Genomic DNA, 144,179 nt, shown 5'->3' with positions numbered 1-144,179 from the left:
GCTATATACAGGGGGTACTGAGACAATGTGGAGGCTATATCTTGGAGGTACCGGTACAGAGTCAATGTGGAAGCTATATATAGGGTGTACCGGTACAGAGTCAATGTGGAGTCTGTATACAGGGGGTACCGGTACAGAGTCAATGTGGAGACTATATACAGGGGGTACTGGTACAGAGTCAATGTGGAGGCTATATACAGGGTGTATCAGTACAGAGTCAATGTAGAGGCTATATACAGGGGGTACCGGTACAGAGTCAATGTGGAGGCTATATACAGGGGGTATCGGTACAAGGTCAATGTGGAGACTTTATACAGGGGGTACTGGTACAGAGTCAATTTGGAGACTTTATACAGGGTGTACCGGTACAGAGTCAATGTGGAGGCTATATACAGGGTGTATCAGTACAGAGTCAATGTAGAGGCTATATACAGGGGGTACCGGTACAGAGTCAATGTTGAGGCTATATACAGGGGGTACTGAGTCAATGTGGAGGCTATATACAGGGGGTACCGGTACAGAGTCAATGTGGAGGCTATATACAGGAGGTACCGGTACAGAGTCAATGTGGAGGCTATATACAGGGGCTACCTGTACAGAGTCAATGTGGAGGGGTACCGGTACAGAGTCAATGTGGAGGCTATATCTTGGAGGTACCGGTACAGAGTCAATGTGGAGGCTATATACAGGGTGTACCGGTACAGAGTCAATGTGGAGACTATATACAGGGGGTACCGGTACAGAGTCAATGTGGAGGCAATATACACGGGTAATGAGTCAATGTGGAGGCTGTATACAGGGGGTACTGGTACAAAGTCAATGTAGAGACTTTATACAGGGTGTACCGGTACAGAGTCAATGTGGAGGCTATATACAGGGTGTACCAGTACAGAGTCAATGTAGAGGCTATATACAGGGGGTACTGAGTCAATGTGGAGGCTATATACAGGGGGTACCGGTACAGAGTCAATGTGGAGGCTATATACAGGTGGTACAGGGTACAGAGTCTATGTGGAGGCTATATACAGGGGGTTCTGAGTCAATGTGGAGGCTATTTACAGGGTGTACCGGTACAGAGTCAATGTGGAGACTATATATAGGCTGTTACAGTACAGAGTCAATGTGGAGGCTATATACAGGGGGTACCGGTACAGAATCAATGTGGAGGCTATATAAAGGGTGTCCCGGTACAGAGTCAATGCGGAGGATATATACAGGGTGTACCGGTACAGAGTCAATGTGGAGGCTATATACAGGGCGTACTGAGTCAATGTGGAGGCTATATACAGGAGTTACCGGTACAGAGTCAATGTGGAGGCTATATACAGGGGGTTCTGAGTCAATGTGGAGGCTATTTACAGGGTGTACCGATACAGAGTCAATGTGGAGACTACATATAGGCTGTTACAGTACAGAGTCAATGTGGAGGCTATATACAGGGGGTACCGGTACAGAGTCAATGTGGAGGCTATATAAAGGGTGTCCCTGTACAGAGTCAATGCGGAGGATATATACAGGGTGTACCGGTACAGAGTCAATGTGGAGGCTATATACAGGGTGTATCAGTACAGAGTCAATGTAGAGGCTATATACAGGGTGTTACAATACAGACTCAAAGTGGAGGCTATATACAGGTGGTACTGGTAAAGAGTCAATGTTGAGGCTATATACAGGGTGTATCGGTACAGAGTCAATGTGGAGGATATATACAGGGTGTACCGGTACAGAGTCAATGTGTAGGCTATATACACGGGGTACAGAGTCAATGTGGAGGCTATATACAGGATGTTACGGTACAGAGTCAATGTGGAGGCTATATACAGGGGGCACGGGTACAGAGTCCATGTGGAGGCTATATACAGGGGGTACAGAGTCAATGTGGAGGCTATATACATGGTGTTACGGTACAGAGTCAATGTGGAGACTATATATAGGCTGTTACAGTACAGAGTCAATGTGGAGGCTATATACAGGGGGTACCGGTACAGAGTCAATGTGGAGGCTATATAAAGGGTGTCCCGGTACAGAGTCAATGCGGAGGATATATACAGGGTGTACCGGTACAGAGTCAATGTGGAGGCTATATACAGGGGGTACTGGTACAGAGTCAATGTGGAGACTTTATACAGGGTGTACCGGTACAGAGTCAATGTGGAGGCTATATACAGGGCGTACTGAGTCAATGTGGAGGCTATATACAGGGTGTACCGGTACAGATTCCATGTGGAGACTACATACAGGGGGTACCGGTACAGAGTCAATGTGGAGGCTATATCTTGGAGGTACCGGTAAAGAGTCAATGTGAAAGCTATATACAGGATGTACCGGTACAGAGTCAATGTGGAGTCTGTATACAGGGGGTACCGGTACAGAGTCAATGTGGAGGCTATATACAGGGCGTACAGAGTCAATGTGGAGGCTATATACAGGGTGTATCAGTACAGAGTCAATGTAGAGGCTATATACAGGGTGTTACAATACAGACTCAAAGTGGAGGCTATATACAGGGGGTACTGGTAAAGAGTCAATGTGGAGGCTATATACAGGGTGTATCGGTACATAGTCAATGTGGAGGATATATACAGGGTGTACCGGTACAGAGTCAATGTGTAGGCTATATACACGGGGTACAGAGTCAATGTGGAGGCTATATACAGGATGTTACGGTACAGAGTCAATGTGGAGGCTATATACAGGGGGCACGGGTACAGAGTCCATGTGGAGGCTATATACAGGGGGTACAGAGTCAATGTGGAGGCTATATACATGGTGTTACGGTACAGAGTCAATGCTGAGGCTATACATAGGGTGTACTGGTACAGAGTCAATGTGGAGGCTATATACAGGGTGTACCGGTACAGAGTCAATGTGGAGGATACATACAGGGTGTACCGGTACAGAGTCAATGTGTAGGCTATATACAGGGGGTACTGAGACAATGTGGAGGCTATATACAGGGCGTACCGGTACAGAGTCAATGTGGAGACTATATACAGGGGGTACCGGTACAGAGTAAATGTGGAGGCTATATACAGGGGGTACTGAGTCAATGTGGAGGCTTTATGCAGGGTGTTACAATACAGACTCAAAGTGGAGGCTATGTACTGGGGGTACTGGTACAGAGTCAATGTGGAGGTTATATACAGGGTGTATCGGTACAGAGTCAATGTGGAGGATATATACAGGGTGTACCGGTACAGAGTCAATGTGTAGGCTATATACAGGGGGTACAGAGTCAATGTGGAGGCTATATACAGGATGCTACGGTACAGAGTCAATGTGGAGACTATATACAGGGGGCACGGGTACAGAGTCCATGTGGAGGCTATATACAGGGGGTACAGAGTCAATGTGGAGGCTATATACAGGGTGTTACGGTACAGAGTCAATGTGGAGACTATATACATGGGGTACCGGTACAGAGTCAATGTGGAAGCTATATACAGGGTGTACCGGTACAGAGTCAATGTGTAGGCTATATACAGGGGGTACTGAGACAATGTGGAGGCTATATCTTGGAGGTACCGGTACAGAGTCAATGTGGAAGCTATATATAGGGTGTACCGGTACAGAGTCAATGTGGAGTCTATTTACAGGGGGTACCGGTACAGAGTCAATGTGGAGACTATATACAGGGGGTACTGGTACAGAGTCAATGTGGAGGCTATATACAGGGTGTATCAGTACAGAGTCAATGTAGAGGCTATATACAGGGGGTACCGGTACAGAGTCAATGTGGAGGCTATATACAGGGGGTATCGGTACAAGGTCAATGTGGAGACTATATACAGGGGGTACTGGTACAGAGTCAATGTGGAGACTTTATACAGGGGGTACTGGTACAGAGTCAATGTGGAGACTTTATACAGGGTGTACCGGTACAGAGTCAATGTGGAGGCTATATACAGGGTGTATCAGTACAGAGTCAATGTAGAGGCTATATACAGGGGGTACCGGTACAGAGTCAATGTTGAGGCTATATACAGGGGGTACTGAGTCAATGTGGAGGCTATATACAGGGGGTACTGAGACAATGTGGAGGCTATATCTTGGAGGTACCGGTACAGAGTCAATGTGGAAGCTATATATAGGGTGTACCGGTACAGAGTCAATGTGGAGGCTGTATACAGGGTGTACCGGTACAGAGTCAATGTGGAGGCTGTATACAGGTTGTACCGGTACAGAGTCAATGTGGAGTCTGTATACAGGGGGTACCGGTACAGAGTCAATGTGGAGACTATATACAGGGGGTACCGGTACAGAGTCAATGTGGAAGCTATATACAGGTGTACCGGTACACGGTCAATGTGGAGACTATATACAGGGTGTACTGGTACAGAGTGAATGTGGAGGCTATATACAGGGTGTATCAGTACATAGTCAATGTGTAGGCTATATACACGGGGTACAGAGTCAATGTGGAGGCTATATACAGGATGTTACGGTACAGAGTCAATGTGGAGGCTATATACAGGGGGCACGGGTACAGAGTCCATGTGGAGGCTATATACAGGGGGTACAGAGTCAATGTGGAGGCTATATACATGGTGTTACGGTACAGAGTCAATGTGGAGACTATATATAGGCTGTTACAGTACAGAGTCAATGTGGAGGCTATATACAGGGGGTACCGGTACAGAGTCAATGTGGAGGCTATATAAAGGGTGTCCCGGTACAGAGTCAATGCGGAGGATATATACAGGGTGTACCGGTACAGAGTCAATGTGGAGGCTATATACAGGGGGTACTGGTACAGAGTCAATGTGGAGACTTTATACAGGGTGTACCGGTACAGAGTCAATGTGGAGGCTATATACAGGGCGTACTGAGTCAATGTGGAGGCTATATACAGGGTGTACCGGTACAGATTCCATGTGGAGACTACATACAGGGGGTACCGGTACAGAGTCAATGTGGAGGCTATATCTTGGAGGTACCGGTAAAGAGTCAATGTGAAAGCTATATACAGGATGTACCGGTACAGAGTCAATGTGGAGTCTGTATACAGGGGGTACCGGTACAGAGTAAATGTGGAGGCTATATACAGGGCGTACAGAGTCAATGTGGAGGCTATATACAGGGTGTATCAGTACAGAGTCAATGTAGAGGCTATATACAGGGTGTTACAATACAGACTCAAAGTGGAGGCTATATACAGGGGGTACTGGTAAAGAGTCAATGTGGAGGCTATATACAGGGTGTATCGGTACAGAGTCAATGTGGAGGATATATACAGGGTGTACCGGTACAGAGTCAATGTGTAGGCTATATACACGGGGTACAGAGTCAATGTGGAGGCTATATACAGGATGTTACGGTACAGAGTCAATGTGGAGGCTATATACAGGGGGCACGGGTACAGAGTCCATGTGGAGGCTATATACAGGGGGTACAGAGTCAATGTGGAGGCTATATACATGGTGTTACGGTACAGAGTCAATGCTGAGGCTATACATAGGGTGTACTGGTACAGAGTCAATGTGGAGGCTATATACAGGGTGTACCGGTACAGAGTCAATGTGGAGGATACATACAGGGTGTACCGGTACAGAGTCAATGTGTAGGCTATATACAGGGGGTACTGAGACAATGTGGAGGCTATATACAGGGCGTACCGGTACAGAGTCAATGTGGAGACTATATACAGGGGGTACCGGTACAGAGTAAATGTGGAGGCTATATACAGGGGGTACTGAGTCAATGTGGAGGCTTTATGCAGGGTGTTACAATACAGACTCAAAGTGGAGGCTATGTACTGGGGGTACTGGTACAGAGTCAATGTGGAGGTTATATACAGGGTGTATCGGTACAGAGTCAATGTGGAGGATATATACAGGGTGTACCGGTACAGAGTCAATGTGTAGGCTATATACAGGGGGTACAGAGTCAATGTGGAGGCTATATACAGGATGCTACGGTACAGAGTCAATGTGGAGACTATATACAGGGGGCACGGGTACAGAGTCCATGTGGAGGCTATATACAGGGGGTACAGAGTCAATGTGGAGGCTATATACAGGGTGTTACGGTACAGAGTCAATGTGGAGACTATATACATGGGGTACCGGTACAGAGTCAATGTGGAAGCTATATACAGGGTGTACCGGTACAGAGTCAATGTGTAGGCTATATACAGGGGGTACTGAGACAATGTGGAGGCTATATCTTGGAGGTACCGGTACAGAGTCAATGTGGAAGCTATATATAGGGTGTACCGGTACAGAGTCAATGTGGTCTATTTACAGGGGGTACCGGTACAGAGTCAATGTGGAGACTATATACAGGGGGTACTGGTACAGAGTCAATGTGGAGGCTATATACAGGGTGTATCAGTACAGAGTCAATGTAGAGGCTATATACAGGGGGTACCGGTACAGAGTCAATGTGGAGGCTATATACAGGGGGTATCGGTACAAGGTCAATGTGGAGACTATATACAGGGGGTACTGGTACAGAGTCAATGTGGAGACTTTATACAGGGGGTACTGGTACAGAGTCAATGTGGAGACTTTATACAGGGTGTACCGGTACAGAGTCAATGTGGAGGCTATATACAGGGTGTATCAGTACAGAGTCAATGTAGAGGCTATATACAGGGGGTACCGGTACAGAGTCAATGTTGAGGCTATATACAGGGGGTACTGAGTCAATGTGGAGGCTATATACAGGGGGTACTGAGACAATGTGGAGGCTAAATCTTGGAGGTACCGGTACAGAGTCAATGTGGAAGCTATATATAGGGTGTACCGGTACAGAGTCAATGTGGAGGCTGTATACAGGGTGTACCGGTACAGAGTCAATGTGGAGGCTGTATACAGGTTGTACCGGTACAGAGTCAATGTGGAGTCTGTATACAGGGGGTACCGGTACAGAGTCAATGTGGAGACTATATACAGGGGGTACCGGTACAGAGTCAATGTGGAAGCTATATACAGGTGTACCGGTACACGGTCAATGTGGAGACTATATACAGGGTGTACTGGTACAGAGTGAATGTGGAGGCTATATACAGGGTGTATCAGTACATAGTCAATGTAGAGGCTATATACAGGGGGTACCGGTACAGAGTCAATGTGGAGGCTATATACAGGGGGTACCGGTACACGGTCAATGTGGAGACTATATACAGGGGGTACTGGTACAGAGTCAATGTGGAGACTTTATACAGGGTGTACTGGTACAGAGTCAATGTGGAGGCTATATACAGGGTGTATCAGTACAGAGTCAATGTAGAGGCTATATACAGGGGGTACTGAGTCAATGTGGAGGCTTTATACAGGGTGTTACAATACAGACTCAAAGTGGAGGCTATATACAGGGGGTACTGGTACAGAGTCAATGTGGAGTCTATATACAGGGTGTATCGGTACAGAGTCAATGTGGAGGATATATACAGGGTGTACCGGTACAGAGTCAATGTGAAGGCTATATACAGGGTGTTACGGTACAGAGTCAATGTGGTGACTATATACAAGGTGTCACGGTACAGAGTCAATGTGGAGTCTATATACAGGATGTTACGGTACAGAGTCAATGTGGAGGCTATATCTTGGAGGTACCGGTAAAGAGTCAATGTGAAAGCTATATACAGGGTGTACCGGTACAGAGTCAATGTGGAGACTTTATACAGGGTGTACCGGTACAGAGTCAATGTGGAGGCTATATACAGGGGGTACCAGTACAGAGTCAATGTAGAGGCTATATACAGGGGGTACCGGTACAGAGTCAATGTGGAGGCTATATACAGGCGGTACCGGTACAGATTCAATGTGGAGGCTATATACAGAGGGTACCAGTACAGAGTTAATGTGGAGGCTATATACATAGGGTACTGGTACAGAGTCAATGTGGAGGCCATATACAGAGGGTACCGGTACAGAGTCAATGTGGATGCTATATACAGTGGGGAACTGGTACAGAGTCAATGTGGAGGATATATACAGGGGGTACCGGTAGAGAGTCAATGTGGAGGCTATATACAGGGGGTACCGGTAGAGAGTCAATGTGTAGGCTATATACAGGGGGGAACTGGTACAGAGGTAATTGAGTTAATATGTACAGTTGAAGTCGGACGTTTGCAGACACTTAGGGTTGGAGTCATTAAAACATGTTTTTCAACCACTCCACAAATGTCTTGTTAACAAACTATAGTTTTGGCAAGTCGGTTAGGACATCTACTTTGTGCACACAAGTAATTTTTCAACAATTGTTTACAGACAGATTATTTCACTTGTAATTCACTGTATCACAATTCCAGTGGGTCAGAAGTTTACATACACTGAATTGACTGTGCCTTTAAAAAGCTTGGAAAACTCCAGAAAATGATGTCACGGCTATAGAAGCTTCTGATAGGCTAATTGACATCATTTGAGTCAATTGGAGGTGTACCTGTGGATGCATTTCAAGGCTTACCTTCAAACTCAGTGCCTCTTTGCTTGAAATAATGGGAAAATCTAAAGAAATCAGCCAAGACCTCAGAAAATAAATTATAGACCTCCAGAGGTCTGGCTCATCCTTGGGAGCAATTTCCAAATGCCTGAAGGTACCACGTTCACCTGTACAAACAATAGTGCGAAAGTATAAACACCATGGGACCATGCAGCCGTCATACCGCTCAGGAAGGAGACGCGTTCTGTCTCCTTGAGATGAATGTTCTTTGGTGCGAAAAGTGCATATCAATCCCAGAACAACAGCAAAGGACCTTTTGAAGATGCTGGAGGAAACAGGTACAAAAGTATCTATATCCACAGTAAAATAAGTCCTATATCAACATAACCTGAAAGCCCATTCAGCAAGGAAAAAGCCACTGCTCCAAAACCGCCATAAAAAAGCCTGACATCGTTTTGCAACTGCACATGGGGACAAAGATCGTACTTTTTGGGGAAATGTCCTCTGGTCTGATGAAACAAAAATAGAACTGTTTGGCCACAATGACCATCATTGTGTTTGCCGAAGAACACCATCTCAACCGTGAAGCACGGGGATGGCAGCATCATGTTGTGGGGGTGCTTTGCTGCAGGATGGACTGGTGCACTTCACAAAATATATGGCATCATGAGGTAGGAAAATTATGTGGATATATTGAAGCAACATCTGAAGACATCAGTCAGGAAGTTAAAGCTTGGTTGCAAATGGATCTTCCAAATGGACAATGACCCCAAGCATACTTCCAAAGTTGAGGCAAAATGGCTTTAGGACAACAAAGTCAAGATATTGGAGTGGCCATCACAAAGACCTGATCTCCATCCTATAGAAAATGTGTGGGCAGATCTAAAAAAGCGTGTTCAAGCAAGGAGGCCTACAAACCTGACTCAGTTACACCAGCTCTGTCAGGAGGAATGGGCCAAAATTCACCCAACTTATTGTGGGAAGCTTGTGGAAGGCTACCTGAAACGTTTGACCCAAGTTAAACAACTTAAAGGCACTGCTACCAAATACTAATTGAGTGTATGTAAACTTCTGACCAACTGGGAATGTGATGAAAGAAATAAAAGCTGAAATAAATCACTCTCTTTACTAATATTCTGACATTTCACATTCTTAAAATAAAGTGGTGATCCTAACTGACCTAAGTAAGGGAAATGTTACAAGGATTAAATGTCAGGAATTGTGAAAATCTGAGTTTAAATGTGTTTGGCTACCTGGGGTACATCCTTCTGTAGTGCCTTGCGGTCAGAGGCGGAGCAGTTGCCATAACAGGTAGTGATGCAACCCAACAGGATGCTCTCGTCAGGATGCTGTCGAACCTTTTGACAGCATGACAAATCTTTTCAGTCTTCTGAGGGAGAATAGGTTTTGTCATGCCCTTTTCATGACTGTCTTGGTGTGCTTGGATCCTGTTAGTTTGTTGGTGATGTGGACAACAAGGTACTTGAAGCTCTCACCCTGCTCCTCTACAGCCCAGTCGATGAGAATGGGGGCGTGCTCGGTCCTCCTTTTCCTGTAGTCCTGATGTGTGACTGATGTGGTGTATTCCTCAATGTCATCGGAAGAATCCCGGAACATGTTCCAGTCTGTGATAGGAAAACAGTCCTGTAGTTTGGCATCTGCTTCATCTGACAACTTTTTTATAGACCGAGTCACTGGTGCCTCCTGCTTTAATTTTTACTTGTAAGCAGGAATCAGGAGGATAGAGCTGTGTTTGGATATACCAAATGGAGGGTGAGGGAGAGCTTTGTACGCGTCTCTGTGAAGTACAGGAGATCTAGAATTCTTTTCCACTCTGGTTGCACATTTAACATGTTGATGGAAATGTAGTAGAGCTGATTTAAGTTTCCCTGCATTAAAGTCTCCGGCCACTAGGAGTGCTGCCCTTGCTTGAGTGGTTTCCTGTTTGCTTATTTCCTTATACAGCTGACTGAGTGCGATCTTTGTGCCAGCATCTGTCTGTGGTGGTACATAAACAGCCATGAAAAGAATAGCTGAAAACTCTCTAGGCAAGTAGTATGGCATGCAATTTATCATAATATACTCTGCTTCAGGCGAGCAAGATCTAGAGACTTCCTTAGATTTCGTGCACCAGCTGTTGTTTACAAATATGCACAGACCTCCCCCAGAAGCTATTTTTGCCGTAAGATACGGTTGCAGAAACATTATGTACAAAATAAGTTACAAATAACACGAAAAAAACGCATAATAGCACAATTGGTTGGGCGCCCGTAAAACTGCTGCCATTTCTTCTGGTGCCATTTTGTAGCAAGAACAGAGAGAACAGAGAGAGACTACAGACAATAGAGAGACTAGAGAGAGACAAGAGAGAATTGCACGACTGAAATGACTGCAACACTTAACAAAGAGTTAAGTGGAATAAGTTAGTCCTAAATATTTCTAAAACTAAAAGCATTGTATTTGGGACAAATCATTCACTTAACTCCAAACCTTAACTAAATCGTGTGTAATAAATAATGTGGAAATTAAGAAAATTGAGGTGACTAATGGTTGGAGTTACCCTAGATTGCAAACTGTCATGGTCAAAACATATTGATACAACAGTAGCTAAGATGGGGAGTAGTCTGTCCATGATAAGGTGCTGCTATACCTTTTTAACAGCACAATCAACAAGGCAGGTCCTACAGGCCCTAGTTTCTACCTTCTTAACAGCACTATCAACAAGGCAGGTCCTACAGGCCCTAGTTTCTACCTTCTTAACAACACTATCAACAAGGCAGGTCCTACAGGCCCTAGTTTCTACCTTCTTAACAGCACTATCAACAAGGCAGGTCCTACAGGTCCTAGTTTCTACCTTAAAAACACTATCAACAAGTCAGGTCCTACAGGCCCTAGTTTCTACCTTCTTAACATCACTATCAACAAGGCAGGTCCTACAGGCCCTAGTTTTGTCTCACCTGGACTACTGTTCAGTCGTGTGGTGCTACAAAAAAGGACTTAGGAAAATTGCTACATGGAACTCTATTCCACATCAGGTAACTGATGCAGCAGTAAAATTTGAATTTGAAAAACAGATAAAAAAAAACACCTTATGGAACAGCAGGGACTGTGAAGCAACACAAATGTAGGCACAGACACATGTATACACACACACGATAACATATGCACTATACACAAACACATGCAGATGGGTTTAGTGGATTTGGTGGAGTAGGGGCCTGAGGGTATACGGTCTGTAAATCTGCCTTGACAGGAACTAATGGGGATCCATAAGAAACCCCAGGTAGTGTAGCTGCTGGCTTGGCAGAAACTAAGGGGGATCCATAATAAACCCCAAGAAGAGGGCTCTTGCCTTGGCAAGAACTAATGGGGATCCATATTAAACCCCAGGAAGAGTAGCTGCTGGCTTGGCAGAAACTAATGGGGATCGATAATAAACCCCAGGAACAGTGGCTCTTGCCTTGGCAGGAACTAATGGGGATCCATAACAAATACAAATACAGAAACTAGAGACACTGGAGAGAACAGAGAGAATACATAGGCTAGAGAGAACAGAGAGAAACTAGAGAGAATAGAGACACAAGAGAGAATAGAGAGAGACTAGAGAGAATAGAGAGATTTGAGTTATTGGAGAGAGACAAGAAAAAATAGAGACTAGAGAGAGATTAGAGAGAATAGAGAGACTAGAGAGACTAGAGAGAATAGAGAGAGAGAATATAGATAATAGAGAGAGACTATAGAGAATCGAGAGACTAGAGAGAATGGAGAGAATAGAGAGAATAGAGCGAGAGAATATAGATAATAGAGAGAGAATAGAGAGAATAGAGAGAATAGAGACAATAGAGAGAAAAGAGAGACTAGAGAGAAAAGAGAGAATAGAGAGAATAGAGAGACTTTAGAGAATAGAGACTAGAAAGTGACTAGAGAGACTAGAGAGCGACGAGAGACTAGAGAGACTAGAGAGAATAGAGAGACTTGAGAAAATAGAGAGAATAGGGAGACTAGAGAGACTAGAGCAAGACAAGAGAGAAAATAGAGAATAGAGAGAATAGAGTGAGAGAATATAGATAATAGAGAAACTCTAGAGAACAGAGAGACTAGAGAGAACAGAGAGACTAGAGAGAGACTAGAGAGAATCGAGAGACTAGAGAGAATATAGAGAATAGAGAGACTTGAGAGAATAGAGAGACTAGAGAGAATAGAGAGAATAGAGAGAATAGAGAGAAAAGAGAGAATAGAGAGACTAGAGAGACTAGAGAGAATAGAGAGAATGGAGAGACTAGAGAGACTAGAGAGACTAGAGAGAATAGAAAGAATAGAGAGACTAGAGAGAATAGAGAGAATCGAGAGAATCGAGAGAATAGAGAGAATAGAGAGACTAGAGAGAATAGAGAGAATAGAGACACAAGAGAGACTAGAGAGAATAGAGATAATAGAGAGAGAGACTAGAGAGAATAGAGAGGAGAGAGAGAATAGAGAGACTAGAGAGAATAGAGAGACAAGAGAGACTAGAGAGACTAGAGAGACTAGAGGGACTAGAGAGACTAGAGAGGCTAGAGAGACTAGAGGGACTAGAGAATCTAGAGAGAATAGAGAGACTAGAGAGAATAGAGAGAATAGAGAGACTTGAGAGAATAGAGACTAGAGAGAATATAGAGAATATAGAGAATATAGAGACTAGAGAGACTAGAGTGAATAGAGAGAATTGAGAGACAAGAGAGACTAGAGAGACTAGAGAGTCTAGAGAGAATAGAGAGACTAGAGAGACTAGAGAGAATAGAGAGTCTAGATACAAGAGAGAATAAAGAGACTAGATGGACTAGAGAGAATAGAGAGACTAGAGATAATAGAGAGACTAGAGATAACAGATAGACTATGGAGAATAGAGAGAATAGAGAGAGACTAGAGAGAATAGAGATACTAGAGAGAGACTAGAGAGAATTGAGAGACTAGAGAGAATATAGAGAATAGAGAGACTAGAGAGAATAGAGAGACTAGAGAGAATAGAGAGACTAGAGAGAATAGAGAGAACAGAGAGAATAGAGAGAATAGAGAGAATAGAGAGAATAGAGAGAATAGAGAGACTAGAGAGAGACTAGAGAGAATAGATATACTAGAGAGAGACCAGAGAAAATCGAGAGGCTAGATAGAATAGAGAGAAAAGAGAGACTACAGAGAATAGAGAGACTAGAGAGAATAGAGAGACTAGAGAAAGACAAGAGATAATAAAGACACTAGAGAGAATAGAGAGAATAGAGAGACTAGAGAGAACAGAGAGACTAGAGAGAGAATAGAGAGAATATAGATACTAGAGAGAGACTAGAGAGAATAGAGAGAAAAGAGAGACTGGAGAGACTAGAGAGAATAGAGAGAATGGAGAGACTAGAGAGACTAGAGAGACTAGAGAGAATAGAAAGAATAGAGAGACCAGAGAGAATAGAGAGACTAGAGAGAATCGAGAGAATAGAGAGAATAGACAGACTAGAGAGAATAGAGAGAATAGAGAGAATATAGAGACTAGAGAGACTAGAGAGAATAGAGAGAATAGAGAGGAGAGAGAGAATAGAGAGACTAGAGAGAATAGAGAGAAAAGAGAGACAAGAGAGACTAGAGAGACTAGAGAGGCTAGAGAGACTAGAGAGACTAGAGAATCTAGAGAGAATTGAGAGACTAGAGGGACTAGAGAGAATGGAGAGACTAGAGAGAATAGAGAGACTAGAGATAACAGAGAGACTATAGAGAATAGAAAGACTAGAGAGAATATAGAGAATAGAGAGACTATAGAGAATAGAGAGAATAGAGAGACTAGATAGATTAGAGAGAATGGAGAGAACAGAGAGAGCCTAGAGAGAATATAGATACTAGAGAGAGACTAGAGAGAATTGAGAGACTAGAGAGAATATAGAGAATAGAGAGACTAGAGAGAATAGAGAGACTAGAGGGAATAGAGAGACAAGAGAGACTAGAGAGACTAGAGAGGCTAGAGAGACTAGAGAGACTAGAGAATCTAGAGAGAATAGAGAGACTAGAGAGACTAGAGAGAATAGAGAGAATAGAGAGACTTGAGAGACTAGAGAGACTAGAGCGAATAGAGAGAATAGAGAGACAAGAGAGACTAGAGAGACTAGAGAGTCTAGAGAGAATATAGAGACTAGAGAGACTAGAGAGAATGGAGAGACTAGAGAGAATAGAGATAATAGAGAGACTAGAGATAACAGAGAGAATAGAGAGAATAGAGATAATAGAGAGACTAGAGATAACAGAGAGACTATAGAGAATAGAAAGACTAGAGAGAATATAGAGAATAGAGAGACTAGAGAGAATAGAGAGAAAAGAGAGACAAGAGAGACTAGAGAGACTAGAGAGGCTAGAGAGACTAGAGAGACTAGAGAATCTAGAGAGAATTGAGAGACTATAGAGACTAGAGAGAATAGAGAGAATAGAGAGACTTGAGAGACTAGAGAGAATAGAGAGAATATAGAGAATATAGAGACTAGAGAGACTAGAGCGAATAGAGAGAATAGAGAGACAAGAGAGACTAGAGAGACTAGAGAGTCTAGAGCGAATAGAGAGAATAGAGAGACAAGAGAGACTAGAGAGACTAGAGAGTCTAGAGAGAATAGAGAGACTAGAGGGACTAGAGAGAATGGAGAGACTAGAGAGAATAGAGAGACTCGAGCAATACAAGAGAGAATAAAGAGACTAGAGAGACTAGAGAGACTAGAGAGAATAGATAGACTAGAGATAATAGAGAGACTAGAGATAACAGAGAGACTATAGAGAATAGAAAGACTAGAAAGAATATAGAGAATAGAGAGACTAGAGAGAATAGAGAGAATAGAGAGACTAGAGAGATTAGAGAGAATGGAGAGAACAGAGAGAGCCTAGAGAGAATATAGATACTAGAGAGAGACTAGAGAGAATTGAGAGACTAGAGAGAATATAGAGAATAGAGAGACTAGAGAGAATAGAGAGACTAGAGGGAATAGAGAGACAAGAGAGACTAGAGAGACTAGAGAGGCTAGAGAGACTAGAGAGACTAGAGAATCTAGAGAGAATAGAGAGACTAGAGAGACTAGAGAGAATAGAGAGAATATAGAGACTTGAGAGACTAGAGAGACTAGAGCGAATAGAGAGAATAGAGAGACAAGAGAGACTAGAGAGACTAGAGAGTCTAGAGAGAATATAGAGACTAGAGAGACTAGAGAGAATGGAGAGACTAGAGAGAATAGAGATAATAGAGAGAGATAACAGAGAGAATAGAGAGAATGGAGATAATAGAGAGACTAGAGATAACAGAGAGACTATAGAGAATAGAAAGACTAGAGAGAATATAGAGAATAGAGAGACTAGAGAGAATAGAGAGAATAGAGAGACTAGAGAGATTAGAGAGAATGGAGAGAATAGAGAGAGCCTAGAGAGAATAGAGATACTAGAGAGAGACTAGAGAGAATTGAGAGACTAGAGAGAATATAGAGAATAGAGAGACTAGAGAGAATAGAGAGAATAGAGAGACTAGAGAGAATAGAGAGACTAGAGAGAATAGAGAGAACAGAGAGAATAGAGAGAATAGAGAGACTAGAGAGAATAGAGATAATAGAGAGAATAGAGAGAATAGAGAGAATAGAGAGACTAGAGAGAATAGAGAGACTAGAGAGAAAAGAGAGAATAGAGAGACTAGAGATAATAGAGAGAATAGAGAGAATATAGAGAATAATAAGAATAGAGAGACTAGAGAGAGACTAGAGAGAATAGATATACTAGAGAGAGACTAGAGAGAATCGAGAGGCTAGATAGAATAGAGAGAATAGAGCGACTAGAGAGAATAGAGAGACTAGAGAGAATAGAGAGAAAAGAGAGACTAGAGAGACTAGAGAGAATAGAGAGAATAGAGAGGAGAGAGAGAATAGAGAGACTAGAGAGAATAGAGAGAAAAGAGAGACAAGAGAGACTAGAGAGACTAGAGAGGCTAGAGAGACTAGAGAGACTAGAGAGTCTAGAGAGAATAGAGAGACTATAGATACTAGAGAGAATAGAGAGAATAGAGAGACTTGAGAGACTAGAGAGAATAGAGAGAATATAGAGAATATAGAGACTAGAGAGACTAGAGCGAATAGAGAGAATAGAGAGACAAGAGAGACTAGAGAGACTAGAGAGTCTAGAGCGAATAGAGAGAATAGAGAGACAAGAGAGACTAGAGAGACTAGAGAGTCTAGAGAGAATAGAGAGACTAGAGGGACTAGAGAGAATGGAGAGACTAGAGAGAATAGAGAGACTCGAGCAATACAAGAGAGAATAAAGAGACTAGAGACTAGAGAGACTAGAGAGAATAGAGAGACTAGAGATAATAGAGAGACTAGAGATAACAGAGAGACTATAGAGAATAGAAAGACTAGAGAGAATATAGAGAATAGAGAGACTAGAGAGAATAGAGAGAATAGAGAGACTAGAGAGATTAGAGAGAATGGAGAGAACAGAGAGAGCCTAGAGAGAATAGAGATACTAGAGAGAGACTAGAGAGAATTGAGAGACTAGAGAGAAAATAGAGAATAGAGAGACTAGAGAGAATAGAGAGACTAGAGGGAATAGAGAGACAAGAGAGACTAGAGAGACTAGAGAGGCTAGAGAGACTAGAGAGACTAGAGAATCTAGAGAGAATAGAGAGACTAGAGAGACTAGAGAGAATAGAGAGAATAGAGAGACTTGAGAGACTAGAGAGACTAGAGCGAATAGAGAGAATAGAGAGACAAGAGAGACTAGAGAGACTAGAGAGTCTAGAGAGAATATAGAGACTAGAGAGACTAGAGAAAATGGAGAGACTAGAGAGAATAGAGAGACTCGAGCATTACAAGAGAGAATAAAGAGACTAGAGAGACTAGAGAGACTAGAGAGAATAGAGAGAATAGAGATAATAGAGAGACTAGAGATAACAGAGAGACTATAGAGAATAGAAAGACTAGAGAGAATATAGAGAATAGAGAGACTAGAGAGAATAGAGAGAATAGAGAGACTAGAGAGATTAGAGAGAATGGAGAGAATAGAGAGAGCCTAGAGAGAATAGAGATACTAGAGAGAGACTAGAGAGAATTCAGAGACTAGAGAGAATATAGAGAATAGAGAGACTAGAGAGAATAGAGAGAATAGAGAGACTAGAGAGAATAGAGAGACTAGAGAGAATAGAGAGAACAGAGAGAATAGAGAGAATAGAGAGACTAGAGAGAATAGAGAGAATAGAGAGAATAGAGAGAATAGAGAGAATAGAGAGACTAGAGAGAATAGAGAGACTAGAGAGAAAAGAGAGAATAGAGAGACTAGAGAGAATAGAGAGAATAGAGAGAATATAGAGAATAATAAGAATATAGAGACTAGAGAGAGACTAGAGAGAATAGATATACTAGAGAGAGACTAGAGAGAATCGAGAGGCTAGATAGAATAGAGAGAATAGAGCGACTAGAGAGAATAGAGAGACTAGAGAGAATAGAGAGAAAAGAGAGACTAGAGAGACTAGAGAGAATAGAGAGACTAGAGAATCTAGAGAGAATAGAGAGACTATAGAGACTAGAGAGAATAGAGAGAATAGAGAGACTTGAGAGACTAGAGAGAATAGAGAGAATATAGAGAATATAGAGACTAGAGAGACTAGAGCGAATAGAGAGAATAGAGAGACAAGAGAGACTAGAGAGACTAGAGAGTCTAGAGCGAATAGAGAGAATAGAGAGACAAGAGAGACTAGAGAGACTAGAGAGTCTAGAGAGAATAGAGAGACTAGAGGGACTAGAGAGAATGGAGAGACTAGAGAGAATAGAGAGACTCGAGCAATACAAGAGAGAATAAAGAGACTAGAGAGACTAGAGAGACTAGAGAGAATAGAGAGACTATAGATAATAGAGAGACTAGAGATAACAGAGAGACTATAGAGAATAGAAAGACTAGAGAGAATATAGAGAATAGAGAGACTAGAGAGAATAGAGAGAATAGAGAGACTAGAGAGATTAGAGAGAATGGAGAGAACAGAGAGAGCCTAGAGAGAATAGAGATACTAGAGAGGGACTAGAGAGAATTGAGAGACTAGAGAGAATATAGAGAATAGAGAGACTAGAGAGAATAGAGAGACTAGAGGGAATAGAGAGACAAGAGAGACTAGAGAGACTAGAGAGGCTAGAGAGACTAGAGAGACTAGAGAATCTAGAGAGAATAGAGAGACTAGAGAGACTAGAGAGAATAGAGAGAATAGAGAGACTTGAGAGACTAGAGAGACTGGAGAGAATAGAGAGAATAGAGAGACAAGAGAGACTAGAGAGACTAGAGAGTCTAGAGAGAATAGAAAGACTAGAGAGAATATAGAGAATAGAGAGACTAGAGAGAATAGAGAGAATAGAGAGACTAGAGAGATTAGAGAGAATGGAGAGAACAGAGAGAGCCTAGAGAGAATATAGATACTAGAGAGAGACTAGAGAGAATTGAGAGACTAGAGAGAATATAGAGAATAGAGAGACTAGAGAGAATAGAGAGACTAGAGGGAATAGAGAGACAAGAGAGACTAGAGAGACTAGAGAGGCTAGAGAGACTAGAGAGACTAGAGAATCTAGAGAGAATAGAGAGACTAGAGAGACTAGAGAGAATAGAGAGAATATAGAGACTTGAGAGACTAGAGAGACTAGAGCGAATAGAGAGAATAGAGAGACAAGAGAGACTAGAGAGACTAGAGAGTCTAGAGAGAATATAGAGACTAGAGAGACTAGAGAGAATGGAGAGACTAGAGAGAATAGAGATAATAGAGAGAGATAACAGAGAGAATAGAGAGAATAGAGATAATAGAGAGACTAGAGATAACAGAGAGACTATAGAGAATAGAAAGACTAGAGAGAATATAGAGAATAGAGAGACTAGAGAGAATAGAGAGAATAGAGAGACTAGAGAGATTAGAGAGAATGGAGAGAATAGAGAGAGCCTAGAGAGAATAGAGATACTAGAGAGAGACTAGAGAGAATTGAGAGACTAGAGAGAATATAGAGAATAGAGAGACTAGAGAGAATAGAGAGAATAGAGAGACTAGAGAGAATAGAGAGACTAGAGAGAATAGAGAGAACAGAGAGAATAGAGAGAATAGAGAGACTAGAGAGAATAGAGAGAATAGAGAGAATAGAGAGAATAGAGAGAATAGAGAGACTAGAGAGAATAGAGAGACTAGAGAGAAAAGAGAGAATAGAGAGACTAGAGATAATAGAGAGAATAGAGAGAATATAGAGAATAATAAGAATAGAGAGACTAGAGAGAGACTAGAGAGAATAGATATACTAGAGAGAGACTAGAGAGAATCGAGAGGCTAGATAGAATAGAGAGAATAGAGCGACTAGAGAGAATAGAGAGACTAGAGAGAATAGAGAGAAAAGAGAGACTAGAGAGACTAGAGAGAATAGAGAGAATAGAGAGGAGAGAGAGAATAGAGAGACTAGAGAGGGACTAGAGAGAATTGAGAGACTAGAGAGAATATAGAGAATAGAGAGACTAGAGAGAATAGAGAGACTAGAGGGAATAGAGAGACAAGAGAGACTAGAGAGACTAGAGAGGCTAGAGAGACTAGAGAGACTAGAGAATCTAGAGAGAATAGAGAGACTAGAGAGACTAGAGAGAATAGAGAGAATAGAGAGACTTGAGAGACTAGAGAGACTGGAGAGAATAGAGAGAATAGAGAGACAAGAGAGACTAGAGAGACTAGAGAGTCTAGAGAGAATAGAAAGACTAGAGAGAATATAGAGAATAGAGAGACTAGAGAGAATAGAGAGAATAGAGAGACTAGAGAGATTAGAGAGAATGGAGAGAACAGAGAGAGCCTAGAGAGAATATAGATACTAGAGAGAGACTAGAGAGAATTGAGAGACTAGAGAGAATATAGAGAATAGAGAGACTAGAGAGAATAGAGAGACTAGAGGGAATAGAGAGACAAGAGAGACTAGAGAGACTAGAGAGGCTAGAGAGACTAGAGAGACTAGAGAATCTAGAGAGAATAGAGAGACTAGAGAGACTAGAGAGAATAGAGAGAATATAGAGACTTGAGAGACTAGAGAGACTAGAGCGAATAGAGAGAATAGAGAGACAAGAGAGACTAGAGAGACTAGAGAGTCTAGAGAGAATATAGAGACTAGAGAGACTAGAGAGAATGGAGAGACTAGAGAGAATATAGATAATAGAGAGAGATAACAGAGAGAATAGAGAGAATAGAGATAATAGAGAGACTAGAGATAACAGAGAGACTATAGAGAATAGAAAGACTAGAGAGAATATAGAGAATAGAGAGACTAGAGAGAATAGAGAGAATAGAGAGACTAGAGAGATTAGAGAGAATGGAGAGAATAGAGAGAGCCTAGAGAGAATAGAGATACTAGAGAGAGACTAGAGAGAATTGAGAGACTAGAGAGAATATAGAGAATAGAGAGACTAGAGAGAATAGAGAGAATAGAGAGACTAGAGAGAATAGAGAGACTAGAGAGAATAGAGAGAACAGAGAGAAAAGAGAGAATAGAGAGACTAGAGAGAATAGAGATAATAGAGAGAATAGAGAGAATAGAGAGAATAGAGAGACTAGAGAGAATAGAGAGACTAGAGAGAAAAGAGAGAATAGAGAGACTAGAGATAATAGAGAGAATAGAGAGAATATAGAGAATAATAAGAATAGAGAGACTAGAGAGAGACTAGAGAGAATAGATATACTAGAGAGAGACTAGAGAGAATCGAGAGGCTAGATAGAATAAAGAGAATAGAGCGACTAGAGAGAATAGAGAGACTAGAGAGAATAGAGAGAAAAGAGAGACTAGAGAGACTAGAGAGAATAGAGAGAATAGAGAGGAGAGAGAGAATAGAGAGACTAGAGAGAATAGAGAGAAAAGAGAGACAAGAGAGACTAGAGAGACTAGAGAGGCTAGAGAGACTAGAGAGACTAGAGAGTCTAGAGAGAATAGAGAGACTATAGAGACTAGAGAGAATAGAGAGAATAGAGAGACTTGAGAGACTAGAGAGAATAGAGAGAATATAGAGAATATAGAGACTAGAGAGACTAGAGCAAATAGAGAATAGAGAGACAAGAGAGACTAGAGAGACTAGAGAGTCTAGAGCGAATAGAGAGAATAGAGAGACAAGAGAGACTAGAGAGACTAGAGAGTCTAGAGAGAATAGAGAGACTAGAGGGACTAGAGAGAATGGAGAGACTAGAGAGAATAGAGAGACTCGAGCAATACAAGAGAGAATAAAGAGACTAGAGACTAGAGAGACTAGAGAGAATAGAGAGACTAGAGATAATAGAGAGACTAGAGATAACAGAGAGACTATAGAGAATAGAAAGACTAGAGAGAATATAGAGAATAGAGAGACTAGAGAGAATAGAGAGAATAGAGAGACTAGAGAGATTAGAGAGAATGGAGAGAACAGAGAGAGCCTAGAGAGAATAGAGATACTAGAGAGAGACTAGAGAGAATTGAGAGACTAGAGAGAATATAGAGAATAGAGAGACTAGAGAGAATAGAGAGACTAGAGGGAATAGAGAGACAAGAGAGACTAGAGAGACTAGAGAGGCTAGAGAGACTAGAGAGACTAGAGAATCTAGAGAGAATAGAGAGAATAGAGAGACTCGAGCAATACAAGAGAGAATAAAGAGACTAGAGAGACTAGAGAGACTAGAGAGAATAGATAGACTAGAGATAATAGAGAGACTAGAGATAACAGAGAGACTATAGAGAATAGAAAGACTAGAGAGAATATAGAGAATAGAGAGACTAGAGAGAATAGAGAGAATAGAGAGACTAGAGAGATTAGAGAGAATGGAGAGAACAGAGAGAGCCTAGAGAGAATATAGATACTAGAGAGAGACTAGAGAGAATTGAGAGACTAGAGAGAATATAGAGAATAGAGAGACTAGAGAGAATAGAGAGACTAGAGGGAATAGAGAGACAAGAGAGACTAGAGAGACTAGAGAGGCTAGAGAGACTAGAGAGACTAGAGAATCTAGAGAGAATAGAGAGACTAGAGAGACTAGAGAGAATAGAGAGAATAGAGAGACTTGAGAGACTAGAGAGACTAGAGCGAATAGAGAGAATAGAGAGACAAGAGAGACTAGAGAGACTAGAGAGTCTAGAGAGAATATAGAGACTAGAGAGACTAGAGAGAATGGAGAGACTAGAGAGAATAGAGTTAATAGAGAGACTAGAGATAACAGAGAGAATAGAGAGAATAGAGATAATAGAGAGACTAGAGATAACAGAGAGACTATAGAGAATAGAAAGACTAGAGAGAATATAGAGAATAGAGAGACTAGAGAGAATAGAGAGAATAGAGAGACTAGAGAGATTAGAGAGAATGGAGAGAATAGAGATACTAGAGAGAGACTAGAGAGAATTGAGAGACTAGAGAGAATATAGAGAATAGAGAGACTAGAGAGAATAGAGAGAATAGAGAGACTAGAGAGAATAGAGAGACTAGAGGGGATAGAGAGAACAGAGAGAATAGAGAGAATAGAGAGACTAGAGAGAATAGAGATAATAGAGAGAATAGAGAGAATAGAGAGAATAGAGAGACTAGAGAGAATAGAGAGACTAGAGAGAAAAGAGAGAATAGAGAGACTAGAGATAATAGAGAGAATAGAGAGAATATAGAGAATAATAAGAATAGAGAGACTAGAGAGAGACTAGAGAGAATAGATATACTAGAGAGAGACTAGAGAGAATCGAGAGGCTAGATAGAATAGAGAGAATAGAGAGACTAGAGAGAATAGAGAGACTAGAGAGAATAGAGAGAAAAGAGAGACTAGAGAGACTAGAGAGAATAGAGAGAATAGAGAGGAGAGAGAGAATAGAGAGACTAGAGAGAATAGAGAGAAAAGAGAGACAAGAGAGACTAGAGAGACTAGAGAGGCTAGAGAGACTAGAGAGACTAGAGAATCTAGAGAGAATAGAGACACTATAGAGACTAGAGAGAATAGAGAGACTTGAGAGACTAGAGAGAATAGAGAGAATATAGAGAATATAGAGACTAGAGAGACTAGAGCGAATAGAGAGAATAGAGAGACAAGAGAGACTAGAGAGACTAGAGAGTCTAGAGTGAATAGAGATAATAGAGAGACAAGAGAGACTAGAGAGACTAGAGAGTCTAGAGAGAATAGAGAGACTAGAGGGACTAGAGAGAATGGAGAGACTAGAGAGAATAGAGAGACTCGAGCAATACAAGAGAGAATAAAGAGACTAGAGAGACTAGAGAGACTATAGAGAATAGAGAGACTAGAGATAATAGAGAGACTAGAGATAACAGAGAGACTATAGAGAATAGAAAGACTAGAGAGAATATAGAGAATAGAGAGACTAGAGAGAATAGAGAGAATAGAGAGACTAGAGAGATTAGAGAGAATGGAGAGAACAGAGAGAGCCTAGAGAGAATAGAGATACTAGAGAGAGACTAGAGAGAATTGAGAGACTAGAGAGAATATAGAGAATAGAGAGACTAGAGAGAATAGAGAGACTAGAGGGAATAGAGAGACAAGAGAGACTAGAGAGACTAGAGAGGCTAGAGAGACTAGAGAATCTAGAGAGAATAGAGAGACTAGAGAGACTAGAGAGAATAGAGAGAATAGAGAGACTTGAGAGACTAGAGAGACTAGAGCGAATAGAGAGAATAGAGAGACAAGAGAGACTAGAGAGACTAGAGAGTCTAGAGAGAATATAGAGACTAGAGAGACTAGAGAAAATGGAGAGACTAGAGAGAATAGAGAGACTCGAGCATTACAAGAGAGAATAAAGAGACTAGAGAGACTAGAGAGACTAGAGAGAATAGAGAGAATAGAGATAATAGAGAGACTAGAGATAACAGAGAGACTATAGAGAATAGAAAGACTAGAGAGAATATAGAGAATAGAGAGACTAGAGAGAATAGAGAGAATAGAGAGACTAGAGAGATTAGAGAGAATGGAGAGAATAGAGAGAGCCTAGAGAGAATAGAGATACTAGAGAGAGACTAGAGAGAATTCAGAGACTAGAGAGAATATAGAGAATAGAGAGACTAGAGAGAATAGAGAGAATAGAGAGACTAGAGAGAATAGAGAGACTAGAGAGAATAGAGAGAACAGAGAGAATAGAGAGAATAGAGAGACTAGAGAGAATAGAGAGAATAGAGAGAATAGAGAGAATAGAGAGAATAGAGAGACTAGAGAGAATAGAGAGACTAGAGAGAAAAGAGAGAATAGAGAGACTAGAGAGAATAGAGAGAATAGAGAGAATATAGAGAATAATAAGAATAGAGAGACTAGAGAGAGACTAGAGAGAATAGATATACTAGAGAGAGACTAGAGAGAATCGAGAGGCTAGATAGAATAGAGAGAATAGAGCGACTAGAGAGAATAGAGAGACTAGAGAGAATAGAGAGAAAAGAGAGACTAGAGAGACTAGAGAGAAAAGAGAGAATAGAGAGGAGAGAGAGAATAGAGAGACTAGAGAGAATAGAGAGAAAAGAGAGACAAGAGAGACTAGAGAGACTAGAGAGGCTAGAGAGACTAGAGAGACTAGAGAATCTAGAGAGAATAGAGAGACTATAGAGACTAGAGAGAATAGAGAGAATAGAGAGACTTGAGAGACTAGAGAGAATAGAGAGAATATAGAGAATATAGAGACTAGAGAGACTAGAGCGAATAGAGAGAATAGAGAGACAAGAGAGACTAGAGAGACTAGAGAGTCTAGAGCGAATAGAGAAAATAGAGAGACAAGAGAGACTAGAGAGACTAGAGAGTCTAGAGAGAATAGAGAGACTAGAGGGACTAGAGAGAATGGAGAGACTAGAGAGAATAGAGAGACTCGAGCAATACAAGAGAGAATAAAGAGACTAGAGAGACTAGAGAGACTAGAGAGAATAGAGAGACTAGAGATAATAGAGAGACTAGAGATAACAGAGAGACTATAGAGAATAGAAAGACTAGAGAGAATATAGAGAATAGAGAGACTAGAGAGAATAGAGAGAATAGAGAGACTAGAGAGATTAGAGAGAATGGAGAGAACAGAGAGAGCCTAGAGAGAATAGAGATACTAGAGAGGGACTAGAGAGAATTGAGAGACTAGAGAGAATATAGAGAATAGAGAGACTAGAGAGAATAGAGAGACTAGAGGGAATAGAGAGACAAGAGATACTAGAGAGACTAGAGAGGCTAGAGAGACTAGAGAGACTAGAGAATCTAGAGAGAATAGAGAGACTAGAGAGACTAGAGAGAATAGAGAGAATAGAGAGACTTGAGAGACTAGAGAGACTGGAGAGAATAGAGAGAATAGAGAGACAAGAGAGACTAGAGAGACTAGAGAGTCTAGAGAGAATAGAGAGACTAGAGAGACTAGAGAGACTAGAGAGACTAGAGAGAATAGAGAGAATAGAGATAATAGAGAGACTAGAGATAACAGAGAGACTATAGAGAATAGAAAGACTAGAGAGAATATAGAGAATAGAGAGACTAGAGAGAATAGAGAGAATAGAGAGAATAGAGAGATTAGAGAGAATGGAGAGAATAGAGAGAGCCTAGAGAGAATAGAGATACTATAGAGAGACTAGAGAGAATTGAGAGACTAGAGAGAATATAGAGAATAGAGAGACTAGAGAGAATAGAGAGAATAGAGAGACTAGAGAGAATAGAGAGACTAGAGAGAATAGAGAGAATAGAGAGACTAGAGAGAATAGAGAGACTAGAGAGAAAAGAGAGAATAGAGAGACTAGAGAGAATAGAGAGAATAGAGAGAATATAGAGAATAATAAGAATAGAGAGACTAGAGAGAGACTAGAGAGAAAAGATATACTAGAGAGAGACTAGAGAGAATCGAGAGGCTAGATAGAATAGAGAGAATAGAGCGACTAGAGAGAATAGAGAGACTAGAGAGAATAGAGAGAAAAGAGAGACTATAGAGACTAGAGAGAATAGAGAGAATAGAGAGGAGAGAGAGAATAGAGAGACTAGAGAGAATAGAGAGAAAAGAGAGACAAGAGAGACTAGAGAGACTAGAGAGGCTAGAGAGACTAGAGAGACTAGAGAATCTAGAGAGAATAGAGAGACTATAGAGACTAGAGAGAATAGAGAGAATAGAGAGACTTGAGAGACTAGAGAGAATAGAGAGAATATAGAGAATATAGAGACTAGAGAGACTAGAGCGAATAGAGAGAATAGAGAGACAAGAGAGACTAGAGAGACTAGAGAGTCTAGAGCGAATAGAGAGAATAGAGAGACAAGAGAGACTAGAGAGACTAGAGAGTCTAGAGAAAATAGAGAGACTAGAGGGACTAGAGAGAATGGAGAGACTAGAGAGAATAGAGAGACTCGAGCAATACAAGAGAGAATAAAGAGACTAGAGAGACTAGAGAGACTAGAGAGAATAGAGAGACTAGAGATAATAGAGAGACTAGAGATAACAGAGAGACTATAGAGAATAGAAAGACTAGAGAGAATATAGAGAATAGAGAGACTAGAGAGAATAGAGAGAATAGAGAGACTAGAGAGATTAGAGAGAATGGAGAGAACAGAGAGAGCCTAGAGAGAATAGAGATACTAGAGAGAGACTAGAGAGAATTGAGAGACTAGAGAGAATATAGAGAATAGAGAGACTAGAGAGAATAGAGAGACTAGAGGGAATAGAGAGACAAGAGAGACTAGAGAGACTAGAGAGGCTAGAGAGACTAGAGAGACTAGAGAATCTAGAGAGAATAGAGAGACTAGAGAGACTAGAGAGAATAGAGAGAATAGAGAGACTTGAGAGACTAGAGAGACTAGAGCGAATAGAGAGAATAGAGAGACAAGAGAGACTAGAGAGACTAGAGAGTCTAGAGAGAATATAGAGACTAGAGAGACTAGAGAGAATGGAGAGACTAGAGAGAATAGAGAGACTATAGAGAATAGAAAGACTAGAGAGAATATAGAGAATAGAGAGACTAGAAAGAATAGAGAGAATAGAGAGATTAGAGAGATTAGAGAGAATGGAGAGAATAGAGAGAGCCTAGAGAGAACAGAGATACTAGAGAGAGACTAGAGAGAATTGAGAGACTAGAGAGAATGTAGAGAATAGAGAGACTAGAGAGAATAGAGAGAATATAGAGACTAGAGAGAATAGAGAGACTAGAGAGAATAGAGAGAACAGAGAGAATAGAGAGAATAGAGAGACTAGAGAGAATAGAGATAATAGAGAGACTAGAGAGAATAGAGAGAATAGAGAGACTAGAGAGAATAGAGAGACTAGAGAGAAAAGAGAGAATAGATAGACTAGAGAGAATAGAGAGAATAGAGAGAATATAGAGAATAATAAGAATAGAGAGACTAGAGAGAATAGATATACTAGAGAGAGACTAGAGAGAATCGAGAGGCTAGATAGAATAGAGAGAATAGAGCAACTAGAGAGAATAGAGAGACTAGAGAGAATAGAGAGACTAGAGCGAATAGAGAGAATAGAGAGACAAGAGAGACTAGAGAGACTAGAGAGTCTAGAGCGAATAGAGAGAATAGAGAGACAAGAGAGACTAGAGAGACTAGAGAGTCTAGAGAAAATAGAGAGACTAGAGGGACTAGAGAGAATGGAGAGACTAGAGAGAATATAGAGAATAGAGAGACTAGAGAGAATAGAGAGACTAGAGGGAATAGAGAGACAAGAGAGACTAGAGAGACTAGAGAGGCTAGAGAGACTAGAGAGACTAGAGAATCTAGAGAGAATAGAGAGACTAGAGAGACTAGAGAGAATAGAGAGAATAGAGAGACTTGAGAGACTAGAGAGACTAGAGCGAATAGAGAGAATAGAGAGACAAGAGAGACTAGAGAGACTAGAGAGTCTAGAGAGAATATAGAGACTAGAGAGACTAGAGAGAATGGAGAGACTAGAGAGAATAGAGAGACTATAGAGAATAGAAAGACTAGAGAGAATATAGAGAATAGAGAGACTAGAAAGAATAGAGAGAATAGAGAGATTAGAGAGATTAGAGAGAATGGAGAGAATAGAGAGAGCCTAGAGAGAACAGAGATACTAGAGAGAGACTAGAGAGAATTGAGAGACTAGAGAGAATGTAGAGAATAGAGAGACTAGAGAGAATAGAGAGAATATAGAGACTAGAGAGAATAGAGAGACTAGAGAGAATAGAGAGAACAGAGAGAATAGAGAGAATAGAGAGACTAGAGAGAATAGAGATAATAGAGAGACTAGAGAGAATAGAGAGAATAGAGAGACTAGAGAGAATAGAGAGACTAGAGAGAAAAGAGAGAATAGATAGACTAGAGAGAATAGAGAGAATAGAGAGAATATAGAGAATAATAAGAATAGAGAGACTAGAGAGAATAGATATACTAGAGAGAGACTAGAGAGAATCGAGAGGCTAGATAGAATAGAGAGAATAGAGCAACTAGAGAGAATAGAGAGACTAGAGAGAATAGAGAGACTAGAGCGAATAGAGAGAATAGAGAGACAAGAGAGACTAGAGAGACTAGAGAGTCTAGAGCGAATAGAGAGAATAGAGAGACAAGAGAGACTAGAGAGACTAGAGAGTCTAGAGAAAATAGAGAGACTAGAGGGACTAGAGAGAATGGAGAGACTAGAGAGAATAGAGAGACTCGAGCAATACAAGAGAGAATAAAGAGACTAGAGAGACTAGAGAGACTAGAGAGAATAGAGAGACTAGAGATAATAGAGAGACTAGAGATAACAGAGAGACTATAGAGAATAGAAAGACTAGAGAGAATATAGAGAATAGAGAGACTAGAGAGAATAGAGAGAATAGAGAGACTAGAGAGATTAGAGAGAATGGAGAGAACAGAGAGAGCCTAGAGAGAATAGAGATACTAGAGAGAGACTAGAGAGAATTGAGAGACTAGAGAGAATATAGAGAATAGAGAGACTAGAGAGAATAGAGAGACTAGAGGGAATAGAGAGACAAGAGAGACTAGAGAGACTAGAGAGGCTAGAGAGACTAGAGAGACTAGAGAATCTAGAGAGAATAGAGAGACTAGAGAGACTAGAGAGAATAGAGAGAATAGAGAGACTTGAGAGACTAGAGAGACTAGAGCGAATAGAGAGAATAGAGAGACAAGAGAGACTAGAGAGACTAGAGAGTCTAGAGAGAATATAGAGACTAGAGAGACTAGAGAGAATGGAGAGACTAGAGAGAATAGAGAGACTATAGAGAATAGAAAGACTAGAGAGAATATAGAGAATAGAGAGACTAGAAAGAATAGAGAGAATAGAGAGATTAGAGAGATTAGAGAGAATGGAGAGAATAGAGAGAGCCTAGAGAGAACAGAGATACTAGAGAGAGACTAGAGAGAATTGAGAGACTAGAGAGAATGTAGAGAATAGAGAGACTAGAGAGAATAGAGAGAATATAGAGACTAGAGAGAATAGAGAGACTAGAGAGAATAGAGAGAACAGAGAGAATAGAGAGAATAGAGAGACTAGAGAGAATAGAGATAATAGAGAGACTAGAGAGAATAGAGAGAATAGAGAGACTAGAGAGAATAGAGAGACTAGAGAGAAAAGAGAGAATAGATAGACTAGAGAGAATAGAGAGAATAGAGAGAATATAGAGAATAATATGAATAGAGAGACTAGAGAGAATAGATATACTAGAGAGAGACTAGAGAGAATTGAGAGGCTAGATAGAATAGAGAGAATAGAGCAACTAGAGAGAATAGAGAGACTAGAGAGAATAGAGAGACTAGAGAAAGACAAGAGATAATAAAGACACTAGAGAGAATAGAGAGAATAGAGAGACTAGAGAGAACAGAGAGACTAGAGAGGGTCTAGAGAGAATAGAGAAACTAGAGAGAGACTAGAGAGAACCGAGAGACTAGAGAGAATATAGAGAATAGAGAGACTAGAGAGAATAGAGAGACTAGAGAGAATAGAGAGACTAGAGAGAATAGAGCGAAAAGAGAGAATAGAGAGACTAGAGAGAATAGAGAGAAAAGAGAGACTAGAGAGACTAGAGAGAATAGAGAGAATAGAGAGGAGAGAGAGAATAGAGAGACTAGAGAGAATAGAGAGAAAAGAGAGACAAGAGAGACTAGAGAGACTAGAGAGGCTAGAGAGACTAGAGAGACTAGAGAATCTAGAGAGAATAGAGAGACTATAGAGACTAGAGAGAATAGAGAGAATAGAGAGACTTGAGAGACTAGAGAGAATAGAGAGAATATAGAGAATATAGAGACTAGAGAGACTAGAGCGAATAGAGAGAATAGAGAGACAAGAGAGACTAGAGAGACTTGAGAGTCTAGAGCGAATAGAGAGAATAGAGAGACAGGAGAGACTAGAGAGACTAGAGAGTCTAGAGAGAATAGAGAGACTAGAGGGACTAGAGAGAATGGAGAGACTAGAGAGAATAGAGAGACTCGAGCAATACAAGAGAGAATAAAGAGACTAGAGAGACTAGAGAGACTAGAGAGAATAGAGAGACTAGAGATAATAGAGAGACTAGAGATAACAGAGATACTATAGAGAATAGAAAGACTAGAGAGAATATAGAGAATAGAGAGACTAGAGAGAATAGAGAGACTATAGAGACTAGAGAGATTAGAGAGAATGGAGAGAACAGAGAGAGCCTAGAGAGAATAGAGATACTAGAGAGAGACTAGAGAGAATTGAGAGACTAGAGAGAATAGAGAGAATAGAGAGACTAGAGAGAATAGAGAGACTAGAGGGAATAGAGAGACAAGAGAGACTAGAGAGACTAGAGAGTCTAGAGAGAATATAGAGACTAGAGAGACTAGAGAAAATGGAGAGACTAGAGAGAATAGAGAGACTCGAGCATTACAAGAGAGAATAAAGAGACTAGAGAGACTAGAGAGACTAGAGAGGATAGAGAGAATAGAGATAATAGAGAGACTAGAGATAACAGAGAGACTATAGAGAATAGAAAGACTAGAGAGAATATAGAGAATAGAGAGACTAGAGAGAATAGAGAGAATAGAGAGACTAGAGAGATTAGAGAGAATGGAGAGAATAGAGAGAGCCTAGAGAGAATAGAGATACTAGAGAGAGACTAGAGAGAATTGAGAGACTAGAGAGAATATAGAGAATAGAGAGACTAGAGAGAATAGAGAGAATAGAGAGACTAGAGAGAATAGAGAGACTAGAGAGAATAGAGAGAACAGAGAGAATAGAGAGAATAGAGAGACTAGAGAGAATAGAGATAATAGAGAGACTAGAGAGAATAGAGAGAATAGAGAGACTAGAGAGAATAGAGAGACTAGAGAGAAAAGAGAGAATAGAGAGACTAGAGAGAAAAGAGAGAATAGAGAGACTAGAGAGAATAGAGAGAATAGAGAGAATATAGAGAATAATAAGAATAGAGAGACTAGAGAGAGACTAGAGAGAATAGATATACTAGAGAGAGACTAGAGAGAATCGAGAGGCTAGATAGAATAGAGAGAATAGAGCGACTAGAGAGAATAGAGAGACTAGAGAGAATAGAGAGAAAAGAGAGACTATAGAGACTAGAGAGAATAGAGAGAATAGAGAGGAGAGAGAGAATAGAGAGAATAGAGAGAAAATAGAGACAAGAGAGACTAGAGAGACTAGAGAGGCTAGAGAGACTAGAGAGACTAGAGAATCTAGAGAGAATAGAGAGACTATAGAGACTAGAGAGAATAGAGAGAATAGAGAGACTTGAGAGACTAGAGAGAATAGAGAGAATATAGAGAATATAGAGACTAGAGAGACTAGAGCGAATAGAGAGAATAGAGAGACAAGAGAGACTAGAGAGACTAGAGAGTCTAGAGCGAATAGAGAGAATAGAGAGACAAGAGAGACTAGAGAGACTAGAGAGTCTAGAGAGAATAGAGAGACTAGAGGGACTAGAGAGAATGGAGAGACTAGAGAGAATAGAGAGACTCGAGCAATACAAGAGAGAATAAGGAGACTAGAGAGACTAGAGAGACTAGAGAGAATAGAGAGACTAGAGATAATAGAGAGACTAGAGATAACAGAGAGACTATAGAGAATAGAAAGACTAGAGAGAATATAGAGAATAGAGAGACTAGAGAGAATAGAGAGAATAGAGAGACTAGAGAGATTAGAGAGAATGGAGAGAACAGAGAGAGCCTAGAGAGAATAGAGATACTAGAGAGAGACTAGAGAGAATTGAGAGACTAGAGAGAAAATAGAGAATAGAGAGACTAGAGAGAATAGAGAGACTAGAGGGAATAGAGAGACAAGAGAGACTAGAGAGACTAGAGAGGCTAGAGAGACTAGAGAGACTAGAGAATCTAGAGAGAATAGAGAGACTAGAGAGACTAGAGAGAATAGAGAGAATAGAGAGACTTGAGAGACTAGAGAGACTAGAGCGAATAGAGAGAATAGAGAGACAAGAGAGACTAGAGAGACTAGAGAGTCTAGAGAGAATATAGAGACTAGAGAGACTAGAGAGAATGGAGAGACTAGAGAGAATAGAGAGACTATAGAGAATAGAAAGACTAGAGAGAATATAGAGAATAGAGAGACTAGAAAGAATAGAGAGAATAGAGAGACTAGAGAGATAAGAGAGAATGGAGAGAATAGAGAGAGCCTAGAGAGAATAGAGATACTAGAGAGAGACTAGAGAGAATTGAGAGACTAGAGAGAATGTAGAGAATAGAGAGACTAGAGAGAATAGAGAGAATAGAGAGACTAGAGAGAATAGAGAGACTAGAGAGAATAGAGAGAACAGAGAGAATAGAGAGAATAGAGAGACTAGAGAGAATAGAGATAATAGAGAGACTAGAGAGAATAGAGAGAATAGAGAGACTAGAGAGAATAGAGAGACTAGAGAGAAAAGAGAGAATAGAGAGACTAGAGAGAATAGAGAGAATAGAGAGAATATAGAGAATAATAAGAATAGAGAGACTAGAGAGAGACTAGAGAGAATAGATATACTAGAGAGAGACTAGAGAGAATCGAGAGGCTAGATAGAATAGAGAGAATAGAGCGACTAGAGAGAATAGAGAGACTATAGAGAATAGAGAGACCAGAGAAAGACAAGAGATAATAAAGACACTAGAGAGAATAGAGAGAATAGAGAGACTAGAGAGAACAGAGAGACTAGAGAGGGACTAGAGAGAATAGAGAAACTAGAGAGAGACTAGAGAGAACCGAGAGACTAGAGAGAATATAGAGAATAGAGAGACTAGAGAGAATAGAGAGACTAGAGAGAATAGAGAGACTAGAGAGAATAGAGCGAAAAGAGAGAATAGAGAGACTAGAGAGAATAGAGAGAAAAGAGAGACTAGAGAGACTAGAGAGAATAGGGAGAATAGAGAGGAGAGAGAGAATAGAGAGACTAGAGAGAATAGAGAGAAAAGAGAGACAAGAGAGACTAGAGAGACTAGAGAGGCTAGAGAGACTAGAGAGACTAGAGAATCTAGCGAGAATAGAGAGACTATAGAGACTAGAGAGAATAGAGAGAATAGAGAGAATAGAGAGACAAGAGAGAATAGAGAGACAAGAGAGACTAGAGAGACTAGAGAGTCTAGAGAGAATAGAGAGACTAGAGGGACTAGAGAGAATGGAGAGACTAGAGAGAATAGAGAGACTCGAGCAATACAAGAGAGAATAAAGAGACTAGAGAGACTAGAGAGACTAGAGAGAATAGAGAGACTAGAGATAATAGAGAGACTAGAGATAACAGAGAGACTATAGAGAATAGAAAGACTAAAGAGAATATAGAGAATAGAGAGACTAGAGAGAATAGAGAGAATAGAGAGACTAGAGAGATTATAGAGAATGGAGAGAACAGAGAGAGCCTAGAGAGAATAGAGATACTAGAGAGAGACTAGAGAGAATAGAGAGACTAACGAGAATAGAGAGACTAGAGAGAATAGAGCGAAAAGAGAGAATAGAGAGACTAGAGAGAATAGAGAGAAAAAAGAGACTAGAGAGACTAGAGAGAATAGGGAGAATAGAGAGGAGAGAGAGAATAGAGAGACTAGAGAGAATAGAGAGAAAAGAGAGACAAGAGAGACTAGAGAGGCTAGAGAGACTAGAGAGACTAGAGAATCTAGCGAGAATAGAGAGACTATAGAGACTAGAGAGAATAGAGAGACTAGAGAGACTTGAGAGACTAGAGAGAATAGAGAGAATATAGAGAATATAGAGACTAGAGAGACTAGAGCGAATAGAGAGAATAGAGAGACAAGAGAGAATAGAGAGACTAGAGAGTCTAGAGCGAATAGAGAGAATAGAGAGACAAGAGAGACTAGAGAGACTAGAGAGTCTAGAGAGAATAGAGAGACTAGAGGGACTAGAGAGAATGGAGAGACTAGAGAGACTAGAGAGAATGGAGAGACTAGAGAGAATAGAGAGACTATAGAGAATAGAAAGACTAGAGAGAATATAGAGAATAGAGAGACTAGAAAGAATAGAGAGAATAGAGAGACTAGAGAGATAAGAGAGAATGGAGAGAATAGAGAGAGCCTAGAGAGAATAGAGATACTAGAGAGAGACTAGAGAGAATTGAGAGACTAGAGAGAATGTAGAGAATAGAGAGACTAGAGAGAATAGAGAGAATAGAGAGACTAGAGAGAATAGAGAGACTAGAGAGAATAGAGAGAACAGAGAGAATAGAGAGAATAGAGAGACTAGAGAGAATAGAGATAATAGAGAGACTAGAGAGAATAGAGAGAATAGAGAGACTAGAGAGAATAGAGAGACTAGAGAGAAAAGAGAGAATAGAGAGACTAGAGAGAATAGAGAGAATAGAGAGAATATAGAGAATAATAAGAATAGAGAGACTAGAGAGAGACTAGAGAGAATAGATATACTAGAGAGAGACTAGAGAGAATCGAGAGGCTAGATAGAATAGAGAGAATAGAGCGACTAGAGAGAATAGAGAGACTATAGAGAATAGAGAGACCAGAGAAAGACAAGAGATAATAAAGACACTAGAGAGAATAGAGAGAATAGAGAGACTAGAGAGAACAGAGAGACTAGAGAGGGACTAGAGAGAATAGAGAAACTAGAGAGAGACTAGAGAGAACCGAGAGACTAGAGAGAATATAGAGAATAGAGAGACTAGAGAGAATAGAGAGACTAGAGAGAATAGAGAGACTAGAGAGAATAGAGCGAAAAGAGAGAATAGAGAGACTAGAGAGAATAGAGAGAAAAGAGAGACTAGAGAGACTAGAGAGAATAGGGAGAATAGAGAGGAGAGAGAGAATAGAGAGACTAGAGAGAATAGAGAGAAAAGAGAGACAAGAGAGACTAGAGAGACTAGAGAGGCTAGAGAGACTAGAGAGACTAGAGAATCTAGCGAGAATAGAGAGACTATAGAGACTAGAGAGAATAGAGAGAATAGAGAGAATAGAGAGACAAGAGAGAATAGAGAGACAAGAGAGACTAGAGAGACTAGAGAGTCTAGAGAGAATAGAGAGACTAGAGGGACTAGAGAGAATGGAGAGACTAGAGAGAATAGAGAGACTCGAGCAATACAAGAGAGAATAAAGAGACTAGAGAGACTAGAGAGACTAGAGAGAATAGAGAGACTAGAGATAATAGAGAGACTAGAGATAACAGAGAGACTATAGAGAATAGAAAGACTAAAGAGAATATAGAGAATAGAGAGACTAGAGAGAATAGAGAGAATAGAGAGACTAGAGAGATTATAGAGAATGGAGAGAACAGAGAGAGCCTAGAGAGAATAGAGATACTAGAGAGAGACTAGAGAGAATAGAGAGACTAGAGAGAATAGAGAGACTAGAGAGAATAGAGCGAAAAGAGAGAATAGAGAGACTAGAGAGAATAGAGAGAAAAAAGAGACTAGAGAGACTAGAGAGAATAGGGAGAATAGAGAGGAGAGAGAGAATAGAGAGACTAGAGAGAATAGAGAGAAAAGAGAGACAAGAGAGACTAGAGAGGCTAGAGAGACTAGAGAGACTAGAGAATCTAGCGAGAATAGAGAGACTATAGAGACTAGAGAGAATAGAGAGACTAGAGAGACTTGAGAGACTAGAGAGAATAGAGAGAATATAGAGAATATAGAGACTAGAGAGACTAGAGCGAATAGAGAGAATAGAGAGACAAGAGAGAATAGAGAGACTAGAGAGTCTAGAGCGAATAGAGAGAATAGAGAGACAAGAGAGACTAGAGAGACTAGAGAGTCTAGAGAGAATAGAGAGACTAGAGGGACTAGAGAGAATGGAGAGACTAGAGAGAATAGAGAGACACGAGCAATACAAGAGAGAATAAAGAGACTAGAGAGACTAGAGAGACTAGAGAGAATAGAGAGACTAGAGATAATAGAGAGACTAGAGATAACAGAGAGACTATAGAGAATAGAAAGACTAGAGAGAATATAGAGAATAGAGAGACTAGAGAGAATAGAGAGAATAGAGAGACTAGAGAGATTAGAGAGAATGGAGAGAACAGAGAGAGCCTAGAGAGAATAGAGATACTAGAGAGAGACTAGAGAGAATTGAGAGACTAGAGAGAATATAGAGAATAGAGAGACTAGAGAGAATAGAGAGACTAGAGGGAATAGAGAGACAAGAGAGACTAGAGAGACTAGAGAGGCTAGAGAGACTAGAGAGACTAGAGAATCTAGAGAGAATAGAGAGACTAGAGAGACTAGAGAGAATAGAGAGAATAGAGAGACTTGAGAGACTAGAGAGACTAGAGCGAATAGAGAGAATAGAGAGACAAGAGAGACTAGAGAGTCTAGAGAGAATATAGAGACTAGAGAGACTAGAGAAAATGGAGAGACTAGAGAGAATAGAGAGACTCGAGCATTACAAGAGAGAATAAAGAGACTAGAGAGACTAGAGAGACTAGAGAGAATAGAGAGAATAGAGATAATAGAGAGACTAGAGATAACAGAGAGACTATAGAGAATAGAAAGACTAGAGAGAATATAGAGAATAGAGAGACTAGAGAGAATAGAGAGAATAGAGAGACTAGAGAGATTAGAGAGAATGGAGAGAATAGAGAGAGCCTAGAGAGAATAGAGATACTAGAGAGAGACTAGAGAGAATTGAGAGACTAGAGAGAATATAGAGAATAGAGAGACTAGAGAGAATAGAGAGAATAGAGAGACTAGAGAGAATAGAGAGACTAGAGAGAATAGAGAGAACAGAGAGAAAAGAGAGAATAGAGAGACTAGAGAGAATAGAGATAATAGAGAGACTAGAGAGAATAGAGAGAATAGAGAGACTAGAGAGAATAGAGAGACTAGAGAGAAAAGAGAGAATAGAGAGACTAGAGAGAAAAGAGAGAATAGAGAGACTAGAGAGAATAGAGAGAATAGAGAGAATATAGAGAATAATAAGAATAGAGAGACTAGAGAGAGACTAGAGAGAATAGATATACTAGAGAGAGACTAGAGAGAATTGAGAGGCTAGATAGAATAGAGAGAATAGAGCGACTAGAGAGAATAGAGAGACTAGAGAGAATAGAGAGAAAAGAGAGACTATAGAGACTAGAGAGAATAGAGAGAATAGAGAGGAGAGAGAGAATAGAGAGACTAGAGAGAATAGAGAGAAAATAGAGACAAGAGAGACTAGAGAGACTAGAGAGGCTAGAGAGACTAGAGAGACTAGAGAATCTAGAGAGAATAGAGAGACTATAGAGACTAGAGAGAATAGAGAGAATAGAGAGACTTGAGAGACTAGAGAGAATAGAGAGAATATAGAGAATATAGAGACTAGAGAGACTAGAGCGAATAGAGAGAATAGAGAGACAAGAGAGACTAGAGAGACTAGAGAGTCTAGAGCGAATAGAGAGAATAGAGAGACAAGAGAGACTAGAGAGACTAGAGAGTCTAGAGAGAATAGAGAGACTAGAGGGACTAGAGAGAATGGAGAGACTAGAGAGAATAGAGAGACTCGAGCAATACAAGAGAGAATAAAGAGACTAGAGAGTCTAGAGAGACTAGAGAGAATAGAGAGACTAGAGATAATAGAGAGACTAGAGATAACAGAGAGACTATAGAGAATAGAAAGACTAGAGAGAATAGAGAGAATAGAGAGACTAGAGAGATTAGAGAGAATGGAGAGAACAGAAAGAGCCTAGAGAGAATAGAGATACTAGAGAGAGACTAGAGAGAATTGAGAGACTAGAGAGAATATAGAGAATAGAGAGACTAGAGAGAATAGAGAGACTAGAGGGAATAGAGAGACAAGAGAGACTAGAGAGACTAGAGAGGCTAGAGAGACTAGAGAGACTAGAGAATCTAGAGAGAATAGAGAGACTAGAGAGACTAGAGAGAATAGAGAGAATAGAGAGACTTGAGAGACTAGAGAGACTAGAGCGAATAGAGAGAATAGAGAGACAAGAGAGACTAGAGAGACTAGAGAGTCTAGAGAGAATATAGAGACTAGAGAGACTAGAGAGAATGGAGAGACTAGAGAGAATAGAGAGACTATAGAGAATAGAAAGACTAGAGAGAATATAGAGAATAGAGAGACTAGAAAGAATAGAGAGAATAGAGAGACTAGAGAGATTAGAGAGAATGGAGAGAATAGAGAGAGCCTAGAGAGAATAGAGATACTAGAGAGAGACTAGAGAGAATTGAGAGACTAGAGAGAATATAGAGAATAGAGAGACTAGAGAGAATAGAGAGAATTGAGAGACTAGAGAGAATAGAGAGACTAGAGAGAATAGAGAGACTAGAGAGAATAGAGATAATAGAGAGACTAGAGAGAATAGAGAGAATAGAGAGACTAGAGAGAATAGAGAGACTAAAGAGAAAAGAGAGAATAGAGAGACTAGAGAGAAAAGAGAGAATAGAGAGAATATAGAGAATAATAAGAATAGAGAGACTAGAGAGAGACTAGAGAGAATAGATATACTAGAGAGAGACTAGAGAGAATCGAGAGGCTAGATAGAATAGAGAGAATAGAGCGACTAGAGAGAATAGAGAGACTAGAGAGAATAGAGAGAAAAGAGAGACTATAGAGACTAGAGAGAATAGAGAGAATAGAGAGGAGAGAGAGAATAGAGAGACTAGAGCGAATAGAGAGAAAATAGAGACAAGAGAGACTAGAGAGACTAGAGAGGCTAGAGAGACTAGAGAGACTAGAGAATCTAGAGAGAATAGAGAGACTATAGAGACTAGAGAGAATAGAGAGAATAGAGAGACTATAGAGACTAGAGAGAATAGAGAGAATATAGAGAATATATAGACTAGAGAGACTAGAGCGAATAGAGAGAATAGAGAGACAAGAGAGACTAGAGAGACTAGAGAGTCTAGAGCGAATAGAGAGAATAGAGAGACAAGAGAGACTAGAGAGACTAGAGAGTCTAGAGAGAATAGAGAGACTAGAGGGACTAGAGAGAATGGAGAGACTAGAGAGAATAGAGAGACTCGAGCAATACAAGAGAGAATAAAGAGACTAGAGAGACTAGAGAGACTAGAGAGAATAGAGAGACTAGAGATAATAGAGAGACTAGAGATAACAGAGAGACTATAGAGAATTGAAAGACTAGAGAGAATAGAGAGAATAGAGAGACTAGAGAGATTAGAGAGAATGGAGAGAACAGAGAGAGCCTAGAGAGAATAGAGATACTAGAGAGAGACTAGAGAGAATTGAGAGACTAGAGAGAATATAGAGAATAGAGAGACTAGAGAGAATAGAGAGACTAGAGGGAATAGAGAGACAAGAGAGACTAGAGAGACTAGAGAGGCTAGAGAGACTAGAGAGACTAGAGAATCTAGAGAGAATAGAGAGACTAGAGAGACTAGAGAGAATAGAGAGAATAGAGAGACAAGAGAGACTAGAGAGACTAGAGAGTCTAGAGAGAATATAGAGACTAGAGAGACTAGAGAGAATGGAGAGACTAGAGAGAATAGAGAGACTATAGAGAATAGAAAGACTAGAGAGAATATAGAGAATAGAGAGACTAGAAAGAATAGAGAGAATAGAGAGACTAGAGAGATTAGAGAGAATAGAGAGAATAGAGAGAGCCTAGAGAGAATAGAGATACTAGAGAGAGACTAGAGAGAATTGAGAGACTAGAGAGAATGTAGAGAATAGAGAGACTAGAGAGAATAGAGAGAATAGAGAGACTAGAGAGAATAGAGAGACTAGAGAGAATAGAGAGAACAGAGAGAATAGAGAGAATAGAGAGACTAGAGAGAATAGAGATAATATAGAGACTAGAGAGAATAGAGAGAATAGAGAGACTAGAGAGAATAGAGAGACTAGAGAGAAAAGAGAGAATAGAGAGACTAGAGAGAATAGAGAGAATAGAGAGAATATAGAGAATAATAAGAATAGAGAGACTAGAGAGAGACTAGAGAGAATAGATATACTAGAGAAAGACTAGAGAGAATCGAGAGGCTAGATAGAATAGAGAGAATAGAGCGACTAGAGAGAATAGAGAGACTAGAGAGAATAGAGAGACTAGAGAAAGACAAGAGATAATAAAGACACTAGAGAGAATAGAGAGAATAGAGAGACTAGAGAGAACAGAGAGACTAGAGAGGGACTAGAGAGAATAGAGAAACTAGAGAGAGACTAGAGAGAACCGAGAGACTAGAGAGAATATAGAGAATAGAGAGACTAGAGAGAATAGAGAGACTAGAGAGAATAGAGAGACTAGAGAGAATAGAGCGAAAAGAGAGAATAGAGAGACTACAGAGAATAGAGAGAATGGAGAGACTTGAGAGACTAGAGAGACTAGAGAGAATATAAAGAATAGAGAGACTAGAGAGAATAGAGAGACTAGATGGAATCGAGAGAATAGAGAGAATAGAGAGACTGGAGAGAATAGAGAGAATAGAGAGACAAGAGAGACTAGAGAGACTAGAGAGAATAGAGAGAATAGAGAGAGAGAATAGAGAGACTAGAGAGACTAGAGAGAATAGAGAGAATAGAGAGGAGAGAGATAATAGAGAGACTAGAGAGACTAGAGAGAATAGAGAGAATAGAGAGACAAGAGAGGCTAGAGAGACTAGAGAGACTAGAGAATCTAGAGAGAATAGAGAGACTAGAGAGAATAGAGAGAATAGAGAGACTTGAGAGAATAGAGACTAGAGAGAATAGAGAGAATATAGAGAATATAGACACTAGAGAGACTAGAGCGAATAGAGAGAATAGAGAGACAAGAGAGACTAGAGAGTCTAGAGAGAATAGAGAGACTAGAGATAATGGAGAGACTAGAGATTATAGAGAGACTCGAGCAATACAAGAGAGAATAAAGAGACTAGAGAGACTAGAGAGACTAGAGAGAATAGAGAGACTAGAGATAATAGAGATACTAGAGATAACAGAGAGACAATAGAGAATAGAAAGACTAGAGAGAATAGAGAGAATAGAGAGACTAGAGAGATTAGAGAGAATGGAGAGAATAGAGAGAGACTCGAGAGAATATAGATACTAGAGAGAGACTAGAGAGAATTGAGAGACTAGAGAGAATAGAGAGAATAGAGAGAATAGAGAGAATAGAGAGACTAGAGAGAATAGAGAGAACAGAGAGATTAGAGAGAATAGAGAGACTAGAGAGAATAGAGAGAATAGAGAGACTAGAGAGATTAGAGAGATTAGAGAGACTAGAGAGACTAGAGAGAATAGAGAGACTAGAGAGACTAGAGAGAATAGAGAAAATAGAGAGACTTGAGAGACTAGAGAGACTAGAGAGAATAGAGAGAATATAGAGAATAGAGAGACTAGAGAGACTAGAGAGAATAGAGAGACAAGAGAGACTAGAGAGACTAGAGAGACTAGAGAGAATAGAGAGAATATAGATAATCGAGAGACTAGAGAGACTAGAGAGAATAGAGAGAATAGAGAGACAAGAGAGACTAGAGAGACTAGATAGGCTAGAGAAAATAGAGAGAATAGAGAGACTAGAGAGACTAGAGAGAATAGAGATAATAGAGAGACTTGAGAGAATAGAGACTAGAGAGAATAGAGAGACTTGAGAGAATAGAGACTAGAGAGAATAGAGAGAATATAGAGAATATAGAGACTAGAGAGACTAGAGCGAATAGAGAGAATAGAGAGACTAGAGAGAATGGAGAGACTAAAGAGAATAGAGAGACTCGAGCAATACAAGAGAGAATAAAGAGACTAGAGAGACTAGAGAGAATATATATATATATATAGAGAGAGAGAGAGAGACTAGAGAGAATAGAGAGAATAGAAAGAATAGAGAGACTAGAGATAATAGAGAGACTATAGAGAATAGAAAGACTAGAGAGTATATAGAGAATAGAGAGACTAGAGAGAATAGAGAGAATAGAGAGACTAGAGAGATTAGAGAGAATGGAGAGAATAGAGAGACTCGCAATACAAGAGAGAATACAGAGACTGGAGAGAGACTAGAGAGAATAGACAGAGAGACTAGAGAGACTAGAGAGAATAGAGAGACTATAGAAAAGAGAAACAATAGAGCAGGAGAATAGAGACTAGAGAGAATAGAGATAGTAGAGAGATCCTAGAGAGAATCGAGAGACTAGATAGGATAGAGAGAATAGAGCGAGAGAATATAGAGAATAGAGAGAATAGAGAGAATAGAGAGACTAGAGAGAATAGAGAGAATAGAGCGAGAGAATATAGAGAATAGAGAGACTAGAGAGAATATAGAGAAAATAGAGACTAGAGAGGATAGAGAGACTAGAGAAAGACAAGAGATAATAAAGACACTAGAGAGAATTGAGAGAATTGAGAGAATAGAGAGAATAGAGAGATTAGAGAGAATAGAGAGACTAGAGAGACTAGAGATAATAGAGAGAATAGAGAGACTAGAGAGAATAGAGAGAATAGAGAGACTAGAGAGACTAGAGAGAATATAGATAATAGAGAGACTAGAGAGAATGGAGAGACTAGAGAGAATAGAGAGACTAGAGAGAATATAGAGAATAGAGAGAATAGAGAGACTCGAGCAATTCAAGAGAGAATACAGAGACTAGAGAGAGACTAGAGAGAATAGACAGACTAGAGAGACTAGAGAGAATAGAGAGAATATAGAGACTAGAGACAATAGAGAGAATAGAGAGACTAGAGAGAACAGAGAGACTATAGAGAATAGAGAGAATAGAGAGAATAGAGAGAATGGAGAGACTAGAGAGACTAGAGAGAATAGAGAGAATATAGAGAATAGAGAGACTAGAGAGACTAGAGAGAATAGAGAGACAAGAGAGACTAGAGAGACTAGAGAGACTAGAGAGAATAGAGAGAATATAGATAATCGAGAGACTAGAGAGACTAGAGAGAATAGAGAGAATAGAGAGACAAGAGAGACTAGAGAGACTAGATAGGCTAGAGAAAATAGAGAGAATAGAGAGACTAGAGAGACTAGAGAGAATAGAGATAATAGAGAGACTTGAGAGAATAGAGACTAGAGAGAATAGAGAGACTTGAGAGAATAGAGACTAGAGAGAATAGAGAGAATATAGAGAATATAGAGACTAGAGAGACTAGAGCGAATAGAGAGAATAGAGAGACTAGAGAGAATGGAGAGACTAAAGAGAATAGAGAGACTCGAGCAATACAAGAGAGAATAAAGAGACTAGAGAGACTAGAGAGAATATATATATATATAGAGAGAGAGAGAGAGAGAGAGACTAGAGAGAATAGAGAGAATAGAAAGAATAGAGAGACTAGAGATAATAGAGAGACTATAGAGAATAGAAAGACTAGAGAGTATATAGAGAATAGAGAGACTAGAGAGAATAGAGAGAATAGAGAGAATAGAGAGACTAGAGAGATTAGAGAGAATGGAGAGAATAGAGAGACTCGCATTACAAGAGAGAATACAGAGACTGGAGAGAGACTAGAGAGAATAGACAGAGAGACTAGAGAGACTAGAGAGAATAGAGAGACTATAGAAAAGAGAAACAATAGAGCAGGAGAATAGAGACTAGAGAGAATAGAGATAGTAGAGAGATCCTAGAGAGAATCGAGAGACTAGATAGGATAGAGAGAATAGAGCGAGAGAATATAGAGAATAGAGAGAATAGAGAGACTAGAGAGAATAGAGAGAATAGAGCGAGAGAATATAGAGAATAGAGAGACTAGAGAGAATATAGAGAAAATAGAGACTAGAGAGGATAGAGAGACTAGAGAAAGACAAGAGATAATAAAGACACTAGAGAGAATTGAGAGAATTGAGAGACTAGAGAGAATAGAGAGAATAGAGAGATTAGAGAGAATAGAGAGACTAGAGAGACTAGAGATAATAGAGAGAATAGAGAGACTAGAGAGAATAGAGAGAATAGAGAGACTAGAGAGACTAGAGAGAATATAGATAATAGAGAGACTAGAGAGAATGGAGAGACTAGAGAGAATAGAGAGACTAGAGAGAATAGAGAGAATAGAGAGACTCGAGCAATTCAAGAGAGAATACAGAGACTAGAGAGAGACTAGAGAGAATAGACAGACTAGAGAGACTAGAGAGAATAGAGAGAATATAGAGACTAGAGACAATAGAGAGAATAGAGAGACTAGAGAGAACAGAGAGACTATAGAGAATAGAGAGAATAGAGAGAATAGAGAGAATGGAGAGACTAGAGAGACTAGAGAGAATAGAGAGAATAGAGAGACTAGAGAGAATAGAGAGAATAGAGAGACTAGAGAATGGAGAGATTAGAGAGAATAGAGAGACTCGAGCAATTCAAGAGAGAATACAGAAACTAGAGAGAGACTAGAGAGAATATAGAAAATATAAAGACTAGAGAGAATTTATAGAATAGAGAGAATAGAGAGACTAGAGAGAATAGAGAGTATAGAGAGACTAGAGAGATTGGAGAGAATGGAGAGAATAGAGAGAGACTAGAGAGAATAGATATACTAGAGAGAGACTAGAGAGAATTGAGAGGCTAGATAGAATAGAGAGAATAGAGCGACTAGAGAGAATAGAGAGACTAGAGAGAATAGAGAGAAAAGAGAGACTATAGAGACTAGAGAGAATAGAGAGAATAGATGGAGACACTAGAGAGAATAGAAAGAATAGAAAGAAACGAGAAACTAGAGAGAGACTAGTGATAATAGAGAGACTATAGAAAATAGAAAGACTAGAGAGAATATAGAGAATAGAGAGAATAGTGGGAATAGAGAGACTAGAGAGAATAGAGAGAATAGAGAGACTATAGAAAATAGAAAGACTAGAGAGAATATAGAGAATAGAGAATAGAGGGAATAGAGAGACTAGAGAGAATAGAGCGACTATAGAAAATAGAAAGACTAGAGAGAATATAGAGAATAGAGAGAATAGAGAGACTCAAGAGAATAGAGAGACTATAGAAAATAGAATAAATAGAGCGATAGAATAGAGAGACTAGAAATCGACTAGAGAGAATAGAGATACTAGGGAGAGACTAGAGAGAATCGGGAGACTAGATAGAATAGAGAGAATAGAGAGAATAGAGCGAGAGAATATAGAGAATAGAGAGACTAGAGAGAATAGAGAGAATTGAGAGACTAGAGAGAATAGAGAGAATAGAGAGATTAGAGAGAATAGAGAGACTAGAGAGACAAGAGATAATAGAGAGAATAGAGAGACTAGAGAGAATAGAGAGAATAGAGAGACTAGAGAGACTAGAGAGAATAGAGATAATAGAGAGACTAGAGAGAATGGAGAGACTAGAGAGAATAGAGAGACTAGAGAGAATATAGAGAATAGAGAGAATAGAGAGACTCGAGCAATTCAAGAGAGAATACAGAGACTAGAGAGAGACTAGAGAGAATAGACAGACTAGAGAGACTAGAGAGAATAGAGAGAATATAGAGACTAGAGACAATAGAGAGAATAGAGAGACTATAGAGAACAGAGAGACTATAGAGAATAGAGAGAATAGAGAGAATAGAGAGAATGGAGAGACTAGAGAGACTAGAGAGAATAGAGAGAATAGAGAGACTAGAGAGAATAGAGAGAATAGAGAGACTAGAGAATGGAGAGATTAGAGAGAATAGAGAGACTCGAGCAATTCAAGAGAGAATACAGAAACTAGAGAGAGACTAGAGAGAATATAGAAAATATAAAGACTAGAGAGAATTTATAGAATAGAGAGAATAGAGAGACTAGAGAGAATAGAGAGTATAGAGAGACTAGAGAGATTGGAGAGAATGGAGAGAATAGAGAGACTCAAGCAATACAAGAGAGAATAAAGAGACTAGAGAGAGACTAGAGAGAATAGAGGGAGACACTAGAGAGAATAGAAAGAATAGAAAGAAACGAGAAACTAGAGAGAGACTAGTGATAATAGAGAGACTATAGAAAATAGAAAGACTAGAGAGAATATAGAGAATAGAGAGAATAGTGGGAATAGAGAGACTAGAGAGAATAGAGAGAATAGAGAGACTATAGAAAATAGAAAGACTAGAGAGAATATAGAGAATAGAGAATAGAGGGAATAGAGAGACTAGAGAGAATAGAGAGACTATAGAAAATAGAAAGACTAGAGAGAATATAGAGAATAGAGAGAATAGAGAGACTCAAGAGAATAGAGAGACTATAGAAAATAGAACGAATAGAGCGATAGAATAGAGAGACTAGAAATCGACTAGAGAGAATAGAGATACTAGGGAGAGACTAGAGAGAATCGGGAGACTAGATAGAATAGAGAGAATAGAGAGAATAGAGCGAGAGAATATAGAGAATAGAGAGATATAGAGACTAGAGACAATAGAGAGAATAGAGAGACTAGAGAGAACAGAGAGACTAGAGAATAGAGAGAATAGAGAGAATAGAGAGAATGGAGAGACTAGATAGAATAGAGAGACTCAAGTAATACAAGAGAGAATAAAGAGACAATAGAGAGAATAGAGAGACTAGAGAGAATAGAGAGAATAGAGAGAATAGAGAGAATGGAGAGACTAGATAGAATAGAGAGACTCAAGTAATACAAGAGAGAATAAAGAGACTAGAGAGACTAGAGAGAGACTATAGAGAATAGAGAGAGAGACTAGAGAGACTGGAGAGACTATAGAAAATAGAAAGACTAGAGAGAATAGAGAGAATATAGAGAATAGAGAGAATAGAGAGACTAGAGAGAATAGAGAGACTAGAGAGAATAGAGAGACTATAGAAAATAGAAATAATAGAGAGAATATAGAGAATAGAGAGAATAGAGAGACTAGAGAGAATAGAGATAATAGAGAGACTAGAGTGAATAGAGAGACTATAGAAAATAGAAAGAATAGAGAGAATAGAGAGAATATATAGAGACTAGAGAGAGATAATGGAGAGACTAGAGATAATAGAGAGACTAGAGATAATAGAGAGACTAGATATAATAGAGAGACTAGAGAGAATATAGAGACTAGAGAGAGATAATAGAGAGACTAGAGATAATAGAGAGACTAGAGAGAATAGAGAGAGATTCGAGAGAATAGAGATACATGAGATAGTGGAGAGAGACTAGAGAGAATAGAGAGACTAGAGAGACGAGAGACTAGAGAGAATATAGAGACTAGAGAGAATAGAGAGACTAGAGAGAATAGAGAGACTAGAGAGAATAGAGAGACTATAGAAAATCGAAAGAATAGAGAGAATAGAGAAAATAGATAGAGACTAGAGAGAGATAATGGAGAGACTAGAGATAAAAGAGAGACTAGAGATAATAGAGAGACTAGATATAATAGAGAGACTAGAGATAATAGAGAGACTATAGAGAATAGAGAGACTAGAGAGAGAAAATAGAGAGACTAGAGATAATAGAGAGACTAGAGAGAATAGATAGATACTAGAGAGAGAGACTAGAGAGAATAGAGAGAGATTCGAGAGAATAGAGAGACTTGAGAGAGACTAGAGAGAATAGAGAGAGACTAGAGAGAATAGAGAGACTAGAGAGAGACTAGAGAGAATAGAGAGACTAGAGAGAGACTAGAGAGACTAGATTGTATAGAGAGAATATAGATAATGGAGAGAGACTAGAGTGAGACTAGAGAGAATAGAGAGAGTATAGAGAGACTAGAGAGAATAGAGAGACAGAGAGAGACTAGAGAGACTAGAGGGAATAGAGAGACTGAAAGAATAGAGAGAGACTAAAGAGATTATAGACTAGAGATAATAGAGATATATGAGATAATGGAGAGAGACTAGAAGGAATAGAGAGACTAGAAAGAGACTAGAGAGAATAGAGAGACTAAAGAGAATTGAAAGAGACTTGAGAGAGAATAGAGAGACAAGAAAGACTAGAGAGAATAGAGTGAGACTAGGGATAGACTAGAGATTAGAGAGAGACTAAAGAGACTAGATTGTATAGAGAGACAGAGAGCGACTAGAGCGAATAGAGAGACCAGCGAGACTAGAGAGACTTCTGAGAATAGAGAGACATTAGAGATAAATAAGAGACTTGAGAGAATAGTGAGAGAATGGAGAGAATAGAGAGAGATTAGAGATAAATGAGATACTAGAGAGAATAGTGAGAGAATAGAGACTCAAGAGAATTGAGAGCGATTGGAGATAAAGGAGAGACTAGAGAGAATAGCGAGAGAATAGAGAGAATAGAGAGAGATTGGTGATAAAGGAGAGACTAGAGTGAATAGAGACACTAGAGAGACTGGAGAGAGACTTGAGATAATAGAGAGACTAGAGAGAATCAAGAGAGACTAGAGATAATAGAGAGACTAGGGAGAGTAGAGACTAGAGATTAATGAGAGACTAGAGAGAATAGAGAGAGATAAAGGAGGGACTAGAGTGAATAGAGACACTAGAGAGAATGAAGAGAGACTTGAGATAATAGAGAGACTAGAGAGAATCAAGAGAGACTAGAGATAATAGAGAGACTACGGAGAGTAGAGACTAGAGATGAATCAGAGACTAGAGATAATAGAGACTTGAGAGAGACTAGAGAGAATAGAGAGAGATTAGAGATAAATGAGAGACTAGAGAGAAGAGAGGCTAGAGTGAATAGAGACACTAGAGAGAATAGAGAGACTAGTGAGATTCAAGAGAGACTAGAGATAGTAGAAAGACTATGGAGAATAGAGACTAGAGATGAATGAGAGACAAGAGAAAATAGAGAGACTTGAGACTAGATAGAATAGATAGAGACTAGAGAGAGACTAGAGAGAATAGAGAGAGATTATAGATACTAGAGAGACCAGAGATTACAGAGACACTATAGATATTAGAGAGAGATAATAGAGAGACTGAAATAATAGAGAGACTAAAGAGAATAAAGAGATTATAGACTAGAGCGAATAGAGAGACTAGAGAGAGACTAGAGCGAGTAGAGAGACTAGCGAGACTTGAGAGACTGGAGAGATAACAGAGAAGAGAGAGACTAGAGAGAGACTAGAGAGAGACTGGAGAGAGACTAGAGAGAGACTATATATAATAGAAAGACTGCAGAGATTAGATAATAGAGAGACTAGAGAGACTGGAGAGATAACAGAGAATAGAGAGACTAGAGAGAGACGAGCGACAAGAGAGACTAGCGAGACTTGAGAGACTGGAGAGATAACAGAGAAGAGAGAGACTGGAGAGAGACTAGAGAGAGACTATATATAATAGAAAGACTGCAGAGATTAGATCATAGAGAGACTTGAGAGACTAGAGAAATAACAGAGAATAGAGAGACTTGAGAGAGACTAGAGGGAGACTATATATAATTGAGACTGCAGATATTAGATAATAGAGAGACTAGAGAGCGACTAGAGGTAGCAGAGAGACTGGAGAGAATAGAGAGAGAATAGAGAGAGACTAGAGAGAGAGAATAGAGAGACTGGAGTGAGACTACAGAGACTAGAGAGAGACTAGAGAGAGACTATATTTTAATGATTGACTGCATAGATTAGATAATAGAGAGTCTAGAGAGCGACTAGAGATAATAGAGAGACTGGAGAGAATAGCGAGAGACTAGAGAAAGAGAGAATAGAGAGACTTGAGAGAGAGAGAATAGAGAGACTAGAGAGAGAGAGAGAATAGAGAGACTAGAGAGAGAGAGAATAGAGAGACTAGAGAGAGAGAGATAATAGAGAGACTGGAGAGAGAGAGAATAGAGAGACTAGAGAGAGAGAGAATAGAGAGACTCGAAAAAATAGAGAGACTGGAGTGAGACTACAGAGACTAGAGAGACTAGAGAGACTAGAGAGACGAGCGAGACTAGAGAGGCTTGAGTGAAAAGAGCGAGACTAGAGAGTGACTAGAGAGACGAGCGAGACTAGATTGGCTAGAGTGATAAGAGAGAGACTATAGAGAGACTATAGAGAATAAAGAGGTTCGAGAGAGTAGAGAGTCTAGTTAACTTCACTAGGGTAGGGGGCAGCATTCGGAATTTTGGATGAAAAGCGTGCCCAAATTAACCTGCCTGCTCCTTTGGCCCAGAAGCTAGGGTATGCATATAATTAGTAGATTTGGATAGAAAACACTCTAAAGTTTCCAAAACTGTTCAAATAATATCTGTGAGTATTACAGAACTGATATGGCAGGCGAAAACCTGAGGGAAATCCAACCAGGAAGTACTATTATTTTGAAAGGCTGTTTTTCCATTGAAAGCCTATCCACCATACAAAGACTTAGGACCCAGTTCACGATCTCTATGGCTTCCTCTACACGTGACCAGTCTTTAGGCATTGTTTCAGACTTTTACTCTGAAAAATGAGGGAGATACAGCACTTTCAATCAGTGGCCAGTGGAAATTTCCAGACATCAAGACATCAGCCATGCACCTGATCGGGAACGCGCCTTTCTTGTTTCTCTTTTTCTATTGACGAGCTTGTACGGTTGAAATATTATTGATTATTTATGACAAAAACAACTTGAGGATTGATTTTAAACATCGTTTGGCATGTTTCTACTAACTTTTACTGTACTTTTTAAAACTTTCCGTCTGGACATAATGCTATTTCTGACTTGTGAGCCCTCTCCTTAGCTGGAAAATGGCTGTATGGGTTTCTGTGGCTAGGTGCCTAACATAATCGCAAAGTGTGCTTTCGCCGCAAAGCCTTTTTGAAATCTGACACAGCGGATGCATTAAAGAGAAGATCTTTATTTGTATGTTTAAAACTTGTATTGTTTATCAATGTTTATGATGAGTATTTTTGTAATTTAATGTGGCTCTCTGCACTTTCATCGCATATTTGTTTGAGCAATGCATTTCTGAACATAACGCGCCAATGTAAACTGAGACTAAAGAGATTATAGACTGGAGAGACTATAGAGAGACTAGAAGGAATAAAGAAATTAGAGAGTCTAGAGAGAGACTAGAGATTAGAGAGAATAAAGAGATTAGAGAGACTAGAAAGAGACTAGAGAGAATAAAGAGATTTAGAGAGACTAGAAAGAGACTAGAGAGACTAGAGAGAATAAAGAGATTAGAGAGACTAGAAAGAGACTAGAAACTAGAGAGAATAAAGAGATTAGAGAGACTAGAGTGACTAGAAAGAGACTAGAGACTAGAGAGAATAAAGAGATTAGAGAGACTAGAAAGAGACTAGAGAGACTAGAGAGAATAAAGAGATTTAGAGAGACTAGAAAGAGACTAGAGAGACTAGAGAGAATAAAGAGATTAGAGAGACTAGAAAGAGACTAGAGAGACTAGAGAGAATAAAGAGATTTAGAGAGACTAGAAAGAGACTAGAGAGACTAGAGAGAATAAAGAGATTAGAGAGACTAGAAAGAGACTAGAGACGAGAGAGAATAAAGAGATTAGAGAGACTAGAAAGAGACTAGAGAGAATAAAAAGATTAGAGAGACTAGAAAGAGACTAGAGAGACTAGAGAGAATAAAGAGATTAGAGAGACTAGAGAGAATAAAGAGATTAGATAGCCTAGAAAGAGACTAGAGAGACTAGAGAGAATAAACAGATTAGAGAGACTAGAAAGAGACTAGAGAGACTCTAGAGAATAAAGAGATTAGAGAGATACTTGAGAGATTACAGGAAGACGATCCAGTGATTCTGAGAACAGAATTGATGGTTTCTAACAGCCACTATAAACCACACCCCCAAACTCACACAGGAAGTTCTATCTGAGATCAACTTGAGACAGAGAAAGTGAGTGAGAGAGCGAGACAGAGAGCGAGAAAGGTAGAAAGAGGCAGACAGAGGCAGAGAGCGAGAGAGAGAGAGAGCTAGGGAGCGAAAGAGCGAGAGAGAGAGAGCTAGGGAGCGAAAGAGCGAGAGAGAGCCGCACACAGTACACACTGATAGAAACAGAGAGAAAGAGGTTGAAAGTGAGACATTGAGACAGTGTAGTGTTACTGATTGGAAGAAAAGAAGAAGAACGGAGAAACAGACTGACACAAAGTTAGACCAGGAGGGCAGAGAGAGACAGAGAGAGAGACAGATAGAGAGGCAACATGTGTCTGGTGTGATAAGTTCTACTCTTTCCCTCTAAATAGACTGAGAGACGAACCTTGAGGACAGGCTGAGGTGAGATACAACACTAACAACTATACCATTACGTGTGTGTGTGTGGGGGGGGGGGGGGGGAATAACGGACTGCTTTAGCTGTATACTCACGTCTCAGGGTGTAGTCCGGTGTAGTCAGGGTGTAGTCAGGTATGGTCAAGGTGTAGTCAGGGTGTGGTCAGGGTGTAGTCAGGTGTAGACAGGGTGTGGTCAGGGTGTAGTCAGGTATGGTCAAGGTGTAGTCAGGGTGTGGTCAGGGTGTAGTCAGGTATAGACAGGGTGTTGTCAAGGTGGAGTCAAGGTGTAGTCAGGTATAGTCAGGTGTAGTCAGGTGTAGTCAGGTATAGTCATGCCTCTGGGTGAAGTCAGATATAGTCAGGATGTAGTCAGGTGTCGTAAGGGGGTAGTCAAGGTGTAGTCAGAGTAGTCAGGTGTAGACAGGGTGTTGTCAAGGTGGAGTCAGGGTGTAGTCAGGTAGGGTCAGGGTGTAGTCAGGTATAGTCATGCCTCGGGGTGTAGTCAGGTGTAGTCAGGTATTGTCGGGGTGTAGTCGGGTGTAGGCAGGGTGTAGTCAGGTAAAGTCAAGGTGTAGTCAGGTATAGTCATGTCACAGGGTGTAGTCATGACTCAGGGTGTAGTCAGGTATAGTCAGGGTGTAGTCAGGTATAATCAGGGTGTAGTCAGGTATAGTCATGCCTCAGGGTGTAGTTAGGTATTTTCAGGGTGTAGCCAGGTGTAGTCAGGGTGTAGTCAGGTATAGTCAGGGTGTAGTCAGGTATAGTCATGCCTCAGGGTGTAGTTAGGTATTTTCAGGGTGTAGCCAGGTGTAGTCAGGGTGTAGACATGTATAATCAGGGTGTAGTCAGGTATAGTCATGCCTCAGGATGTAGTACGGTGTAGTCATGCGTCAAGGTCTAGTCAGGTATAGTCAAGGTGTAGTCAGGTGTAGTCATGCCTCAGGGTGTAATCAGGGTGTAATCAGGTGTAGTCAGGTGTAGTCATGCCTCAGGGTGTAATCAGGTATAGTCATGCCTCAGGGTGTAGTCAGGTGTAGTCATGCCTCAGGATGTAGTCAGGATGCAGTCGGGTATAGTCAGGGTGTAGTCAGGTGTAGTCAGGATGTAGTTAGGTGTAGTCAGGATGCGGTCGGTATAGTCAGGGTGTAGTCGGGTGTAGTTTAGGTGTAGTCAGGATGTAGTCAGGTGTTGTCAGGTGTAGTCATGCCTTAGGGTGTACATATGCCTCAGGGTGTAGTTAGGTGTAGTCAGGATGTAGTTAGGTGTAGTCAGGATGCGGTCGGTATAGTCAGGGTGTAGTCGGGTGTAGTTTAGGTGTAGTCAGGATGTAGTCAGGTGTTGTCAGGTGTAGTCATGCCTTAGGGTGTAGTCCGGTGTAGTCATGACTCATCGTGTAGTCAGGGTACAGTCAGGTGTAGTCAGGGTGTAGTCAGGTGTAGTAATGCCTTGATGTATAGTCAGGTGTAGTCAGGGTGTTGTCAGGTGTAGTCATGCCTTAGGGTATAGTCTGGTGTAGTCATGACTCATCTTGTAGTAAGGCTACAGTTAGCTGTAGTCAGGTTGTAGTCAGATTTAGTAATGCCTTGGGGTGTAGTCAGGTGTAGTCATGACTCACCGTGTAGTCAGGGTACAGTCAGGTGTAGTCAGGGTGTAGTCAGGTTTAGTCAGGGTGTTGTCAGGTGTAGTCATGACTCAGGGTTTAGGCAGGTGTAGTCAGGGTGTAGTCATGCCTCAAGGTGTAGTCCTGTGTAGTCCGGTAGAGTCAGGGTGTAGTCAGGTGTAGTTATGCCTCAAGGTGTAGTGCTGTGTAGTCAGGTATAGTCATGCCTCACGGTTTAGTCAGGGGGTGGTTAGGGTGTAGTCAGGGTAGATCTCATGTTTTCCTCACTGGTTAGAATGTCTGATAAGTAGAGGTGTGTGTGTGTGTGTGTGTGTGTGTGTGTGTGTGTGTGTGTGTGTGTGTGTGTGTGTGTGTGTGTGTGTGTGTGTGTGTGTGTGTGTGTGTGTGTGTGTGTGTGTGTGTGTGTGTTTGTGTGTGTGTGTGTTTAGCATGGTGAAAGAGTTGAACGAGGGGAACTTTAGCAGTGTAGTGTCAGGACATCACTTTTCTGCATTGAGAATGGGAGGTTGTCCTCTCTCTCTCACACACACACACACACACACACACACACACACACACACACACACACACACACACACACACACACACACACACACACACACACACACACACACTTGGCAGTAGTTGGTCCAGGCAGGGCCAGCAGACAGACATCACTAGTCTTCAGAGAGATGAGTCAGGGGGAAGAGTTTCCATTCAGTACAGGGGTGTGTGTGTGTGTGTGTGTGTGTGTGTGTGTGTGTGTGTGTGTGTGTGTGTGTGTGTGTGTGTGCGTGCGTGCCAGGTCACCCATGATACAAGTCAGTATTCGACGTCCATCCATGTCTGAGGACGTCAGACGATGAAGTGGAAACCGGCCACTAGGGGAAACAGTGAACGCTGTTACCTTCATGTAGGTTTCGGTTTTGCTAGAGTGTTGTGGACAGGGATGACATTTGGGAGAAAGCATTTACCTTTGATTCCACATGTTGGAATCCCAAGCTGATCTTCTAGTTACACTTTGGTATTTGACGTGATTGGACCAAAATGCATTTTGACCCATTAATTCCATGTGGTTACAGAGTTAAAACATAAAACATGTAAGGGTTAAGTTAAGGAATTAATTCAGTGGTTAAGTTTAGGTATTAATTCAGACTTAGGTTTAGGTATGAATTCAGAGTGGTTACGTGAAGGTATTAATTCAGACTTAGGTTTAGGTATGAATTCAGAGTGGTTAAGTGAAGGTATTAATTCAGACTTAGGTTTAGGTATGAATTCAGAGTGGTTAAGGTTAGCTATTAATTCATAGTGGTTAAGTTAAGGAACGAATTCAATGGTTAAGTTTAGGTATTAATTCAGACTTAGGTTTAGGTATGAATTCAGAGTGGTTACACGAAGGTATTAATTCAGACTTAGGTTTAGGTATGAATTCAGAGTGGTTAAGGTTAGCTATTAATTCATAGTGGTTAAGTTAAGGAACGAATTCAATGGTTAAGTTTAGGTATTAATTCAGACTTAGGTTTAGGTATGAATTCAGAGTGGTTACAGACATAGGTTTAGGTATGAATTCAGAGTGGTTAAGGTTAGCTATTAATTCATAGTGGTTAAGTTAAGGAACGAATTCAATGGTTAAGTTTAGGTATTAATTCAGAATTTAGGTATGAATTCAGAGTGGTTACACGAAGGTATTAATTCAGACTTAGGTTTAGGTATGAATTCAGAGTGGTTAAGGTTAGCTATTAATTCATAGTGGTTAAGTTAAGGAACGAATTCAATGGTTAAGTTTAGGTATTAATTCAGACTTAGGTTTAGGTATGAATTCAGAGTGGTTACGTGAAGGTATTAATTCAGACTTAGGTTTAGGTATGAATTCAGAGTGGTTACGTGAATGTATTAATGCAGACTTAGGTTTAGGTATGAATTCAGAGTGGATAAGGTTAGGTATTAATTTAAAGGGTTACGTTTAGTTATTCATTCAGAGTTTGTAAGTTTAGGTATTAATTCAGAGTGGATAAGTTTAGGTATTAAATGAGAGTGGATAAGTTTAGGTATTAAATGAGAGTGGATAAGTTTAGGTATTAAATGAGAGTGGATAAGGTTAGGTATTAATTCAGAGTGGATAACGTTAGGTATTAATTCAGAGTGGATAAGTTTAGGTATTAAATGAGAGTGGTTAAGGTTAGGTATTAATTCAGAGTGGTTAAGGTTAGGTATTAATTAAGAGTGGTTAAGGTTAGGTATTAATTCAGAGTGGTTAAGGTTAGGTATTAATTCAGAGTGGATAAGTTTAGGGATTAAATGAGAGTGGTTAGGTTTAGGTATTCATTTCGAGTGGTTAAGGTTAGGGCTATGGTTTGAGGAAAGCATAAACCTAAATATTTTTTTTAAATGTGCTGTTTCCATTCAGTCTCCCTTCTTGCTAGAAATGTGTAAACTGCTGTGTTGCAGTGGACTAAGCAGCATGCTCTTGTTTTGAGCATTGTGGGTTTAAATCCCAGAAACGCTGAATCAGCTCCACCACGTACTGGGTCGAAGGTCACCAGAGGAGAGGAGAGAAAGAGAGAGCGAGAGAGCAGCAGAGAGAGGAGAGAGAGAGAGAGAGAGAGGGAGAAGTGCTCTGAGATGATTAGAGATGTGAGAAGCAGGGAAGAGAGGAGCTGGGACAGGGAACATGGTTAAAGGAGACGGGAGCAGAGTGGACGAGGACAGAGGGGAGTATTTGTGCAAATATTTGAGAAATGTTAATGACTTTATGTGGAGAATAGACAGAGGTCAGACAGACCGATAGACATTGGCTAGAAAACTGGCCAATTATAGAGGGGGAAGAGATGACAGTAGTCTGGACAGTGTTTGTCACGAACGTTTGTATAGACGGACCAAGGCGCAGCGTATGTTGAGTTCCACATAATATTTAATAGTGAAACTTAGCAAAATAAACAATAAACAAACAAACGAAACAACAAATCGTGACAACAGAGGTGCTACATACACTTACTCAAAACATAAACAATATCCCATAACGCACAGGTGGAAAAAATGCTACTTTAGTATGATCTCCAATTAGAGACAACGATAGCCAGCTGCCTGTAATTGTGAATCATACCAAAACCCTAACATATAAAAAACAACCTAGAACCCCACATAGAAAATATAAACTAGACTAACCCCCCAGTCACGCCCTGACCTACTCCACCATAGAAAATAAAGGCTCTCTATGGTCAGGACGTGACAGTAACCCCCCCCCCCCAAAGGTGCGTACTCCGGCCACAAAACCTGAAACCAAAAGGGAGGGTTAGGGGATGTGTCTAGTGTTGGTGGCGGCTCTGGTGCGGGACAAAGAACCTACTCATCCTGCAGATCCAGCCATGGACCAAGGCTGAACACTGTGCCCGGGCTGAACCTAGGTGCAGAAAAAGACTCCTGCCATGAAGCGGGACTAGACGCCGTGTCTAGACTGGGCATCGGGGCAGAGAAGGGCTCCTGCCATGGAGCTGGACTGGACGCTGTGCCTGGATTGGGCACCTGCGCAAAGGAAGACTCCGGTCTTGGAGCGGGACTGGACGCCGTGCCTGGATTGGGCACCTGTGCAGAGGAAGACTCCGGCCTTGGAGCTGGACTGGACGCCGTGCCTGGACTGGACATCGGCGCAGAGGAAGACTCCTGTCTTGGAGCTGGACTGGACTCCGTGCCTGGATTGGGCAACTGCGCAGAGGAAGACTCCGGCCTTGGAGCTGGACTGGACGCCGTGCCTGGACTGGACATCGGCGCAGAGGAAAGCTCCTGCCATGGGGCAGGAGGTTCTGGACCGTTTATCGTCGCAGTACGTTCCGGACCGTTGACCATCTCTGGAGGTTCAGGACCGTGGACCGTCGTTGGAGGTTCTGGACTGTGAAACGTTGCCGGAAGCTCTTGACTGGGAACTGTCGCCGGAAGCTCTGAACTGGGAACTGTCGATGGAAGCTCTGGACAGGGAACTGTCGCCGGAAGCCCTGGACTGGGGATCGTCGCAGGAAGCCTGGTACGTGGCGCCGGTACTGGTGATACCGGACTGGTGACACGCACCTCAGGGCGAGCACAAGTAGCAGGCACAGGACGCACCGGACTGGGGAGGCGCACTAGAGGCCTGATGCGTGGGGCCGGTACAGGTGGCACCGGTCTAGTGACACGCACTTCAGGGGGAGTGCGGGGAGAAGGAACAGGACATACTGGACTGGGGACACGCACTTCATGGAAAGTGCGAGGATCAGGCACAGGACGTACCTGACTGGGAAGACGCACTTGAGAGAGAGTGTGAGGAGCTGGCACAGGACGTACTGGGCTGTGAAGGCGCACTGGAGACCTGGTGCGTATAGCCGGCACACATTGTACCGGAACGATGACACTCTCCTCAAAGCGAGTGCGGAGAGCTGGCACAGGTGGCATCGGATGGCTAACACGCTCCTCAGGGCGACTGTCTTGCCTCTCCAGCCAAACCAACAGCTCTCTCCTCAACTTTCGCCAACCACTCCTCGCTCAATCTATCCCAATATTCCTCCTCGGTCTCTGACTCACCCCTCAGCATCGCCGACCACCCGTGTGCCCCCCCCTCCCCCCCAAAATGTGGGCTGTCTTTTGGGCTTGCGTCATGGCCGCAAACCCTGGCATCATCGCATGGCGCTACAGAGCGTGATGCAGACAGCCCAGTACATCACTGGGGCCCAGCTCCCTGCCATCCAGGACCTCTGAATCAGGTGGTGGTGAGGACAGCCCAGTACATCACTGGGGCCCAGCTCCCTGACATCCAGGACCTCTATATCAGGTGGTGTGGACAGCCCAGTACATCACTGGGGCCCAGCTCCCTGACATCCAGGACCTCTATATCAGGTGGTGTGGACAGCCCAGTACATCACTGGGGCCCAGCTCCCTGCCATCCAGGGCCTCTATATCAGGTGGTCGTGAAGACAGCACAGTACATCACTGGGGCCCAGCTCCCTGACATCCAGGACCTCTATATCAGGTGGTGGTGAGGACAGCCAAGTACATCACTGGGGCCGAGCTCCCTGACATCCAGGTCCTATATATCAGGTGGTGGTGAGGACAGCCCAGTACATCACTGGGGCCAAGCTCCCTGACATCCAGGACCTCTATATTAGGTGGTGGTGAGGACAGCCCAGTACATCACTGGGGCCGAGCTCCCTGACATCCAGGTCCTCTATATCAGTTGGTGGTGAGGACAGCACAGTACATCACTGGGGCCCAGCTCCCTGCCATCCAGGACCTCTGTATCAGAGGGTGGTGAGGACAGCCCAGTACATCACTGAGGCCCAGCTCAACCCTCACCCTCTGTAAGGGACACAACCCTCACTCTCTGTAAGGGACTCAACCCTCACCCTCTGTAAGGGACTAAAACCCTCACCCTCTGTAAGTGACTCAACCCTCGTCTTCTGTAAGGACTCAACCCTCACCCTCTGTACGGGACTCACCCTCTGTAAGGACTCAACCCTCACCCTCTGTAAGGACTCAACCCTCACCCTATGTAAGGACTCAACTCTCACCCTCTGTAAAGGACTCAACCTCACCCTCTGTAAGGACTCAACCCTCACCCTCTGTAAGGGACTCAACACTCACCCTCTGTAAGGGACTCAACCCTCACCCTCTGTAAGGGACTCACCCTCACCCTCTGTAAGGGTCTCAACCCTCACCAACTGTAAGGGACTCAACCCTCACCCTCTGTAAGGGACTCAACCATCACCCTCTGTAAGGGACACAACCCTCAAGGTATGTAAGGGACTCAACACTCACCCTCTGTAAGGGACTCAACACTCACCCTCTGTAAGGGACTCAACCCTCACCCTATAAGGGACTCAACACACACCCTCTGTAATGGAATAAGACCCTCACCCTCTGTAAGGGACTCAACCCTCGCCCTCTGTAAAGGACTCAACCTTCACCCTCTGTAAGGGACTCAACCCTCGACCTCTGTAAGGGACTCAACCTTCACCCTCTGTAAGGGACTCAACCTCACCCTCTGTAAGGACTCAACCCTCACCCTCTGTAAGGGACTCAACACTCACCCTCTGTAAGGGACTCAACCCTCGACCTCTGTAAGGGACTCAACCCTCACCCTCTGTAAGGGACTCAACCCTCGACCTCTGTAAGGGACTCAACCCTCACCCTCTGTAAGGGTCTCAACCTTCACCCTCTGTAAAGGACTCAACCCTCACTCTCTGTAAGGGACTCAACCCTCGCCCGCTGTAAGGGACTAAAACCCTCACCCTCTGTAAGTGACTCAAACCTCGTCTTCTGTAAGGACTCAACCCTCACCCTCTGTAAGGAACTCAACCCCCGCCCTCTGTAAGGAACTCACCTCTCGCCCTCTGTATGGACTCAACCCTCACCCTATGTAAGGACTCAACTCTCACCCTCTATAAGGGACTCAACCCTTACCCTCTGTACGGGACTCAACTCTCACCCTCTGTAAGGACTCAACTCTCACCCTCTGTAAAGGACTCAACCCTCACCCTCTGTAAGGAACTCGACTCTCACCCTCTGTAAGGGCCTCAACCCTCACCCTCTGTAAGGGATTCACCCTCTGTAAGGACTCAACTCTCACCCTCTGTAAAGAACTCAACCCCCGCCCTCTGTAAGGAACTCACCTCTCACCCTCTGTAAGGACTCAACCCTCACCGTATGTAAGTGACTCAACTCTCACCCTCTGTAAGGGACTCAACTCTCACCCTCTGTAAGGGACTCAAATCTCACCCTCTGTAAGGAACTCAACCCTCACCCTCTGTAAGGGACTCAACCCTCACCCTCTGTAAGGGTCTCAACACTCACCCTCTGTAAGGGACTCAAACATTACCCTATGTAAGGGACTCAACCTCCACCCTTTGTAGGGACTCAACCCTCACCATCTGTAAGGAACTAAACCCTCACCCTCTGTAAGGGTCTCAACCCTCACCCTCTGTAAGGGTCTTAACCCTCACCCTCTGTAAGGACTCAACCCTCACCCTCTGTAAGGGACTCAACACTCACCCTCTGTAAGGGACTCAACCCTCGACCTCTGTAAGGGACTCAACCCTCACCCTCTGTAAGGGACTCAACCCTCGACCTCTGTAAGGGACTCAACCCTCACCCTCTGTAAGGGTCTCAACCTTCACCCTCTGTAAAGGACTCAACCCTCACTCTCTGTAAGGGACTCAACCCTCGCCCGCTGTAAGGGACTAAAACCCTCACCCTCTGTAAGTGACTCAAACCTCGTCTTCTGTAAGGACTCAACCCTCAGCCTCTGTAAGGAACTCAACCCCCGCCCTCTGTAAGGAACTCACCTCTCGCCCTCTGTATGGACTCAACCCTCACCCTATGTAAGGACTCAACTCTCACCCTCTATAAGGGACTCAACCCTTACCCTCTGTACGGGACTCAACTCTCACCCTCTGTAAGGACTCAACTCTCACCCTCTGTAAAGGACTCAACCCTCACCCTCTGTAAGGAACTCGACTCTCACCCTCTGTAAGGGCCTCAACCCTCACCCTCTGTAAGGGATTCACCCTCTGTAAGGACTCAACTCTCACCCTCTGTAAAGAACTCAACCCCCGCCCTCTGTAAGGAACTCACCTCTCACCCTCTGTAAGGACTCAACCCTCACCGTATGTAAGTGACTCAACTCTCACCCTCTGTAAGGGACTCAACTCTCACCCTCTGTAAGGGACTCAAATCTCACCCTCTGTAAGGAACTCAACCCTCACCCTCTGTTAGGGACTCAACCCTCACCCTCTGTAAGGGTCTCAACACTCACCCTCTGTAAGGGACTCAAACATTACCCTATGTAAGGGACTCAACCTCCACCCTTTGTAGGGACTCAACCCTCACCATCTGTAAGGAACTAAACCCTCACCCTCTGTAAGGGTCTCAACCCTCACCCTCTGTAAGGGTCTTAACCCTCACCCTCTGTAGGGACTCAACTCTCACCCTCTGTATGGTACTCAACCCTCACACTCTGTAAGGGACTATACCCTCAGCCTCTGTACGGGACTCATCTCTCACCCTCTGTAAGGACTCAACTCTCACCCTCTGTAAAGGACTCAACCCTCACCCTCTGTAAGGAACTCGACTCTCACCCTCTGTAAGGCCCTCAACCCTCACCCTCTGTAAGGGACTCAACCTCCACCCTTTGTAGGGACTCAACCCTCACCATCTGTAAGGAACTAAACCCTCACCCTCTGTAAGGGTCTCAACCCTCACCCTCTGTAAGGACACAACTCTCACCCTCTGTAAGGAACTCAACCCCCGCCCTCTGTAAGGAACTCATCTCTCACCCTCTGTAAGGACTCAACCCTCACCATATGTAAGGGACTCAACTCTCACCCTCTGTAAGGGACTCAACCCTCACCCTCTGTAAGGGACTTAACCCTCACCCTCTGTATGGGACTCAACCCTCACTCTCTGTAAGGAACTCGACTCTCACCCTCTGTAAGGGCCTCAACCCTCACCCTCTGTAAGGGACTCACCCTCTGTAAGGACTCAACTCTCACCCTCTGTAAGGAACTCAACCCCCGCCCTCTGTAAGGAACTCACCTCTCACCCTCTGTAAGGGACTCAACCATCACCCTCTGTAAGGGACTCAAACCTCACCGTCTGTAAGGGACTCAACCTTCACCCTCTGTAAGGGACTTCACCCTCGACCTCTGTAAGGGACTCAACCCTCACCCTCTGTAAGGGACTCAACCATCACCCTCTGTAAGGGACTCAAACATCACCCTATGTAAGGGTCTCAACCTTCACCCTCTGTAAGGGACTCAACCCTCACCCTCTGTAGGGACTCAACCCTCGACCTCTGTAAGGGACTCAACCCACACCCTCTGTAAGGGACTCAACCATCACCCTCTGTAAGGGACTCAACCATCGCCCTCTGTAAGGACGCAACCCTCACCCTCTGGATGGGACTCAACCTTCACCCTCTGTAAGGGACTCAACCTCACCCTCTGTAAGGACTCAACCCTCACCCTATGTAAGGGACTCAACCCTCACCCTCTGGAAGGGACTCAACCCTCACCCTATGTAAGGGACTCAACTCTCACCCTCTGTAAGGGACTCAACCCTCGCCCTCTGTAAGGGACTCAATCCTCACCCTGTAAGGGACTCAACACACACCCTCTGTAATGGACTAAAACCCTCACCCTCTGTAAGGGACTCAACCCTCGCCCTCTGTAAGGACTCAACCCTCACCCTCTGTAAGGGACTCAACCGTAACCCTCTACAAGGGACTCCACCCTCACCCTATATAAGGGTCTCAACCCTCACCCTCTATAAGGGTTCTCAACCCTCACCCTGTAAGGGACTCAAAACACACCCTCTGTAATGGACTAAAATCCTCACCCTCTGTAAGGGTCTCAACCTTAACCCTCTGTAAGGGACTCAACCCTCAGCCTCTGTAAGGAACTCAACCCTCAGCCTCTGTAAGGGACTCAACCCTCAGCCTCTGTAAGGAACTCAACCCTCAGCCTCTGTAAGGGTCTCAACCCTCACGCTCTGTAAGGGTCTCAACCCTCACGCTCTGTAAGGGTCTCAACCCTCACCCTCTGTAAGGGTCTCAACCCTCACCCTCTGTAAGGGACTCAACCTTCACCCTCTGTAAGGGACTCAACCTCACCCTCTGTAAGGGACTCAACCCTCACCCTCTGTAAGGGACTCAACCCTCAGCCTCTGTAAGGAACTCAACCCTCAGCCTCTGTAAGGGTCTCAACCCTCACGCTCTGTAAGGGTCTCAACCCTCACGCTCTGTAAGGGTCTCAACCCTCACCCTCTGTAAGGGTCTCAACCCTCACCCTCTGTAAGGGACTCAACCTTCACCCTCTGTAAGGGACTCAACCTCACCCTCTGTAAGGGACTCAACCCTCACCCTCTGTAAGGGACTCAACCATCACCCTCTGTAAGGGACTCAACCCTCACCCTCTGTAAGGGACTCAATCCTCACCCTCTGTAAGGGACTCAACCCTTACCCTCTGTAAGGGACTCCATCCTCAGCCCAACCCTTAACCTCCTCATACTGGACTAGCTAGAACAGAAAATACTTACCTTTACTTTGGCAGCCCAGTGGAGTCAGAGGTGAATCTCACAGTAAAATAAGACAGCTGGAGACTAGATTTGTGGCGCTCATAACAAGCATTTTTTAAATAAATGGTTGGAGGAACGGGGATGGGAGAAATACAACTGAAAGGCCTCTCAGGTAACTGGTGGGGTAATTTGGGGTAATTAGGGAGAGGTGGGACCAATTCCAGGTGCCAATTGGTTGCAGCACCTGGACTGGGTAGTGTTGGTGTTGAATCACCAGCCCCTGTTGGTGCCTGTAGAGCTGTCCATGGTGCTGACTCACCATGGCCTCTCAAGCCCTATAGAGCTGTCCATGGTCCTGAGTCACCTTGGCCTCTCTAAACCTCTGGAGTTGACGAAGGTCCAGCTCCTGCCTTGGTAGCTCCCTGCTGGACCCCAGGTTGCCACACTTCCCAGAACATGTGTAAAGTCTGATGACGAATCTCAAGTGGATCTCCCTTCTAAATGACCTGCAGAGTATTAAAAATATAAATATTTATTTTATACTTAAGACAAGTCAGTCAGTCTGTTGCCTGTTGAACCTCTCAGCTCTGCCTTGTTACAGAAAACCAACCATTGCGCTATACACTGAGTATACCAAAAATTAAGAACACCTTCCTAATATTGAGCTTGCCCACAGAACAGCCTCAAATCGTTGGGGCACACACTCTACAAGATGTCGAAAGCATTCCACAGGGATGCTGGCCCATGTTGACGCCAATGCTTCCCACAGTTGTCAAGTTGGCTGGATGTCATTTGGGTGTTGGACCATTCTTGATACAGATGGGAAACTGTTGACTGTGAAAAACCCAGCAGGGTTGCAGTTCTTGACACAAACCGGTGCGCCTGGCACTTACTACCATACCCTGTTCAAAGGCACTTTCATCTTGCTCATTCACCCTCTGAATGGAACACGTACACAATCTATGTCTGAAATGTCTCAAGGCTTTAACATCCTTCTTTAACCCATCTCCTCCCCTTCATCTACACTGAAGTGGATTTAACAAGTGGCATCAATAAGGGATCACAGCTTTCACCTGGTCAATCTGTCATGTTCATGATGCTTGTACAGTCGTGGCCAAAAGTTTTGAGAATGACACAAATGTTAATTTCCACAAAGTTTGCTGTTTCAGTGTCTTTAGATATTTTTGTCAGATGTTACTATGGAATACCGAAGTATAATTACTAGCATTTCATAAGCGTCAAAGGCTTTTATTGACAAATTGTGAGTGAGCCTACTCCCTTGGCTGAAAAGTAACCCCACACATGAATGGTCTCAGGATGCTTTACTGTTGGCATGACACAGGATGCCCCAAACAATCGGAAAGGGGATTCATCAGAGAAAATGACTTTACCCCAGTCCTCAGCAGTCCAATCCCTGTACCCTTTGCAGAATATCAGTCTGTCCCTGATGTTTCTTCTTGGAGAGAAGTAGCTTCTTTGCTGCCCTTCTTGACACCAGGCCATCCCCCAAAAGTCTTCGCCTCACTATGCGTGCAGATGCACTCACATCTGCCTGCTGCCATTCCTGAGGAAGCTCTGTACTGGTGGTGCCCCAATCCCGCAGCTGAATCAACTTTAGGAGACAGTCCTGGCGCTTGCTGGACTTTCTTGGGAGCCCTGAAGCCTTTTTCACAACAATTGAACTGCTCTCCTTGAAGTTCTTGATGATCCGATAAATTGTTGATTTAGGTGCAATCTTACTGGCAGCAATATCCTTGCCTGTGAAGACCTTTTTGTGCAAAGCACGTGTTTCCTTGCAGGTAACAATGGTTGACAGAGGAAGAACAATGATTCCAAGCACCACCCTCCTTTTGAAGCTTCCAGTCTGTTATTCAAAATCAATCAGCATGACAGAGTGATCTCCAGCCTTGTCCTCGTCATCACTCACACCTGTGTTAACGAGAGAATCACTGACATGATGTCAGCTGGTCCTTTTGAGGCAGGGCTGAAATGCAGTGGAAATGTTTTGGGGGGATTCAGTTCATTTGCATGGCAAAGAGGGACTTTGCAATTCATTGCAATTCATCTGATCACTCTTCATAACATTCTGGAGTATATGCATAGTACCATCATACAAACTGAGGCAGCAGACGTTGTGAAAATTTATATTTGTGTCATTCTCAAAACTTTTGGCCACAACTGTACACTCAGTGTATGTTCTGTGGTCCGTTGTAGCTCAGTTAGTAGAACATGGTCCTCTGTAGTTCCGTTATTAGAACATGGTCCTCTGTAGTTAGTAGAACATGGTCCTCTGTAGTTCAGTTAGTAGAACATGGTCCTCTGTAGTTCAGTTAGTAGAACAGAGTCCTATGTAGTTAGTAGAACAGAGTCCTCTGTAGCTCAGTTAGTAGAACATGGTCCTCTGTAGTTCAGTTAGTAGAACAGAGTCCTCTGTAGTTCAGTTAGTAGAACAGAGTCCTCTGTAGTTAGTAGAACAGAGTCCTCTGTAGCTCAGTTAGTAGAACATGGTCCTCTGTAGTTCAGTTTGTAGAACATGGTCCTCTGTAGTTAGTAGAACAGAGTCCTCTGTAGCTCAGTTAGTAGAACATGGTCCTCTGTAGTTCAGTTAGTAGAACATGGTCCTCTGTAGTTCAGTTAGTAGAACATGGTCCTCTGTAGTTCAGTTAGTAGAACATGGTCCTCTGTAGTTCAGTTAGTAGAACAGAGTCCTCTGTAGTTAGTAGAACAGAGTCCTATGTAGCTCAGTTAGTAGAACATGGTCCTCTGTAGTTCAGTTAGTAGAACATGGTCCTCTGTAGTTCAGTTAGTAGAACATGGTCCTCTGTAGTTCAGTTAGTAGAACAGAGTCCTCTGTAGTTAGTAGAACAGAGTCCTATGTAGCTCAGTTAGTAGAACATGGTCCTCTGTAGTTCAGTTAGTAGAACAGAGTCCTCTGTAGTTAGCAGAACAGAGTCCTCTGTAGCTCAGTTAGTAGAACATGGTCCTCTGTAGTTCAGTTAGTAGAACGTGGTCCTCTGTAGTTCAGTTAGTAGAACGTGGTCCTCTGTAGTTCAGTTAGTAGAACATGGTCCTCTGTAGTTCAGTTAGTAGAACGTGGTCCTCTGTAATTCAGTTAGTAGAACATGGTCCTCTGTAGTACAGTTAGTAGAACGTGGTCCTCTGTAGTTCAGTTAGTAGAACGTGGTCCTCTTTAGTTCAGTTAGTAGAACATGGTCCTCTGTAGTTCAGTTAGTAGAACATGGTCCTCTGTAGTTCAGTTAGTAGAACATGGTCCTCTGTAGTTCAGTTAGTAGAACATGGTCCTCTGTAGTTCAGTTAGTAGAACATGGTCCTCTGTAGTTCAGTTAGTAGAACATGGTCCTCTGTAGTTCAGTTAGTAGAACATGGTCCTCTGTAGTTCAGTTAGTAGAACAGAGTCCTCTGTAGTTAGTAGAACAGAGTCCTATGTAGCTCAGTTAGTAGAACATGGTCCTCTGTAGTTCAGTTAGTAGAACATGGTCCTCTGTAGTTCAGTTAGTAGAACATGGTCCTCTGTAGTTCAGTTAGTATAACATGGTCCTCTTTAGTTCAGTTAGTAGAACGTGGTCCTCTGTAATTCAGTTAGTAGAACATGGTCCTCTGTAGTACAGTTAGTAGAACGTGGTCCTCTGTAGTTCAGTTAGTAGAACAGAGTCCTCTGTAGTTAGTAGAACAGAGTCCTCTGTAGCTCAGTTAGTAGAACATGGTCCTCTGTAGTTCAGTTTGTAGAACATGGTCCTCTGTAGTTAGTAGAACAGAGTCCTCTGTAGCTCAGTTAGTAGAACATGGTCCTCTGTAGTTCAGTTAGTAGAACATGGTCCTCTGTAGTTCAGTTAGTAGAACATGGTCCTCTGTAGTTCAGTTAGTAGAACATGGTCCTCTGTAGTTCAGTTAGTAGAACAGAGTCCTCTGTAGTTAGTAGAACAGAGTACTCTGTAGCTCAGTTAGTAGAACATGGTCCTCTGTAGTTCAGTTAGTAGAACGTGGTCCTCTGTAGTTCAGTTAGTAGAACGTGGTCCTCTGTAGTTCAGTTAGTAGAACGTGGTCCTCTGTAGTTCAGTTAGTAGAACGTGGTCCTCTGTAGTTCAGTTAGTAGAACGTGGTCCTCTGTAGTTCAGTTAGTAGAACGTGGTCCTCTGTAGTTCAGTTAGTAGAACGTGGTCCTCTGTAGTTCAGTTAGTAGAACATGGTCCTCTGTAGTTCAGTTAGTAGAACGTGGTCCTCTGTAATTCAGTTAGTAGAACATGGTCCTCTGTAGTACAGTTAGTAGAACGTGGTCCTCTGTAGTTCAGTTAGTAGAACGTGGTCCTCTTTAGTTCAGTTAGTAGAACATGGTCCTCTGTAGTTCAGTTAGTAGAACATGGTCCTCTGTAGTTCAGTTAGTAGAACATGGTCCTCTGTAGTTCAGTTAGTAGAACATGGTCCTCTGTAGTTCAGTTAGTAGAACATGGTCCTCTGTAGTTCAGTTAGTAGAACATGGTCCTCTGTAGTTCAGTTAGTAGAACATGGTCCTCTGTAGTTCAGTTAGTAAAACGTGGTCCTCTGTAATTCAGTTAGTAGAACATGGTCCTCTGTAGTACAGTTAGTAGAACGTGGTCCTCTGTAGTTCAGTTAGTAGAACGTGGTCCTCTGTAGTTCAGTTAGTAGAACGTGGTCCTCTGTAGTTCAGTTAGTAGAACGTGGTCCTCTGTAGTTCAGTTAGTAGAACGTGGTCCTCTGTAGTTCAGTTAGTAGAACATGGTCCTCTGTAGTTCAGTTAGTAGAACAGAGTCCTCTAGTTAGTAGAACAGAGTCCTCTGTAGCTCAGTTAGTAGAACATGGTCCTCTGTAGTTCAGTTAGTAGAACATGGTCCTCTGTAGTTCAGTTAGTAGAACATGGTCCTCTGTAGCTCAGTTAGTAGAACATGGTCCACTGTAGTTAGTAGAACATGGTCCTCCGTAGTTCAGTTAGTAGAACATGGTCCTCTGTAGCTCAGTTAGTAGAACATGGTCCTCTGTAGTTCAGTTAGTAGAACATGGTCCTCTGTAGCTCAGTTAGTAGAACATGGTCCACTGTAGTTAGTAGAACATGGTCCTCCGTAGTTCAGTTAGTAGAACATGGTCCTCTGTAGTTCAGTTAGTAGAACAGAGTCCTCTGTAGTTAGTAGAACAGAGTCCTATGTAGCTCAGTTAGTAGAACATGGTCCTCTGTAGTTCAGTTAGTAGAACATGGTCCTCTGTAGTTCAGTTAGTAGAACATGGTCCTCTGTAGTTCAGTTAGTAGAACAGAGTCCTCTGTAGTTAGTAGAACAGAGTCCTATGTAGCTCAGTTAGTAGAACATGGTCCTCTGTAGTTCAGTTAGTAGAACATGGTCCTCTGTAGTTCAGTTAGTAGAACATGGTCCTCTGTAGTTCAGTTAGTAGAACATGGTCCTCTGTAGTTCAGTTAGTAGAACATGGTCCTCTGTAGTTCAGTTAGTAGAACATGGTCCTCTGTAGTTCAGTTAGTAGAACATGGTCCTCTGTAGTTCAGTTAGTAGAACATGGTCCTCTGTAGTTCAGTTAGTAGAACATGGTCCTCTGTAGTTCAGTTAGTAGAACAGAGTCCTCTGTAGTTAGTAGAACAGAGTCCTATGTAGCTCAGTTAGTAGAACATGGTCCTCTGTAGTTCAGTTAGTAGAACATGGTCCTCTGTAGTTCAGTTAGTAGAACATGGTGCTCTGTAGTTCAGTTAGTATAACATGGTCCTCTTTAGTTCAGTTAGTAGAACGTGGTCCTCTGTAATTCAGTTAGTAGAACATGGTCCTCTGTAGTACAGTTAGTAGAACGTGGTCCTCTGTAGTTCAGTTAGTAGAACAGAGTCCTCTGTAGTTAGTAGAACAGAGTCCTCTGTAGCTCAGTTAGTAGAACATGGTCCTCTGTAGTTCAGTTTGTAGAACATGGTCCTCTGTAGTTAGTAGAACAGAGTCCTCTGTAGCTCAGTTAGTAGAACATGGTCCTCTGTAGTTCAGTTAGTAGAACATGGTCCTCTGTAGTTCAGTTAGTAGAACATGGTCCTCTGTAGTTCAGTTAGTAGAACATGGTCCTCTGTAGTTCAGTTAGTAGAACAGAGTCCTCTGTAGTTAGTAGAACAGAGTCCTATGTAGCTCAGTTAGTAGAACATGGTCCTCTGTAGTTCAGTTAGTAGAACGTGGTCCTCTGTAGTTCAGTTAGTAGAACGTGGTCCTCTGTAGTTCAGTTAGTAGAACGTGGTCCTCTGTAGTTCAGTTAGTAGAACGTGGTCCTCTGTAGTTCAGTTAGTAGAACGTGGTCCTCTGTAGTTCAGTTAGTAGAACGTGGTCCTCTGTAGTTCAGTTAGTAGAACAGAGTCCTCTGTAGTTAGTAGAACAGAGTCCTATGTAGCTCAGTTAGTAGAACATGGTCCTCTGTAGTTCAGTTAGTAGAACATGGTCCTCTGTAGTTCAGTTAGTAGAACATGGTCCTCTGTAGTTCAGTTAGTATAACATGGTCCTCTTTAGTTCAGTTAGTAGAACGTGGTCCTCTGTAATTCAGTTAGTAGAACATGGTCCTCTGTAGTTCAGTTAGTAGAACATGGTCCTCTGTAGTTAGTAGAACAGAGTCCTCTGTAGCTCAGTTAGTAGAACATGGTCCTCTGTAGTTCAGTTAGTAGAACATGGTCCTCTGTAGTTCAGTTAGTAGAACATGGTCCTCTGTAGTTCAGTTAGTAGAACATGGTCCTCTGTAGTTCAGTTAGTAGAACAGAGTCCTCTGTAGTTAGTAGAACAGAGTACTCTGTAGCTCAGTTAGTAGAACATGGTCCTCTGTAGTTCAGTTAGTAGAACGTGGTCCTCTGTAGTTCAGTTAGTAGAACGTGGTCCTCTGTAGTTCAGTTAGTAGAACGTGGTCCTCTGTAGTTCAGTTAGTAGAACGTGGTCCTCTGTAGTTCAGTTAGTAGAACGTGGTCCTCTGTAGTTCAGTTAGTAGAACGTGGTCCTCTGTAGTTCAGTTAGTAGAAGATGGTCCTCTGTAGTTCAGTTAGTAGAACGTGGTCCTCTGTAATTCAGTTAGTAGAACATGGTCCTCTGTAGTACAGTTAGTAGAACGTGGTCCTCTGTAGTTCAGTTAGTAGAACGTGGTCCTCTTTAGTTCAGTTAGTAGAACATGGTCCTCTGTAGTTCAGTTAGTAGAACATGGTCCTCTGTAGTTCAGTTAGTAGAACATGGTCCTCTGTAGTTCAGTTAGTAGAACATGGTCCTCTGTAGTTCAGTTAGTAGAACATGGTCCTCTGTAGTTCAGTTAGTAGAACATGGTCCTCTGTAGTTCAGTTAGTAGAACATGGTCCTCTGTAGTTCAGTTAGTAAAACGTGGTCCTCTGTAATTCAGTTAGTAGAACATGGTCCTCTGTAGTACAGTTAGTAGAACGTGGTCCTCTGTAGTTCAGTTAGTAGAACGTGGTCCTCTGTAGTTCAGTTAGTAGAACGTGGTCCTCTGTAGTTCAGTTAGTAGAACGTGGTCCTCTGTAGTTCAGTTAGTAGAACGTGGTCCTCTGTAGTTCAGTTAGTAGAACATGGTCCTCTGTAGTTCAGTTAGTAGAACAGAGTCCTCTAGTTAGTAGAACAGAGTCCTCTGTAGCTCAGTTAGTAGAACATGGTCCTCTGTAGTTCAGTTAGTAGAACATGGTCCTCTGTAGTTCAGTTAGTAGAACATGGTCCTCTGTAGCTCAGTTAGTAGAACATGGTCCACTGTAGTTAGTAGAACATGGTCCTCCGTAGTTCAGTTAGTAGAACATGGTCCTCTGTAGCTCAGTTAGTAGAACATGGTCCTCTGTAGTTCAGTTAGTAGAACATGGTCCTCTGTAGCTCAGTTAGTAGAACATGGTCCACTGTAGTTAGTAGAACATGGTCCTCCGTAGTTCAGTTAGTAGAACATGGTCCTCTGTAGTTCAGTTAGTAGAACAGAGTCCTCTGTAGTTAGTAGAACAGAGTCCTATGTAGCTCAGTTAGTAGAACATGGTCCTCTGTAGTTCAGTTAGTAGAACATGGTCCTCTGTAGTTCAGTTAGTAGAACATGGTCCTCTGTAGTTCAGTTAGTAGAACAGAGTCCTCTGTAGTTAGCAGAACAGAGTCCTCTGTAGCTCAGTTAGTAGAACATGGTCCTCTGTAGTTCAGTTAGTAGAACAGAGTCCTCTGTAGTTAGCAGAACAGAGTCCTCTGTAGCTCAGTTAGTAGAACATGGTCCTCTGTAGTTCAGTTAGTAGAACGTGGTCCTCTGTAGTTCAGTTAGTAGAACGTGGTCCTCTGTAGTTCAGTTAGTAGAACGTGGTCCTCTGTAGTTCAGTTAGTAGAACGTGGTCCTCTGTAGTTCAGTTAGTAGAACGTGGTCCTCTGTAGTTCAGTTAGTAGAACGTGGTCCTCTGTAGTTCAGTTAGTAGAACGTGGTCCTCTGTAGTTCAGTTAGTAGAACATGGTCCTCTGTAGTTCAGTTAGTAGAACGTGGTCCTCTGTAATTCAGTTAGTAGAACATGGTCCTCTGTAGTACAGTTAGTAGAACGTGGTCCTCTGTAGTTCAGTTAGTAGAACGTGGTCCTCTTTAGTTCAGTTAGTAGAACATGGTCCTCTGTAGTTCAGTTAGTAGAACATGGTCCTCTGTAGTTCAGTTAGTAGAACATGGTCCTCTGTAGTTCAGTTAGTAGAACATGGTCCTCTGTAGTTCAGTTAGTAGAACATGGTCCTCTGTAGTTCAGTTAGTAGAACATGGTCCTCTGTAGTTCAGTTAGTAGAACATGGTCCTCTGTAGTTCAGTTAGTAGAACAGAGTCCTCTGTAGTTAGTAGAACAGAGTCCTATGTAGCTCAGTTAGTAGAACATGGTCCTCTGTAGTTCAGTTAGTAGAACATGGTCCTCTGTAGTTCAGTTAGTAGAACATGGTCCTCTGTAGTTCAGTTAGTATAACATGGTCCTCTTTAGTTCAGTTAGTAGAACGTGGTCCTCTGTAATTCAGTTAGTAGAACATGGTCCTCTGTAGTACAGTTAGTAGAACGTGGTCCTCTGTAGTTCAGTTAGTAGAACAGAGTCCTCTGTAGTTAGTAGAACAGAGTCCTCTGTAGCTCAGTTAGTAGAACATGGTCCTCTGTAGTTCAGTTTGTAGAACATGGTCCTCTGTAGTTAGTAGAACAGAGTCCTCTGTAGCTCAGTTAGTAGAACATGGTCCTCTGTAGTTCAGTTAGTAGAACATGGTCCTCTGTAGTTCAGTTAGTAGAACATGGTCCTCTGTAGTTCAGTTAGTAGAACATGGTCCTCTGTAGTTCAGTTAGTAGAACAGAGTCCTCTGTAGTTAGTAGAACAGAGTACTCTGTAGCTCAGTTAGTAGAACATGGTCCTCTGTAGTTCAGTTAGTAGAACGTGGTCCTCTGTAGTTCAGTTAGTAGAACGTGGTCCTCTGTAGTTCAGTTAGTAGAACGTGGTCCTCTGTAGTTCAGTTAGTAGAACAGAGTCCTCTGTAGTTAGTAGAACAGAGTCCTATGTAGCTCAGTTAGTAGAACATGGTCCTCTGTAGTTCAGTTAGTAGAACATGGTCCTCTGTAGTTCAGTTAGTAGAACATGGTCCTCTGTAGTTCAGTTAGTATAACATGGTCCTCTTTAGTTCAGTTAGTAGAACGTGGTCCTCTGTAATTCAGTTAGTAGAACATGGTCCTCTGTAGTACAGTTAGTAGAACGTGGTCCTCTGTAGTTCAGTTAGTAGAACAGAGTCCTCTGTAGTTAGTAGAACAGAGTCCTCTGTAGCTCAGTTAGTAGAACATGGTCCTCTGTAGTTCAGTTTGTAGAACATGGTCCTCTGTAGTTAGTAGAACAGAGTCCTCTGTAGCTCAGTTAGTAGAACATGGTCCTCTGTAGTTCAGTTAGTAGAACATGGTCCTCTGTAGTTCAGTTAGTAGAACATGGTCCTCTGTAGTTCAGTTAGTAGAACATGGTCCTCTGTAGTTCAGTTAGTAGAACAGAGTCCTCTGTAGTTAGTAGAACAGAGTACTCTGTAGCTCAGTTAGTAGAACATGGTCCTCTGTAGTTCAGTTAGTAGAACGTGGTCCTCTGTAGTTCAGTTAGTAGAACGTGGTCCTCTGTAGTTCAGTTAGTAGAACGTGGTCCTCTGTAGTTCAGTTAGTAGAACGTGGTCCTCTGTAGTTCAGTTAGTAGAACGTGGTCCTCTGTAGTTCAGTTAGTAGAACGTGGTCCTCTGTAGTTCAGTTAGTAGAACGTGGTCCTCTGTAGTTCAGTTAGTAGAACATGGTCCTCTGTAGTTCAGTTAGTAGAACGTGGTCCTCTGTAATTCAGTTAGTAGAACATGGTCCTCTGTAGTACAGTTAGTAGAACGTGGTCCTCTGTAGTTCAGTTAGTAGAACGTGGTCCTCTTTAGTTCAGTTAGTAGAACATGGTCCTCTGTAGTTCAGTTAGTAGAACATGGTCCTCTGTAGTTCAGTTAGTAGAACATGGTCCTCTGTAGTTCAGTTAGTAGAACATGGTCCTCTGTAGTTCAGTTAGTAGAACATGGTCCTCTGTAGTTCAGTTAGTAGAACATGGTCCTCTGTAGTTCAGTTAGTAGAACATGGTCCTCTGTAGTTCAGTTAGTAAAACGTGGTCCTCTGTAATTCAGTTAGTAGAACATGGTCCTCTGTAGTACAGTTAGTAGAACGTGGTCCTCTGTAGTTCAGTTAGTAGAACGTGGTCCTCTGTAGTTCAGTTAGTAGAACGTGGTCCTCTGTAGTTCAGTTAGTAGAACGTGGTCCTCTGTAGTTCAGTTAGTAGAACATGGTCCTCTGTAGTTCAGTTAGTAGAACAGAGTCCTCTAGTTAGTAGAACAGAGTCCTCTGTAGCTCAGTTAGTAGAACATGGTCCTCTGTAGTTCAGTTAGTAGAACATGGTCCTCTGTAGTTCAGTTAGTAGAACATGGTCCTCTGTAGCTCAGTTAGTAGAACATGGTCCACTGTAGTTAGTAGAACATGGTCCTCCGTAGTTCAGTTAGTAGAACATGGTCCTCTGTAGCTCAGTTAGTAGAACATGGTCCTCTGTAGTTCAGTTAGTAGAACAGAGTCCTCTGTAGTTAGTAGAACAGAGTCCTCTGTAGCTCAGTTATTAGAACATGGTCCTCTGTAGCTCAGTTAGTAGAACATGGTCCTCTGTAGTTAGTAGAACATGGTCCTCCGTAGTTCAGTTAGTAGAACATGGTCCTCTGTAGTTCAGTTAGTAGAACAGAGTCCTCTGTAGTTAGTAGAACAGAGTCCTCTGTAGCTCAGTTAGTAGAACATGGTCCTCTGTAGTTCAGTTAGTAGAACATGGTCCTCTGTAGATCAGTTAGTAGAACATGGTCCTCTGTAGTTCAGTTAGTAGAACATGGTCCTCTGTAGTTCAGTTAGTAGAACATGGTCCTCTGTAGTTCAGTTAGTAGAACATGGTCCTCTGTAGTTCAGTTAATAGAACATGGTCCATTGTAGTTCAGTTAGTAGAACGTGGTCCTCTGTAATTCAGTTAGTAGAACATGGTCCTCTGTAGTACAGTTAGTAGAACATGGTCCTCTGTAGTTCAGTTATTAGAACATGGTCCTCTGTAGTTCAGTTAGTAGAACATGGTCCTCTGTAGTTCAGTTAGTAGAACATGGTCCTCTGTAGTTCAGTTAGTAGAACGTGGTCCTCTGTAATTCAGTTAGTAGAACATGGTCCTCTGTAGTACAGTTAGTAGAACGTGGTCCTCTGTAGTTCAGTTAGTAGAACAGAGTCCTCTGTAGTTAGTAGAACAGAGTCCTATGTAGCTCAGTTAGTAGAACATGGTCCTCTGTAGTTCAGTTAGTAGAACATGGTCCTCTGTAGTTCAGTTAGTAGAACATGGTCCTCTGTAGTTCAGTTAGTATAACATGGTCCTCTTTAGTTCAGTTAGTAGAACGTGGTCCTCTGTAATTCAGTTAGTAGAACATGGTCCTCTGTAGTACAGTTAGTAGAACGTGGTCCTCTGTAGTTCAGTTAGTAGAACAGAGTCCTCTGTAGTTAGTAGAACAGAGTCCTCTGTAGCTCAGTTAGTAGAACATGGTCCTCTGTAGTTCAGTTTGTAGAACATGGTCCTCTGTAGTTAGTAGAACAGAGTCCTCTGTAGCTCAGTTAGTAGAACATGGTCCTCTGTAGTTCAGTTAGTAGAACATGGTCCTCTGTAGTTCAGTTAGTAGAACATGGTCCTCTGTAGTTCAGTTAGTAGAACATGGTCCTCTGTAGTTCAGTTAGTAGAACAGAGTCCTCTGTAGTTAGTAGAACAGAGTACTCTGTAGCTCAGTTAGTAGAACATGGTCCTCTGTAGTTCAGTTAGTAGAACGTGGTCCTCTGTTGTTCAGTTAGTAGAACGTGGTCCTCTGTAGTTCAGTTAGTAGAACGTGGTCCTCTGTAGTTCAGTTAGTAGAACGTGGTCCTCTGTAGTTCAGTTAGTAGAACGTGGTCCTCTGTAGTTCAGTTAGTAGAACGTGGTCCTCTGTAGTTCAGTTAGTAGAACGTGGTCCTCTGTAGTTCAGTTAGTAGAACATGGTCCTCTGTAGTTCAGTTAGTAGAACGTGGTCCTCTGTAATTCAGTTAGTAGAACATGGTCCTCTGTAGTACAGTTAGTAGAACGTGGTCCTCTGTAGTTCAGTTAGTAGAACGTGGTCCTCTTTAGTTCAGTTAGTAGAACATGGTCCTCTGTAGTTCAGTTAGTAGAACATGGTCCTCTGTAGTTCAGTTAGTAGAACATGGTCCTCTGTAGTTCAGTTAGTAGAACATGGTCCTCTGTAGATCAGTTAGTAGAACATGGTCCTCTGTAGTTCACTTAGTAGAACATGGTCCTCTGTAGTTCAGTTAGTAGAACATGGTCCTCTGTAGTTCAGTTAGTAAAACGTGGTCCTCTGTAATTCAGTTAGTAGAACATGGTCCTCTGTAGTACAGTTAGTAGAACGTGGTCCTCTGTAGTTCAGTTAGTAGAACGTGGTCCTCTGTAGTTCAGTTAGTAGAACGTGGTCCTCTGTAGTTCAGTTAGTAGAACGTGGTCCTCTGTAGTTCAGTTAGTAGAACGTGGTCCTCTGTAGTTCAGTTAGTAGAACATGGTCCTCTGTAGTTCAGTTAGTAGAACAGAGTCCTCTAGTTAGTAGAACAGAGTCCTCTGTAGCTCAGTTAGTAGAACATGGTCCTCTGTAGTTCAGTTAGTAGAACATGGTCCTCTGTAGTTCAGTTAGTAGAACATGGTCCTCTGTAGCTCAGTTAGTAGAACATGGTCCACTGTAGTTAGTAGAACATGGTCCTCCGTAGTTCAGTTAGTAGAACATGGTCCTCTGTAGCTCAGTTAGTAGAACATGGTCCTCTGTAGTTCAGTTAGTAGAACAGAGTCCTCTGTAGTTAGTAGAACAGAGTCCTCTGTAGCTCAGTTAGTAGAACATGGTCCTCTGTAGCTCAGTTAGTAGAACATGGTCCTCTGTAGTTAGTAGAACATGGTCCTCCGTAGTTCAGTTAGTAGAACATGGTCCTCTGTAGTTCAGTTAGTAGAACAGAGTCCTCTGTAGTTAGTAGAACAGAGTCCTCTGTAGCTCAGTTAGTAGAACATGGTCCTCTGTAGTTCAGTTAGTAGAACATGGTCCTCTGTAGATCAGTTAGTAGAACATGTTCCTCTGTAGTTCAGTTAGTAGAACATGGTCCTCTGTAGTTCAGTTAGTAGAACATGGTCCTCTGTAGTTCAGTTAGTAGAACATGGTCCTCTGTAGTTCAGTTAATAGAACATGGTCCATTGTAGTTCAGTTAGTAGAACGTGGTCCTCTGTAATTCAGTTAGTAGAACATGGTCCTCTGTAGTACAGTTAGTAGAACATGGTCCTCTGTAGTTCAGTTATTAGAACATGGTCCTCTGTAGTTCAGTTAGTAGAACATGGTCCTCTGTAGTTCAGTTAGTAGAACATGGTCCTCTGTAGTTCAGTTAGTAGAACGTGGTCCTCTGTAATTCAGTTAGTAGAACATGGTCCTCTGTAGTACAGTTAGTAGAACGTGGTCCTCTGTAGTTCAGTTAGTAGAACGTGGTCCTCTGTAGTTCAGTTAGTAGAACGTGGTCCTCTGTAGTTCAGTTAGTAGAACGTGGTCCTCTGTAGTTCAGTTAGTAGAACGTGGTCCTCTGTAGTTCAGTTAGTAGAACATGGTCCTCTGTAGTTCAGTTAGTAGAACGTGGTCCTCTGTAGTTCAGTTAGTAGAACATGGTCCTCTGTAGTTCAGTTAGTAGAACGTGGTCCTCTGTAGTTCAGTTAGTAGAACATGGTCCTCTGTAGTTCAGTTAGTAGAACAGAGTCCTCTGTAGTTAGTAGAACAGAGTCCTCTGTAGCTCAGTTAGTAGAACATGGTCTTCTGTAGTTCAGTTAGTAGAACATGGGCCTCTGTAGTTCAGTTAGTAGAACAGAGTCCTCTGTAGCTCAGTTAGTAGAACATGGTCTTCTGTAGTTAGTAGAACATGGTCCTCCGTAGTTCAGTTAGTAGAACATGGTCCTCTGTAGCTCAGTTAGTAGAACATGGTCCTCTGTAGTTCAGTTAGTAGAACAGAGTCCTCTGTAGTTAGTAGAACATAGTCCTCTGTAGCTCAGTTAGTAGAACATGGTCCTCTGTAGTTCAGTTAGTAGAACATGGTCCTCTGTAGATCAGTTAGTAGAACAGAGTCCTCTGTAGATCAATTAGTAGAACATGGTCCTCCGTAGTTCAGTTAGTAGAACATGAAACCTCTGTAGCTCAGTTAGTAGAACAGAGTCCTCTGTAGTTCAGTTAGTAGAACAGAGTCCTCTGTAGTTCAGTTAGTAGAACATGGTCCTCTGTAGTTCAGTTAGTAGAACATAGTCCTCTGTAGATCAGTTAGGAGAGCTTGGTCCTCTGTGTCTCAGTTGTTGAATAAAATCAAAATCAAATCATCAAATTAAATGTATTTATATAGCCTTTCTATAACCCAGCCAAAAACCACAAACAGCAAGCAATGCAGGTATAGATGCACGGTGGCTAGAAAAAACTGCCTAGTAAGGCCATTACTTAGGAAGAAACCTAGAGAGGAGCTAGGCTATGAGGGGTGGCCAGTCCTCTTCTGGCTGTGCCGGGTGGAGATTATAACAGAACATGGCCAGGATGTTCAAATGTTCATAAATGACCAGCATGGTCAAATAATAATAATCACAGTAGTTGTTGAGGGTGCAGCAAGTCAGCAGTAAATGAAGGAGTAAATGTAAATGTCAGTTGGCTTTTCATAGCCGATCATTAAGAGTATCTCTACCGCTCCTGCTGTCTCTAGAGAGTTGAAAACAGCAGGTCTGGGACATGTAGCACGTCCGGTGAACAGGTCAGGGTTCCAAAGCCGTAGGCAGAATAGTTTAAACTGGACAGCAGCACGGCCAGGTGGACTGGGGACAGCAAGGAGTCATCATGCCAGGTAGTCCTGAGGCATGGTCCTATGGTCTGATTCCCGAGACACGTAAATGTATTCATGCAGGACTGTAAGTCACTTTGGATAAAAGCGTCTGCTAAATGGAATTTATTATTATTATATTCTAGCTCATTACTGCAGTTTCATACCTTAATACACACGTTCCACAATCAATACATTATTTGTTGCAGCACAGAGAACTAACCTGTGGGGTGGAACATTTGACTGCAGCCTTGTTTGATGCGTGTGAGTGTACATGTATGTGTGTTCCAGGAAGTCACCTGTTATTACCTTTGACAGGACAGGGTTAGGTTTAGGTTAAGGTTTTGAGGTTGGGGACAAACACTGTCCTACTGTACTTGTTGTGAAGTTGGGAACAAACACTGCCCTACTGTACTTTTTGTGAGGTGGGGACAAGCACAGTCCTACTGTACTTTTTGTGAGGTGGGGACAAGCACAGTCCTATTGTACTCGTTGTGAGGTTGGGGACAAGCACAGTCCTATTGTACTCATTGTGAGGTTGGGGACAAACACTGTCCTGCGGTACTTGCTGTGAGGTTGGGGACAAACACTGTCCAACTGTACTTGCTGTATGGTTGGGGACGAACACTGTCCAACTGTTCTTGTTGTGAGTTGGGGACAAACACTGTCCTACTGTTCTTGTTGTGAGTTGGGGACAAAATCTGTCCTACTGTTCTTGTTGTGAGTTGGGGACAAACACTGTCCTACTGCTACTGTGAGGTTGGGGACAAACACTGTCCAACTGTTCTTGTTGTGAGTTGGGGACAAACACTGTCCTACTGTACTTGTTGTGAGTTGGGGACTAACACTGTCCTACTGTTCTTGTTGTGAGTTGGGGACAAACACTGTCCTACTGTTCTTGTTGTGAGTTGGGGACAAACACTGTCCTACTGTTCTTGTTGTGAGTTGGGGACAAACACTGTTCTACTGTTCTTGTTGTGAGTTGGGGACAAACACAGTCCTACTGTTCTTGTTGTGAGTTGGGGACAAACACTGTCCTACTGTTCTTGTTGTGAGTTGGGGACAAACACTGTCCTACTGTTCTTGTTGTGAGTTGGGGACAAACACTGTCCTACTGTTCTTTTTGTGAGTTGGGGACAAACACTGTCCTACTGTTCTTGTTGTGAGTTGGGGACAAACACTGTCCTACTGTTCTTGTTGTGAGTTGGGGACAAACACTGTCCTACTGTACTTGTTGTGAGTTGGGGACAAACACTGTCATACTGTACTTTTTGTGATTTTGAGGACAAACACTGTCCTACTGCTACTGTGAGGTTGGGGACAAACACTGTCCTACTGTTCTTGTTGTGAGGTTGGGGACAAACACTGTCCTACTGTACTTGTTGTGAGGTTGGGGACAAACACTGTCCTACTGCTACTGTGAGGTTGGGGACAAACACTGTCCTACTGTACTTGTTGTGAGGTTGGGACACACACTGTCCTACTGTACTTGTTGTGAGGTTGGGGACAAACACTGTCCTACTGTACTTGTTGTGAGGTTGGGGACAAACACTGTCCTACTGTACTTGTTGTGAGGTTGGGGACAAACACTGTCCTACTGCTACTGTGAGGTTGGGGACAAACACTGTCCTACTGTACTTGTTGTGAGGTTGGGGACAAACACGGTCCTACTGTTCTTGTTGTGAGTTGGGGACAAACACTGTCCTTCTGTACTTGTTGTGATTTTGAGGACAAACACTGTCCTACTGCTACTGTGAGGTTGGGGACAAGCACAGTCCTGCTGTACTTGTTGTGAGGTTGGGGACAAACACTGTCCTACTGTTCTTGTTGTGAGTTGGGGACAAACACTGTCCTACTGTTCTTGTTGTGAGTTGGGGACAAACACTGTCCTACTGTTCTTGTTGTGAGTTGGGGACAAACACTGTCCTACTGTTCTTGTTGTGAGTTGGGGACAAACACTGTTCTACTGTTCTTGTTGTGATTTTGGGGACAAACACTGTCCTACTGTACTTGTTGTGAGTTGGGGACAAACACTGTCCTACTGTACTTGTTGTGATTTTGAGGACAAACACTGTCCTACTGCTACTGTGAGGTTGGGGACAAACACTGTCCTACTGTACTTGTTGTGATTTTGAGGACAAACACTGTCCTACTGCTACTGTGAGGTTGGGGACAAACACTGTCCTACTGTTCTTGTTGTGAGTTGGGGACAAACACTGTCCTACTGTTCTTGTTGTGAGTTGGGGACAAACACTGTCCTACTGTTCTTGTTGTGAGTTGGGGACAAACACTGTCCTACTGTTCTTGTTGTGAGTTGGGGACAAACACTGTCCTACTGTTCTTGTTGTGAGTTGGGGACAAACACTGTCCTACTGTTCTTGTTGTGAGTTGGGGACAAACACTGTTCTACTGTTCTTGTTGTGAGGTTGGGGACAAACACTGTCCTACTGTTCTTGTTGTGAGTTGGGGACAAACACTGTCCTACTGTACTTGTTGTGATTTTGAGGACAAACACTGTCCTACTGCTACTGTGAGGTTGGGGACAAACACTGTCCTACTGTTCTTGTTGTGAGTTGTGGACAAACACTGTCCTACTGTTCTTGTTGTGAGTTGGGGACAAACACTGTCCTACTGTTCTTGTTGTGAGTTGGGGACAAACACTGTCCTACTGTTCTTGTTGTGAGTTGGGGACAAACACTGTCCTACTGTTCTTGTTGTGAGTTGGGGACAAACACTGTTCTACTGTTCTTGTTGTGATTTTGGGGACAAACACTGTCCTACTGTACTTGTTGTGAGGTTGGGGACAAACACTGTCCTACTGCTACTGTGAGGTTGGGGACAAGCACAGTCCTGCTGTACTTGTTGTGAGGTTGGGGACAAACACGGTCCTGCTGTACTTGCTGTGAGGTTGGGGACAAACACAGTCCTACTGTACTTATTGTGGGGTTGAGGTGTGGCTGTGTGAAGTTGTCTCAAAGTGCCTGCATTCTCTTCTGATATTTTCCTCTGAAAACATTTATATACAGTGCCTTGCGAAAGTATTCGGCCCCCTTGAACTTTGCGACCTTTTGCCACATTTCAGGCTTCAAACATAAAGATATAAAACTGTATTTTTCTGTGAAGAATCAACAACAAGTGGGACACAATCATGAAGTGGAACGACATTTATTGGATATTTAAAACTTTTTTAACAAATCAAAAACTGAAAAATTGGGCGTGCAAAATTATTCAGCCCCCTTAAGTTAATACTTTGTAGCGCCACCTTTTGCTGTGATTACAGCTGTAAGTCGCTTGGGGTATGTCTCTATCAGTTTTGCACATCGAGAGACTGACATTTTTTTCCCATTTCTCCTTGCAAAACAGCTCGAGCTCAGTGAGGTTGGATGGAGAGCATTTGTGAACAGCAGTTTTCAGTTCTTTCCACAGATTATCGATTGGATTCAGGTCTGGACTTTGACTTGGCCATTCTAACACCTGGATATGTTTATTTTTGAACCATTCCATTGTAGATTTTGCTTTATGTTTTGAATCATTGTCTTGTTGGAAGACAAATCTCCGTCCCAGTCTCAGGTCTTTTGCAGACTCCATCAGGTTTTCTTCCAGAATGGTCCTGTATTTGGCTCCATCCATCTTCCCATCAATTTTATCCATCTTCCCTGTCCCTGCTGAAGAAAAGCAGGCCCAAACCATGATGCTGCCACCACCATGTTTGACAGTGGGGATGGTGTATTCAGCTGTGTTGCTTTTACGCCAAACATAACGTTTTGCATTGTTGCCAAAAAGTTCAATTTTGGTTTCATCTGACCAGAGCACCTTCTTCCACATGTTTGGTGTGTCTCCCAGGTGGCTTGTGGCAAACTTTAAACAACACTTTTTATGGATATCTTTAAGAAATGGCTTTCTTCTTGCCACTCTTCCACAAAGGCCAGATTTGTGCAATATACGACTGATTGTTGTCGTATGGACAGAGTCTCCCACCTCAGCTGTAGATCTCTGCAGTTCATCCAGAGTGATCATGGGCCTCTTGGCTGCATCTCTGATCAGTCTTCTCCTTGTATGAGCTGAAAGTTGAGGGACGGCCAGGTCTTGGTAGATTTGCAGTGGTCTGATACTCCTTCCATTTCAATATTATCGCTTGCACAGTGCTCCTTGGGATGTTTAAAGCTTGGGAAATATTTTTGTATCCAAATCCGGCTTTAAACTTCTTCACAACAGTATCTCGGACCTGCCTGGTGTGTTCCTTGTTCTTCATGATGCTCTCTGCGCTTTTAACGGACCTCTGAGACTATCACAGTGCAGGTGCATTTATACGGAGACTTGATTACACACAGGTGGATTGTATTTATCATCATTAGTCATTTAGGTCAACATTGGATCATTCAGAGATCCTCACTGAACTTCTGGAGAGAGAATGCTGCACTGAACGTAAAGGGGCTGAATTATTTTGCACGCCCAATTTTTCAGTTTTTGATTTGTTAAAAAAGTTTGAAATATCCAATGAATGTCGTTCCACTTCATGATTGTGTCCCATTTGTTGTTGATTCTTCAAAAAAAAATACAGTTTTATATCTTTATGTTTGAAGCCTGAAATGTGGCAAAAGGTCGCAAAGTTCAAGGGGGCCGAATACTTTCGCAAGGCACTGTATAATAACCACTTCCGGCGCCGACAGAGATGGCCGCCTCGCTTCGCGTTCCTAGGAAACTATGCAGTTTTTTGTTTTTTTACGTGTTATTTCTTACATTAGTACCCCAGGTCATCTTAGGTTTCATCACATACAGTCGAGAAGAACTACTGAATATAAGATCAGCGTCAACTCACCATCAGTACGACCAAGAATACGCTTTTCGCGAAGCGGATCCTGTGCTCTGCCTTACAAACAGGACAACGGAGTGGATCCCATGCAGCGACCCAAAAAAACGACTCCGAAAAAGAGGGAAACGAGGCGGTCTTCTGGTCAGACTCCGGAGACGGGCACATCGTGCACCATTCCCTAGCATTCTTCTTGCCAATGTCCAGTCTCTTGACAACAAGGTTGATGAAATCCGAGCAAGGGTAGCATGCCAGAGGGACATCAGAGACTGTAACGTTCTTTGCTTCACGGAAACGTGGCTTACTGGAGAGACGCTATCCGAAGCGGTGCAGCCAACAGGTTTCTCCACGCATCGCGCAGACAGGAAAAAACATCTTTCTGGTAAAAAGAGGGGCGGGGGCGTATGCCTTATGACTAACGTGACATGGTGTGAGGAAAGAAACATACAGGAACTCAAATCCTTCTGTTCACCTGATTTAGAATTCCTCACAATCAAATGTAGACCGCATTATCTACCAAGAGAATTCTCTTCGATTATAATCACAGCCGTATATATCCCCCCCCAAGCAGACACATCGTTGGCGCTGAATTAACTTTATTTGACTCTTTGCAAACTGGAAACCATTTATCCGGAGGCTGCATTCATTGTAGCTGGGGATTTTAACAAGGCTAATCTGAAAACAAGACTCCCCAAATTTTATCAGCATATCGATTGCGCAACCAGGGGTGGAAAGACCTTGGATCATTGTTACTCTAACTTCCGCGACGCATATAAGGCCCTGCCCCGCCCCCCTTTCGGAAAAGCTAACCACGACTCCATTTTGTTGATCCCTGCCTACAGACAGAAACTAAAACAAGAGGCTCCCACGCTGAGGTCTGTCCAACGCTGGTCCGACCAAGCTGACTCCACACTCCAAGACTGCTTCCATCACGTGGACTGGGACATGTTTCGTATTGCGTCAGACAACAACATTGACGAATACGCTGATTCGGTGTGCGAGTTCATTAGAACGTGCGTTGAAGATGTCGTTCCCATAGCAACGATTAAAACATTCCCTAACCAGAAACCGTGGATTGATGGCAGCATTCGTGTGAAACTGAAAGCGCGAACCACTGCTTTTAATCAGGGCAAGGTGTCTGGTAACATGACCGAATACAAACAGTGCAGCTATTCCCTCCGCAAGGCTATCAAACAAGCTAAGCGTCAGTACAGAGACAAAGTAGAATCTCAATTCAACGGCTCAGACACAAGAGGCATGTGGCAGGGTCTACAGTCAATCACGGACTACAGGAAGAAATCCAGCCCAGTCACGGACCAGGATGTCCTGCTCCCAGGCAGACTAAATAACTTTTTTGCCCGCTTTGAGGACAATACAGTGCCACTGACACGGCCTGCAACGAAAACTTGCGGTCTCTCCTTCACTGCAGCCGAGGTGAGTAAGACATTTAAACGTGTTAACCCTCGCAAGGCTGCAGGCCCAGACGGCATCCCCAGCCGCGCCCTCAGAGCATGCGCAGACCAGCTGGCCGGTGTGTTTACGGACATACTCAATCAATCCCTATACCAGTCTGCTGTTCCCACATGCTTCAAGAGGGCCACCATTGTTCCTGTTCCCAAGAAAGCTAAGGTAACTGAGCTAAACGACTACCGCCCCGTAGCACTCACTTCCGTCATCATGAAGTGCTTTGAGAGACTAGTCAAGGACCATATCACCTCCACCCTACCTGACACCCTAGACCCACTCCAATTTGCTTACCGCCCAAATAGGTCCACAGACGATGCAATCTCAACCACACTGCACACTGCCCTAACCCATCTGGACAAGAGGAATACCTATGTGAGAATGCTGTTCATTGACTACAGCTCGGCATTCAACACCATAGTACCCTCCAAGCTCGTCATCAAGCTCGAGACCCTGGGTCTCGACCCCGCCCTGTGCAACTGGGTACTGGACTTCCTGACGGGCCGCCCCCAGGTGGTGAGGGTAGGCAACAACATCTCCTCCCCGCTGATCCTCAACACTGGGGCCCCACAAGGGTGCGTTCTGAGCCCTCTCCTGTACTCCCTGTTCACCCACGACTGCGTGGCCACGCACGCCTACAACTCAATCATCAAGTTTGCGGACGACACAACAGTGGTAGGCTTGATTACCAACAACGACGAGACGGCCTACAGGGAGGAGGTGAGGGCCCTCGGAGTGTGGTGTCAGGAAAATAACCTCACACTCAACGTCAACAAAACTAAGGAGATGATTGTGGACTTCAGGAAACAGCAGAGGGAACACCCCCCTATCCACATCGATGGTACAGTAGTGGAGAGGGTAGCAAGTTTTAAGTTACTCGGCATACACATCACAGACAAACTGAATTGGTCCACTCACACAGACAGCATTGTGAAGAAGGCGCAGCAGCGCCTCTTCAACCTCAGGAGGCTGAAGAAATTCGGCTTGTCACCAAAAGCACTCACAAACTTCTACAGATGCACAATCGAGAGCATCCTGGCGGGCTGTATCACCGCCTGGTACGGCAACTGCTCCGCCCTCAACCGTAAGGCTCTCCAGAGGGTAGTGAGGTCTGCACAACGCATCACCGGGGGCAAACTACCTGCCCTCCAGGACACCTACACCACCCGATGTCACAGGAAGGCCATAAAGATCATCAAGGACATCAACCACCCGAGCCACTGCCTGTTCACCCCGCTATCATCCAGAAGGCGAGGTCAGTACAGGTGCATCAAAGCTGGGACCGAGAGACTGAAAAACAGCTTCTATCTCAAGGCTATCAGACTGTTAAACAGCCACCACTAACATTGAGTGGCTGCTGCCAACACACTGACACTGACTCAACTCCAGCCACTTTAATAATGGGAATTGATGGGAAATGATGTAAATATATCACTAGCCACTTTAAACAATGCTACCTTATATAATGTTACTTACCCTACATTATTCATCTCATAGGCATACGTATATACTGTACTCTATATCATCGACTGTATCCTTATGTAATACATGTATCACTAGCCACTTTAACTATGCCACTTTGTTTACATACTCATCTCATATGTATATACTGTACTCGATACAATCTACTGTATCTGCCTATGCTGCTCTGTACCATCACTCATTCATATATCCTTCTGTACATATTCTTTATCCCCTCACACTGTGTACAAGACAGTAGTTTTGGAATTGTTAGTTAGATTACTTGTTGGTTATTACTGCATTGTCGGAACTAGAAGCACAAGCATTTCGCTACACTCGCATTAACATCTGCTAACCATGTGTATGTGACAAATAAAATTTGATTTGATTTGATTTGATTTGATTTGTTTCTCTGCGCTAGTTGGTTACTTTCCAGGGACCCAGACACTACTGACTACCTTTACTTTACTGTTTGTCTTTCAGGGGCCCTAATACTGAGACTTGGACTGAAAGAAGAGGACAGTCACACACGGACTGACCCTGCTTTTGGTCTGTTAGTGCTGCTCAGGGTGATCTGAGATGGTCAGACTATATACCTTCAGCTATGAAGAACAGTGTGGACACACCTGGGCAGACTTGAATGGACGCACAGACCTGAATACTCCTGGACATATAAATAGACCTGCACTCAGAAGCCTGACCACACTGAGACCTCCACTGCTCTGAACAAGCCTCACCATTGGCCAGCCACATCCTGACCAGTGGCTGTTCCCGGTGGGCAGGGTTAAGATGAGCCTGTCCAATCAAAGCTGTGGTAGTAGCATTGACGACCTGCGGCGCTACCAACATCATGTTTACGCAGTTGTCTACAGCGTCATCTTGGCCCCGGGCCTTCTGGGTAATGTCCTGGCTCTTTGGGTGTTCCAGGCATACGTCAGGGAGACCAAGAGAGGAGTGGTGTTCATGATGAACCTGGCTGTAGCTGATCTCATGCAGGTAACTTTAGGATATACACATCATCATATACACACTACCACTGAAAAGTTTGGGGTCACTTAGAAATGTTCTTGTTTTTGAAAGAAAAGCACTTTTTTTTGTCCATTAAAATAACATCAAATTGATCAGAAATACAGTGTAGACATTGTTAATGTTGTAAATGACTATTGTAGATGTTTTATGTAATATCTACATAGGCGTACAGATGCTCATTATCAGCAACCATCACTCCTATGTTCCAATGGCATGTTGTGTTAGCTTATCCAAGTTTATCATTTAAAAAAGGCGAATTGATCATTATAAAACCCAATTATGTTCAAAAACACGGACATTTCTAAGTGACCCACATTTTTCAATGGTAGTGTATATATCATATACTGTATATATAGTGTGTGTGTGTATATATGAATATATTGATGCATTCCTGATTTCTGTAACTGTTAGATTACCTGTGTAATATTGACAAACTCAGAACCACTTGTTTTAAAAACATGGTCCTGTTTTATCAATTGCTGTGTTGAACAATGGACAGTTTATTTCCTCTGTCAAAATAATATGTAGCTTAAAGTTATGATTGTACTTACAGTTGAAGTCAGAAGTTTACATACACTTAGTTTGGAGTCATTAAAACTCGTTTTTTCAACCACTCCACAAATTTCTAGTTGACAAACTATAGTTTTGGCAAGTCGGTTAGGACATCTACTTTGTGCATGACACAAGTCATTTTTCTAACAATTGTTTACAGACAGATTATTTCACTTATAATTCACTGGATCACAATTCCAGTGGGTCAGAAGTTTACATACACTAAGTTGACTGTGCCTTTAAACAGCTTGGAAAATTCCAGAAACTGATGTCATGGCTTTAGAAGCTTCTGATAGGCTAATTGACATCATTTGAGTCAATTGGAGGTGAACCTGTGGATGTATTTTAAGGCCTACCTTCAAACTCAGTGCCTCTTTGCTTGACATTATGGGAAAATCAAAAGAAATCAGCCAAGACCTCAGAAGAAAAATTGTGGACCTCCACGAGTCTGGTAAACGCTTGATAGCAATTTCCAAACGCCTGAAGGTACCACGTTCATCTATACAAACAATAGTACGCAAGTATAAACACCACGTCAACAAAACTAAGGAGATGATTGTGGACTTCAGGAAACAGCAGAGGGAACACCCCCCTATCCACATCGATGGAACAGTAGTGGAGAGGGTAGCAAGTTTTAAGTTCCTCGGCATACACATCACAGACAAACTGAATTGGTCCACTCACACAGACAGCATTGTGAAGAAGGCGCAGCAGCGCCTCTTCAACCTCAGGAGGCTGAAGAAATTCGGCTTGTCACCAAAAGCACTCACAAACTTCTACAGATGCACAATCGAGAGCATCCTGGCGGGCTGTATCACCGCCTGGTACGGCAACTGCTCCGCCCTCAACCGTAAGGCTCTCCAGAGGGTAGTGAGGTCTGCACAACGCATCACCGGGGGCAAACTACCTGCCCTCCAGGACACCTACACCACCCGATGTCACAGGAAGGCCATAAAGATCATCAAGAACATCAACCACCCGAGCCACTGCCTGTTCACCCCGCTATCATCCAGAAGGCGAGGTCAGTACAGGTGCATCAAAGCTGGGACCGAGAGACTGAAAAACAGCTTCTATCTCAAGGCCATCAGACTGTTAAACAGCCACCACTAACATTGAGTGGCTGCTGCCAACACACTGACACTGACTCAACTCCAGCCACTTTAATAATGGGAATTGATGGGAAATGATGTAAATATATCACTAGCCACTTTAAACAATGCTACCTTATATAATGTTACTTACCCTACATTATTCATCTCATATGCATACGTATATACTGTACTCTATATCATCGACTGTATCCTTATGTAATACATGTATCACTAGCCACTTTAACTATGCCACTTTGTTTACATACTCATCTCATAGGTATATACTGTACTCGATACCATCTACTGTATCTTGCCTATGCTGCTCTGTACCATCACTCATTCATATATCCTTATGTACATATTCTTTATCCCCTTACACTGTGTACAAGACAGTAGTTTTGGAATTGTTAGTTAGATTACTTGTTGGTTATTACTGCATTGTCGGAACTAGAAGCACAAGCATTTCGCTACACTCGCATTAACATCTGCTAACCATGTGTATGTGACAAATAAAATTTGATTTGATTTGATTTGATGGGACCACTCATCTGTCATACCGCTCAGGAAGGAGATGCTAGAGATGAACGTACTTTGGTGCGAGAAGTGCAAATCAATCCCAGAACAACAGCAAATGATTTTGTGAAGATGCTGGAGGAAACAGGTACAAAAGCATCTGTATCCACAGTAAAATGAGTCCTATATCGATATAACCTGAAAGGCAGCTCAGCAAGGAAGAAGCCACTGCTCCAAAACTGCCAGAAAAAAGCCAGACTACGATTTGCAACTGCACATGGGGACAAAGATCGTACTTTTTGGAGAAATGTCCTCTGGTCTGATGAAACAAAAATAGAACTGTTTGGCCATAATGACCATCGTTATGTTTGAAGGAAAAAGGGAGAGGCTTGCAAGCCAAAAAAACACCATCCCAACCGTGAAGCACGGGGGTGGCAGCATCAAATCAAATCAAATGTATTTGTCACATACACATGGTTAGCAGATGTTAATGCGAGTGTAGTGAAATGTTTGTGCTTCTAGTTCTGACAATGCAGTAATAACGTGTAATCTAACCTAACAATTCCAAAACGACTACCTGATACACACTAGTGTAAAGGGATAAAGAATATGTACATAAAGATATATGAATGAGTGATGGTACAGAACGGCATAGGCAAGATGCAGTAGATGGTATCGAGTGCATTATATACATATGAGATGAGTAATGTAGGGTATGTAAACAAAGTGGCATAGTTTAAAGTGACTAGTGATACATGTATTACATAAAGATGCAGTAGATGGTATAGAGTACAGTATATACATATACATATGAGATGAATAATGTAGGGTATGTAAACATTATATTAAGTAGCATTGTTTAAAGTGGCTAGTGATATATTTTCCATCAATTTCCATCAATTCCCATTATTAAAGTGGCTGGAGTTGAGTCAGTGTGTTGGCAGCAGCCGCTCAATGTTAGTGGTGGCTGTTTAACAGTCTGATGGCCTTGAGGTAGAAGCTGTTTTTCAGTCTCTCGGTCCCAGCTTTGATGCACCTGTACTGACCTCGCCTTCTGGATGATAACGGGGTGAACAGGAAGTGGCTCGGGTGGTTGTTGTCCTTGATGATCTTTATGGCCTTCCTGTGACATCGGGTGGTGTAGGTGTCCTGGAGGGCAGGTAGTTTGCCCCTGGTGATGCGTTGTGCAGACCTCACTACCCTCTGGAGAGCCTTACGGTTGTGGGCGGAGCAGTTGCCATACCAGGCGGTGATACAGCCCGACAGGATGCTCTCGATTGTGCGTCTGTAGAAGTTTGTGAGTGTTTTTGGTGACAAGCCAAATTTCTTCAGCCTCATGAGGTTGAAGAGGCGCTGCAGGGAATTTGTATTTGGATTAAATGTCAGGAATTGTTAAACTGAGTTGAAATGTATTTCGTTAGGGTGTACGTAAACTTCCGACTTCAACTGTATTTACTATTGAAATAAAGATGGCAACGCAACAATAATACACGTTTACAATAGGCCTATATCTAGAAATACATACAGCCAAATTATATATATGTACACACACCGATATACATCATTTTAATAGCAGGACACTGTAAAGTCCATTATATACAGTATATCACAAAAGTGAGTACACCCCTCACATTTTTGTAAATATTTGAGTATATCTTTTCATGTGACAACACTGAAAAAATGACACTTTTCTACAATGTAAAGTAGTGAGTGTACAGCTTGTATAACAGTGTAAATTTGCTGTCCCCTCAAAATAACTCAACACACAGCCGTTAATGTCTAAACCGCTGGCAACAAAAGTGAATACACCCCAAAGTGAAAATGTCCAAATTGGGCCCAATTAGCATTTTTCCCTCCCCAGTGTCATGTGACTCATTAGTGTTACAAGGCCTCAGGTGTGAATGGGGAGCAGGTGTGTTAAATTTGGTGTCATCGCTCTCACACTCCCTCATACTGACTGGTCACTGGAAGTTCAACATGGCACCTCATGGCAAAGAACTCTCTGAGGATCTGAGAAAAATAATTGTTGCTCTACATAAAGATAGCCTGGGCTATAAGAAGATTGCCAAGACCCTGAAACTGAGCTGCAGCACGGTGGCCAAGACCATACAGTGGTTTAACTGGACAGGTTCCACTCAGAACAGGCCTCGCCATGGTCGACCAAAGAAGTTGAGTGCACGTGCTCAGCGTCATATCCAGAGGTTGTCTTTGGGAAATAGACATATGAGTGCTGCCAGCATTGCTGCAGAGGTTGAAGGGGTGGGGGGTCAGCCTGTCAGTGCTCAGACCATACGCCATACACTGGCAAATTGGTCTGCATGGCTGTCGTCCCAGAAGGAAGCCTCTTCTAAAGATGATGCACAAGAAAGCCCGCAAACAGTTTGCTGAAGACAAGCAGACTAAGGACATGGATTACTGGAACCATGTCCTGTGGTCTGATGAGACCAAGATACATTTTTTTGGTTCAGATGGTGTCAAGCGTGTGTGGTGGCAACCAGGTGAGGAGTACAAAGACAAGTGTGTCTTGCCTACAGTCAAGCATGGTGGTGGGAGTGTCAAGGTCTGGGGCTGCATGAGTGCTGCCGGCACTGGGGAGCTACAGTTCATTGAGGGAACCATGAATGCCATACTGAAGCAGAGACTGGGCCGCAGGGCAGTATTCAAACATGATAACGACCCCAAACACACCTCTGAGATGACCACTGCCTTGCTAAAGAAGCTGAGGGTAAAGGTGATGGACTGGCCAAGCATGTCTCCAGACCTAAACCCTATTGAGCATCTGTGGGGCATCCTCAAACTGAAGGTGGAGGAGTGGAAGGGGATTTCAGTGGCAACTTGTGAAGCTCTGGTGAACTCCATGCCCAATAGGGTTAAGGCAGTGCAGGAAAATGATTATATTAAATATTGACACTTTGGGCCCAATTTTGACATTTTCACTTAGCGGTGTACTCACTTTTGATGCCAGCGGTTTAGACATTAATGGCTGTGTGTTGAGTTATTTTGAGAGGACAGCAAATTTACACTGTTATACAAGCTGTACACTCACTACTTTACATTGTAGCATAGTGTCATTTCTTCAGTGTTGTCACATGAAAAGATATACTCAAATATTTACAAAAATGTGAGGGGTGTACTCACTTTTGTGGTATACTATATATATATATATATATATATATATATATATATATATATATATCATCCCAAAGGTATTCGATGGGGTTGAGTTCGGGGCTCTGTGCAGGTCAGTCAAGTTCTTCCACTTGGGGGTATTGTCATGTTGAAACACAAAGCTGGAAGCACAGAATCATCTAGAATGTCCTTGCATGCTGTAGCGTTAAGATTTCCCTCCACTGGAACTAAAGTGCCTAGCCTGAACCATGAAAAACAGCCCCAGACCATTATTCCTCATTCACCACATTTTACAGTTGGCACTATGCATTGGGACAGGTACCGTTTTCCTGGCATCCGCCAAACCCAGATTAGTCCGTTGGACTGACAGATGGTGAAGCGTGATTCATCACTCCAGATAACGCGTTTCCACTGCTGAGTTCAATGGTGGCAAGCTTTACACCACTCCAGTCAACACTTGACATTGAGCATGGTGATCTTAGGCCTGTGTGCGGCTGCTCGGCCACGGAAACCCATTTCATTAAGCTTCCGACGAGCAGTTATTGTGCTGACATTGCTTCCAGAGGCAGTTTGGAACCCAGTAGTGAGTGATGCAACAAAGGACAGATGATTTTTACACGGTACGCGCTTCAGCACTCGGAGGTCCCGTTCTGTGAGCTTGTGTGGCCTACCACTTCGTTGAGCCATTGTTGCTCCTAAATGTTTCCACTTCACAATAGCAGCACTAACAGTTGACAGTGGCATCTCTAGCAGAGCAGAAATGTGACAATGTGATATTTTGGAAAGGTGGCATCCAAATCAAATCAAATCAAATCAAATCAAATCAAATTTTATTTGTCACATACACATGGTTAGCAGATGTTAATGCGAGTGTAGCGAAATGCTTGTGCTTCTAGTTCCGACAATGCAGTAATAACAACATCCTATGACGGTGCCACGTTGAAAGTCACTGAGCTCCTCAGTACCGGCCAATCTACTGCCAATGTTTGTCTATGGAGATTGCAGGGCTATGTGCTTTATACACCTTTCTGCAACGGGTGTGGCTGAAATAGCCGAAATCACAACTAAAGGGTTGTCCACATACTTTTTTACCATGTAGGGTACATATCCAGCAGTCTATGGTCTAGCTTGGCCATGTAGGGTACATATCCAGCAGTCTATGGTCTAGCTTGGCCATGTAGAGTACATATCCAGCAGTCTATGGTCTAGAATAGCCATGTAGGGTACATATCCAGCAGTCTATGGTCTAGAATAGCCATGTAGGGTACATATCCAGCAGGATATGGTATAGAATAGCCATGTAGAGTACATATCCAGCAGTCTATAGTCTAGAATAGCCATGTAGAGTACATATCCAGCAGTCTATGGTCTAGAATAGCCATGTAGGGAACACATCCAGCAGTCTATGGTCTAGCTTGGCCATGTAGGGTACATATCTAGCAGTCTATGGTCCAGCTTGACCATGTAGGGTACATATGCAGCAGTCTATGGTCTAGAATAGCCATGGTAGGGTACATATCCAGCAGTCTATAGTCTAGAATAGCCATGTAGGGTACATATCCAGCAGTCTATGGTCTAGCTTGGCAATGTAGGGTACATATACAGCAGTCTATGGTCTAGAATAGCCATGTAGGGTACATATCCAGCAGTATATGGTCTAGCTTGGCCATGTAGGGTACATATCCAGCAGTCTATTGTCTAGCTTGGCCATGTAGAGTACATATCCAGCAGTCTATAGTCTAGAATAGCCATGTAGGGTACATATCCAGCAGTCTATGGCCTAGAATAGCCATGTTGGGTACATATCCAGCAGTCTATGGTCTAGAATAGCCATGTAGGGTACATATCCAGCAGTCTATGTTCTAGAATAGCCATGTAGGGTACATATCCAGCAGTCTATGGTCTAGCTTGGCAATGTAGGGTACATATCCAGCAGTCTATGGTCTAGCTTGGCCATGTAGGGTACATATCCAGCAGTCTATAGTCTATAATAGCCATGTAGGGTACATATCCAGCAGTCTATGGTCTAGAATAGCCATGTAGGGTACATATCCAGCAGTCTATGGTCTAGCTTGGCCATGTAGGGTACATATCCAGCAGTCTATGGTCTAGAACAGCCATGTAGGGTACATATCCAGCAGTCTATGGTCTAGCTTGGCCATGTAGGGTACATATCCAGCAGTCTATTGTCTAGCTTGGCCATGTAGAGTACATATCCAGCAGTCTATGGTCTAGAATAGCCATGTAGGGTACATATCCAGCAGTCTATGGTCTAGAATAGCCATGTAGTGTACATATCCAGCAGTCTATGGTCTAGAATAGCCATGTAGGGTACATATCCAGCAGTCTGTGGTCTAGAATAGCCATGTAGGGTACATATCCAGCAGTCTATGGTCTAGCTTGGCCATGTAGGGTACATATCCAGCAGTCTATGGTCTAGAACAGCCATGTAGGGTACATATCCAGCAGTCTATGGTCTAGCTTGGCCATGTAGGGTACATATCCAGCAGTCTATTGTCTAGCTTGGCCATGTAGAGTACATATCCAGCAGTCTATGGTCTAGAATAGCCATGTAGGGTACATATCCAGCAGTCTATGGTCTAGAATAGCCATGTAGTGTACATATCCAGCAGTCTATGGTCTAGAATAGCCATGTAGGGTACATATCCAGCAGTCTGTGGTCTAGAATAGCCATGTAGGGTACATATCCAGCAGTCTATGGTCTACAATAGCCATGTAGGGTACATATCCAGTAGTCAATGTTCTAGAATAGCCATGTAGGGTTCATATCCAGCAGTCTATGGTCTAGAATAGCCATGTAGGGCACATATCCAGCAGTCTATGGTCTAGAATAGCCATGTAGAGTCCATATCCAGCAGTCTATGGTCTAGCTTGGCCATGTAGGGTACATATCCAGCAGTCTATGGAGTAGCTTGGCCATGTAGAGTACATATCCAGCAGTTTATAGTCTATAATAGCCATGTAGGGTACATATCCAGCAGTCTATGGTCTAGAATAGCCATGTAGGGTACATATCCAGCAGTCTATGGTCTAGAACAGCCATGTAGGGTACATATCCAGCAGTCTATGGTCTAGCTTGGCCATGTAGGGTACATATCCAGCAGTCTATTGTCTAGCTTGGCCATGTAGAGTACATATCCAGCAGTCTATGGTCTAGAATAGCCATGTAGGGTACATATCCAGCAGTCTATGGTCTAGAATAGCCATGTAGTGTACATATCCAGCAGTCTATGGTCTAGAATATTCATGTAGGGTACATATCCAGCAGTCTGTGGTCTAGAATAGCCATGTAGGGTACATATCCAGCAGTCTATGGTCTACAATAGCCATGTAGGGTACATATCCAGTAGTCAATGTTCTAGAATAGCCATGTAGGGTTCATATCCAGCAGTCTATGGTCTAGAATAGCCATGTAGGGCACATATCCAGCAGTCTATTGTCTAGAATAGCCATGTAGAGTCCATATCCAGCAGTCTATGGTCTAGCTTGGCCATGTAGGGTACATATCCAGCAGTCTATGGAGTAGCTTGGCCATGTAGAGTACATATCCAGCAGTTTATAGTCTATAATAGCCATGTAGGGTACATATCCAGCAGTCTATGGTCTAGAATAGCCATGTAGGGTACATATCCAGCAGTCTATGGTCTAGCTTGGCCATGCAGAGTACATATCCAGCAGTCTATGGTCTAGAATAGCCATGTAGGGTACATATCCAGCAGTCTATGGTCTAGAATATCCATGTAGGGTACATATCCAGCAGTCTATGGTCTAGAATAGCCATGTAGAGTACATATCCAGCAGTCTATGGTCTAGCTTGGCCATGTGGGGTACATATCCAGCAGTCTATGGTGTAGCTTGGCCATGTAGAGTACATATCCAGCAGTCTATAGTCTAGAATCGCAATGTAGGGTACATATACAGCAGTCTATGGTCTAGAATAGCCATGTAGGGTACATATCCAGCAGTATATGGTCTAGCTTGGCCATGTAGGGTACATATCCAGCAGTCTATGGTCTAGAATAGCCATGTAGGGTACATATCCAGCAGTCTATGGTCTAGCTTGGCCATGTAGAGTACATATCCAGCAGTCTATAGTCTACAATAGCCATGTAGGGTACATATCCAGCAGTCTATGTTCTAGAATAGCCATGTAGGGTTCATATCCAGCAGTCTATGGTCTAGAATAGCCATGTAGGGTACATATCCAGCAGTCTATGGTCTAGCTTGGCAATGTAGGGTACATATCCAGCAGTCTATGGTCTAGAATAGCCATGTAGAGTACATATCCAGCAGTCTATGGTCTAGAATAGCCATGTAGGGAACACATCCAGCAGTCTATGGTCTAGCTTGGCAATGTAGGGTACATATACAGCAGTCTATGGTCTAGAATAGCCATGTAGGGTACATATCCAGCAGTATATGGTCTAGCTTGGCCATGTAGGGTACATATCCAGCAGTCTATTGTCTAGCTTGGCCATGTAGAGTACATATCCAGCAGTCTATAGTCTAGAATAGCCATGTAGGGTACATATCCAGCAGTCTATGGCCTAGAATAGCCATGTTGGGTACATATCCAGCAGTCTATGGTCTAGAATAGCCATGTAGGGTACATATACAGCAGTCTATGTTCTAGAATATCCATGTAGGGTACATATCCAGCAGTCTATGGTCTAGCTTGGCCATGTAGAGTACATATCCAGCAGTCTATAGTCTACAATAGCCATGTAGGGTACATATCCAGCAGTCTATGTTCTAGAATAGCCATGTAGGGTTCATATCCAGCAGTCTATGGTCTAGAATAGCCATGTAGGGTACATATCCAGCAGTCTATGGTCTAGCTTGGCAATGTAGGGTACATATCCAGCAGTCTATGGTCTAGCTTGGCCATGTAGGGTACATATCCAGCAGTCTATAGTCTATAATAGCCATGTAGGGTACATATCCAGCAGTCTATGGTCTAGAATAGCCATGTAGGGTACATATCCAGCAGTCTATGGTCTAGCTTGGCCATGTAGGGTACATATCCAGCAGTCTATGGTCTAGAACAGCCATGTAGGGTACATATCCAGCAGTCTATGGTCTAGCTTGGCCATGTAGGGTACATATCCAGCAGTCTATTGTCTAGCTTGGCCATGTAGAGTACATATCCAGCAGTCTATGGTCTAGAATAGCCATGTAGGGTACATATCCAGCAGTCTATGGTCTAGAATAGCCATGTAGTGTACATATCCAGCAGTCTATGGTCTAGAATAGCCATGTAGGGTACATATCCAGCAGTCTGTGGTCTAGAATAGCCATGTAGGGTACATATCCAGCAGTCTATGGTCTACAATAGCCATGTAGGGTACATATCCAGTAGTCAATGTTCTAGAATAGCCATGTAGGGTTCATATCCAGCAGTCTATGGTCTAGAATAGCCATGTAGGGCACATATCCAGCAGTCTATGGTCTAGAATAGCCATGTAGAGTCCATATCCAGCAGTCTATGGTCTAGCTTGGCCATGTAGGGTACATATCCAGCAGTCTATGGAGTAGCTTGGCCATGTAGAGTACATATCCAGCAGTTTATAGTCTATAATAGCCATGTAGGGTACATATCCAGCAGTCTATGGTCTAGAATAGCCATGTAGGGTACATATCCAGCAGTCTATGGTCTAGCTTGGCCATGTAGGGTACATATCCAGCAGTCTATGGTCTAGAACAGCCATGTAGGGTACATATCCAGCAGTCTATGGTCTAGCTTGGCCATGTAGGGTACATATCCAGCAGTCTATTGTCTAGCTTGGCCATGTAGAGTACATATCCAGCAGTCTATGGTCTAGAATAGCCATGTAGGGTACATATCCAGCAGTCTATGGTCTAGAATAGCCATGTAGTGTACATATCCAGCAGTCTATGGTCTAGAATATTCATGTAGGGTACATATCCAGCAGTCTGTGGTCTAGAATAGCCATGTAGGGTACATATCCAGCAGTCTATGGTCTACAATAGCCATGTAGGGTACATATCCAGTAGTCAATGTTCTAGAATAGCCATGTAGGGTTCATATCCAGCAGTCTATGGTCTAGAATAGCCATGTAGGGCACATATCCAGCAGTCTATGGTCTAGAATAGCCATGTAGAGTCCATATCCAGCAGTCTATGGTCTAGCTTGGCCATGTAGGGTACATATCCAGCAGTCTATGGAGTAGCTTGGCCATGTAGAGTACATATCCAGCAGTTTATAGTCTATAATAGCCATGTAGGGTACATATCCAGCAGTCTATGGTCTAGAATAGCCATGTAGGGTACATATCCAGCAGTCTATGGTCTAGCTTGGCCATGCAGAGTACATATCCAGCAGTCTATGGTCTAGAATAGCCATGTAGGGTACATATCCAGCAGTCTATGGTCTAGAATATCCATGTAGGGTACATATCCAGCAGTCTATGGTCTAGAATAGCCATGTAGAGTACATATCCAGCAGTCTATGGTCTAGCTTGGCCATGTGGGGTACATATCCAGCAGTCTATGGTGTAGCTTGGCCATGTAGAGTACATATCCAGCAGTCTATAGTCTAGAATCGCAATGTAGGGTACATATACAGCAGTCTATGGTCTAGAATAGCCATGTAGGGTACATATCCAGCAGTATATGGTCTAGCTTGGCCATGTAGGGTACATATCCAGCAGTCTATGGTCTAGAATAGCCATGTAGGGTACATATCCAGCAGTCTATGGTCTAGCTTGGCCATGTAGAGTACATATCCAGCAGTCTATAGTCTACAATAGCCATGTAGGGTACATATCCAGCAGTCTATGTTCTAGAATAGCCATGTAGGGTTCATATCCAGCAGTCTATGGTCTAGAATAGCCATGTAGTGTACATATCCAGCAGTCTATGGTCTAGCTTGGCAATGTAGGGTACATATCCAGCAGTCTATGGTGTAGCTTGGCCATGTAGGGTACATATCCAGCAGTCTATGGTGTAGCTTGGCCATGTAGAGTACATATCCAACAGTCTATAGTCTATAATAGCCATGTAGGTTACATATCCAGCAGTCTATGGTCTAGAATAGCCATGTAGGGTACATATCCAGCAGTCTATTGTCTAGCTTGGCCATGTAGAGTACATATCCAGCAGTCTATGGTCAAGAATAGCCATGTAGGGTACATTTCCAGCAGTATATGGTCTAGAATAGCCATGTAGTGTACATATCCAGCAGTCTATGGTCTAGAATAGCCATGTAGGGTACATATCCAGCAGTCTATGGTCTAGAATAGCCATGTAGGGTACATATCCAGCAGTCTATGGTCTAGATTGGCCATGTAGAGTACATATCCAGCAGTCTATAGTCTAGAATAGCCATGTAGGGTACATATCCAGCAGTCTGTGGTCTAGAATAGCAATGTAGGGTACATATCCAGCAGTCTATGGTCTAGAATAGCCATGTAGGGTACATGTCCAGCAGTCTATGGTCTACAATAGCCATGTAGGGTACATATCCAGTAGTCAATGGTCTAGCTTGGCCATGTAGGGTACATATCCAGCAGTCTATTGTCTAGCTTGGCCATGTAGAGTACATATCCAGCAGTCTATGGTCAAGAATAGCCATGTAGGGTAAATATCCAGCAGTCTATGGTCTAGAATAGCCATGTAGGGTACATATCCAGCAGTCTATGGTCTAGAATAGCCATGTAGGGTACATATCCAGCAGTCTATGGTCTAGATTGGCCATGTAGAGTACATATCCAGCAGTCTATAGTCTAGAATAGCCATGTAGGGTACATATCCAGCAGTCTGTGGTCTAGAATAGCCATGTAGGGTACATATCCAGCAGTCTATGGTCTAGAATAGCCATGTAGGGTACATGTCCAGCAGTCTATGGTCTACAATAGCCATATAGGGTACATATCCAGTAGTCAATGTTCTAGAATAGCCATGTAGGGTTCATATCCAGCAGTCTATGGTCTAGAATAGCCATGTAGGGCACATATCCAGCAGTCTATGGTCTAGAATAGCCATGTAAAGTCCATATCCAGCAGTCTATGGTCTAGCTTGGCCATGTAGGGTACATATCCAGCAGTCTATGGAGTAGCTTGGCCATGTAGAGTACATATCCAGCAGTTTATAGTCTATAATAGCCATGTAGGGTACATATCCAGCAGTCTATGGTCTAGAATAGCCATGTAGGGTACATATCCAGCAGTCTATGGTCTAGCTTGGCCATGTAGAGTACATATCCAGCAGTCTATGGTCTATAATAGCCATGTAGGGCACATATCCAGCAGTCTATGGTCTAGAATATCCATGTAGGGTACATATCCAGCAGTCTATGGTCTAGAATAGCCATGTAGAGTACATATCCAGCAGTCTATGGTCTAGCTTGGCCATGTGGGGTACATATCCAGCAGTCTATGGTGTAGCTTGGCCATGTAGAGTACATATCCAGCAGTCTATAGTCTAGAATCGCCATGTAGGGTACATATCCAACAGTCTAATGTCTAGAATAGCCATGTAGGGTACATATCCAGCAGTCTATGGTCTAGCTTGGCCATGTAGAGTACATATCAAGCAGTCTATGGTCTAGAATAGCCATTTAGGGTACATATCCAGCAGTCTATGGTCTAGAATAGCCATGTAAGGTACATATCCAGCAGTCTATGGTCTAGAATAGCCATGTAGAGTATATATCCAGCAGTCTATGGTCTAGCTTGGCCATGTAGGGTACATATCCAGCAGTCTATGGTGTAGCTTGGCCATGTAGAGTACATATACAGCAGTCTATAGTCTAGAATAGCCATGTAGGGTACATATCCAGCAGTCTATGGTCTAGCTTGGCCATGTAGAGTACATATCCAGCAGTCTATAGTCTAGAATAGCCATGTAGGGTACATATCCAGCAGTCTATGGTCTAGAATAGCCATGAAGGGTACATATCCAGCAGTCTATGGTCTAGAATAGCCATGTAGGGTACATATCCAGCAGGATATGGTCTAGAATAGCCATGTAGAGTACATATCCAGCAGTCTATGGTCTAGAATAGCCATGTAGAGTACATATCCAGCAGTCTATAGTCTAGCTACTGGGCTCCCGAGTGGCACAGTGGTCTAAGACACTTCCTCTCGGTGCAAGAGGTGCCACTACAGTACCTGGTTTGAATCCAGACTGCATCACATCCGGCTGTGATTGGGAGTCTCATAGGGCAGCACACAATTGGCCCAGTTTCATCCGGGTTTGTCAAGGGTAGGCTGTCATTGTAAATAAGAAAATATCTTAACTGACTTGCCTAGTTACACAAAGGTTACATAAGTAAAGAACAGGACGGCCCACTGTTTATGCTTTTCAACTTGCTTTATTGACTACGTTTCGATTCGAAACCACCACTGCACTGGGGACCAATGAACTCCAACCACGAATTGTGCATGATAGGGTCCGTTGGTAGGGCATGCAAACCATAGTATGTATAGGGATTTTCAGTCTTCAATGACCGTGATCTTTTGAATGCATTGGGGGCGCTGAAACAACAAAGCCCCATTTAAGGGAAGCAGATGGGCACAATTTGAGCTAAGATTGTAATATTTGTGTTAACTCTACAAAGGTGTGTTCTGTGAGTGTCACTGAGTAGGCTGATACCCCATTTAATGGGTGCACAATCCATAGGTTAGGCTGTACCGTTTAAGTACAGCATATTCCCAATGCAAATCTAAAGTATATTACATCCACAGTGCAATTTCAACATATTTTTGTCTTTTGTTGAATTTATACAACAACATCCCAACCTTGTTTAGCATTATCTAGTCCAAGTATGTAGTTATTCCACTATTTGTATCAGTTTGAATCACTTTCAATGGGGGACTTTTATATTCAAAGCGAACTGGAAATGATTGTGGTTACCTTCACGTAAGGGTGCACAGCAGAGTTGAAAAATAGCCAACACATGGTAGAGTTGTTAGTTTGGCACTGTTGATCAGCACACATGTCAAGAAGACAAGAGCGTACTGGAATGTATTAAGGTTAAACTATTGAGTTTTTCTGATGCAAGCAAGCATTTGCACCCTGCAGTCATTGAACAACAGGCCAGAGGCGCTGTTAACGTTAGCTATTTTTTTTTTTTTTTTTTTTTTTTTTGCAGTTTGGGTTGTGTTCTGTCTGACTTGAAATGTGTCTAGCTCTTACTGTAGCCTGGACTGTGGAGTAGCTAGCTAGTTTTGCGAAAGCCCATTGCATGAATAGTAAGGTAGCAGCATGACAATTTTTACAACGTTTGGTGATGGTTTTGAACTGATGCACGTTAGCTAGCTAGCTATGTTTTGTGGGAAACTGTAGGACTGGCATATGGATGTAAACTAACTATTGTTAGCTAGCTTCAGCTGGCTCTAGCTACCTAGTTGCTGAAGTTACATGTGAAACAAACCGTCAATTAACAAATATACCTAGCTACCTTTCTTTGCCTGTTCGTTAGCTGACTGATGTTAGCTACAGAGGCTAGCTGCTTATCTTTGTACAATCAAACTAACGTTACACAGCTACCTAGCCAATCAAAATATCTGTATGCATTTATTGATTAACCTCAGCTTGAACACCACCATTTCGCTAGCTATCTACAGTAGCCTAGGTTTGTTCACATTTATAGATTAACCTCAGCTTGAACATCACCGTATCGCTAGCTATCTACAGTAGCCTAGGTTTGTTCAAATTTATAGATTAACCTCAGCTTGAACACCACCATTTCGCAAGCTATCTACAGTAGCCTAGGTTTGTTCACATTTATAGATTAACCTCAGCTTGAACATCACCATTTCGCTAGCTATCTACAGTAGCCTAGGTTTGTTCACATTTATAGATTAACCTCAGCTTGAACATCACCGTATCGCTAGTGTCACGAACCGGCTCAAAGCCCGTAACAAAGGGAGACAATGTGGAGATAAGGAGTAACAAAATATATATTTATTAACTAAAGCAACTAAGGAAAATATACAATGGTGTGTGTAATCAGTAATCAGTAGTGTAAGTGAGTGTTTTGCATGCATGAATGTGATAATGCATGGTGTTGAAAGGTGCGAAAGCAAACAAACGGCCACCAAGAAGCACAACACAATCTACAAAAGTGTCTGCATGGAGAGAGTCTCCTCCATGAATGTGGAAAATGTCTATTTATCCTGGGACACACCTGGCCCAGGTGTTACCAATGTAGCTGACGACCCTCTCAACTCCGCCCACCGGCATCCTAATAAGGAAACAAGTGCATCTTCCGGCGCCGACAGAGATGGCCGCCTAACTTCGCGTTCCTAGGAAACTATGCAGTTTTTTGTTTTTTTACGTGTTATTTCTTACATTAGTACCCCAGGTCATCTTAGGTTTCATTACATACAGTCGAGAAGAACTACTGAATATAAGATCAGCATCAACTCACCATCAGTACTACCAAGAATATGTTTTTCGCGACGCGGATCCTGTGTTCTGCCTTACAAACAGGACAACGGAGTGGATTCCATGCAGCGACCCAAAAAAAAAACAACTCCGAAAAAGAGGGAAACGAGGCGGTCTTCTGGTCAGACTCCGGAGACGGGCACACCGTACACCACTCCCTAGCATTCTTCTTGCCAATGTCCAGTCTCTTGACAACAAGGTTGATGAAATCCGAGCAAGGGTAGCATTCCAGAGGGACATCAGAGACTGTAACGTTCTTTGCTTCACGGAAACGTGGCTCACTGGAGAGACTCTATCCGAAGCGGTGCAGCCAACGGGTTTCTCCACGCATCGCGCAGACAGAAACAAACATCTTTCTGGTAAGAAGAGGGGCGGGGGCGTATGCCTTATGACTAACGTGACATGGTGTGATGAAAGAAACATACAGGAACTCAAATCCTTCTGTTCACCTGATTTAGAATTCCTCACAATCAAATGTAGACCGCATTATCTACCAAGAGAATTCTCTTCGATTATAATCACAGCCGTATATATCCCCCCCCAAGCAGACACATCGATGGCTCTGAACGAACTTTATTTAACGTTTTGCAAACTGGAAACCATTCATCCGGAGGCTGCATTCATTGTAGCTGGGGATTTTAACAAGGCTAATCTGAAAACAAGACTCCCTAAATTTTATCAGCATATCGATTGCGCAACCAGGGGTGGAAAGACCTTGGATCATTGTTGCTCTAACTTCCGCGACGCATATAAGGCCCTGCCCCGCCTCCCTTTCGGAAAAGCTGACCACGACTCCATTTTGTTGATCCCTACCTACAGACAGAAACTAAAACAAGAGGCTCCCACGCTGAGGTCTGTCCAACGCTGGTCCAACCAAGCTGACTCCACACTCCAAGACTGCTTCCATCACGTGGACTGGGACATGTTTCGTATTGCGTCAGACAACAACATTGACGAATACGCTGATTCGGTGTGTGAGTTCATTAGAACGTGCGTTGAAGATGTCGTTCCCATAGCAACGATTAAAACATTCCCTAACCAGAAACCGTGGATTGATGGCAGCATTCGCGTGAAACTGAAAGCGCAAACCACTGCTTTTAATCAGGGCAAGGTGTCTGGTAACATGACCGAATACAAACAGTGCAGCTATTCCCTCCGCAAGGCTATCAAACAAGCTAAGCGTCAGTACAGAGACAAAGTAGAATCTCAATTCAACGGCTCAGACACAAGAGGCATGTGGCAGGGTCTACAGTCAATCACGGACTACAGGAAGAAATCCAGCCCAGTCACGGACCAGGATGTCCTGCTCCCAGGCAGACTAAATAACTTTTTTGCCCGCTTTGAGGACAATACAGTGCCACTGACACGGCCTGCAACGAAAACATGCGTCCTCTCCTTCACTGCAGCCGAGGTGAGTAAGACATTTAAACGTGTTAACCCTCGCAAGGCTGCAGGCCCAGACGGCATCCCCAGCCGCGCCCTCAGAGCATGCGCAGACCAGCTGGCCGGTGTGTTTACGGACATATTCAATCAATCCCTATACCAGTCTGCTGTTCCCACATGCTTCAAGAGGGCCACCATTGTTCCTGTTCCCAAGAAAGCTAAGGTAACTGAGCTAAACGACTACCGCCCCGTAGCACTCACTTCCGTCATCATGAAGTGCTTTGAGAGACTAGTCAAGGACCATATCACCTCCACCCTACCTAACACCCTAGACCCACTCCAATTTGCTTACCGCCCAAATAGGTCCACAGACGATGCAATCTCAACCACACTGCACACCGCCCTAACCCATCTGGACAAGAGGAATACCTATGTGAGAATACTGTTCATTGACTACAGCTCGGCATTCAACACCATAGTACCCTCCAAGCTCGTCATCAAGCTCGAGACCCTGGGTCTCGACCCCGCCCTGTGCAACTGGGTACTGGACTTCCTGACGGGCCGCCCCCAGGTGGTGAGGGTAAGCAACAACATCTCCTCCCCGCTGATCCTCAACACTGGGGCCCCACAAGGGTGCGTTCTGAGCCCTCTCCTGTACTCCCTGTTCACCCACGACTGCGTGGCCACGCACGCCTACAACTCAATCATCAAGTTTGCGGACGACACAACAGTGGTAGGCTTGATTACCAACAACGACGAGACGGCCTACAGGGAGGAGGTGAGGGCCCTCGGAGTGTGGTGTCAGGAAAATAACCTCACACTCAATGTCAACAAAACTAAGGAGATGATTGTGGACTTCAGGAAACAGCAGAGGGAACACCCCCCTATCCACATCGATGGAACAGTAGTGGAGAGGGTAGCAAGTTTTAAGTTCCTCGGCATACACATCACAGACAAACTGAATTGGTCCACTCACACAGACAGCATTGTGAAGAAGGCGCAGCAGCGCCTCTTCAACCTCAGGAGGCTGAAGAAATTCGGCTTGTCACCAAAAGCACTCACAAACTTCTACAGATGCACAATCGAGAGCATCCTGGCGGGCTGTATCACCGCCTGGTACGGCAACTGCTCCGCCCTCAACCGTAAGGCTCTCCAGAGGGTGGTGAGGTCTGCACAACGCATCACCGGGGGCAAACTACCTGCCCTCCAGGACACCTACACCACCCGATGTCACAGGAAGGCCATAAAGATCATCAAGGACATCAACCACCCGAGCCACTGCCTGTTCACCCCGCTATCATCCAGAAGGCGAGGTCAGTACAGGTGCATCAAAGCTGGGACCGAGAGACTGAAAAACAGCTTCTATCTCAAGGCCATCAGACTGTTAAACAGCCACCACTAACATTGAGTGGCTGCTGCCAACACACTGACACTGACTCAACTCCAGCCACTTTAATAATGGGAATTGATGGGAAATGATGTAAATATATCACTAGCCACTTTAAACAATGCTACCTTATATAATGTTACTTACCCTACATTATTCATCTCATATGCATACGTATATACTGTACTCTATATCATCGACTGTATCCTTATGTAATACATGTATCACTAGCCACTTTAACTATGCCACTTTGTTTACATACTCATCTCATATGTATATACTGTACTCGATACCATCTACTGTATCTTGCCTATGCTGTACCATCTGTACCATCACTCATTCATATATCCTTATGTACATATTCTTTATCCCCTTACACTGTGTACAAGACAGTAGTTTTGGAATTGTTAGTTAGATTACTTGTTGGTTATTACTGCATTGTCGGAACTAGAAGCACAAGCATTTCGCTACACTCGCATTAACATCTGCTAACCATGTGTATGTGACAAATAAAATTTGATTTGATTTGATTTGAACAAAGACAGAATATTCCAGACAGAGTGGGAGGGTCGTCACACTAGCTACAGTATCTACAGTAGCCTAGGTTTGTTCACATTTATAGATTAACCTCAGCTTGAATACCACCATGTAGCTAGCTATCTACAGTAGGTTTGTTCACACTTCTTCTGACTGGCAGCCTGGAGTAAGCAGCTGTGTTGTTGCGAGCAACCGACCCGCGGTTAGGACTCTGGGCTTCATCCCGAAACAAAATGGAGCACCTCGTTGTTTCGCAATGGACGTAAATGTTCACATGACAGCGATAAATGATACATTTAATAAAAACTATTGCACCAACGAATTGAGTAAAACCCAGCATTTTTTAAATCCAATGGTCACTTTATGGACGCTATAGTCTTGTTTTAATCCGACATCCAGAATTTGAGTTTGGTAGACGTAGGAAATAATCTTAAAACTAAATAACCACCCTGTTAAAAAATCGGGTAAGTGTGTTGTATACCTTCAATTGATTAGCACATTTTCATAGAGATTGGTGTCATATTGGCTTAGAAATGATAACAGGGACATTTGAATTTAGTAACTGAGCTTCATCCAATCCCTATATAGACGCAACTGACGTCAGGGTGTATGTTCCTCTCTGTATCTACCTGAACCTCACCTGTTTTAACCTCTCCTAACCTGTACATTTTAATACCTGTTGGATATATATATATATATATATTTAACTACCTGTATGTTCTGTCTCCTCCAGGTCCTCTCCCTACCTCTCCGTATCTACTACTACCTGAACCATACCTGGCCATTCGGCCAGCCTCTCTGCATGTTGTGTTTCTACCTGAAATACGTCAACATGTACGCCTCTATATTCTTCCTGGTGTGTGTGAGTGTGCGGCGCTGTGAGCTCATCATGCACCCGCTGAGGTACCGTTCCAACAGACGACGAGGGGACATGTGTGTATGTGCCGCTGGCTGGTTGCTGGTCTGTCTCGGCTGTCTGCCTTTCCCTCTGCTCCGAAACACCAGCCTGACCCCTGACCTCTACACTCACACTGCCCCCTATGACCTTACCCCTAACCCCTATGCCTCCAGTCCTAGATCATATGCCCCAGCCCCCACCTCTTCCCCAACCCCTACACCTGGCCCTACCTCCCTGGTGGCGGTGTGTTTTGCGGAGCTCCCCATGCGTGAAGTCAGCCCTGCGGCTGGCTGGGCTCTGATGGTGGGGGCGGAGCTGGTTGGCTTCATCCTCCCTCTGATCCTAGTTCTGACCTGTGCCTGTCTGTCAGCCGGCAGCCTGCGAGTCCACAGGGGGGAGGGGGAGGGGGGAGGGGTGAAGGACCATGGGGAGAAGAAGAGGGCGTTGAGGATGGTGTTGAGCTGTGCCGGGGTGTTCCTGCTCTGCTTCTCCCCATACCATGTCACCATGCCACTAGACTTTCTGGCAAAGGCCGATGCCCTGGGGAGCTGTGAGGTCAGGGAGATGGTGCTGCGATGCCATCCTGTCACCCTCTGTCTTGCCAGTCTCAACTCAGGACTGGACCCTCTCATGTATTACTTTACTACAGATGAGTTTAGGAGAAGATTCAGCAGACCAGAAATACCTGAGAGCTTCAGTCTGGCTCCAAGACTATCCTGTACTAGTGGTGGGGGGGAGAAGGACCTGCCTCTGACCCCTGAACCTGACCTATAACCCCTCAGCAGGCCAGCGATACCTGAGAGCTTCAGTCTGGCTCCAATAATCTCCTGTACTAGTGGTGGGGGGAGCAAGGACTTGCCACTAACCCCTGACCTCTAACCCTGACCCTGGCCCCAAGACTGTCCTGTACTGGTGGAGTCTGTGAGACTGAACCCTGACCTCTAACCCCAAGACTGTCCTGTTCTTCCATGGACAGCAAGGCATGGGGGGAAAGAGAAACAAGGACAAAGACTGAACCCTGACCTCTAACCACAAAACTGTCCTGTTCTGCTATGGACAGTAAGTCATGGGTGAAGAGGGGAAACAAGGACAAAGGGAACAAGGAGAGCGTTTCAAATGTGAACTAAAGACAGTTTATTACTCCAAATGTGGACATCTGCTGGACTGCGTTTGGAACTGCCGGTCTGTGGTAAAAAATGAGCGTTCATCTCAGCCTAGGCTGCCCTTCAGTCCCTATACTTGTTGGTCCTGGTGGAGATATGAATCACCCCAGTGAACACTGCTACTCCAGTTGCCCTGTCTTTATCTGACTACGTTTTCTCTCATAGTCCAAGAGCATCTGGTCATCACCGTGGTGGCACAGGGCTACTCATTTCTCATAATGGGAGATTTTCTCCTTTCTCCCTCACCTGTCCATCTCCTCATTTGAATTCCATGCTGTCACTGTCACTTGTCAACTAAAGCTTAACATTGTTTTAATCTATCGCCCATCAGGTTCCCTTAGAGAGTTCCTCATTGAGCTTGACACATTGATAACCTCATTTCGTGACAATGGCTCACCGCAATCTCCTTTTCTTTCTCCCTTTCCTCCAACCATAACCACTCAGCCCCTACCTAGATGGTCATGCACTGTCGCAATCTTCTCTCTCTCTCTCCCACTACTCTCTCCTCTTCTATCCTATCTTCTCTCCCTTCTGCTAAATCCTTCTCCCTCCTGTCTCCATATTCTGCCTCTTCGACCCGACTCTCCTCTTTTTCTGCATCCTATGACTCTCACGGTCTCCTTTCCACCGGCCGGCTCCCAACCGGCTCGGGCTTCCCTTCCTGCTCCGTGGCTGAGTGACTCATTACGAGCTTACAGAACAGGGATGCAGGCAGCTGAGTGACTCATTACGAGCTTACGGAACAGGGCTGCAGGCAGCTGAGTGACTCATTAGGAGCTTACAGAACAGGGCTGCAGGCAGCTGAGTGAAAATGGAGGAAAACTAAATCATTATTTTACTCCCTCTTCTCTACCTTCTGTTCCTCTGTATCTGCTGCTAAAGCCACTTTCTATCACTCTAAATTTAAGATTCTGCCTCTTACCCAAGGAAACTATTTTTCTCGCCTTAATCCCCCTCCCTCCTTCCTCCTCCCTCTCTGCAGACGACATTGTCAACCACTTTGAACAGAAGGTTGACGACATCCACTCCTCATTCACTATTGAATCCACTGGTCCCAGAACTACCCTGCACCTGGACTTTTTTCTCGCCAGATGAAATACTGCGACTAGTGATTTCCGTCCGCCCGACAATCTGCCCGCTCAACCCCACACCCTCCTCCCTTCTCCAGACCATCTCTGGAGACCTTCTCCCATTCCTCACTTCCCTCATCAACTCATCCCTGACCACTGGCTGCATCCCCTCTGACTTCAAAATGGCAGAGTCGCTCCCCTCCTCAAGAAACCAACAATTGACATCAGAAACTAGAGAACGATATTCTAGATCCTAACCAAGACGGGTCACTCAACCCAGACTGCTCTCCTCTGTGTCACGGAGGCTCTCCACACTTCCAAGCTGACTCTCTCTCGGTTCTCATCCTCTTAGATCTATCCGCTGCCTTATCGTGAACCATCAGATCCTCCTCTCCACCCTCTCAGGGCTGGGCGTCTCAGGCTCTGCCTCCTCTCCATCCTCTCAGGGCTGGGCGTCTCAGGCTCTGCCTCCTCTCCATCCTCTCAGGGCTGGGCGTCTCAGGCTCTGCCTCCTCTCCACCCTCTCAGGGCTGGGCGTCTCAGGTTCTGCACACTATTGAATTGCATCCTACCTGGCAGGCTGCTCCTACCAGGTGATGTGGAGAGATGCTGTGTCTGCACCACGTGCTCTCACTACTGGTGTCCCCAGGGTTCGTTCTAGGCCCTCTCCTCTTCTCTCTATAGACCAAGTCACTCAGCCCCCCCCTTCGGACACACAGTTGTCAACACGCATCTCTGCGTGCCACCTCAACCTCGACAAGACAGAGCTGCTCTTCCTCCAGGAGAAGGCCGGCTGCTACAAGACCTCGCCATCTTGATTGACAACATCACAGAGTCTGCCTCCCAGAGTGCAAAGAACCTTGGCATGAATCCAGGCCCTTGTCATCTCCAGTCTGGACTACTGCAACTCACTGTTGGCTGGGCTCCCCGTTTGTGCCATCAAAGCCCTGAAATTTATCCAGAATGCCGCAGCCCACCTGGTGTTCAACCTTGCCAGGTTCTCCCATGTGACACCACTCCTCCGCACACTCCAATGGCTTCCAGTTGAAGCTTGCACCCACTACAAGACCATGGTACTTGCCTACAGAGCAGCAAGAGGAACTGCCCCTCCTTACCTTCAGGCTATGCTGAAACCCTACACCCCAACCCAAGCACTCCACTTTTCCACCTCTGGTCTCTTGGCCCTCCCACCCCTATGGCAACTCCCGCTCAGCCCAGTCCAAGCTCTTCTCTGTCCTGGCACCCCAATGGTGGAACCAGTTCCCCCTGAAGCAAGGACAGCAGTCCCTGCCCATCTTCCCAAAACATCTGAAGCCCTACCTCTTCCAAGAGTATCATAAAATAATCCTACACCCCCCCCCAAATTAAAATAACCATTTGTGAACTAACACTTACAAGTTTAACCCCCCCCCCCCCCAAAAAAAGAAATAACACTGACTTTGCTAATAGCTACATTATTGAGGAATAATCTACTTAGTTTGACTGAGATATATGGTTGTCCCACCTAGCTAACCCTATCCCTATCTTGAGATGAATGCACTAACTGTAAGTCACTCTGGATAAAAGCTTAATGACTAAAATGTCAATGTAAATCTGCTGGACACTGAAGTTCAGCTGAATCTGGGGAGAGATGATTCTGTGAATATTAAGCTTGCTAACTGTTAAGTCTCGAAGAAGAGCTTTGGACCGTGCTGAAATGCCTGAGGTTAATTAAAACATATTTTTTCGATCCGTTTCTCTTTCATTTCTTAAATGACCCACCTCACCTACAGATGGAACATACAACACCAGATGAAGTGATAGTTTTCTGGAAGATCTTCCAAACTGAAACCTTTCAGTCAGCCAGTCAGTGGAAAAACACAGTCACATCTAGCACTTCTGTCTCTGCATGGTGTCTCTGCCTACTGATGTCTCAGTCTCTGTGAACCAGATAAAAAGCATGGTGGATTATCGGTGACAGGAAGTCAGAGCCTTTCTGTAGGGACACTGAGGAGTACAGTGCATTCGGAAAGTATTCAGACCCCTTCACTTTCTCCACATTTTGTTACGATACAGCCTTGTTCTAAAATGCATTAAATTAAACATTTCCTCATCAATACCCCATAATGACAAAGCGAAAACAGGTTTTAGACATTTTTGCAAATGTATTCAAATGAAAAAACTTTTTTTACATAAGTATTGAGCTCAGGTGCATCCTGTTTCCATTGATCATTCTTGAGCTGTTTCTACAACTTGATTGGAGTCCACCTGTGATAAATTAAATTGACTGGACATGATGTGGAAATGCACACACCTTTCTATATAAGGTCCCAAAATTGACAGTGCATGTCAGAGCAAAAACCAAGCCATGACGTCGAAGGAAAGATCATCAAGGACAACAACCACCCGAGCCACTGCCTGTTCACCCCGCTATCATCCAGAAGGCGAGGTCAGTACAGGTGCATCAAAGCTGGGACCGAGAGACTGAAAAACAGCTTCTATCTCAAGGCCATCAGACTGTTAAACAGCCACCACTAACATTGAGTGGCTGCTGCCAACACACTGACTCAACTCCAGCCACTTTAATAATGGGAATTGATGGGAAATTATGTAAAATATATCACTAGCCACAAACAATGCTACCTAATATAATGTTTACATACCCTACGTTATTCACGTATATACTGTACTCTATATCATCTACTGCATCTTTATGTAATACATGTATCACTAGCCACTTTAACTATGCCACTTTGTTTACATACTCATCTCATATGTATATACTGTACTCAATACCATCTACTGTATCTTGCCTATGCCGCTCTGTACCATCACTCATTCATATATCTTTATGTACATATTCTTTATCCCCTTACACTTGTGTCTATAAGGTAGTAGTTTTGGAATTGTTAGCTAGATTACTTGTTGGTTATTACTGCATTGTCGGAACTAGAAGCACAAGCATTTCGCTACACTCGCATTAACATCTGCTAACCATGTGTATGTGACCATTAACATCTGCTAACCATGTGTATGTGACCAATAACATCTGCTAACCATGTGACCAATAACATCTGCTAACCATGTGTATGTGACCATTAACATCTGCTAACCATGTGTATGTGACCATTAACATCTGCTAACCATGTGTATGTGACCATTAACATCTGCTAACCATGTGTATGTGACCATTAACATCTGCTAACCATGTGTATGTGACCATTAACATCTGCTAACCATGTGACCAATAACATCTGCTAACCATGTGTATGTGACCATTAACATCTGCTAACCATGTGACCAATAACATCTGCTAACCATGTGTATGTGACCATTAAAAGTTGATTTGATTTGAATTGTCCGTAGATTGTGTCGAGGCACAGACCTGGGGAAGGGTGCCCAAAAAATTCTGCAGCATTTTAGGTCCCCAAGAACACAGGGGCCACCTTCATTCTTAAATGTAAAAGGTTTGGAAATACTTGGAATGCCAAGTGTCACGTCTGGACGAAACCAGGCACCAGCATGGTGGTGGCAGATCCTTGAAGAAAACCTGCTCCAGAGTGCTCAGGACCTCAGACTGGGGCAAAGGTTCACCTTCCAACAGGACAAGTCTCTGAATGCCCTTGGGTGGCCCAGCCAGAGCCCTGACTTCAATCCGATCGAACATCTCTGGAGAGACCTGAAATAACTGTGCGGCGAAGCTCCCCATCCAACCTGACAGAGCTTGAGAGGATCTGCATAGAATAACGGGACTAACCCCCCAAATACAGGTGTGCCAAGATTGTAGCGTCACACCCAAAAAGACTTGATGCTGAAATCGCTGCCAAAAGTGCTTCAACAAAGTACTGAGTAAAGGATCTGAAAACTTATGATAATGTGATATATCGAGTTTTTGTATATATTTGCAAACATTTCTAAAAACCTATTTTTGCTTTGTCATAATGGGGTATTGTGTGTAGATTGACGAGAGGAAAAATTTTTATCCATTTTAGAACAAGGCTGTAACGTAATAAATGCGGAAAAAGTCAAAGGGTCTGAATACTTTCCGAATGCACTGTATGCCTGCCAACGTTCTGGTTGGTGTAGGTGTAGAGAAATATCAAACTGTCACACTAGCAAGCTGTGGTTTCCTGTTGCTGCTGTTGTTATCGTTGTAAAAACTACAGCTTACCTCAGTCTAATGTAACTTCAGTATCTCAGTCTATACTAACTTCAGAACCTGTCTGACCTTAACTTCAGTATCTAACACACTAACCCTAACTCCAATATCTAACACATAAACACTAACTTCAGTGTCTGACTACAGTATCTAACACATAAACACTAACTTCAGTATCTGACTCCAATATCTAACACATAAACACTAACTTCAGTATCTGATTTCAGTATCTGACTACAGTATCTAACACATAAACATTAACTTCAGTATCTGACTCCAATATCTAACACATAAACACTAACTTCAGTATCTGACTCCAGTATCTGACTTCAGTATCTGACTCCAGTATCTAAGACACTAACCCTAACTTCAGTATCTGACTTTAGTATCTGACTTCAGTATCTGACTCCAGTATCTGACTCCAGTATCTAAAACACTAACCCCAACTTCAGTATCTGACTTCAGTATCTGACCCCAGTATCTGACTCCAGGATCTGACTCCAGTATCTAAGACACTAACCCTAACTTCAGTATATGACTTCAGTATCTGACTCACTGACAGTTAATTTGTTCATGGATAATTCCAATTTCCTTTAATCTTGACAAGTCCAAACAAGGAAATTAATAGTTTTATAATTATTCTAGTTGAAAATCGTAACTAAAATTGGTTAAACTAATTTTCTTCTTTATGGTTTTCAAATTGGGCCTAACCCTAAACAACAACTGAACAAAATTGGCTTGCACTACCTGCCTAGCTAGCATTAGCCTTGCTAAAGTTATTGCTGACTAGCTAGCAGCTGGCTAACTAACTAGCTACCTAGCCCTACCTGGCTACTGTATATAGTCATTCTAGCTAGTGAAAGTAAGTTAGTCCCTCATGCTAGCTAGTAGTAGCTAGCTAGTGGAAGCAAGTTAACGTTAGTCCCTCAACCTGCTACAAGATGAAGTGGCCCAGCCAGAGGAATCCCCGAGCTGACAAGGTAAAAATCTGTCGTTCTGCCCGTGAACAAGGCAGTTAACCCACTGTTCCCCTGAACAAGGCAGTTAACCCACTGTTCCTAGGCCATCATTGTAAATAAGAATTTGCTCTTAACTGACTTGCCTATTTAAACAAAGATAAAAAAAAAAATTAAATGAATTAAAAAAAAACCTGCTGCAGAAAGGTACGATTTCTACATTACTTTCTGTATCTAACGTTGCTAGATCTTCTGTCTGGTTGGTGCTTATTGACTCTGTAGGCTAATAAAGAGCTGCAATTACTGTAATTAGTATTTGATCCTTTGCATAGCTATTTCTTACACATTCAATACAACAATATCCAGTTGCACTTCACACAATTCTGATATTGTGTGTGTGGAGGTTCAGAATGTGCATGGAAAATGAACAGATCATAATGAAGATCACACAGGTACATCAGCCAATAGAGTAAGTTAGACCTTTAAAAAGGTTAACATTCACAAGGCTGTGGGGCCAGACGGATTACCAGGACGTGTACTCTGAGCATGCACTGACCAACTGGCAAGTGTCTTCACTGACATTTTCAACCTCTCCCTGTCTGAGTCTGTGATACCAACATGTTTCAAGCAGACCACCATAGTCCCTGTGCCCAAGAACACTAAGGTAACCTGCCAAAATGAATAGCGACCCGATGCACTCAGGTCTGTAGCCATGAAGTGCTTTGAAAGGCTGGTCATGGCTCACATCAACACCATTATCCCAGAAACCCCAGACCCACTCCAATTTGCATACTGCCCCAACAGATCCATAGATGATGCAATCTTTATTGCACTCCACACTGCCCGTTCACACCTGGACAAAAGGAACACCTATGTGAGAATGTTATTCATTCAGTGCCCTCAAAGCTCATCACTAAGCTAAGGACCCTGGAACTATACCTGGATAAACTATAACTGGATCCTGGACTTCCTGATGGGCCGCCCCCAGGTGGTAAGGGTAGGTAACAACACATCCGCCACGCTGATCCTCAACACGGGGGCCCCCAGGGGTGTGTGCTCAGTCCCCTCCTGTACTCCCTGTTGACCCACAACTGCATGGCCAAACACGACTCCAACACCATCATCAAGTTTGCAAACGACACAACAGTGGTAGGCCTGATCACCAGCAACGATGAGACAGCCTACAAGGAGGAGGTCAGAGACCTGGCCTGGTGGTGCTAGAATAACAACCTCTCCCTCAACGTAACTTAGACTAAGGAGATGATTGTGGACTGCGGGAAAAGGAGGACCGAGCACGCCCCCATTCTCATCGACGGGGCTGTTGTGGAGCAGGTTGAGAGCTTCAAGTTCCTCGGTGTTCACATCACCAACAAACTAGAATGGTCCAAACACACCAAGACAGTTGTGAAGAGGGCACGACAAAGCCTATTCCCCCTCAGGAAACTAAAAAGATTTGGCATGGGTCCTCAGATCCTCAAAAAGTTCTACAGCTGCAACATCAAGAGCATGGTTGCATCACTGCCTGGTTCAATTGCTCGGCCTCTGACCGCAAGGCACTACAGAGGGTAGTGCGCACGGCCCAGTACCTCACTGGGGCTAAGCTGCCTGCCATCCAGGACCTCTACACCAGGCGGTGTCAGAGGAAGGCCCTAAAAATTGTCAAAGACCCCTGCCACCCCAGTCATAGACTGTTCTCTCTACTACCGCATGGCAAGCGGTACCGGAGTGCCAAGTCTAGGACAAAAAGGCTTCTCAACAGTTTTTATCCCCAAGCCATAAGACTCCTGAACAGGTAATCAAATGGCTACCTGGACTATTTGCATTGTGTGCCCCCCAACCCCTCTTTTACACTGCTGCTACTCTCTGTTTATCATATATGCATAGTCACTTTAACTATACATTCATGTACATACTACCTCAATTGGGCAACCAACCAGTGCTCCTGCAGTTGGCTAACTAGGCTATCTGCATTGTGTCCTGCCACCCACCACCTGCCAACCCCTCTTTTACACTACTGCTACTCTCTGTTCATCATATATGCATAGTCACTTTAACCATATATACATGTACATACTTCCTCAAAGACGTGTATATATTACCTCAATCCGCCCGACTAACCGGTGCCTGTATTTAGCTTCACTACTGTATATAGCCTCTCTAATGTATATAGCCTCGCTACTGTTATTTTTCACTGTCTTTTTACTGTTGTTTTTATTTCTTTACTTACCTATTGTTCACCTAATACCTTTTTTGCACTGCTGGTTAGAGCCGGTAAGTAAGCATTTCACTGTAACCTGCTGTATTCGGAGCATGTGACAAATAAACTGATTTGATTTGATCATTAAGTTTGCCGATGACACAACAGTGGTAGGCCTGATCACCGACAATGATGAGACAGCTTATAAGGAGGAGGTCAGAGACCTGGTCTGGTGGTGCCAGGACAAAAACATATCCTTCAACGTGATAAGACAAAGGTGATTATTGTGGACTACAGGAAAATGAGGACCGAGCACACTCCCATTCTCATAAACGGGGCTGTAGTGGAGAGGAATGAGAGTTTCAAGTTCCTTGGTGTCCACAACACTACCCTAAAAATTGGACGACTCTAAAAATGGTCAAATACTCCAGCCACCCTAGTCATAGACTGTTCTCTCTGCTACGTTCTCTCTGCTACGGGCAGAGTACCAAGTCTAGGTCCAAGAGGCTTCTAAACAGCTTCAAACCCCAAGACTCTTGAACATCTAATCAAATGGCTACCCAGACTATTTGCATTGCCCCCCTCTTTTACACTGCTGCTACTCTCTGTTTATTATCAATGCAAAGTCAATTTAATAACTCTACCTAGATGTACATATTACCTCGACTAACCGGTGCCCCCACTACTCTTTTTATTCTGGTTAGAGCCAGTTTGCGCTGTTCTGTGAAAGGAGTTTTACACAGCGTTGTATGAGATCTTCAGTTTCTTGTCAATTTCTCACATAGAATAGCCTTCATTTCTCAGAACAAGAATAGACTGACGAGTCATCCCTAAAGCCAACACCTCATTTGGCTGCCTTTCCTTCCAGTTCTCTGCTGCCTGTGACTGGAACGAATTGCAAAAATTGCTGAAGTTGGAGACTTTTATCTCCCTCACCAACTTTAAACATCTGCTATCTGAGCAGCTAACTGATCACTGCAGCTGTACATAGTCCATCGGTAAATAGCCCACCCAATTTACCTACCTCATCCCCATACTGTTTATATTTATTTACTTTTCTGCTCTTTTGCACACCAGTATCTCTACCTGCACATGACCATCTGATCATTTATCACTCCAGTGTTAATCTGCTAAATTGTAATTATTCGCCTACCTCCTCATGCCTTTTGCACACAATGTATATAGACTCTTTTTTTCTACTGTGTTATTGACTTGTTTATTGTTTACTCCATGTGTAACTCTGTGTTGTTGTCTGTTCACACTGCTATGCTTTATCTTGGCCAGGTCGCAGTTGTAAATGTGAACTTGTTCTCAACTAGCCTACCTGGTTAAATAAAGGTAAAATAAATCAAATTGGTCTGCTCAGTTACTGAAAGTGCATTACTGCCACCTGCTGGATCACAAAAATACTGCCGCTGTAATTCATTACATTACCCCTCTTATATTCCTACTGTTGATCTCAACCATCAAAGAAACAATGCAAATTAAGGGCATTTAATTAAGTTGGACATTAAGGGTGTCATTTCCAATGCTATCAAGTTGCCAACACTGATAGGAAGGTGAGTGTTGAGCCAATATCTTCTCTGTATCTATCTGCAGATCCAGAGGCATCAGGATCCTCTGTCATTTTGAGCCTGTAATTATTTAGGCAGGTTACTTTCGCTTCCTTGGGCACAGGGACTATCTGCTTGAAACATGTAGGTATTACAGACTCGGTCAGGGACAGGTTGAAAATGTCAGTGAAGACACTTGACAGTTGGTCCGCCCATGCTTTGAGTACACGTCCTGGTAATCCGTCCCACTGATTTGTGAATGTTGACCTGTTTAAAGGTTTTGCTTTCATCGGCTACCGAGAGCATTATCACATAGCTGGTGCTCTCGTGCATGCTTCAGTGTTGCTTGCCTTGAAGCGAGCATAAAAGGCATTTAGCTCGTCTGGTAGGCTCACGTCACTGGGAAGCTCACATCTGGGTTTCCCTTTGTAGTCCATAATAGTTTGCAAGCCCTGCCACATCCGACAAGCGTAGTAGGATTCAATCTTAATCCTGTGGTGAAGCTTTGCTTGTTTGATGGTTCGTCTGATGGCATAGCAGGATTTCTTATAAGCGTCTGGATTAGTCTCCTGCTCCTTGAAAGCAGCAGCTCTAGCCTTTAGCTCGATGCGCATGTTGCCTGTAATCCATCGCTTCTGGTTGGGATATGTACGTACATTCAATGTGGGGACGATGTCATCAATGTTGTTGAAAATGTCAGTAAAGACACCTGCCAGTTAGTCAGCACATGCCCGGAACACACGTCCTGGTAATTCGTCTGGCCCCACAGCCTTGTGTATGTTGACTTGTTTAAAGGTCTTACTCGCGTTGGCTACGGAGAGCGTGATCACACAGTCGTCCGGAACAGCTGATGCTCTCATGCATGCCTCAGTGTTGCTTCCCTCGAAGCGAGCATGGAAGTGATTTAGCTCATCTGGTGGGCTCATGTCACTGGGCAGCTCACAGCTGTGCTTCCCTTTGTAGTCTGTAATAGTTTGCAAGCCCTGCCACATAAGACGAGCGTCGGGGCCCGTGTAGTATGATTCGATCTTAGCCCTGTATTGACGCTTTGCCTGTTTGATGGTTCGTCGCAGGGCATAGCAGGATTTCTTGTAAGCTTCCGGGTTAAAGTCCTGCATCTTGAAAGCGGCAGCTCTAGCCTTTAGTTCAAGTGTGAATGTTGCCTGTAATCCATGGCTTCTGGTTGGGATATGTATGTACACTCACTGTGGGGACGACGTCATCGATGCACTTATTGATGAAGCCGATGACTGAGGTGGTTTATTCCTCAATTCCATTGGATGAATCCCGGAACATATTCCAATCTCTGCTAGCCAAACAGTCCTGTAGTGTAGCATCCGCGTCATCTGACCACTTCTGTATTAAGATGTGCTTCCTGCTTTAGTTTTTATTGAAAGTGGGAATCAGGAGGATAGAATTATAGTCAGATTTGCCAAATGGAGGGCGGGGGAGAGCTTGTATGCATCTCTGTGTGTGGAGTAAAGGTGGTCTTGGATTTATTTTTCCCTGGTTGCACTTGTGACATGCTTGTTAAAATTTGGTAAAACTGATTTAAATTTGCCTGCATTTAAGTCCCAGGCCACTAGGAGTGCCGCTTCTGGGTGAGCATTTTCTTTTTTGCTTTTGGCCTCTTAGAGTTGGTTGGGAAGAGTCTTAGTGCCTGCTTCGCTTTGTGGTGGTAAATAGACGGCTACAAATAATACAGATGAGAAATCTCTTGGTAGATAGTGTGGCCTACAGGTATTCTACCTCAGGTGAGCAATACCTCGAGACTTCTTTAATATTAGACATCGCACACCAGCGGTGATTGACAAAAAGACACACACCCCCACCTCTCGTCTTACCAGAGGTAGCGTCCCTGTTCTGCCGGTGCACTGTCCATATCTTCGTTCAGCAAAGTCTCTGTAAAACATAAGATGTTACAGTTTTTAATGTCCCGTTAGCAGGATAATCTTAATTGTAGATTATCAAAAAGAATCCAATGATTGTACGTTAGCAAGAAGAATGGAAGGCAATGGGAGTTTACTCGCTTGCCTCTGGATTCTCAGAAGGGTGCCCGATCTGCGGCCTCTTTTCCAGGGTCTTTTCTTCATACAAAAGGCGTGGATCTGGGCCTGTTCCAGTGAAAGCAGGATATCCTTCTAATCGGACTCGTTAACCTTTCTAGCGGAACCCCTCGACAACATTCCGCTGAAAAGGAAGATTTGTTTTTATTTTTAAAATATGTAACTTAAAGGAAAAAGATTCTTCCAGTCCATGGTGAGTAATCTCTGTTCTGTCCAGAAGTTATTTTCGGTCATAAGATACAGTAGCAGCAGCATTATGTACAGAATAAGATACAAAAAATAAGTTACACAAAACGCAACACTTTTTTTTACAGAATAGCACAATTGGTTGGGAGAATGTAACACGTCAGCGATGTTCTTCGGCGTCATCTTCAAAATGTATGTATCCTGGAGAGAAAGAGAACAGATGGCAGGAGGGATCATTCAAATGATGTGAAAGGGATGCAGTATTGGTTGGAGGGATCATTCAAATGATGTGAAAGGGATGCAGTATTGGCAGGAGGGATCATTCAAATGATGTGAAAGGGCAGTATTCTAACACACAGGTAACCTGTAAATAGCCTGATGTGGACACCAATTAAGAAGCAAACTATGTCAGTGTCTAGGAGTCATCTATAGGTAACGTCGCATGAGAAAGCGAGAAAGAGACACACCTTGAGAGCATCATGCCAAACAGGAAGTGTAGAGGAGAGGCTTTCCTTGAAAAATGAGGAAGGAGAAGAGGGTGAGGTCCAAGCATTCTGATATGTTCTGTCCAGTTGTCCCTCAAACAGGCCTGTAGGTGCCATCAGGATGGCAGAGAGAGATCAATAATGACTATTGAGCATTTCATTTAAAAATGGTGAAATACTGTTCTAGAGTCAGATTATCTTAACACGGTAGGGTACAGCAGGGTTAGAGAGATATGCAAACTTACAGTCATGGGGTCAGTCATGGTGCTTCTTGCCGGGTAGGACCTTGAGAGCTTCTGGATAGGACTGGACTGTATGAATGGTCTGGATAGGGCTGAGTGAATGGTCTGGATAGGGCTGAGTGACTGGACTGTGTGAATGGTCTGGATAGGGCTGAGTGACTGGACTGTGTGAATGGTCTGGATAGGGCTGAGTGACTGGACTGTGGGAATGGTCTGGATAGGGCTGAGTGACTAGACCGGGTGAATGGTCTGGATAGGGCTGAGTGAATGGTCTGGATAGGGCTGAGTGACTGGACTGGGTGAATGGTCTGGATAGGGCTGAGTGACTGGACCGGGTGAACGGTCTGGATAGGGCTGAGTGAATGGTCTGGATAGGGCTGAGTGAATGGTCTGGATAGGGCTGAGTGACTGGACTAGGTGAATGGTCGGAATAGGGCTGAGTGACTGGACTGGGTGAATGGTCTGGATAGGGCTGAGTGAATGGTCTGGATAGGGCTGAGTGAATGGTCTGGATAGGGCTGAGTGACTGGACTGAGTGAATGGTCTGGATAGGGCTGAGTGACTGGACTGAGTGAATGGTCTGGATAGGGCGGAGTGACTGGGCTGTGTGAATGGTCTGGATAGGGCTGAGTGACTGGACTGTGTGAATGGGCTGGATAGGGCTGTGTGACTGGTCTGGGTGAATCGTCAGGATAGGGCTGAGTGGCTGGGCTGTGCGAATGTTCTGGATAGGGCTGAGTGACTGGGCTGAGTGAATGGTCTGGATAGGGCTGAGTGACTGGACTGAGTGAATGGTCTGCATAGGGCTGAGTGACTGGACTGGGTGAATGGTCTGGATAGGGCTGAGTGACTGGACTGGGTGAATGGTCTGGATAGGGCTGAGTGAATGGTCTGGATAGAGCTGAGTGGCAGGACTGAGAGAATGGTCTGGATAGAGCTGAGTGGCTGGACTGGGTGAATGGTCTGGATAGGGCTGAGTGAATGGTCTGGATAGGGCTGAGTGACTGGACTGAGTGAATGGTCTCGATAGGGCTGAGTCACTGGACTGTGTGAATGGGCTGGATAGGGCTGTGTGACTGGTCTGGGTGAATCGTCAGGATAGGGCTGAGTGGCTGGGCTGTGCGAATGTTCTGGATAGGGCTGAGTGACTGGACTGCGTGAATGGTCTCGATAGGGCTGAGTCACTGGACTGTGTGAATGGGCTGGATAGGGCTGAGTCACTGGACTGTGTGAATGGGCTGGATAGGGCTGTGTGACTGGTCTGGGTGAATCGTCAGGATAGGGATGAGTGACTGGGCTGTGCGAATGTTCTGGATAGGGCTGAGTGACTGGGCTGAGTGAATGGTCTGGATAGGGCTGAGTGACTGGACTGAGTGAATGGTCTGCATAGGGCTGAGTGACTGGACTGGGTGAATGGTCTGGATAGGGCTGAGTGACTGGACTGGGTGAATGGTCTGGATAGGGCTGAGTGAATGGTCTGGATAGAGCTGAGTGGCAGGACTGAGAGAATGGTCTGGATAGAGCTGAGTGGCTGGACTGGGTGAATGGTCTGGATAGTGCTGAGTGACTGGACTGGGTGAATGGTCTGGATAGGACTGAGTGAATGGTCTGGATAGGACTGAGTGAATGGTCTGGATAGGACTGAGTGAATGGTCTGGATAGGGCTGAGTGACTGGACTGAGTGAATGGTCTGGATAGGCCTGAGTGACTTGACTGAGTGAATGGTCTGGATAGGGCTGAGTGACTGGACTGAGTGATTGGTCTGGATAGGGCTGAGTTACTGGACTGGGTGAATGGTCTGGATAGGGCTGAGTGAATGGTCTGGATAGAGCTGAGTGGCTGGACTGAGAGAATGGTCTGGATAGAGCTGAGTGGCTGGACTGGGTGAATGGTCTGGATAGGGCTGAGTGAATGGTCTGGATAGAGCTGAGTGGCTGGACTGGGTGAATGGTCTGGATAGGGCTGAGTGAATGGTCTGGATAGGGCTGAGTTACTGGACTGGGTGAATGGTCTGGATAGGGCTGAGTGAATGGTCTGGATAGAGCTGAGTGGCTGGACTGAGAGAATGGTCTGGATAGAGCTGAGTGGCTGGACTGGGTGAATGGTCTGGATAGTGCTGAGTTACTGGACTGGGTGAATGGTCTGGATAGGGCTGAGTGAATGGTCTGGATAGGACTGAGTGAATGGTCTAGATAGGACTGAGTGACTCGACTGGGTGAATGAAAGAGAGGGAGCGAGAGTATGGGGGGAAATCAGTAATCAAGGATTGTCAGACTTTCTCCTCATCATTGATCATCAAATCAAATGTTATTTGTCACATGCGCCGAATGCAACAAGTGTAGACATTACAGTGAAATGCTTACTTACGAGCCCTTTAACCATCGGAGCACAGAATAAGGGTTAGGGATAGGGTTAGGGATTGTTAACCATCGGAGAACAGAATAAGGGTTAGGGTTAGGGATTGTTAACCATCGGAGAACAGAATAAGGGTTAGGGTTAGGGATTGTTAACCATCGTAGAACAGAATAAGGGTTAGGGTTAGGGATTGTTAACCATCGGAGAACAGAATAAGGGTTAGGGTTAGGGATTGTTAACCATCGGAGAACAGAATAAGGGTTAGGGTTAGGGTTAGGGTTAAGGTTTGTTAACCATCGGAGAACAGAATAAGGGTTAGGGTTAGTTAACCATCGGAGCACAGAATAAGGGTTAGGGTTAGGGTTAGGGTTAGGGTTAGGGTTAGGGTTAGGGTTAAGGTTTGTTAACCATCGGAGAACAGAATAAGGTTTAGGGTTAGGGTTAGGGTTAGGGTTAGGGTTAGGGTTAGGGTTAGGGTTAGGGTTAGGGTTAAGGTTTGTTAACCATCGGAGAACAGAATAAGGGTTAGGGTTAGTTAACCATCGGAGCACAGAATAAAGGTTAGGGTTAGGGTTAGGGTTAGGGATTGTTAACCATTGGAGAGCAGAATAAGGGTTAGGGTTAGGGATTGTTAGCCATCGGAGCACAGAATAAGGGTTAGGGTTAGGGATTGTTAACCATCGGAGAACAGTATGTAGGAATATGTAGGAATTATAACAATATGTAGGAATTGCATCCGTGTCCATATTTAATTTGGTGTCCTTTAAACAATACATGAAAGTGGCGCATGGATACTTTTTTCAGCTTTCAGTGACCAGTTTTTCTTGCGCTTTTCGAATAAACACACACTCTGTTATAGTCACAGCCGTGATTTAACCAGTTTTAGAAACTTCAGAGTGTTTTCTATCCACACATACTAATCATATGCATATACTATATTCCTGGCATGAGTAGCAGGACGCTGAAATGTTGCGCGATTTTTAACAGAATGTTCGAAAAAGGAGGGGGGAGACTGAAGAGGTTTTAACCATCGGAGCACAGAATAAAGGTTAGGGTTAGGGTTAGGGTTAGGGTTAGGGATTGTTAACCATTGGAGAACAGAATAAGGGTTAGGGTTAGGGATTGTTAACCATCGGAGCACAGAATAAGGGTTAGGGTTAGGGATTGTTAACCATTGGAGAACAGAATAAGGGTTAGGGTTAGGGATTGTTAACCATTGGAGAACAGAATAAGGGTTAGGGTTAGGGATTGTTAACCATTGGAGAACAGAATAAGGGTTAGGGTTAGGGATTGTTAACCATTGGAGAACAGAATAAGGGTTAGGGTTAGGGATTGCTAACCATTGGAGCACAGAATAAGGGTTAGGGTTAGGGATTGTTAACCATCGGAGAACATAATAAGGGTTAGCATTAGGGATTGTTAACCATCGGAGCACAGAATAAGGGTTAGGGTTAGGGATTGTTAACCATCGGAGCACAGAATAAGGGTTAGGGATAGGGTTAGGGATTGTTAACCATCGGAGAACAGAATAAGGTTTAGGGTTAGGGATTGTTAACCATCGGAGAACAGAATAAGGGTTAGGGTTAGGGATTGTTAACCATTGTAGAACAAAATAAGGGTTAGGGTTAGGGATTGTTAACCATCGGAGAACAGAATAAGGGTTAGGGTTAGGGTTAGGGTTAAGGATTGTTAACCATCGGAGAACAGAATAAGGGTTAGGGTTAGTTAACCATCGGAGCACAGAATAAGGGTTAGGGTTAGGGTTAGTTAACCATCGGAGCACAGAATAAAGGTTAGGTTTAGGGTTAGGGTTAGGGTTAGGGATGGTTAACCATTGGAGAACAGAATAAGGGTTAGGGTTAGGGATTGTTAACCATCGGAGAACATAATAAGGGTTAGCATTAGGGATTGTTAACCATCGGAGCACAGAATAAGGGTTAGGGTTAGGGATTGTTAACCATCGGAGCACAGAGTAAGGGTTAGGGTTAGGGATTGTTAACCATCGGAGCACAGAATAAGGGTTAGGGTTAGGGTTAGGGTTAGGGATTGTTAACCATCGGAGCACAGAATAAGGGTTAGGGATAGGGTTAGGGATTGTTAACCATCGGAGAACAGAATAAGGGTTAGGGTTAGGGATTGTTAACCATCGGAGAACAGAATAAGGGTTAGGGTTAGGGATTGTTAACCATCGTAGAACAAAATAAGGGTTAGGGTTAGGGATTGTTAACCATCGGAGAACAGAATAAGGGTTAGGGTTAGGGATTGTTAACCATCGGAGAACAGAATAAGGGTTAGGGTTAGGGTTAGGGTTAAGGATTGTTAACCATCGGAGAACAGAATAAGGGTTAGGGTTAATTAACCATTGGAGCACAGAATAAAGGTTAGGGTTAGGGTTAGGGTTAGGGATTGTTAACCATTGGAGAACAGAATAAGGGTTAGGGTTAGGGATTGTTAACCATCGGAGCACAGAATAAGGGTTAGGGTTAGGGATTGTTAACCATCGGAGAACATAATAAGGGTTAGCATTAGGGATTGTTAACCATCGGAGCACAGAATAAGGGTTAGGGTTAGGGTTAGGGATTGTTAACCATCAGAGCACAGAATAAGGGTTAGGGTTAAGGATTGTTAACCATCGGAGAACATAATAAGGGTTAGCATTAGGGATTGTTAACCATTGGAGCACATAATAAGGGTTAGGGTTAGGGATTGTTAACCATTGGAGAACAGAATAAGGGTTAGGGTTAGGGATTGCTAACCATTGGAGCACAGAATAAGGGTTAGGGTTAGGGATTGTTAACCATCGGAGAACATAATAAGGGTTAGCATTAGGGATTGTTAACCATCGGAGCACAGAATAAGGGTTAGGGTTAGGGTTAGGGTTAGGGATTGTTAACCATCGGAGCACAGAATAAGGGTTAGGGTTAGGGATTGTTAACCATCGGAGCACAGAATAAGGGTTAGGGTTAGGGTTAGGGTTAGGGATTGTTAACCATCGGAGCACAGAATAAGGGTTAGGGATAGGGTTAGGGATTGTTAACCATCGGAGAACAGAATAAGGGTTAGGGTTAGGGATTGTTAACCATCGGAGAACAGAATAAGGGTTAGGGTTAGGGATTGTTAACCATCGTAGAACAAAATAAGGGTTAGGGTTAGGGATTGTTAACCATCGGAGAACAGAATAAGGGTTAGGTTTAGGGATTGTTAACCATCGGAGAACAGAATAAGGGTTAGGGTTAGGGTTAGGGTTAAGGATTGTTAACCATCGGAGAACAGAATAAGGGTTAGGGTTAGTTAACCATCGGAGCACAGAATAAGGGTCAGGGTTAGGGTTAGGGTTAGGGATTGTTAACCATTGGAGCACAGAATAAGGGTTAGGGTTAGGGATTGTTAACCATCGGAGAACATAATAAGGGTTAGCATTAGGGATTGTTAACCATCGGAGCACAGAATAAGGGTTAGGGTTAGGGTTAGGGTTAGGGATTGTTAACCATCAGAGAACAGAATAAGGGTTAGGGTTAGGGATTGTTAACCATCGGAGAACAGAATAAGGGTTAGGGTTAGGGATTGTTAACCATCGGAGCACAGAATAAGGGTTAGGGTTAGGGTTAGGGATTGTTAACCATCGGAGAACAGAATAAGGGTTAGGGTTAGGGATTGTTAACCATCGGAGAACAGAATAAGGGTTAGGGTTAGGGATTGTTTACCATCGGAGCACAGAATAAGGGTTAGGGTTAGGGTTAGGGTTAGGGATTGTTAACCATCGGAGAACAGAATAAGGGTTAGGGTTAGGTTTAGTTAAGCATCGGAGCACAGAATAAGGGTTAGGGTTAGGGATTGTTAACCATCGGAGCACAGAATTAGGGTTAGGGTTGGGGTTAGTTAACCATCGGAGAACAGAATAAGGGTTAGGGTTAGGGATTGTTAACCATCGGAGAACAGTATGTAGGAATATGTAGGAATTATAACAATATGTAGGAATTGCATCCGTGTCCATATTTAATTTGGTGTCCTTTAAACAATAAATGAAAGTGGCGCATGGATACTTTTTTCAGCTTTCAGTGACCAGTTTTTCTTGCGCTTTTCGATGAAACACACACTCTGTTATAGTCACAGCCGTGATTTAACCAGTTTTAGAAACTTCAGAGTGTTTTCTATCCACACATACTAATCATATGCATATACTATATTCCTGGCATGAGTAGCAGGACGCTGAAATGTTGCGCGATTTTTAACAGAATGTTCGAAAAAGGAGGGGGGAGACTGAAGAGGTTTTAACCATCGGAGCACAGAATAAAGGTTAGGGTTAGGGTTAGGGTTAGGGATTGTTAACCATTGGAGAACAGAATAAGGGTTAGGGTTAGGGATTGTTAACCATCGGAGCACAGAATAAGGGTTAGGGTTAGGGATTGTTAACCATCGGAGAACATAATAAGGGTTAGCATTAGGGATTGTTAACCATCGGAGCACAGAATAAGGGTTAGGGTTAGGGTTAGGGATTGTTAACCATCAGAGAACAGAATAAGGGTTAGGGTTAGGGATTGTTAACCATCAGAGAACAGAATAAGGGTTAGGGTTAGGGATTGTTAACCATTGGAGCACAGAATAAGGGTTAGGGTTAGGGATTGTTAACCATCGGAGCACAGAATAAGGGTTAGGGTTAGGGATTGTTAACCATCGGAGCACAGAATAAGGGTTAGGGATAGGGTTAGGGATTGTTAACCATCGGAGAACAAAATAAGGGTTAGGGTTAGGGATTGTTAACCATCGGAGAACAGAATAAGGGTTAGGGTTAGGGATTGTTAACCATCGGAGAACAGAATAAGGGTTAGGGTTAGGGTTAGGGTTAAGGTTTGTTAACCATCGGAGAACAGAATAAGGGTTAGGGTTAGTTAACCATCGGAGCACAGAATAAAGGTTAGGGTTAGGGATTGTTAACCATTGGAGAACAGAATAAGGGTTAGGGTTAGGGATTGTTAACCATCGGAGCACAGAATAAGGGTTAGGGTTAGGGTTAGGGATTGTTAACCATCGGAGAACAGAATAAGGGTTAGGGTTAGGGATTGTTAACCATCGGAGAACAGAATAAGGGTTAGGGTTAGGGATTGTTTACCATCGGAGCACAGAATAAGGGTTAGGGTTAGGGTTAGGGTTAGGGATTGTTAACCATCGGAGAACAGAATAAGGGTTAGGGTTAGGTTTAGTTAAGCATCGGAGCACAGAATAAGGGTTAGGGTTAGGGATTGTTAACCATCGGAGCACAGAATTAGGGTTAGGGTTGGGGTTAGTTAACCATCGGAGAACAGAATAAGGGTTAGGGTTAGGGATTGTTAACCATCGGAGAACAGTATGTAGGAATATGTAGGAATTATAACAATATGTAGGAATTGCATCCGTGTCCATATTTAATTTGGTGTCCTTTAAACAATACATGAAAGTGGCGCATGGATACTTTTTTCAGCTTTCAGTGACCAGTTTTTCTTGCGCTTTTCGATGAAACACACACTCTGTTATAGTCACAGCCGTGATTTAACCAGTTTTAGAAACTTCAGAGTGTTTTCTATCCACACATACTAATCATATGCATATACTATATTCCTGGCATGAGTAGCAGGACGCTGAAATGTTGCGCGATTTTTAACAGAATGTTCGAAAAAGGAGGGGGGAGACTGAAGAGGTTTTAACCATCGGAGCACAGAATAAAGGTTAGGGTTAGGGTTAGGGTTAGGGATTGTTAACCATTGGAGAACAGAATAAGGGTTAGGGTTAGGGATTGTTAACCATCGGAGCACAGAATAAGGGTTAGGGTTAGGGATTGTTAACCATTGGAGAACAGAATAAGGGTTAGGGTTAGGGATTGTTAACCATCGGAGCACAGAATAAGGGTTAGGGTTAGGGATTGTTAACCATCGGAGAACATAATAAGGGTTAGCATTAGGGATTGTTAACCATCGGAGCACAGAATAAGGGTTAGGGTTAGGGTTAGGGTTAGGGATTGTTAACCATCAGAGAACAGAATAAGGGTTAGGGTTAGGGATTGTTAACCATTGGAGCACAGAATAAGGGTTAGGGTTAGGGATTGTTAACCATCGGAGCACAGAATAAGGGTTAGGGTTAGGGATTGTTAACCATCGGAGCACAGAATAAGGGTTAGGGATAGGGTTAGGGATTGTTAACCATCGGAGAACAGAATAAGGGTTAGGGTTAGGGATTGTTAACCATCGGAGAACAGAATAAGGGTTAGGGTTAGGGATTGTTAACCATCGGAGAACAGAATAAGGGTTAGGGTTAGGGTTAGGGTTAAGGTTTGTTAACCATCGGAGAACAGAATAAGGGTTAGGGTTAGTTAACCATCGGAGCACAGAATAAAGGTTAGGGTTAGGGATTGTTAACCATTGGAGAACAGAATAAGGGTTAGGGTTAGGGATTGTTAACCATCGGAGCACAGAATAAGGGTTAGGGTTAGGGATTGTTAACCATCGGAGAACATAATAAGGGTTAGCATTAGGGATTGTTAACCATCGGAGCACAGAATAAGGGTTAGGGTTAGGGTTACGGATTGTTTACCATCAGAGCACAGAATAAGGGTTAGGGTTAGGGATTGTTAACCATCGGAGAACATAATAAGGGTTAGCATTAGGGATTGTTAACCATCGGAGCAGAGAATAAGGGTTAGGGTTAGGGTTAGGGTTAGGGATTGTTAACCATCAGAGAACAGAATAAGGGTTAGGGTTAGGGAATGTTAACCATCGGAGCACAGAATAAGAGTTATGGTTAGGGATTGTTAACCATCGGAGCACAGAATAAGGGTTAGGGTTAGGGATTGTTAACCATAGGAGAACAGAATAAGGGTTAGGGTTAGGGATTGTTAAACATCGGAGCACAGAATAAGGGTTTGGGTTAGGGATTGTTAACCATCGGAGAACAGAATAAGGGTTAGGGTTGGGGTTAGTTAACCATCGGAGCACAGAATAAGGGTTAGCATTAGGGATTGTTAACCATCGGAGCACAGAATAAGGGTTAGGGTTAGGGTTAGGGTTAGGGATTGTTAACCATCGGAACACAGAATAAGGGTTAGGGTTGGGGTTAGTTAACCATCGGAGAACAGAATAAGGGTTAGGGTTGGGGATTGTTAACCATCGGAGCACAGAATAAGGGTTAGGGTTAGGGTTAGGGATTGTTAGGGTTAGGGTTAGGGTTAGGGTTAATTAACCATCGGAGTACAGAATAAAGGTTAGGGTTAGGGTTAGGGTTAGGGATTGTTAACCATCGGAGAACAGAATAAGGGTTAGGATTACGGTTAGGGTTAGGGATTGTTAACCATCGGAGAACAGAATAAGGGTTAGGGTTAGGGATTGTTAACCATCGGAGCACAGAATAAGGGTTAGGGTTAGGGATTGTTAACCATCGGAGCACAGAATAAGGGTTAGGGTTAGGGTTAGGGTTAGGGATTGTTAACCATCGGAGCACAGAATAAGGGTTAGGGTTAGGGTTAGGGTTAGGGATTGTTAACCGTCGGAGAACAGAATAAGGGTTAGGGTTAGGGATAGTTAACCATCTTAGAACAGAATAAGGGTTAGGGTTAGGGATTGTTAACCATCGGAGAACAGAATAAGGGTTAGGGTTGGGGTTAGTTAACCATCGGAGCACAGAATAAGGGTTAGGGTTAGGGATTGTTAACCATCGGAGAACAGAATAAGGGTTAGGGTTAGGGATTGTTAACCATCGGAGAACAGTATGTAGGAATATGTAGCAATTATAACAATATGTAGGAATTGCATCCGTGTCCATATGTAATTTGGTGTCCTTTAAACAATACATGAAAGTGGCGCATGGATACTTTTTTCAGCTTTCAGTGACCAGTTTTTCTTACGCTTTTCGATGAAACACACGCTCTGTTATAGTCACAGCCGTGATTTAACCAGTTTTAGAAACTTCAGAGTGTTTTCTATCCACACATACTAATCATATGCATATACTATATTCCTGGCATGAGTAGCAGGACGCTGAAATGTTGCGCGATTTTTAACAGAATGTTCGAAAAAGGAGGGGGGAGACTGAAGAGGTTTTAACCATCGGAGCACAGAATAAAGGTTAGGGTTAGGGTTAGGGATTGTTAACCATTGGAGAACAGAATAAGGGTTAGGGTTAGGGATTGTTAACCATCGGAGAACAGAATAAGGGTTAGGGTTAGGGATTGTTAACCATCGGAGAACATAATAAGGGTTAGCATTAGGGATTGTTAACCATCGGAGAACATAATAAGGGTTAGGGTTAGGGATTGTTAACCATCGGAGCACAGAATAAGGGTTAGGGTTAGGGATTGTTAACCATCGGAGAACATAATAAGGGTTAGCATTAGGGATTGTTAACCATCGGAGCACAGAATAAGGGTTAGGGTTAGGGTTAGGGATTGTTAACCATCAGAGAACAGAATAAGGGTTAGGGTTAGGGATTGTTAACCATCGGAGCACAGAATAAGGGTTAGGGTTAGGGATTGTTAACCATCGGAGAACAGAATAAGGGTTAGGGTTAGGGATTGTTAACCATCGGAGCACAGAATAAGGGTTAGGGTTAGGGTTAGGGATTGTTAACCATCGGAGAACAGAATAAGGGTTAGGGTTAGGGATTGTTAACCATCGGAGAACAGAATAAGGGTTAGGGTTAGGGATTGTTAACCATCGGAGAACAGAATAAGGGTTAGGGTTAGGGATTGTTAACCATCGGAGAACAGAATAAGGGTTAGGGTTAGGGATTGTTAACCATCGGAGAACAGAATAAGGGTTAGGGTTAGGGATTGTTTACCATCGGAGCACAGAATAAGGGTTAGGGTTAGGGTTAGGGTTAGGGATTGTTAACCATCGGAGCACAGAATAAGGGTTAGGGTTGGGGTTAGTTAACCATCGGAGAACAGAATAAGGGTTAGGGTTAGGGATTGTTAACCATCGGAGAACAGTATGTAGGAATATGTAGGAATTATAACAATATGTAGGAATTGCATCCGTGTCCATATTTAATTTGGTGTCCTTTAAACAATACATGAAAGTGGCGCATGGATACTTTTTTCAGCTTTCAGTGACCAGTTTTTCTTGCGCTTTTCGATGAAACACACACTCTGTTATAGTCACAGCCGTGATTTAACCAGTTTTAGAAACTTCAGAGTGTTTTCTATCCACACATACTAATCATATGCATATACTATATTCCTGGCATGAGTAGCAGGACGCTGAAATGTTGCGCGATTTTTAACAGAATGTTCGAAAAAGGAGGGGGGAGACTGAAGAGGTTTTAACCATCGGAGCACAGAATAAAGGTTAGGGTTAGGGTTAGGGTTAGGGTTAGGGATTGTTAACCATTGGAGAACAGAATAAGGGTTAGGGTTAGGGATTGTTAACCATCGGAGCACAGAATAAGGGTTAGGGTTAGGAATTGTTAACCATCGGAGCACAGAATAAGGGTTAGGGTTAGGGATTGTTAACCATCGGAGAACAGAATAAGGGTTAGGGTTAGGGATTGTTAACCATCGGAGAACAGAATAAGGGTTAGGGTTAGGGATTGTTAACCATCGGAGCACAGAATAAGGGTTAGGGTTAGGGATTGTTAACCATCGGAGAACAGAATAAGGGTTAGGGTTAGGGATTGTTAACCATCGGAGAACAGAATAAGGGTTAGGGTTAGGGATTGTTAACCATCGGAGAACAGAATAAGGGTTAGGGTTAGGGATTGTTTACCATCGGAGCACAGAATAAGGGTTAGGGTTAGGGTTAGGGTTAGGGATTGTTAACCATCGGAGAACAGAATAAAGTTTAGGGTTAGGGATTGTTAACCATCGGAGCACAGAATAAGGGTTAGGGTTAGGGTTAGGGTTAGGGATTGTTAACCGTCGGAGAACAGAATAAGGGTTAGGGTTAGGGATAGTTAACCATCTTAGAACAGAATAAGGGTTAGGGTTAGGGATTGTTAACCATCGGAGAACAGAATAAGGGTTAGGGTTGGGGTTAGTTAACCATCGGAGCACAGAATAAGGGTTAGGGTTAGGGATTGTTAACCATCGGAGAACAGAATAAGGGTTAGGGTTAGGGATTGTTAACCATCGGAGAACAGTATGTAGGAATATGTAGCAATTATAACAATATGTAGGAATTGCATCCGTGTCCATATGTAATTTGGTGTCCTTTAAACAATACATGAAAGTGGCGCATGGATACTTTTTTCAGCTTTCAGTGACCAGTTTTTCTTGCGCTTTTCGATGAAACACACGCTCTGTTATAGTCACAGCCGTGATTTAACCAGTTTTAGAAACTTCAGAGTGTTTTCTATCCACACATACTAATCATATGCATATACTATATTCCTGGCATGAGTAGCAGGACGCTGAAATGTTGCGCGATTTTTAACAGAATGTTCGAAAAAGGAGGGGGGAGACTGAAGAGGTTTTAACCATCGGAGCACAGAATAAAGGTTAGGGTTAGGGTTAGGGTTAGGGTTAGGGATTGTTAACCATTGGAGAACAGAATAAGGGTTAGGGTTAGGGATTGTTAACCATTGGAGAACAGAATAAGGGTTAGGGTTAGGGATTGTTAACCATCGGAGAACAGAATAAGGGTTAGGGTTAGGGATTGTTAACCATCGGAGAACATCATAAGGGTTAGCATTAGGGATTGTTAACCATCGGAGAACATAATAAGGGTTAGGGTTAGGGATTGTTAACCATCGGAGCACAGAATAAGGGTTAGGGTTAGGGATTGTTAACCATCGGAGAACATAATAAGGGTTAGCATTAGGGATTGTTAACCATCGGAGCACAGAATAAGGTTTAGGGTTAGGGTTAGGGATTGTTAACCATCAGAGAACAGAATAAGGGTTAGGGTTAGGGATTGTTAACCATCGGAGCACAGAATAAGGGTTAGGGTTAGGGATTGTTAACCATCGGAGAACAGAATAAGGGTTAGGGTTAGGGATTGTTAACCATCGGAGCACAGAATAAGGGTTAGGGTTAGGGTTAGGGATTGTTAACCATCGGAGAACAGAATAAGGGTTAGGGTTAGGGATTGTTAACCATCGGAGAACAGAATAAGGGTTAGGGTTAGGGATTGTTAACCATCGGAGAACAGAATAAGGGTTAGGGTTAGGGATTGTTTACCATCGGAGCACAGAATAAGGGTTAGGGTTAGGGTTAGGGTTAGGGATTGTTAACCATCGGAGCACAGAATAAGGGTTAGGGTTGGGGTTAGTTAACCATCGGAGAACAGAATAAGGGTTAGGGTTAGGGATTGTTAACCATCGGAGAACAGTATGTAGGAATATGTAGGAATTATAACAATATGTAGGAATTGCATCCGTGTCCATATTTAATTTGGTGTCCTTTAAACAATACATGAAAGTGGCGCATGGATACTTTTTTCAGCTTTCAGTGACCAGTTTTTCTTGCGCTTTTCGATGAAACACACACTCTGTTATAGTCACAGCCGTGATTTAACCAGTTTTAGAAACTTCAGAGTGTTTTCTATCCACACATACTAATCATATGCATATACTATATTCCTGGCATGAGTAGCAGGACGCTGAAATGTTGCGCGATTTTTAACAGAATGTTCGAAAAAGGAGGGGGGAGACTGAAGAGGTTTTAACCATCGGAGCACAGAATAAAGGTTAGGGTTAGGGTTAGGGTTAGGGTTAGGGATTGTTAACCATTGGAGAACAGAATAAGGGTTAGGGTTAGGGATTGTTAACCATCGGAGCACAGAATAAGGGTTAGGGTTAGGAATTGTTAACCATCGGAGCACAGAATAAGGGTTAGGGTTAGGGATTGTTAACCATCGGAGAACAGAATAAGGGTTAGGGTTAGGGATTGTTAACCATCGGAGAACAGAATAAGGGTTAGGGTTAGGGATTGTTAACCATCGGAGCACAGAATAAGGGTTAGGGTTAGGGATTGTTAACCATCGGAGAACAGAATAAGGGTTAGGGTTAGGGATTGTTAACCATCGGAGAACAGAATAAGGGTTAGGGTTAGGGATTGTTAACCATCGGAGAACAGAATAAGGGTTAGGGTTAGGGATTGTTTACCATCGGAGCACAGAATAAGGGTTAGGGTTAGGGTTAGGGTTAGGGATTGTTAACCATCGGAGAACAGAATAAAGTTTAGGGTTAGGGATTGTTAACCATCGGAGCACAGAATAAGGGTTAGGGTTAGGGTTAGGGTTAGGGATTGTTAACCGTCGGAGAACAGAATAAGGGTTAGGGTTAGGGATAGTTAACCATCTTAGAACAGAATAAGGGTTAGGGTTAGGGATTGTTAACCATCGGAGAACAGAATAAGGGTTAGGGTTGGGGTTAGTTAACCATCGGAGCACAGAATAAGGGTTAGGGTTAGGGATTGTTAACCATCGGAGAACAGAATAAGGGTTAGGGTTAGGGATTGTTAACCATCGGAGAACAGTATGTAGGAATATGTAGCAATTATAACAATATGTAGGAATTGCATCCGTGTCCATATGTAATTTGGTGTCCTTTAAACAATACATGAAAGTGGCGCATGGATACTTTTTTCAGCTTTCAGTGACCAGTTTTTCTTGCGCTTTTCGATGAAACACACGCTCTGTTATAGTCACAGCCGTGATTTAACCAGTTTTAGAAACTTCAGAGTGTTTTCTATCCACACATACTAATCATATGCATATACTATATTCCTGGCATGAGTAGCAGGACGCTGAAATGTTGCGCGATTTTTAACAGAATGTTCGAAAAAGGAGGGGGGAGACTGAAGAGGTTTTAACCATCGGAGCACAGAATAAAGGTTAGGGTTAGGGTTAGGGTTAGGGTTAGGGATTGTTAACCATTGGAGAACAGAATAAGGGTTAGGGTTAGGGATTGTTAACCATTGGAGAACAGAATAAGGGTTAGGGTTAGGGATTGTTAACCATCGGAGAACAGAATAAGGGTTAGGGTTAGGGATTGTTAACCATCGGAGAACATCATAAGGGTTAGCATTAGGGATTGTTAACCATCGGAGAACATAATAAGGGTTAGGGTTAGGGATTGTTAACCATCGGAGCACAGAATAAGGGTTAGGGTTAGGGATTGTTAACCATCGGAGAACATAATAAGGGTTAGCATTAGGGATTGTTAACCATCGGAGCACAGAATAAGGTTTAGGGTTAGGGTTAGGGATTGTTAACCATCAGAGAACAGAATAAGGGTTAGGGTTAGGGATTGTTAACCATCGGAGCACAGAATAAGGGTTAGGGTTAGGGATTGTTAACCATCGGAGAACAGAATAAGGGTTAGGGTTAGGGATTGTTAACCATCGGAGCACAGAATAAGGGTTAGGGTTAGGGTTAGGGATTGTTAACCATCGGAGAACAGAATAAGGGTTAGGGTTAGGGATTGTTAACCATCGGAGAACAGAATAAGGGTTAGGGTTAGGGATTGTTAACCATCGGAGAACAGTATGTAGGAATATGTAGGAATTGCATCCGTGTCCATATTTAATTTGGTGTCCTTTAAACAATACATGAAAGTGGCGCATGGATACTTTTTTCAGCTTTCAGTGACCAGTTTTTCTTGCGCTTTTCGATGAAACACACACTCTGTTATAGTCACAGCCGTGATTTAACCAGTTTTAGAAACTTCAGAGTGTTTTCTATCCACACATACTAATCATATGCATATACTATATTCCTGGCATGAGTAGCAGGACGCTGAAATGTTGCGCGATTTTTAACAGAATGTTCGAAAAAGGAGGGGGGAGACTGAAGAGGTTTTAACCATCGGAGCACAGAATAAAGGTTAGGGTTAGGGTTAGGGTTAGGGTTAGGGATTGTTAACCATTGGAGAACAGAATAAGGGTTAGGGTTAGGGATTGTTAACCATCGGAGCACAGAATAAGGGTTAGGGTTAGGGATTGTTAACCATCGGAGAACAGAATAAGGGTTAGGGTTAGGGATTGTTAACCATCGGAGAACAGAATAAGGGTTAGGGTTAGGGATTGTTAACCATCGGAGAACAGAATAAGGGTTAGGGTTAGGGATTGTTTACCATCGGAGCACAGAATAAGGGTTAGGGTTAGGGTTAGGGTTAGGGATTGTTAACCATCGGAGAACAGAATAAGGGTTAGGGTTAGGTTTAGTTAAGCATCGGAGCACAGAATAAGGGTTAGGGTTAGGGATTGTTAACCATCGGAGCAGAGAATAAGGGTTAGGGTTGGGGTTAGTTAACCATCGGAGAACAGAATAAGGGTTAGGGTTAGGGATTGTTAACCATCGGAGAACAGTATGTAGGAATATGTAGGAATTATAACAATATGTAGGAATTGCATCCGTGTCCATATTTAATTTGGTGTCCTTTAAACAATACATGAAAGTGGCGCATGGATACTTTTTTCAGCTTTCAGTGACCAGTTTTTCTTGCGCTTTTCGATGAAACACACACTCTGTTATAGTCACCACCGTGATTTAACCAGTTTTAGAAACTTCAGAGTGTTTTCTATCCACACATACTAATCATATGCATATACTATATTCCTGGCATGAGTAGCAGGACGCTGAAATGTTGCGCGATTTTTAACAGAATGTTCGAAAAAGGAGGGGGGCGACTGAAGAGGTTTTAACCATCGGAGCACAGAATAAAGGTTAGGGTTAGGGTTAGGGTTAGGGTTAGGGATTGTTAACCATTGGAGAACAGAATAAGGGTTAGGGTTAGGGATTGTTAACCATCGGAGCACAGAATAAGGGTTAGGGTTAGGGATTGTTAACCATCGGAGAACATAATAAGGGTTAGCATTAGGGATTGTTAACCATCGGAGCACAGAATAAGGGTTAGGGTTAGGGTTAGGGTTAGGGATTGTTAACCATCAGAGAACAGAATAAGGGTTAGGGTTAGGGATTGTTAACCATCGGAGCACAGAATAAGGGTTAGGGTTAGGGATTGTTAACCATCGGAGCACAGAATAAGGGTTAGGGTTAGGGTTAGGGTTAGGGATTGTTAACCATCGGAGCACAGAATAAGGGTTAGGGATAGGGTTAGGGATTGTTAACCATCGGAAAACAGAATAAGGGTTAGGGTTAGGGATTGTTAACCATCGGAGAACAGAATAAGGGTTAGGGTTAGGGATTGTTAACCATCGTAGAACAGAATAAGGGTTAGGGTTAGGGATTGTTAACCATCGGAGAACAGAATAAGGGTTAGGGTTAGGGATTGTTAACCATCGGAGAACAGAATAAGGGTTAGGGTTAGGGTTAGGGTTAAGGTTTGTTAACCATCGGAGAACAGAATAAGGGTTAGGGTTAGTTAACCATCGGAGCACAGAATAAGGGTTAGGGTTAGGGTTAGTTAACCATCGGAGCACAGAATAAAGGTTAGGGTTAGGGTTAGGGTTAGGGATTGTTAACCATCGGAGAACAGAATAAGGGTTAGGGTTAGGGATTGTTTACCATCGGAGCACAGAATAAGGGTTAGGGTTAGGGTTAGGGTTAGGGATTGTTAACCATCGGAGAACAGAATAAGGGTTAGGGTTAGGTTTAGTTAAGCATCGGAGCACAGAATAAGGGTTAGGGTTAGGGATTGTTAACCATCGGAGCAGAGAATAAGGGTTAGGGTTGGGGTTAGTTAACCATCGGAGAACAGAATAAGGGTTAGGGTTAGGGATTGTTAACCATCGGAGAACAGTATGTAGGAATATGTAGGAATTATAACAATATGTAGGAATTGCATCCGTGTCCATATTTAATTTGGTGTCCTTTAAACAATACATGAAAGTGGCGCATGGATACTTTTTTCAGCTTTCAGTGACCAGTTTTTCTTGCGCTTTTCGATGAAACACACACTCTGTTATAGTCACCACCGTGATTTAACCAGTTTTAGAAACTTCAGAGTGTTTTCTATCCACACATACTAATCATATGCATATACTATATTCCTGGCATGAGTAGCAGGACGCTGAAATGTTGCGCGATTTTTAACAGAATGTTCGAAAAAGGAGGGGGGCGACTGAAGAGGTTTTAACCATCGGAGCACAGAATAAAGGTTAGGGTTAGGGTTAGGGTTAGGGTTAGGGATTGTTAACCATTGGAGAACAGAATAAGGGTTAGGGTTAGGGATTGTTAACCATCGGAGCACAGAATAAGGGTTAGGGTTAGGGATTGTTAACCATCGGAGAACATAATAAGGGTTAGCATTAGGGATTGTTAACCATCGGAGCACAGAATAAGGGTTAGGGTTAGGGTTAGGGTTAGGGATTGTTAACCATCAGAGAACAGAATAAGGGTTAGGGTTAGGGATTGTTAACCATCGGAGCACAGAATAAGGGTTAGGGTTAGGGATTGTTAACCATCGGAGCACAGAATAAGGGTTAGGGTTAGGGTTAGGGTTAGGGATTGTTAACCATCGGAGCACAGAATAAGGGTTAGGGATAGGGTTAGGGATTGTTAACCATCGGAAAACAGAATAAGGGTTAGGGTTAGGGATTGTTAACCATCGGAGAACAGAATAAGGGTTAGGGTTAGGGATTGTTAACCATCGTAGAACAGAATAAGGGTTAGGGTTAGGGATTGTTAACCATCGGAGAACAGAATAAGGGTTAGGGTTAGGGATTGTTAACCATCGGAGAACAGAATAAGGGTTAGGGTTAGGGTTAGGGTTAAGGTTTGTTAACCATCGGAGAACAGAATAAGGGTTAGGGTTAGTTAACCATCGGAGCACAGAATAAGGGTTAGGGTTAGGGTTAGTTAACCATCGGAGCACAGAATAAAGGTTAGGGTTAGGGTTAGGGTTAGGGATTGTTAACCATTGGAGAACAGAATAAGGGTTAGGGTTAGGGATTGTTAACCATCGGAGCACAGAATAAGGGTTAGGGTTAGGGATTGTTAACCATCGGAGAACATAATAAGGGTTAGCATTAGGGATTGTTAACCATCGGAGCACAGAATAAGGGTTAGGGTTAGGGTTAGGGATTGTTAACCATCAGAGAACAGAATAAGGGTTAGGGTTAGGGAATGTTAACCATCGGAGCACAGAATAAGAGTTATGGTTAGGGATTGTTAACCATCGGAGCACAGAATAAGGGTTAGAGTTAGGGATTGTTAAACATCGGAGAACAGAATAAGGGTTAGGGTTAGGGATTGTTAACCATCGGAGCACAGAATAAGGGTTAGGGTTAGGGATTGTTAACCATCGGAGAACAGAATAAGGGTTAGGGTTGGGGTTAGTTAACCATCGGAGCACAGAATAAGGGTTAACATTAGGGATTGTTAACCATCGGAGCACAGAATAAGGGTTAGGGTTAGGGATTGTTAACCATCGGAGAACAGAATAAGGGTTAGGGTTAGGGATTGTTAACCATCGTAGAACAGAATAAGGGTTAGGGTTAGGGATTGTTAACCATCGGAGAACAGAATAAGGGTTAGGGTTAGGGATTGTTAACCATCGGAGAACAGAATAAGGGTTAGGGTTAGGGATTGTTAACCATCGGAGAACAGAATAAGGGTTAGGGTTAGGGTTAGGGTTAAGGTTTGTTAACCATCGGAGAACAGAATAAGGGTTAGGGTTAGTTAACCATCGGAGCACAGAATAAGGGTTAGGGTTAGGGTTAGTTAACCATCGGAGCACAGAATAAAGGTTAGGGTTAGGGTTAGGGTTAGGGATTGTTAACCATTGGAGAACAGAATAAGGGTTAGGGTTAGGGATTGTTAACCATCGGAGCACAGAATAAGGGTTAGGGTTAGGGATTGTTAACCATCGGAGAACATAATAAGGGTTAGCATTAGGGATTGTTAACCATCGGAGCACAGAATAAGGGTTAGGGTTAGGGTTAGGGATTGTTAACCATCAGAGAACAGAATAAGGGTTAGGGTTAGGGAATGTTAACCATCGGAGCACAGAATAAGAGTTATGGTTAGGGATTGTTAACCATCGGAGCACAGAATAAGGGTTAGGGTTAGGGATTGTTAAACATCGGAGAACAGAATAAGGGTTAGGGTTAGGGATTGTTAACCATCGGAGCACAGAATAAGGGTTAGGGTTAGGGATTGTTAACCATCGGAGAACAGAATAAGGGTTAGGGTTGGGGTTAGTTAACCATCGGAGCACAGAATAAGGGTTAACATTAGGGATTGTTAACCATCGGAGCACAGAATAAGGGTTAGGGTTAGGGTTAGGGTTAGGGATTGTTAACCATCGGAACACAGAATAAGGGTTAGGGTTGGGGTTAGTTAACCATCGGAGAACAGAATAAGGGTTAGGGTTGGGGATTGTTAACCATCGGAGCACAGAATAAGGGTTAGGGTTAGGGTTAGGGTTAGGGTTAATTAACCATCGGAGCACAGAATAAAGGTTAGGGTTAGGGTTAGGGTTAGGGATTGTTAACCATCGGAGAACAGAATAAG

General features: G+C 43.0%; 1 protein-coding gene across 1 annotated transcript; it reads left to right on the top strand.

The window, feature by feature from the left end:
* Nucleotides 1-52,268: 52,268 nt before the first annotated feature.
* Nucleotides 52,269-110,294, top strand: LOC139366613 (G protein-coupled receptor 174). The gene is made up of 3 exons (XM_071104304.1): nucleotides 52,269-52,653; nucleotides 87,920-88,432; nucleotides 109,224-110,294. The coding sequence occupies exons 2-3, from the start codon at nucleotides 88,226-88,228 to the stop codon at nucleotides 110,160-110,162; spliced, it is 1,146 nt and encodes a 381-aa protein (XP_070960405.1). The 5' UTR covers nucleotides 52,269-52,653; nucleotides 87,920-88,225; the 3' UTR covers nucleotides 110,163-110,294.
* Nucleotides 110,295-144,179: the final 33,885 nt, after the last annotated feature.

This window comes from Oncorhynchus clarkii, chromosome 14, assembly GCF_045791955.1.
Source record: "Oncorhynchus clarkii lewisi isolate Uvic-CL-2024 chromosome 14, UVic_Ocla_1.0, whole genome shotgun sequence".
NCBI classification, from domain to species: Eukaryota; Metazoa; Chordata; class Actinopteri; order Salmoniformes; family Salmonidae; genus Oncorhynchus; species Oncorhynchus clarkii.
Note: the sequence above shows the minus strand (reverse complement) of the source record. Positions and strands in the feature narration are given on the sequence as shown.

Excerpts from the sequence above, each read along its gene's own strand:
- LOC139366613 (XM_071104304.1), top strand. The coding sequence starts at position 88,226 with ATGAGCCTGTCCAATCAAAGCTGTGGTAGTAGCATTGACGACCTGCGG. Across the intron at positions 88,433-109,223 it reads CTGTAGCTGATCTCATGCAG|GTCCTCTCCCTACCTCTCCG; the intron begins GTAACTTTAGGA and ends TGTCTCCTCCAG.